Genomic DNA, 144,179 nt, shown 5'->3' on the forward strand with positions numbered 1-144,179 from the left:
CCGGCCGGGGAAACTCTCCCCTGAAAGGGGAAAAGAAGCAGCTTGGACTCCTCATGCATAGAAGGAAGCACGAGGTCAGTCTGCTGCCCCCACAGGTTGGCAGAGGAAGTGTAGCGGCCAGGATTACATTAGATAATTGACATTGGGTGAAAAAATGGGTTGCAAAAATCGTGGGATAAAGAAAAAAAGAAAGGACCCTTTCTGCCATTTCAGGAGCAAAAACCTCTTTCGGCCTGGTGGAGACAATAAACCTATTCAGGAATCAGGACACAGAAAAATTAAAGGACATTTGAATACAGTAAAAACTAAATGGACACGTACTCCGAATGCCCCCAGGGCAGATCCCCAAAGTGGCGCTCAGATGGACACCCCCGGGTAAAAGGAAACGAGGCCGACCAAAGATCACCTGGCGCAGAACTTAACTGTAGAGGCTGAGCTGCTGGAGATGGGTCTCTCATGGGGCACGGCACAACTGGTTGCCAAAGACCGTGTGGAGGAACATTATCAATGCCTTATGCCCCATTGGGGCGAAGAGCATATGTAAGTAAAAACTAAATAAGTTCAAATAAAACTGAAAAATAAGAGTTAAATTACAGTGCAGAACAATAATGAATAACTCGAAAATAAAAAGAAAGGTTTTTAGCTGTGATTTAAAATAACAGCTGCAGCAGACCTGCAGGGTTCTGGGAGTTTGTTCCAGATGGTAAAAACTGAACGCTGCTTCTCCACATTTTCCCAGATGACCTGAGAGAGGTCTAAATTGTTCATGATTTGTTGATGCAGCACAGCAATATTTTGAAATAAATTATTTGACATACAGTGAGCCAGTGTAAAGATCTAAGAAGTGGAATGATCCACTTTCTTGGCATTAGCAGGAATGTAACCAAATCGGACGCACGCACGCACGCAAGCACGCACGCACGCACGCACGCACGCACGCGCACGCACGCACACACACGCACACACCATAGTGCCCTTGAGAAACTGTGGCCTGCGAGTGAGAAGTGATGGCAGCAACAGATGGTGTCGCTAATTCACTAACTTCATTAGCATCAGCTCATCATTTCCTCAGGTTAAGGAGGGCCACTCACTGGCTGGACTGCAGGTATAATTGGTTCTATTGCTCCTGGCTGACCGCCAGTAACTACCATGATCATTCATGCAGTGCAATATGGACAGTGTGATGCGTGATGGCCAGAATCAATCACCATTATGAGGCTATAGGGGTCAGGAACTTAATAATACATCTGTGATTAGCTGTAGCTAGATGAGCAGCCCCTTACTCAACATTGGTTCATATCAAGTCAAGTCAAGCCACAGAAAGATGTGGTATAAGTGGCTGTAAGGCTCTAATGATTATGAGAAACTGGCAAGTACGCTGGCCTTGATATTTAATTCATTGCTCTCTGAATAGTTCCATAATAATGCCACATCTTAAAGAATATCTCCTATTTAATCTAAAGACTTGAAATTCTATAAAGACACTGGAGAATTCACTCAGACCCTTCTGGCAAACAAAATCTTTAATTTCCCAATGCAACACACCGTTAACATCCCAGCATACCGGTATTGAGAATCAGACCCATAACAGTGTGCTGTGCAGACCTTTTTGACATCTATCTGCACAAAGTCTCTGTAAGTCTGTCTGTCTGTGTGTAATTAATATTTGGGCATGCCTTACAAAGAACTCCATACATGGGCATAAAAGGGAGACAGACATAATAACTGGGTGGGGCATGCATTTCCAACTTGCATCGTTCCAAGTAGGCCAGTGCCCAACAGGCACCACTGTAGAGTCTCCAACGCATAATATCTGGGTGGGGCATGCATTTCCAACTTGCATCATTCCAAGTAGTAGTAGGCTAGCCAGTGCCCAATGGGCACCGCTCTAGTTTTGTTTAATTTCATGTAAGTCCTCTGTCCTCAGTTTTGGATGTGCATGTGGAAGTGCCAAAACACATGCACAGTTTCAAAATGTACATGTACATCAATTCACTAGTAGCCTCGGAAACAGCAGGCGTTTTATTTTCAAAGAAAAATAGCTTGGTGAACCAATAGGAAGTCGGCATCGGTTTCCAGCGCTAGTTTGTTCCGCCTAGAAAAGCGTATATAGGGCTCTTTCAGGCAAATTAGTGTTGTAGAACATGAAATAAATGAATATTTTTTCTTATTCAAATGGTAAATAACCCCATTAATGCAACTTTGAAAGATAAATCCTTGAAAGATAAATCCTATCCTATCCATAAGGTCATAACCTCTGACTTTTCCGGTTAGTACCACCTCCTAAGCAGGGCCCAAATTAGGTTCTGAGAATGTTATGTGGAACCAAGCCGTAGCTTATGGAAACAAATCCAGAACTCATGAACTATGTTTCACGGCACAACATGGTTTACTTGGTTCTTGTAGTTAGAAAATAGCTATAAGTCACAACATTATTTAAAGAAAGTAGAAAATTATCATTCAACCAAATCATGTGAACCAATACAACTAAAGCATCACAAAAAAACAGATGCACGTCATTCTTAATTTCCTTGGGTCCAAAAAACAACAACAGCGATTATGAATATAATTGTAATTACATGTTAATTATACAGTATACTCTTTTGATCTGCACAGCAGACACTGACAGACAGTGATTATAATTTCTGCCAGTAATCTAGAGTAGCTGTCACAACAAATACACCCCTGGGGAAATTATCACACCTGATCATGGCAACCAGTGTTGTGACTATAGGTCTTGCTTGCTTGCTTGGGTCTGACTTTAATAAAACTGCCTCAAAAGGTGTCATCAACATTGCACAGATACATCTCTACTGTCTGGTGAAAAAACAACACACACACACACACACACACACACACACACACACACACACACACACACACACACACACACACACACACACACTCGCACAGGCTACAGCAGTGTACTGCACAGTCCCTCACCACCTGCATGAGCTTACAGTAGGAGTAGGCCGGTAACAAGACAACTCACCCCTTTTGCCACTTTTGGTGAGTTGTCCTGACAACTCACCCCGAACGTGAAGACAACTCACCAGGGGTGAGATGTCTTCACTTTCCGGGGTGAGATGTCTTCACTTTTGGCCACTTTCGGGGTGAGTTGTCTTCACGTTCGGGGTGAGTTGTCAGGACAACTCACCAAAAGTCTGACTGAATATGTAGCCTTTGAGCTATACTTTACTGAATATTTCACAAGAATATAACACAAGAGTCAAATGTACGGTCAAATGTAATGTAGTTTATTTAAATATAGAAACATTGTAAACAAAGTTCAAACAGCAGTTTGTACAAAAAATATAGAAAAAAGGTAAACATCAAAAGTTTAGAAAAACATCAGTTTGTACAAAACATATAGAAAAAAGGTAAACATCAAAAGTTTAGAAAAACATCAGTTTGTACAAAAATATATAGAAAAAATGTAAACTAAAAAATATAGTAAAAAGTTGTCATATCTAAAAACATCAGTTTGCTACAAAAACACTGTCACTGCCAAAATGGAGATCTTAAATTGTTGAAAATGTCTTTAAACAAAAGATCACCATGAATTCAAAGCTTGTGTGTGTGTGTGTTCACGTTCTTCTTCTTAGCTTACGCATGTTTCGCGATAAATGCATTTTTACATATGTGATGTATTCCCATGCTTTTTGTTCTTGCTTATTGTAAGTCGCTCTGGATTAAGAGCGTCTGCTAAATGCCTAAATTGTAAATTGTAAATTGTAAATTGTGTGTGTGTGTGTGTGTGTGTGTGTGTGTTGCAAACTTCTGAAGAAATGTGAACTGAACCCCTCTTAATTTGGTTACTCCAGATGGCTGAATGTAAGGTCACTTGTAATTTCTCACATGCTAATGTAACTAGCAGTAGCCATATCATCATCGATATTGCTTTGCTATTCAGATGTAATTCAGTCAGTATAGGCCTATTAGAACTGTGATTGATTGATCATGCGTCCGTTGTGCGTCTAATTAGCAACTTTGTACAGCCGTGAGACTCTGCCTTTGAAGCGCAAACATTATCCACAAACGACCCCCCCCCCCCCCCTCAATGCTGCATAGAGAGAGAGAGAGAGAGAGAGAGAGAGAGAGAGAGAGAGACGCTCTACTCCTTACAAGTGTTTCACCGGATTTTACTGTTAAATAAATAAATAATTAGCCGTGACTGCGCACGTCTGTAGGAACCGATAGTTAGATCCGAAATTGAATTATGCCTACTGTAATGGGTGCCACGGAAAGTACAGACAACTCACCCCGCAATGTCAGAAAGTGAAGACAACTCACCGGGGTGAGTTGTCTGGACTTTCGGGGTGAGCTGTCCGTACTTTCTCGCCCAACTCGCCCCAGCGGAAAGTACAGACAACTCACCCCGACATGTCAGAAAGTGAAGACAACTCACCGGGGTGAGATGTCCGGTATTCATTCAAAACAGGTGGTAGGCATGGGCTGTTGAGTCATAGTCAACGAGCACTTCCAAACTCTAGCACTTCATCATCAAAAATCATCTGCAAGGAATTTCTTGACAGGGAGTAGATCATAACATGTCTACAGTGGGTTTTTGAGTGGTGTAAACCACTCCTACAACTGGCTTTGTTAGTGCAGAAAAAATGAGCATGGTTGCTATGTTCACCCTGTTCACCCGGGTGTGATTTCCTACAACTGGCTTTGTTTGTGCAGAAAAAATGAGCATGGTTGCTATGTTCACCCTGTTCACCCGGGTGTGATTTCATTACGTCAGACATGATTTCATTACGTCAGACAGCTCGGGGTGAGCTGTCCGTACTTTCTCGCCCAACTCGCCCCAGTGGAAAGTACAGACAACTCACCCCGACATGTCAGAAAGTGAAGACAACTCACCGGGGTGAGATGTCCGGTATTCATTCAAAACAGGTGGTAGGCATGGGCTGTTGAGTCATAGTCAACGAGCACTTCCAAACTCTAGCACTTCATCATCAAAAATCATCTGCAAGGAATTTCTTGACAGGGAGTAGATCATAACATGTCTACAGTGGGTTTTTGAGTGGTGTAAACCACTCCTACAACTGGCTTTGTTAGTGCAGAAAAAATGAGCATGGTTGCTATGTTCACCCTGTTCACCCGGGTGTGATTTCCTACAACTGGCTTTGTTTGTGCAGAAAAAATGAGCATGGTTGCTATGTTCACCCTGTTCACCCGGGTGTGATTTCATTACGTCAGACATGATTTCATTACGTCAGACAGGCTATATTACACCACTCAGTTCACACGGGTGTGATTTTTATTAAACAAACACATTGCAGATAGAAAGAGGATAATTCAAGCTTTCCGTACAGCTGCAATGTTGGAGAGTTTGACGTTATCTATTATACATTTGAAAACGTGTGCCCAATGCCCAAGCCAGGAAAATAAAGTCACCAGCTACTACGTCACTGACACGCTGCAACACGCTGCAACACACACTGCAACAACACACTAACACGACACAGCCTTACCCTCCGCGTCGATCCACGGCTATCTCCTCATGTCGCGCCGCACGCCCGCACTCAACAACACCCGCGTAAAAACTGTCATTGCACTGCCACTACAGCCGCCTCCCGTCCACACTCACAAACAACATCAATATCAATAATAAACACAAACACGCCACAAGCACCGACACCCCCGCCTAATTTGTTGCCAGGTCTATGAAAACAACCCCAGAAAAAATGCCATTCAACACGCTACTTACAACTCGCTTACAATTCGCGGACCTGGCAACACTGCATCCTGGTTTCCCATTGGCTACGGTTGCTACAACACGCATTTGCACTGCATCTTGGGAGCAACACAGCTTAATGTAGGGGTCACCGATTGCTGTGCTACATCCCCCTCATGTTCTCACCACCCCGTTCGGCTACACCACACACACTAACCTACACAATTCTCCACATGCAACACAGGGCCCTTATTGGCTAGCCCCCTCACATGGCGATCCCCACGCAGCCAAACACAGGCCAGCCAGGCACACACACACACACACAACGGCCACGTTCGGAATTATCGCACTGAGCGCACTGTGCAAATGCAATGCAAACTAATAGGCGAGTGTGCTTCGGTGCGGGATTTCCCAACGCGCCCATCTCATCGACACAACGCGCGCAGTCGGATGCCAACGTCTTCCGCGCATTATTCCTTTCCCAGTCTCACCACACCACGGACTCATTGTAACCTCGCATCAGTGTCACTGACTCACTGCAGACACGTAATCACACTGTGGAGGATTTGTGACTGAGTGACTGTGTGTGTGTGTGTGTGTGTGTGTGTGTGGGTTGATTTCAGCATGTTTTACACTGCACAGTTGCGCAGTGCACACCATGGGACAAATCGGCTTTTCACCCCCTGCCACTGTGCCCACAAACGCATGTACAAGAGGAAAACAATCTAAACATTATATACTAACGTCAGCATCGGGCAGATTAACACACACAAGCGTTAATAGTTGAGTTTTCTTATTGAAGTGCCTCTGAATTGTAACTGTGCGTTTATGTCAGTCAGCGATGCGATCCGTTGTTATTCAGCCACGCACGGACTGGAGAGAGGCGACGTGTTTCTCTCCCTTCGGCTCATGTAGCCCTCATTGTAACTACAAATACTGTTCCCGAAGAAACAATGTGGGGTCACTGCAATCCAAAACATTGTAGGCCTACTATAATGCAGTCAAGGTCCCCACAAAAATATACTACAGTATGTTCTGCTCCATTCTCAACATCTTTTGGTTTCCACAAACACTAACTTATTGTAAGTAAACCAAAACAGTAAAAAGCAGTTTCATGTGTGCTTATTTTAATTTAATTTAATTTGCTTTGATGTGAAAATAAAATACAACAAATAATAATAATACCCATCCGTTAATACATGTGAAGGGCACAATACTGGGTTTGAAAACACAGCTGAAACATGAAGTGGAGTCTGTCAAATCTCGCAATTTCCTTCTTCCCATTGCGCTGCAACGGAACTAGGATGAGCCGCCCGAAGGGCGGCGAAATTCTAGTTTAATACAATTAGATAGGACTTTTCTGTTTGGATGAATGGGCTGTCTATGGGGAGTTGCACCTAGTTAGGCCTCTACATAGTTTTGTTCCTTGCGTTCCTTAGCACCTTGCTGGCAAGATGGCAGCCGTGTGCATATCGTCAATAGTAGGTGATTGCATTTCATGTTCTGGGAGGATAGAAAACCAGCAGTAAATAGTGGTCCTTGAGGACTCGAGCTGGAAGATAATCTAAATATCTCTCCATCTGTCATCTGTTATTATTCAGCTATAAATATAGATATAGATATTTTGATGGACATAAAATGCTCAGGAATCTGGAATTAAAATGCACAAAGAAATTCTCCATGTTCCTGTGCTGCCGTTGAGAACTATGTTGCGGCTGGCTGCTCTTTATTTACTGATTATGGAATAAAAATCACACCCGTGTGAACTGAGTGGTGTAAGGTTTTATATAGCATGATCAGCTGTGGTCTGACGTAATGTCTGACGTAATGAAATCACACCCGGATGTGATTTCAAAACTGGCTGTTTTTGTGCAGAGAAAATGACCACGGTTGCTACGGTCATCCAGTTCACCCGGGTGTGATTTAATTACGTCAGAAATTATTTTGAACATAGCAACCATGGTCATTTTTTTATGCACACAAAAGCCAGTTGTAGGAGTGGTTTACACCACTCAAAAACTTAATGTGGCCCAGATTTGGAGATAGATAAACTCACTGGATTTACAGAAATCCAACACAGTTTTTGTAGACCTACGTCTGTTAATGTGAATGCTTAATCTTGGCAGCAGCATAGCCTTGAGTCTGATCTTGAAAATTGGGGAACATTGGGAAGGAATTAAATATCCTTCTCCAACTCTGTTCACCTTCCTGTGATACTGTCCTCTTGGGAGTGCAGGCTTGGTTCCAAGGCCCACCCCTATACAAACTACAAAGGTATGATATTCATACATAGAGACATACAATATAAGGCTGATGTACAGTATACAGGGACGTGCTGGGCCCCTAATTCAGCCTGGGAAGTGGAGCTGTAGAGGCCCTTGCCAGCGAGCAGCAAGCACATTTCTCTCGCAGGTCTCTTTAGGTCCTAAAGTGACCTTAAATCACTGTCAATGGATGTCATGTTAACAGCTACCTTAACAATTTGTATAAGCATATTAGCATTATATAGTCCTAAATAACAGGAGGCCTGGTTCGGCCTGGACTGGACCGGCCGTTCGGGAATTGTCCCACTTTTTGAAAATGTGTTGTTTGTTTTTACACCGCACACCCAACTTCTAGACCAATCACATTGCCCGGAAGGAGTCTCGGTGGTTTTCTCTTAGCGGTGGTCACCTCATCACCGGAAACTGGAGTATGAATGGGCCAGGTTGACAACGGGTTGACGAGTACAGCAACAAGGGATTCAATTAATTTCGCTCCTATGCCACTAAAATGTGGAATGCCCTACCAACAGCCGTTAAGAAATGTGAATCAATAGCCTCCTTCAAAACCGCTCTCAAAGAGCACTTATGGGCGGCTGCAATTCGAAACGAAAAAAGTAAAAGTCCCCCCCTCTTTTTTTTATACTGTACTATACAGTATGTAGCCTATATTCCCTTTTTTCTAACTGTGTATTTGATGATTATTATTTTTTATTAGATGTGTATATTTGTATGTCTTTAAATGTTTTGATGAATTGAAAATTGAGGACTTTTTTTGGTTTGATCCTATTAGCAGATTTTGTATCGACCTGTATCTTCCTTGGTCAAACTACTAATACAATTTTCAATCAATCAATCACTCAATCAATCACTCAATCACTCAATCAATGTCAGCACCACTGACCCAGTAACCTCGCCTCACCAGGCTTTCCACCACCACTGGCCAAGGGGAGGAACCTTCTTTCCGAATAGACCTCTACTGTTCTTGCTGCCGTTGCATGGCATTAGAGCTATGGACCAGAGCTACTCATACGTATACTTCATCTTATATATTATTTACAAATTATGTAAAAATGTAGGCATATTACTTTCTACCCGCGACGAAATATTGCGTGTATGAATTATTGATGGATCCGGAAGTTACTGCTGAATACGTCATTGTAAACAGGATATTATGTAATTCCTGAAGCGGCGAATTCGACCTGAGCGGCGGTCTAACAACAATAAGTTATGATTCACTGGTCGTTGTCCTTTTTTAAAACCATATTGTGACTGCATTTTGGGACGATCGTTGAGATTTGCCGCAGGAATGCCCATAGCTTCTTATGGTTGGAGGTTCTCTGAGTTGGCTAAACTTAGTTAGCCAAGTCATGCTATAGCTTGTTGTGGAATTGACAACACATTTGTAAAGTCACCCCCTCTGTATGGACATCTGTTGGTAAGATCCCAGACTAATTGGCACACATGCAGTTTCTTACTGACAAATGGGACAGAAAACGTATTAACGTCAAGAGATTGTTTTAGTAGGATCTGCAAATTTGTTTAACAGTCAGAGTTCTGCTTCAATTAAATTGGACAGACACCGCCAAGCCACTGTAACTCTGTCTGAACATTAGCTCTGGTTGCGATGCATTAGAGCTATATGGACCAGAGCTATCTGAACATGTACAAATGCAAAATATAAAGGTGCTTACCCTCTTACCCCAAATGTTAGAGAGGCTGCTTGTGCAATGTCTTAGTCCGTAGTTTTCAATAAAGAAGTGTTTAATCCCGTTTGTGGCCGAACGCCATTAGCCCCCAGTCCCCCCTCGTTTACTTTTTGTTTACGTTGAGCGTAATAACACAACCCGTACCACCACTACGTCTATGATGACATCTATGGCCATTGGGAATTAACTTTCGCCAGAATCGGCCACAAACGGGATTAAAACACTTATTTATTGGAAAACTACGGAATAATACTGAACATTAATACACTGCACAAGCCTCTCTAACATTTGGGGCAAGAGGGTAGTTTTTGCCCAAAAAAAACAAACAAATAGACGTGAGAGAAGTGGGGGGATGGCTCGCCCCGCGCCACTACATCCCTGGTAAGCACCTTTATATTTTGCATTTGTACATGTGTGGAGTTGCAGGGGCTCAGCTAGCCCTGGTCCAGTGCTTACAGCGAGTCTCTCTGGGCTCAGCGGTTTTTTGATTGAAAAATGTATTAACAGTTTGCAGAATGTCTGTCCAACACCAAAGGGGGAAGTGGATTTAGACTCTAGATTGGGGGAAGTTAGCTCTGGTTCATTGCCTAGTCCTTATGGGCCAGAGCTAGGGGGATGTGGATTTAGACTAGATAGCTCTGGTCCATAGCCTTACTGCTTAGACCTCTAGATTGAAAATGTAAAAATCGATAAAATGCATCTAGGAGAGTCTAAATCTTAGGCTACATCCAGCCTTGGATCATAATGTATTTGATGGATTATTCGATTCTGGCATTTGAGATACTATACACAAATCAAATGCCAGGATCAAAGATGACTTGATGTGTCTTTATTCAAGGCTACCATGCTAGCAACCCTGTAAATGCAGTACAGTTGAGGTGTTGATTGTAGCCCTTATAAGTATATAAGTACATTCATATTATATAACAATTACATGTGCACTTGAATTTATGGAATTTACAAGGTGTTGCAGCTGCATGTGTAAACGGTTACAGAGATAGATGGTGTTAAAGTATTGTAGGTGCTGGAGGCAAACTGTAGTAACTTATTTAATAATGATACATCTGCTACACGAGTAATGTAAAATAAACTAAGTAAAGTAACATCAGTTTTGTAAATTAGGTTATGGCGGATGGAGAGCTGAGTCTGATTGACAAGAGCATATCAAGGTAACCAACTGCATCCTCTGTTGAGTGTTGACACCTTTTCATCAATCATCACAATACTGCAGAGTCATTGTTGCTATACTATTGCCTTTATTTCTGTACCAAACCTATGAAGTATAAAACTAGTGACGTGTATTCATTTAGAGGCTGTTCTGCACCCATCTTAATCCTTTTAAAAACTGTACCGGCCGGGGTCCCCCAGATGTCTCTACTGCACATGGTCCCTTTCTTTTTTTGAAGGGCGCTAGCCCCTCCTATGCCCAGCTTTGAGGGTTTGTGTGAACACAAACATTGGCTGACGATTGGCTGATCACCCCATAGCGATGATTTGATTGGCTGAGCAAAGTACATGCTGTATTGAGAATGCACGGAATGTGATGTATGATGATAAGATAAGAGCGCCCCTCACTTTGCACAAGTTAGATTTTTTTCAATCTACACTAAATCTCTTTAGCTCATATTACAATTAGTTGCGACATGTTGTGAAATGTGAGCTTGCAGATCTGCTATTGTTGCTGAACGTTCGCCTGTTCAAATATTTGCCTATTATGAGTATGACATGCCCCCGTCCTGGATAGGGGCGATCCTATTAGATCTTTTTTGTTCACCACAGCTGTTACAAAGGCGTTTGCCTGTTGTTTTTTCTCTAGTCTGTTGGAGGTTCCTCTTACTCCCACTATAACTTCACTCAATCTGCACTGCAACCACATTCCAAGGATAGAGGGACTAACCACAGTTTGGCATCTGCGACACCTAGACCTTTCCTCCAATCGTGTCTCACGCATCGAGGGTGTTAGCTCTCTGGCATCCTTGAGAACCTTGAATTTATCTTGCAACTTAATCACCAAGGTTGAAGGTGAGTCCTGACAGATAGAGCATGTTTTAGCATTGTGGGTGTTCTTTGGGGCATCTTCATTAGTGTGTCTTGTGTTTACTTTCGATACCATTGTCCCTGTTTTATGAGCTGTTTTTGTCCTCTTGCCGTACTAAAGGACTTAATGGCCTTGTGAACCTGACAAGATTAAACTTGTCCTACAATCAGATAAGCAGCCTCACGGGTGAGTTGAATATCGATTGAACAAAGGTTATTTTTTTATTTATTCTTTAGAGTTTAGATTGAAGTGTTAAAAACTAAATGTCGGGTCGATGATGTTGTTTTCAACTTTATGCACCTTAGGCTTGCTTTATCTCCATGGGACGGAATACAAGCTGAGGCACCTCAGTCTCCATAGCAACCGTCTGGACAGCATCAACCACCTGCTGCAGTGCATGTTGGGAGTGCAGAGTTTGAGAGAAGTCACTCTGAGCCTGAATGGCAAAGACAATCCTCTCTGCACTATGCCAGGTTCGGTATAAAGATGTTACGAAAGCATTTGAAAGGCACTTGAAGGTGGTTTCATTACGGCTTAGAGATCATGTCTAATGTTGGATTTTCTGAAAAAATTATTGCAATCATACGTTACAGCAGTGGTTCCCAAACTGTGGTGCGTGCACCCCTTGTGGTGCGTGAGAACCTTCTAGGGGGTGAGCAACATGAAAAGGCTAATGGTGGTGCTATGGTTTTATTTTAAATATATTAACAAATTATGCCAATATATGGCAAGTATATGCAGAATATAGCCTATGCTGCATATATAAGCAATATTCAGGTTCATATATGTGCATATGTGGATAAATAGGAAATGTTTGTCCCTACAGTATATAGCTTATGCAATTTATATTTCCATGTGGGGGGGTGCGTCAGCTAGGTCAGGAGGTAACAGGGGGTGCGTCAGCTAGGTCAGGAGGTAACAGGGGGTGCGTCAGCTAGGTCAGGAGGTAACAGGGGGTGCGTCAGCTAGGTCAGGAGGTAACGGGGTGCGTCAGCTAGGTCAGGAGGTAACAGGGGGTGCATGGCCAAAAAGGTTTGGGAACCGCTGCGTTACAGCAACCCTCGACAGTAACCTGCAACGGTCTCTGTCACAGGTTCCATAGATAGAAATACGCAGGTTATGAACAAGCTACTACCTACTTTGCTTCAGGACCTGATGAAGCTTATTGCTAGGGATGCCATATAACCAATGCATCTTCATATTTAATAAATGCCCCACTTTAGGTCCACATGGATTGATTACTTCCTCTTCTATACATTTATTTCTGTGGAAACATCACTTAATCACAGTCTCTAATCTAAATGATGTCCCCGGTCTCCCCAAAATGCCCTTATTAAAATGGTGGTGATTATGCCGTTGTTTTATAGCTAGAATTGGAATCTGATTACACAGCTGATTTGGCAGCAGTTATTTATTAATGTAAAAGCCCTAAATGTAATTACTCAAGATTAAGCTGAGTACCTGTTGTGGGTACAGTCTAATCTATCCATCATAATGTCTGTGCACTAGTACATTGCGTAGATGCAGTGTGAGTTCTGACTAAAATTCTGACAAAAGGTTTGAGGCATTTTATAAGGACATACAGTATGTAAAGTCATACATAACAAATGCATTTTTGTAAACCAGAAGTTGCCTTAGAAAATGTATATTATAGGATAAAAGAGATTATCCTATAATGTTGGGGTCAAACAACTGCAACTTTCAAACACCTGCAACTTTCTGAAGACCCAAATCCAAATTCAGAAGATCCTAGGTGGGGTTTGCAAAAGGGCTTTCTGTGTGGAGTTTGCGTGTTCTCCCCGTGGCCTCTAGGGTAGGTACCCTCACAAAATACATGCATAATCCTGTTCTCTAAACTGCCTCCCCCTGGCCAGCGGGGCGCCTGATGGAGGGGAAAGGAACTGGTTGGAATAACATGTTCCTTCTACGTGGTAGTCCAACTGGGGAAACTACCCCCTGTCAGGTGAAAAGAAGCGGCTTGAACTCCTCATGCATTGAAGTAAAGGAAGCATGAGGAGAGTGTTGCTCTCCCCAGGTTGGCAGAGGGAGTGTAGCATGTTTGAGTAAATGGTCATGCACCCCTCCTACTAGTAGTATTATGCCGTCTCAAGTGAACTTGAGCCACAAGAGACACCACCGAGCACGCTAAAGCGCGCAAGTTGCCGTGTTGAACGGTACGAAGTTTGCTTAGCCGACTGAGCCCTGTTGGAGTTGCAACCCGACAGATTAGTAAATCATGTTCTGGCGAGAGCGTTTGCCCCGACTGCCACTCAAAGTGGCTAGTGGCCAATCACAGTGTGTCCTTGCACAAGGGCACTGGCCAGTGCAAGGACTGGCCAGTGAAAAAATGGGTTATAAAAATTGTGGGATCGAAAAAGAAAGGTATGGTTCAAAACATATGTTGTGGCCAACTGCTGGCAAACAAGATCTACTGTAAACAGGGTTGCTCACAATTCAACATAGAGGTCACAAATCATAGTATTTTGGAAAGAATGACAAATGTAATTTAAGTAACAAACCAAACTTACATGATGTGAAACTGTAGAAAATAACAGAAATCCTCCATTTCAGCGGCATTGTGAGAGTTCAACGGACATTTTTTTATCTTTGCTCCTGCATATTTCTGACACGGTATTTCTGACTACATGAATGTGACCGCTATCCTTGGTTACGTGATTTTCATAATTCATGAGAGCCCACTTAAAAGTGGCCAGATTAATGAAGTGTCACTTTGCAGGACATCCATGTCAGTGTGTCCATAAGTGTGTCTGTTCTACTGCAGGGTACAGGGACATGGTTATGCAGTCATTACCGCAGGTCTCTGTCATGGATGGCTTGGACCGACTGGGGAATCCAGCACCTCTAGGGCTGGACAGCCCTGGTGACATTCCGGGTCTGGATGAATATGTGGAGTTCCTCCTCTCCTCAGATGCTAGTGCCACTGAACTGGTAGTTCCCTTGTGTTTTGTATAGAAAATGGTTTTGGGATGGTAAAGCGATATGCAAAATCATGTTTAGTTTTTCGACCAAACATGTTTAAACCTCCAATTGTAGGGTAGACAGAATTCTCTTAGCCTGGTTTCCAGCGTGATTTGTTTTGTCTCTTCGCTAAACAAATCACGGAACGCAGCAAATCGGGCTGGAAACCAGGCTACAATTCTTTCTCTCCGTTACCTTATCAGAATACAGCAAAAGCTGACTACAAAAAATAATAGAACGTAAAAAAGAAAAACAAACTAAATTGGGAAAAGCCAGCTGGAGCGGGGAATGAATGACAATTCAACATCATTATTGTGTGCTGGTTATAAACATGAGCATGTGTAGGGCCCTCACCCAACCCCATTTATCAGAGTCTGTTGTAACAAAGTGGGTTATTTTTTGTCATGTACAAGCTGCATTTGTGGTGTTTATCGCAGGTTAGAGAGGATGGGTCTCTCAACACGCCCCGCATTGACGAGATGCTGAGCCGGTTCCGTCAGCAGACCAGTTCAGAAGAAGGCACAGATGCTGTCACACATCAGCACTCTCAACCACAGCAGGCTGACAAGGCCATTACGACAGAGCCCCTCAGCGAGCACCGCATCAGGAAACTGGAGCACCAGGTGTCCCAGCTGGTTCAACAGGTGTTTAGACCGCCCGGCTGATTAACTGTGATTAGAAGCGCTTCTGTCTAAATCCTTATGTTTCCATTCAGTGTACAAGATTTTATTAAGTGTGCCATTTTGTTTATTCCAACCCCTTTTGAACTCCTTCAGACAATCAAGTGTTTGTTGATCTAATGTTTGTTTACTTTTATAACTGAAATATTCACCCAGAACCCTGCAAGAGATATCTCCAGTAGCTCCACCCCCTCTGACGCGATGGTACGGAAAGCCAAGAGGGACATAGATCACACGTCAGAGAGTGAGTGTGACAGCGGGAAGGAGAACAAGAGGTGCTCCAGGATTCCAACACGGTCCACGACAGTCAGGAGAATCACCAAGGCGACTAAAGGCAGGAGATCAGACAGGTGATTTAGAAGCGTTTGTGATAAGAGGTAGAAGATTCATCTACCATTCAGTGTGATTGCAATTATTATCTGGAAATAGGGGCTGTAACGATCTATTATCTTCTGAGCGATTATTCTATTCGTTTATTCATTTTTGGATTTAAAAAAAAAATAAAATCTATGAAAATGGTTATCAACATAATTTTATCGACTAAACTGATTAGTCGGACTAACCAGTAACTAACTACTACCACTTAATTCCTATATAGTTGACCGATGTCCCCCAGGGTTCTATACAGTGTCCCCTCCTTTTTGTCCCTCTTCTACACCAAATCTTTTTGCTGAAAATACAACCTACAAGCTCGCAACGCATTATGAGCATACAACCTACAAGCTCGCAACGCAACGCATTATGAGCATACAATCTGTCCTATGTCACTATGAGCTTATAGATCTGCTATTTCCACTGGAAGTTCTCCCCAGAATAGGTATGCTATTTTATATTTAGTCAAACAACTGTGTTGCACAAACGTTGTGACCTTTTAGATCATCTGCAAATTGATTATTTTATTGAAAGTGGTTATTTGGGCCTGGGCTGTGGCTCAGCGGTCCAGGCACCTTGGCTGGTAATCCAGTCTGGCAGTGTGCCGCGGCCGGGTTCGACTCCCGATTCCGACGGCCTTTACTGCATGTCATCCCCCCATCTCTCCCCATTTCCTGTCAGCCTACTGTCTGTCCCTCCATAAAAAATATAAAATAAAGGCGAAAGCCACAAAAAAAAAAGATAAAAAAAAAAGAAGTGGTTATTTGTGTACAATCTATTAAATTGATTAGTTTGATTTAACTGTGGGCACATGTATGTTTACAATCCAGTAATTGGCACGGTCTACCTGTTAATAATTAAACCCAGTCGTTATGTGTTGTGTAGCATGTATCAACCCAAGTACCTTGAAGAGAGAGCGAATGCCCCTGCACCCTCACCAGGGACCAGGTGATAAATCCTCCTCTTGGAACGAGGTTGTAATCGCTCCTCTCAGAAATTACAGCCCTCCCCCCAGCCCATGATGAACGACTGCGCTGCCTTGCTCTGCCCCCTCATCTTACTTCATCAGCCACTTATGACACCTGCTTAGGATGCAGTAATTTTGCTTTAGTGAGCTCCTGACTGTCCTCATCAAAATCAAGGTGATGGTGAGGCATTCGCCCCGAAAATCGGAGTTGGTAAAAGTTTATGCGATGATGAAATTAAACAAGTTATCAGCCTTGACCTTCACAAACCCAGACATTTGCCTGAGGGTTTCTACTTACCGGTAAATAATTTATGTTTTCTTTCTTTTTTTTAAGCTCACTCAAATTTGTTTTATGTGCAGTGATCAAGAGAATCAGAAACAGAAGGGAGCAAAGTGCGCTGGGCACAAGAGGAAGACAGAGGCCCCTGGGCATTTAGACACAGCAGGACCAGTGAGAAGGGGCCCCTTGGTAGTTAGCCGGGCCCCAGGGGCCAGGAGCACCAAGCCCACCGTGGAGGAGGAAACCTACAGGGTACTAAGCAGATAAACTGTAACTTAATGTTCTCAATATTGTCACAATTGTTATCTCAATACTTACTGTTCCACAGTGAACCCTATTCTTTTGTAGATTTTTTTTATTTCCTGGAATCAGACTTCTAAGGGGGTTAAGGTGGACATAAAGACATAAATATAAATTTCTTTTACTTATTGTGTGCTTGTATGTGTACACTAGACAATTGTGGAGGAGCGTGACCAGGAGAGGGAGAGGCGCTGGAAGGCAGAACAGGCTGTGAGGAAGCTTACAGAGCAGATGAATAACCTGCAGACCAGAGCCAGTGAGGAGAAAGACCTCCAGAGCATGGCCTTGCACACCACAGACAGGTACACACATGCATGCGCACACGGAACGCGGGTGCATATCTTTGGTCCGACTTCCTAACAGTCCGACACACAATAGTCAGACACTAGGGCCTAACCTAACCCTAACCGCACACGGAAGACAAGGGTGAGTCTTAACCGGCCACGTATGTCAGACTATTGGTATGCCAGTGTAACGACCCTGTGAAAGACCCGGCCGTAACTCGCTCCTCCAAGGGAGCTAGCTCTCTTGGCGCGCCTTGTTGCTTGCCTTGTCTACCGAGTTGGAGATCGGGGTTCGACTCCAGCTCAGGATGCTAAACGTTACACCCCCCTCCCCCCCGTCTACCGTTGATGTCTGAATGCCTGTGTTGTAAAGCACTTTGGAGAAAAGCACTGTAGAAATGCACCATTTACGTGTTGATCACACACAGGAGAGTTTCAAGACCATATATTTGAAGTAGATGCTTGAACGGGAACAGGAAATCTTTGAACTAATCTGTGTTGTTTTTATAGAGGTCTACTTTATAATGGATTCTCTATCCCCTCATCATCCTTTTGTATTTATCTCTCGTGAGGCTGAGTCTCGCCATCTGTTTCTGAATAATGAATATCTATCCAGCCTGCCATTAACATTCCTTACCATCGCTGCCGAAAAACTCCTTCGGAAATCAGCCGTCCACTTTCCATCCATTACCCCAACAAATTAAGCATGAAGGCAGTTTCCTGTGATAAGTGTGATATTTAGCACAAAAAAGGCAAATCATCTATTCATTCTGGCTGAGCCTGTATCTTTTTATTTAAGCCACAGGGTATGATTATCTATAATTAAGTTCCTCCAAATATCACCGTCTCATCCAAATATGTCAGACCCTGGAGTGCTAAAGTGTCACTCCTCTGTGAAGATGAAGACAGGGAGCCGTGTGTACCGTACAGTAGATGTATTGTATTGTGCTCTGGTATTGCTTGCACTGCCCCCCTTGCTTAGATAAATTGTCATCATGACAGCAATTAGAGAGTTGGTGACAGCCATATGTGTGACAGATGAATCCATCTTAATTGCCACTCCTGCTACAGTGGTCTAAAGATATCGAGCAGGGGTTGCTGCTGTTAACTCTTTATCTCGTGGCTCATGGAACATTTAAAGAGCTCATACTGCATGAGGAGGTCATTGACTCACAGCTCCCATGCGCCTATTAGGCAAGAGCGTGCTCAGTTTCTTTCCATCCTGTCTTTCCGTTCGATACTTTCCCATCTTACCAGTAGTTTACGTTTGAATCAGAGAATACTTCAGAATTCTCTTATTTCTCACTCACCTTACAATGTTGCTTATTTTTTTAACATGGACACTACTCTTCTTATCGTGGTGCTTGGAAAAGTATACCAAGTCTATTATATAGTGTCACCTCCACACCATTTTTTAATACCTCATTGTCAAAGTTTGGTTGCAAATACACGTCTTGTCTTGTTAAAGGTCTTATTTCCTCCTACTCTTCCAGGCTTAAAGAGTTGTTGCTAAAGGAGAGGTCGGAGCACTCCGGCCTACAGAGCCGTATAGAGGAGATGGAGGGTAGGAGTCAGTCCTTGGCCCAGCAGCTGGAGCAGGCCCGTGACAATGAGGAGCAACACAAGAGGGCACTGCGCAGCCTGGAGGACACCATCTCCCATGGAGAGGCTCTCAGGGCACGCCAACAGGCAGAGGAGGTTAGTAGCACTAGCTTCGCAGCTGTTGATACTGTAATGTACTTAATAACACTTTTCTCTGAACGTCTTAAAGGATATGTGTTTTCTCACTTTTAGCACAGTGTGATTATGATTAATCGCCTTTCATAAATGTGCCCAAAGTATGCCAGTTTCCCTCTAAATTGTTGTGGGAACTTAACATTTAAATGACAGCAGATAAAACAGGTGTTGTTTTTGATCTTTCAGATGAAACGGACTCAGGAGCTGGGGAACAGGGCATCAGCTCTGAAGAGAGAAGTGGATCTTCAGAGAGCCTCTGTTCGCCAGCACAAAGACAAGCTGCAGCAAGTCCACGAACTGCTGGCATCCAGGGAGCAAGAACACAGGTGCACGTCAAAATGATATACAATCAGTCTGGTAAACAGAAAATCTGATGTCAAGGTTTCAAAAGTATGATTAATTACTTTCTCTGAAATATGACTTTTTTGTCATCACGATAAGTAATAATTTCAACAAAATGTCGCTAGTATTTATTACTCGCGTCACATGCTATGATTTTTTTTAATACCAGGTGTTTAACTTTTCACAAGAGCCATATCTCATTTCATAACAAACTGCTCAGCCATTATTCACTAGTCCACACCCGTCATGCAAAGATGAAATTACCTACCTAGGTTCCATCCTGGAGGCTAATCTTTCCGGTGATAAAATGGCCACCAACGTAATCAAAAAAGTCAAAGAACAAGATTCCTTTACAGGATCTCCTCACTGGTCAACAAAAACACCTTGAAGACCTTAACAGGAGCCCTCGTACAAGGTTTCTTTGACTATGCATGCACCTCCTGGTACCACAGCACCTCAAAGGCCCTTAAAACTAGGCTCCAGACTTCCCAAAACAAACTGGTCAGGCTCCTACTTGGCCTCACCCCTGCCCACTTTGACAGGCTGGAGTGGCTTAGGGTCGACGACAGAGTACAGCATCTTGCATTGGGTCTGGTCCACAAGATTCGATACACCACCAAGATACCCATGTACCTGTCTAGATACTTCCTTAATGTTAACGAAGTCCACACCCACAACACCAGAGGAAGTGCAACGAACCATGTACAACCCAGATTCGGCACAAACAAGGGACTAAATTATTTTCGCTCCTATGCCACCAAAATGTGGAACGCCACATGCGAATCCCTTGACTCCTTCAAAACCGCTCTCAAAGGGCACCTACGGACGGCTGCAATTCGAAACTGGCCTCCGTAAAATCAGAATCCCCCCCCCCACCACCCACCCCCTTTTCCCCTCACTGTATATGTTTCTTTTCCCTTTTTACCTCCCTTATGATGAATTCATGTTCTGTTCTTTGACTATATAGAAGTGTCTATTTGTACGTCTCTAAATGTTTTGATGAATTGAACAAGGTGGACCCTCTTGTAAACAAGTGTAATGCTTAATTGGGTCGTCCACTCACAGTTAACAGTCTTTGTATTGAGTTTGTGCTTGAAATGTACTGTAATTCTGCAAACTGTTAATAAATATTTCAATCAATCAATGTCCACCCACCGTCCATCCGGGCTATGGGACTGCAACCAACGTCTACAGATCCCATAGTCTGAGAGGACAAAACCCAAAAACCCATGTGCAAGTTCGGATTGGTCAACCCAATGAGGAATAAAATACCAGTTCCAGGTTTCTTCATTTTATAGTCTGTTTTTTAACTTAAACAATCAAATAGGAATTGCTGTTGCACATCTTTTTAAGGCATACAGTACACTCAACCTTATCTGTCATTTTAAAATTGGCAAAGTGTCCAGGTGTGAACATTGTCCATCCCCGCTGTTGGCTCCACAGAAAAGCGCTGGAGGCACGGTTAACACCTAGCGGGGCAGAGTTCCGTGAAGCTGTGGCGAACGAGGTGGTTTCAGTGGAACAGAGACATGACCGCCGGGCAGCAGAGCTGGAGGAGAGACTCGCAGAGGGCAGGAATCAGTACGCCGCCCTGGAGGATGAGTTCCGCATGGCGCTAACCATCGAGGCTACTCGCTTCTCTGAGGTCTGGACAAGAGTAGAGACATCAGCCTTTCAAACTGTGTTGTAGACCGGTGGTTCTTTTCCATGCCATGGAACCCCACATTAATATGTATTTGGTCAAATGATTTCGAATCTTTCATATATAGCAGATCCATAAGCTCACAGCGCCTTGTAACTTGTTGCACTGTGAGCTTGGAGATTGATTATTGAATAGCCAAAGTATAAAATAAGGTTATAGTGGTTAAATTCTTTGTGTTGCTATACTTAACTCGTTTTGCTGGGGACCCCCTGGGACCTTTTCAAGGATCCCTGGGGGTCCATGGACCCCACTTTGTAGATAATATAGACATGGCAGTCAAAAAACCTATGTTTTAAATAGACACTAGTGCTTTCTTGGGTATGATTTGGGGCCCTAAGGATGGATACAAAATTAATATCAACATCCTAATACTGTCCAATAATTAGATGGGGAGGGGGGTGAACACTGTGTTTGAAATACACTTTGAATTACTACGCTTTCTAAGGTGTGATTTGGGGCCCTAAAGATGAATACAAAATCAATATCAACATCTTAAAACAAAAATGTTGAATTGTGGGTTTGAGCTCGCATGCCTTTTTAAATCAAGCCACCTTAACACAATCCATGCCAGATTGCCAGTACATTACAATAGAAACGCAGACCAGGTGCCAGCGTTTCTATTGTAAAAAATTACTTCCTGGCACAGAATAATTAAATATTCTTTAAGGGCATGTCATGTGATCTACCTGCACAGCCTTTGTGATCTACTGGTAGATCACAATCTATATTGGGCACCCCTGCTGTACATTGTTAACTCATTTTGCTGGGGACCCCCTGGAACCTTTCCAAGGATCCTTAGGGGTCCATTGGACCCCACTTTGTAGATAATATAGACATGGCCCTTCCAACTGGCATTCAACCATAACCTTGGTGTCCCTATTTTGGGAATGTCGTATGCAACAATTGCAGATTGGCAATTTTCACAGTTTAAGTAAAACCATGTTTGAATTCTTGTGGAGAAATGACTGTGTCAAAAAGGTTGCAAATGACTTAATTCCCTATAGGTATATATTTTTCATCCAGCTCATAGGCGAGGGCTATGAATGAGTAAGGATAATTTGACTGGATAAGTCAGTCATTGCCGCAGGACAATTTCGATATAAAAGGATTAAATTGAATGTTTTACCGTGATACTTTCACACATTTAATTTTGCACTCTGCAAGAATTGTAATTTCATTTCTCAGTGCTAATGTCGGAGCAATTTGATGCGCTTTATCTCTGAAACTTTTAGCCTTGCAGAGTGTGAAGGAGATACAGATTGCCACTCAAATTCATGTGACTTTTTACAGATTGCCTCCGCTAAACCAATTAAACTAGACATTCTGTGGGATCTCAAATTTGACACTGACTGATTAAATTGTTGGTCGGTTGACACGCTTTTGACGGGACCAAATATTCTTTTCTCCTTGTTTTAAACTTTTTTGTGGCCTTGTACACAGTACAGGTTTTATATATTTGCAACTCAAAGTGTACAAATCATTTGCATTTGAATTACAGCAGGATTTAGCTGTGTATGTTAACCCCCACTTCTCGCCTATACTGTGTACAGGTGAAAGAGGTGTGCGACCAGTTGGGCAGTGAGCTGTCGAATCTCAAGACAGCCCTCGACTTGTCCCAGCAGAGGGAGAAGCAGTCTGCCTCCTTGGTCCAGGAGCTCACAGCCATGGTCAAAGAGCAGAAGAACCGCATCGCTGACCTTATCAAAGCCAAGAGAGATGCTGTTACTGAACTGAAGGTATAGTATAGTGAGACTGCAGTGCATTTGTTCTTGCAGTACCTTTAGTACTACAAAGATGTCTTACCCTTTGGTAACAAAGACTAACCTTTTCAAACTAACCTGTCATCTCCATATTTCTTTTTCCATAAATGAATGCCTTATTTCATCATACAAGAGTGTCACACAAAGTGTGAAAATTGCAGATCTCCACGCTAACAACGCGTCACACAGCTATTTTCACAACTTTTTGAAATAATAATCAACAAACCGTTTTGGACATACAGTACAAGGTTTCCACCCAACAGCTTCTTCTGTCTTTAATTATCTCTGTTACAGTGTCTTCAATATCTAGAATACATGCCGTCATGCCACCAAAAAGACCATTTGAATAATTGTCCATCTGTAAGCCATCGATCTCAGTTAATGTTTGCTGCTGTCTGTTCATCAGGGCCGTCTGCGGCCCCTAGAAGCCGCGGCGGCGCAGGATAGCCGTCTCGGCCTGCAGCTAGAATTGCTGAAGAAGGACAAATCACGTTTGCTAACCCAGCTCACAGCCCAGGAGTCGATCATAGACGGCCTCCGAGCCGAGAGGAAGATCTGGGGTCAGGAGCTCGCACAGCAAGGTATGAACACAGCTCACTAATCAAACATCACACCCGTGTGAACTGAGTGGTGTAAGGTCTTATAGAGACTGATCAACTGTGGTCTGACGTAATGTCTGACGTAATGAAATCACACCCGTGTGAACTGGGTGACCATAGCAACCATGCTCATTTGTTGGTACGAACAGACAGACAGACAGACAGACACGTAAACGAACAAAGCCAGTTGTAGGAGTGGTTTACACCACTCAAAAATAAATATACATGTGTGTGTACACACACACATACACCCATAAAACACAGAGAAAATGATTAGTGGAATACTGGAGGTAGGCCACAGAAGTGTGGCCTACTGACAGTGTGTACAAGATATTTGGCCATGATGATCAGTCCAGCAGTTTGCAAAATTATTTCCAGGCACACAGCCTGACAGACAGGTTGCGACTGTGAGGACTGCTGTGTTTGAAACAGACTCCCATTTTGTCTTTCTTTCTCTGCCCATAGTCTCCTGTTTCTCTACTCTGACCAATCTGAAATAAAAGTGCAAAGCACACAGAGGGTTGCAAAGGTGCAGCCAGGTCTCAGTTTCCAGCACAAATGGTAGAAATCCAGCTCCTATTAAAAGGGATACAAAAGCTCTGTGCCTCTGGACATCGATCACAGGTCAGATAGTCTTGGTGCACTCTCAGGTGGTGATGTACCGGCTGAGTTTTCACTCCATTTAAAACAGGCGAGAAGCTTTGATGTTCTCTGTTTTTCATGTCACTGGGAGGCTTCCCTAGCCTGACACTCAGCCTGAATTTTCATTTCGTTTCACTCCATGAATCGCCTGAATATATTTTTTTAATGGGCGTGGCTAGCGATTCAGGGGCTGGAGCCAGGCTAAGGCTTCCCTGGCTGGGAGACACACTGTGAGTGGAGGCAGACAAGTGCATCTTCCTCAAATGCATTTTTGAGGGGCGCTAGCCCCTCCTATAAACAGCTATAGTGTTTAATGTTTGTGTTGTCTGAACACAAACATTAAATGCCATTCACAATGAATGGAGAATTTACGGCATATGTATGTCAGTGGGAACCCTTGGCCAATAAGGGACCACCATACTTGATGATGTATGATGATTAGAGCGCCCCTCACGTCACACATGTGTGATTTATTTTTACATACATATACATTGTAATAATAATATAAATCACAAAATGGATGACGTGTATAAAAGGCTACATGAGCACAATAAACATGTAAAAGCGACTTAATTAATAATCATGGTAGTTAAAGAACTTGCCGTCTCTCTCGGTCACACACATTTGCACTGCTCTAGTTGGACTCTTCATATCGGCCACAGGCACACTGAGTTTCTTACAAGCAATTGGAGCACCCACAAAGCACTGCAAAAATCTTAAGATATTGCACTGCAGTGTCATTATCAAGATTCTTAGGTGGAAAAGCTAGAGCTGCTGCCATCTAGTGGTCATGTGGAACACACCACTGACCACACACACACACACACTACACAGACATGTCAACCCCCGAAATGACCAAACATTCTGGCTGTTTGGCAGGAGTGTCACTGGCCCAGGACCGTGGTCGCCTGGAAGCCAGAATCGAGGTTCTGGGCACTGAGCTGGAGACCCAGAAGAAACAGAATGAGAGGGACAACGACACCCTCCGGATCAAAGCCAAGATCATTGATGACCAGACAGAGACAATCCGCAAGCTGAAAGAGGTAGCAAGTCTAAAATCAACGAGCCTTGCAAAAGGTTTCTGTTAGGTTCTGTTGGGAATTTTTCCCTCTTTGTCATAGTTGCTTTCCATCCTGAAAGCACTGACATCCTCATGGCAACTGTGTTTTTCTGGAAAACAAATGGATCGCACACAGTGGCAAGAGTAAATTATGTCTCTTAGTTATGTAGAAAATAAATAGAATTGAAATTTACTCTTACCACTGTGTGCGATCCATTACCTTTGTTTTCCATGATGTTATTTTGAGAAGTCACAAGAAAAGTCAACTGTGTTTTTCTCTCACAACAAACTATTGAATTGAATTAATGAATCCTTCCACCTCCTCTCTCTCTTCCTCTCTGTGTATGGGTGTCTCTCTCTCCCTCCTAAGGCCTTGCAGGAGCGCGACGAGCAGATCCGGAGGTTGCGCGAGGAGTCTGTCCAGGCCCAGAGGAAGTTCCGCCAGCAGCTGGAGGAGGAGACGGCGCCGCTGACTGAGCTCAGCGAGCGGGTGGAGCAGCTCTGCCTGCGCAAGGAGGAGCTCAAACAACAGCTAGAGGACAAGGAGCTGGAGCTGGTGGAGGCCCACCGTGTCTACAGGCAAGAGACAGACACACACACACACACACACACACACACACCCCTATGCCTGAGAATTGTAGTCGATTTGTAGGCGGCCTTTTCATTTTCTTTCTTAATTTGTACTTTCTCACTGCCAGTTGATGCTAAGTTCTTACCATATGAGTAAATAACAGAGTTTGTGATTTACGTGATTTAATGTATATATTGGATATTTGAATGAGGGAAAAAAATCGTCATGATCCACAGGGTGTGGTTTTTGACGTCAGACTATCAGTACTATATCTTTCATACTGTATAACATCTCTTTGTGGTGTGTGTCTGTGCTCCCAGTGCTTCCAGTAAGAAGTGGCAGGGGAAGGCAGAGCTGTTATAACATCTCTTTGTGGTGTGTGTCTGTGCTCCCAGTGCTTCCAGTAAGCAGTGGCAGGGGAAGGCAGAGCTGTTGACTCATCTGGAGACTGTATAACATCTCTTTGTGGTGTGTGTCTGTGCTCCCAGTGCTTCCAGTAAGCAGTGGCAGGGGAAGGCAGAGCTGTTGACTCATCTGGAGAGCCAGGTGAAGCGCATGAAGGAGAACTTTGACTCCAAGGAACACTCATTGGTAGAGGAAAGGAACAAAGCAACAGAAGCCCACAAGTAGGCTCACAGAATTTCTACCATATTTATTATGTAATATTTACAGCACCGGTATTTATGTTCACAGTATACCTATATAGTATATACCATATTTCCTCTTAATAGTGGCCACTGCCTTTATTTGCCTCAACTGCAGAGGCTAAAAGGCGTAAATCGGTACACATTATCTTTGCAGTCATGTGCTATTTCTTGTTAAAATCACAAATGAATTGTTTCTCCTGTGCCTCTTAAGAGTTGCAGTGGAGAAGTTACACTGCGTGGACGATGCATTCCGTCGACAGCTGGAGTCTGTGCAGGCCTCTCACCAAGCTGGGCTCTTACAACTGGCCAATGACAAACAGAAACGGATTGAACAAGCCAATCAGAGGGTATGATAATGCCTTACGTAAACACAAGTATTATTTGGGTTCAGTTATGTGATGCAATGTCACCACAAAATGTGTTCGCTTTCTTTGTAGCAGCTTGTGTGTGTGTGTGTGTGTGTGTGTGTGTGTGTGTGTGTGTGTGTGTGTGTGTGTGTGTGTGTGTGTGTGTGTGTGTGTGTGTGTGTGTGTGTGTGTGTGTGTGTTCCTCAGGTGTTTGAAGTTGAAGAGGAGATGCGTCAGCTCCTCGAAGAGACAGAAACTAATAAGAAAATGATGGAGGAGAAGATGAGACGTCTCACTACAGTTTTAAAAACTTTTGACATGTGAAATGACTTAGTTACAGTTTAGTCTCAAATCACTAAATATGCCACAATTGTTGAGCTTATATGAACAGAGAACGTGTGAAAGATGGTTGTCTATTTATGTATTATCTGTTTCTATTTCTGAAATTGAATTATTGTTGGTGTATTTTAGTATACCGTGTACATTACTCTCTAGTAAAGAATATTAATTTAATAACGAACTGAATTTAAGCCAAGGAAGAACAACTCTGAAAATGTTATTGTATTTGTGTGTCATTTACAGAATAAATGTTATATTTGACCCGTTTTTATTACTACAGCCCAGTTGTCGTTAAAGTTAATATGTATCACTAACTGTACGAATGCATTATTATTTTTTACAATGAATAATTATCCCTTTATCATTACATTTGTGACTATTACGGGCTATTTGAGTGCTATTTTTACTACTATTAAGAGTGTAGATAAAAAATGTGCCCCCCTGGATTGAGTGTGGAGGTTTAGTGGCCCCCTCTCTCCATCAAAGTTGCCCACCCCTACCCTGTTCTAGAATGAAGTTCCTATGGACAGGCTTTAGATAACAAATGTACAAAAATATTGATTATTCTTCTGACCCATCCCTACGATCTACAAGCTCACAACAATGCAATGTGACGTGTAACTTTTAAACTTGAACTGAAATGTTGGGTACTTTAGCGTGAGTATTCATGCCATAAGTAAAGCATCAGAGTACTTTTTCCACCACAGATTGTTCACTAGTAACCTGATGAAGGCTACTGGCAGCAGAGATGCAGCAGGTGGGAGGGGGTGGAGTCAAGGGGGTACCTTGCCTTGGCTTGACACTACAGGAGGGGCCGAGGGGGGCAGCAGGATCAGGATCGCCTTGGAAACCGTACCCTAAACGTAACATCCGTTAAAAAAAGATTATTACTGTCGTCTCAGTGACAACACAAATGAATGGAGGCGTGTAATCTTTACACACGACAAAAAACTAAACGAGAATAACGAAAATAAAAACAAGAAAGGAGGATTATGTTCGGGTCGAACATGGAGTTTGAGACAACAATGGCCGTGGAGTCCGTCGTGCACACGAGCCAGCAGCGGGCGCACGGCGTCGGGACACCGAGCCGACATGAGAAAAGTTTGGGGCTCCTCACCGTCAAGTTCGTCAGCCTGCTCCAAGAAGCCGAGGACGGCGTCCTGGACCTCAAAGTGGTCAGTCAACACAACACAACACAGTCAGTGCTGCTTTGATTTACTGTCATGTTTTGCTGCTTGCTTCGCTTCAAAGCTCCGTGAACAAAGGGCTCGCGTTGTCAGTGAAGCAGGTGCATTGATTTAACAGCAGCAGCAGGTGTCCATTCATTCAAGTCTCAACATGACCAAGAATTCACAGGGAGGCGATTTATTTCACTTAAACTGTTTAAACTAGTGTAATTCAACTCAACTCTACAGATGGAAAAACATTGACCCCTTTGCCCTGTTGTACACTAAAGTATGGATTAAGAAAGAGACTGACTTTGAAATACTACTAACAAATTGTTTCGGGGTTCCGAAACCTACACTTTCCAGTTCCTTCTTCAGGGAACATCACATTACCGTCCTGCTCCTGAACCTTTTATTTTGTCATTTTGGTTAACATTAAAGATTTACTTTTTTTCTTTTTTGAGAGAGAGAGAGAGAGAGCGCTCGGGGATGAGTGAGTGTCAGTGAGGGAAATGATATAGGCTGGCTAACATTCAAACAATTTGATAATCGACTAGGATAAACAATGAATATATAATAAAACAATGGAAGGAGGACTATATTTACAATAGGACTATATTACAAAATTACCTGAAGATTTTAGACACAATGGGGCTAAATGTTTCTTTCCAAACAAACATTCCAGCACTGTTTGTGATAAAAGACTGTCACCCAAGGTACTGTGTCTGTAATGATGATTTTAACTTATGTTATGACACCCATGCAGCAGCTGTAATGGGGATGGATGCCTCATATCACCATCCTGATCCTGAACACTAAGATATGACACTGATGGCAGTGCATTTGTTCCTGAAATCTTTTTCCTGTCAAAACAACAAAACATCTCCAAACCTTTCTGTATTTACACACACACACACACACACACACACCTGCTGCTAGTATCTAGGGAAACCCTCTTCTCTTGTAAATGAATGTAAATAGTATTGTTAATTTCTAACCAAACGCAAAGCTTTTGACAGTCACCCAGCCCTGACCAGCTATCTGCCTTCACTGCCATGACAACCTGAGTCTGTATCCCCACAGTACACCAGATATGCCAAAAGTATTCTCTCTACATTTACCTTTTCTCTGATAAGGAGTTTTCCCTCCCTACTTGCCCGCCAAAGCTGGTTAATGTTTACGCAGCAGGCTCCTTATCCCCCTCCATTGCCTCCTTGCTCCTTTCTCTTAGACTCTTACCATTGTCTGACTCTGCTGGTGAACCAGGCGATTGTTTTGTTGTTTGCACAGCTTAATTTGCCAAAGGCTTTGATTCATTTCAATGTGCCTTTCTTCTCTAATGTTTTTTTTCCCATCCAGAGGAATTTTCAGTTAGATTTTCTGCTGGTAGCTATTTAATATGTCGGCTACGATGTACTTTGATGTACAAAGCTACTGAGTGGCACCTTTGTCTTTCTCAAATTGGGGTCCAGGCCCTCAGGGTTCCCTGAGAGTTATGGGGAATCGTTGAAATGTAAATGTTTGAAAACCACTGTTCTAAAGAATGTGTTGTTTGAATTGACAGGCTGCTGACAGCTTGGCTGTGAGGCAGAAGAGGAGGATTTATGACATCACTAATGTGCTGGAAGGAGTGGGGTTGATTGAGAAGAAAAACAAGAACATGATCCAGTGGAGGTTTGTATGATTGACACTCCTGCTGTCTTTATGCTCAGTTCAATGTGGGGATGTGTATGATGCCTTGAACCTGCTTCTATCCTAAAGCTGGTGTTAACCATTTTATTTATAGTCATTAGTCACAGATATCTTAGAATCTGACTTTAGGAACCTCTTTACAAGTAATGTTGGGCTGGCGAGCAGCCTGCCAACATCGCTGGGAGAGGGGCTGAAATTCAACAGCGTTCACCTGGCGGTGACTGGTGTTAATATTCACAGTGACTGTCTTAAACTGTACAGATGTTCACACTGTCCTAAATGAAAGGAGGACCGCAGTAGAAACAAGCTGTACGCTTTTTTTGCATTATCCTGTTGATTATGGTCGGTCAGATGTTTGTGTATGTGACTGTGACATGATTTTATTTCATATCAATAAAGACATCAATCAATCAAAACCTCTCCTTCCACACCCCCTCCTCCAGGGGGGAGAATACAGCCTGCCAGAGCAAGGAGGTGCAGGCGCAGCTGGAGGCGCTGAAGGCTCAGATCGCTGAGCTGGAGGTCCAGGAGAAAGAGCTGGACAACCAGAAGGCCTGGTTGGAGGAGAACATCGCTCACCTCAAACACGACCCCATCTCCAGAACATATCCTTGTTTATTGCTACAGTTCATTTTCGTTCACTTGAAATGGTTGAATGTATTTCTTTATTTCACACATAATTTAAAGGTTCATCGTACATATATTATTACTTAATAACAGCCCCAGTGTACGTCCTGCCACTTCAGTTTTCTATTCTTGATCCTGTCTACTTTTTCTGCAAAAGCTGAAAATTATAGTCCTCCTGGCGTCCCACTGTTTGTTCTTTTGAGAGAGAAATTCCTATTTGATCCTTTTCACATTGTTTGTGATTGAATGGAGAAAAGTCTGTACAAGGGGTTGGGTATTATAAATATAATTGCCATGTCAGTCCCATTTGAAATCATGGCTCTGCTGATCCAACGGTTCCCATGGTCTTGTATTTCCAGTTCATTGTCTCAGTTTTCCTACGCTATGTAATCCTATTGCTGGCTGTTTCCTTAATGTCCCTGCACGTATAAGTTTGTGACGCATGAGGACATCTGCAATGCCTTCAATGGGGAAACACTGTTGGCTGTGGTGGCACCCTCGGGGACCCAGCTGGAGGTTCCACTCCCTGAAACGGTGCGTCTGTGTTCAAACGCTTTTCATCCCTCTTCTAAATAAGTGCATCATTTCATTCTATGCTCCAGTTTAAGTTTTTCTTTTAATGCCAGATCGTTTCCAAAGCACATTGAGCATAGAGGCATCGAGAGAAGAATTTGATAGAGAGGAGGATTGGAAGGCCGTTTAGTACTTAGTCCTGCTTCTTCCTATGTTTTGATAGGTTGGTTGAAAAAAACCCATTAATAAGTGGCACTAGGGTAATCCTATGTTCTCCACTTACCAAAGGGGTTAAGGTTATAACTTGTAAGCCAGAAACATAGAACTCGGACCACACAGATACGCTCCTGTGTCGCTCCTCTCCAAAAAACGTTTGCCACAGAGAGCTCTGAAATTTGAGGTGCGGACACTGGCAAAATAAAGTATCGTTTGCCGGTGTCTGTTTAGACAATGACGGCATTTTCGAGGGTTAAAAACAGAACAAAGTGAAAACGCTCCGCCTTGTGTCTCCATGTAAAACGGGCAAAACAATAAAGTCTCAAAATGTGTGACATCATGGCTCACGTGGACTCGCCACGCTTATGTTTATTATATTCATGCAGAGCCGTAGGCGATATTTGGAGTTCCCGAAATAAGCAAGCACTCCCTCGTCCCACTCATCCTACGAATATAAATGTAGCGACTAGCGAGCCGCTGCATTGGTCAATGTAAACTATGATATGATATGATATGATATAGTACTTTATTGTCAGTTCACACTGAAATTTGTCTTGCGACCCAGCAGCCGAGTATGCAGAACACATATACACACATTTGACATAACACAAAGAACAAGACAATTTACATACATGAAGACAAGAGCAATATCCACCGCCTAGATTACCCCATGGCTACTACAACTCCTGATTAAGCCTCAAAGTCGGCTGGTGGACAAAGGACCTCTTTAGTCCGACTTTATTGTATGCTGGTACACCATACTGTATGTCCTTCTTGACGGTAGCAACCTATATTCTCCATACAAAACCATGATCGTAAACAAATAGCCTTGTGATAGGAATTAGAACGGAAGTGGTTCTAGTACGCATGTGTGCCTGGTATAGACAATCTGGCAGTGCGCCACCATCACCTAGCCAACTGGCACGCACAGTACCGCGTTTTCAGTCACTGTGTGTAAAAGCTGAATAAAAAATGAGAATGCAACGGGACTTTGCCTCTTTCTCTGGAAACCATTGCCGTGTAAAAGTTGCCTAAGACACCAACTCCTTCCCCCTGCAGTCGCGTTTAAATGAGTGCATTGTAAGAGCAGGAGGTCAAACCAAATTAACGCGTTTCCTCCACTGCTCCCAGGCGCTGAGCGGACAGAAGAAGTACCAGGTGAATCTGCGCAGCCACACGGCACCCATCCAGGTCATGCTCATCAACAGAGAGTCGGAGTTCTGCAAGCCTTTGGTCTTCTCTGTGCCGCCCGTCTGCTCTGCCATGCCCACTCCACCCAGCACACCCACCAGCCTCCAGAGGGTCCCCCTGCCAGCTGCCTACAACTCATTCTCCTCAGCCACCGAATCCTCCTCTTTCACCTACAGCCAGGACTCCTTCTGTTCTGACCACCAGATGGCGCTGCCGGAGCATGATGATATGCTGACACCATCCTCAAGCCCACCTGATGCACAGATGGGTGAGGTCTATCTCACATTGAAAAACACCATGTCCAAGTGTGTGTGTGTACTCTAGTCTACAGTATATTACCTTGCCATGATGGAACTCCAAATATGGGTCAAAATTGTTCAATTGCTTTGTAGATTGTATGATCCACTAGATTCTCCCCATTGTAGTGATCAAATCAGTTTTTCTTTTTCCAGACTCGGCATCTCTGTCCGTTTACAATGATCGAAATCACTATAAAGGTATTATCGCCGTTTCTTACATAAAATCAACAATTCTGTTGTCTTATCAACAGTAACACATTTTTTTTTATTCCTCAAAATGCTGAGTCATGTTTTGTAATGTTAAACATTGGCAGAATCAACTCTTTATGTCAAAGTGTGACTTTGATACCCTTTTCACCATGGAATATGAATGGGGAGACCATTTTTGGCTGATCCATTTTTTATCAAAACTTTTGAAGTAATCTTGCCAATATTTTGAGTTATTATCATGACAATGTAACTACACAACAGAAAACTGCCAAAGTGTAATTGTGATTTAAATGGTAGTGGGGAAGTGAGTTGAAGTTGCAATGTAAATTAATTTGTTTTCTAGTGTTGAATAAACTCTGTTCTATGGGTTAGGGTTAACGCATACACTCCATCTTCATATGTGCTGTGGCTCTCTGCAGAGTTCCACTACGACTCGCCTCCAGCACTGATGCAGCAGATGCTATCTGGCCCCCAGCAGACCGTGCTGGCAGGCCACGACCTCCAGTCCATGCTGGACATAGGCAGCTTGCTAAAACTCAACACAGCTGGAGACCACATGAAGGTGGAGAGAGAGGGTAAGAGAGAGAGAGAGGGCTTAGGGATTGACAGTTGTCCTGAGAAATAGGCCAGTGTTATCCAGTCCCAAACTATAGAAATGGATGCACCAAATTGGTAAACTGGTGCCTCATACAGTCTTGCATATTATTTGAAATACCAAACGGTTTAGTAGCCTATACATTTTCTTGATTACATACGTGATACTTTGGCTTGTGCAAAACAAGGAGTGGGATTGGTGGAATGTGTTAAAGGTGCAGTGCCACATGCCTGTTAATATAGATAATGAGGCTAGATAACGATCATTGGGCATTAAATTAATGTTTAATTAATTATTTTTTCTTACAAAAACTACATTTTCTATGATTTTTTTGTAAGCTGTAATCCTGTGAGCTACTCTCCCTCTGCCAACTTGGGGAGAGCCCCGACCTCATGCTTCCTTCAATGCATGACTTCTTCTTTTCAAAATCTTTTTATTCAGGTTTTTGACAGTAGCCCAGGGGCAAGTATTAAACAGACATATAAAATATAAAAATAAAACTCAATCCCCTATCCCACCCTCCCCCCACCCACAATCCCAAGGATAGTCGGAAAAACAGTCTGGAGGAAATAAAATAAATATATATATCTATTATACAATTGAAAACATGTACGCAACCCAATACCCAAAGTCACCAGCTACTACGTCACTGACACGCTGGGTGCCGAAGCAGGAGCAACACACACTGCAACAACACACTAAGACGTCACAGACTTACCCTCCGCGTCGATCCACGGCTATCTCCTCATGTCGCGCCGCACGCCCACACTCAACACCACCCGCGTAAAAATTGTCATTGCACTGCCACTAAAGCCGGCTCCCGTCCACACTCTCAAACAATATCAATATCAATAATAAACACAAACACGCCACAAGCACCGACACCCCCGCCTAATTTGTTGCCACGTCTATGAAAACAAGCACAGAAAAAATGCCATTCAACACGCTACTTACACACACTACCACTCGCTTACAATACGCGGACCTGGCAACACTACATTCCCTCTCCCATTTGCTCAAAGCTCACCACGTGACCCACACACACACATACCAACAGTAGAAGAAGAACTACACACCGCACACACTGGTTCTAACTTGGACAGTTACAATAATGCAAACACGACCGCGTCGACACCTGGCGTGGTACAAGCGGGCCAAACCGAGGCGCATATATGGATACGAACAACAACACCAACACTACACGCACACGCGCGTGCTGCAACAACAAACAGCTACGTACAGTGTGTGTGTGTGTGTGTGTGCGCGTGCGTGCGTGCGTGTGTGTGTGTGTGTGTGTGTGTGTGTGTGTGTGTGTGTGTGTGTGTGTGTGTGTGTGTGTGTGTGTGTGTGTGTGTGTGTGTGTGTGTGTGTGTGTGTGTGTGTGTGTGTGTGTGTGTGTGTGTGTGTGTGTGTGTGTGTGTGTGTGTGTGTGTGTGTGTGTGTGTGTGTGTGTGTGTGTGTGTGTGTGTGTGTGTGTGTGTGTGTGTGTGTGTGTGTGTGCGTGCGTGCGCGTGCGCGCGCGCGCGCGCGCGCGGATTTTGGATCGCCTCGCGATGCAGCGCAAATGGCACTAGGGCTCGACAGTGCGACTAGGTACTCGCATTTGCGACTTAAAATATCACCGTGCGAGTTGTAACATTCACTTTGTAGCACCGGTGCGACTACACAATCCGATCTTTAAAGCTACAAGTTGCGCAGTTTACATCCAAAAGAATGTGTCACTCTCTCGGTTCTGCACCGCTGCTGGAGAAGTATAGCACTGTCGAAGGCCGCGCAACTAATCCCCCCCCCCCCCACACACCCCAGACAGGGAGGAGAGAGAAGAGAGCGAGAGAGAGAGAGCACACACACGTCTTCACCCCAGCGATGGAGGGAGACAGAGAGAAAGGGAGAGAGATAGAGAAACACAGAGCTTTCCAGTCCTTACATTTTTTCTCAAATTGTTTTCTTAGCTTTGTGACTGACCAATGACAAGCAGATTGTATTGTCTGCAAAGGAACTATGTGTCTGTCACAAATAAAAGTTCTGTCCTGCAAGCCCATGTCATGTCAACACAGACAAGGCAGCTGTGCGCGCGGTGAGTCCTGCAAATTATATTGACCCAATATTATTTTGTACAACCTAGCAAAGCATAACATATGATGGTTTGGAGAATAGGCTGGTCTCTCTTTTTACAAGACATAAGCCATTGCATACAGGTTCTCAACCTTTTTAATTTCAAGGACCCCCATAACTCTGAGAGTAAAACCAAATGGACCCATAACAGTCCCATTTCATTCCATTTCTACAGTATCAGAGTTAAAAGTTATAAAAGACTCCATTTGGTTCCATTTGTACACTCTCAGAGTTACAGACCTGTAGGGTCCACTTGGTTCCATTTGCACACTCTCAGAGTTACAGACCTATAATGGGTCCATTTGGAACCCCCTCAAGGAACCATGAGGGTCCCTGGATCACACCTTTGACAGCCACTGCTTTAAATAAATACATAACTAATATAGAGCATATTTGATCAATTTATTGTTAGGCTATAGATTATTTTGACATCTGAATTTAACAGAACCGCCCACGCACGACACATGCACATGCACAACGTGCACGCGCATGTGCACATCCACATGCACGCGCGCATGTGTCCTCTTTTTGGTAATTCAGAATATGGTATGCCTACACAGTTAAAATAATGCAAACACGAAAATTGCGCGAACGACTGCGTCGACACCTGGTGTGGAACAAACGGGACGAACCGAGGCGCATATATGGATAAGAGCAACAACACTACGCGCGCGCGCGCGCACGCGCTGCAACACAAAACAGCTGCATAAAACGCGTGTCACTGTGGACTTCTGTATCTGTGGACTTCTGTATCGCAACGCGGGGCAACGCAACTCTGGGATGAGCGGGCCGAAGGCCCGCGAAATTCTAGTATATATACACACATACACAAAATACATGCATACATAATTACAAAAAATAAAAATATAATAAAATAAAATGCAGATCTTTCATAGCAGAGCGGATTTTGTTTCTGTTGTGGTTTGGCGTTGGCCGAGGCATAGGCACGGCACACTATGCAGTTTGTGTGTTGTGGTAGAATGTCATAAACGGGCCCCAGGTCTTGTAAAACTTTTTCTCAGAGCCGGCAATTGAAAACCTTAACATCTCCAACTCGAGACAGGACATTATATCACAAAGCCACTGACGGAGCCAATGCATGACTTCTTATCACCCAACAGGTCATGCTCATGCTATTTGGGGTGCTTTGAGAATGTTTCCCCAGTAGCACATGGAAGGAACACGTTATTAAACAAGTTCCTTTTCCCTCCACCAGGTGCCCCGGCTGACCAGGGGGGCACAGTATATTACGTGTAAAATAATGATGTGGATACACCCACAACTCATTAAGAATTCAAGGTTAGGACCTTGGACCGCCCACTTGTAGTCTCACCAAAGCATACTCTTGCTGAGACATTAGAAGCAAAACTTACAGTAGGCCTCCTACATTATACATGCGTGGATTACACAGATTGCCAAGAAGTTCCACAGTCTCATTTCCTGGTTGCCGAGTTGCATTCACATTGATCACGACACATGTACTACTTTCAACAACACAATAGGAAATTAATGTGGGTGGAGGTACATGGACTTTATGCGTCAGCAGTCCAGTGTGATTCTAGTTTCTACTTTCCAATTAGCCAGAGATCTTTTGAGTCTAGGAATCTCTGAGTAAAGTAAACATTACAATCCTTTATTGAGAAATAGTCTCTGACTGTTACCTTTTATGAATTGTCTTGCAGAAGTTGTTGACCTAATCGATGAGCTGATGTCCACTGATGGTAAGTACTTTGAGACCGAGTTGAAGCTATCATATTTTACGTTATTATATTCAACCTCATGCATTTCATCTTGTTGTATTCCCATTGTATTGTCTGCTTTGGTCCAAACGAAGGGGTAGACTACAACTTCAACCTGGATGACAATGAAGGAGTGTGTGACCTCTTTGATGTGCAGATCCTAAATTACTGAACTTGAAGGTGACAATTACACTATTGTATATTTATACAGTCAATGAGAGCATTTCGTTCTCTCTGTTTCAGTGATGTTAGTGAAGTTATTTCTCTCATCATAAGTGCACTGCCTAGAAGTAATGTTTTCCAACCTAAGAGCCTAAGTGATTGTTTTTCTTTTTTCTTTTCTTTTTTTTGTACTATGGTCCATTGCTGCCTGCCCACAGTAAGTCTGAGCTCTCAAACAATGATGAAACATAGTGTCTAAATACGGTAAATGTGTTGTAGCATATTTATTGCAGTAACCACGTGTCACAATGCCTCCAATGTGCAGGGGAGTTTAGTTGGGGTGCTTTGAGAATAATGGAGCCATATAGTTTACATAGAGAAAATCTAAAACATGCCGGAGAAATGAGGTGCCTTTGCTGGAAATGATCCAGGCTAAATCTTTACAGTATGTCTTCCAGTGCACGTTTGTGTGTTTGTTGCATTCTTCCATGCCATGTTTGAAGTGGAGGCATTTTCCACATAGTTAGACCTTAGGCCTATATCAGTGTTTTTTTGTTTTTGTTGTTTTTTTTAAAAACTTGAGACTGTTGTTCAGTATTTAAGTGAAATGAATGATATTTATTTAACAATACAGATGAGACAGGGTTATTTACAATATTTAGTACAGAGCATGTTAGCACATTGGTATTTTCTTTGGCGTGTTACATACAATCTCTTTTAAACCCAGTAGAATCTCTCAATAATATATATATTTCACAACATCGTGCTAATGTGTTTTTATTTGACGAGTAAATATCTTGGTTGCATTTCTAACTTTAACCTCATGGACTTTAACACTGCCAATGTCTGGCTTTAGAGTTTTGTTTTTATAATATGTTTCAAGGTTTTGTTATTTTGGTTTTGTTAGGTTTTGTATATTATTTTGATCAACTTTTTTAATTTAAACAACATTTGTTTAGTTTGTTGAAATTTAAGTTGTTTGACTGCCTTAATCATAATTGAATCAACCAGATTATTTGGTCTGTGTGTTCATTGGCCAAATTGAAGTGCCATGGTTTAGCACTTTGTATATTTATATTTTCTTTTATTGTAAGAGTTTGTTATATGACATTTTGTTTATTTGCACACTTTTGGGACCAAAGCCTTTTTTCCATTAAACAAATATATTCGGTTTTGAAATCTTTTGCTTTTTTGTGTGAGAATGTTAGGCACATAAATGATAAATCACATCAAGTTAGAATTATACATGATAAAGTATATGCAGTGGATACAAAGACATTTAGCTTATTAAAAAAAAGATACCTCCCATGATTAGATGAACATAACTGGTTTGACACTGATATTCATAACTTGTGTATCTGACTTAATTCATCTATCTATAGTTAAAGACAATTGTTCATGGCCCTTAGTCTTGCCCTGGTTGACACAAAACATCCTTTGCATTTGATTCTGACCTTTATTTGTATTGTTAAAGATTAACAATGAACCGATGTTGAATGGATTCCACATGTAAAAGGCCAAGACGATATGCACGGAATTGCAATATATCACTCACGTGACAATCAATATACCTTATACTATAAGGTATATTGTATTAACATTCTCTACCATACAGTTTCTAGCAACTATTAATTAATTAATCAATCAACCAACCAATTAATTAATTGTGCAAAGCACATCAAAATCCAAATAATGTAGCTATATAGAAACCAGACTTACCTCCTCTGTGTTGACTCTTTTACGAGAGTAGTGTGGAGGGATAACTGCTTCAAGCAACTGTTTGAAATCAAAATGTATTGGGCTGCATTTAGACGGGGAGAATTCCTTTATGTGAAGGAAGGCTTAAGGATGACGGGGTACAAGAGAAAGAGGGGGGGTGGGAGGGTTCTAGGGGGAACTGAGAGGGGAAAGCACTGAACATTCCCAATTAGAAGCCCTCATCGTATTAGGCAAGTTGTTATATCAGAATCAGATGGTAACTTATTTCGCTTTGACAACCGTGTTTACTTTAATTATGTGAAGTCCACATAGATTAAATGCTTATCCAGCTGACAACAGCTTGAGTGACTCGAGTTCAACTGAGGACATTTATCAGCAAGAAGAAAGGGGTGCTTTGATTGGGCAAATGTAATGTGTGCAATATAATTAGACAGTCTATTACTTACTTGATAGAGCAGCGGTGGCCGAACGGATTGTGGAGCGGTCTTGATACCGGAAGGTCGCCAGTTCGAATCAGCAGTCCGACACGTTAAAATTACCACCGCTGAAGTGCCCTTGAACAAGGCATTGAACCACTACGATGAAATGTTCTATGAGCAGGGCCTGGCTGGAAACAAGTTCTTGAGCTTAGCCCAGATACCCTGGGTAAATATAGTAATCATTTCATTTCATTTCTCATTTAGAGTTGGGGTTATTATTCAAGCTGATAACCGTAATGCTCGCCCCCATTTCTATGAGCTAATACAATATATGGCGTATAAAAAAAATAACTGTAATTTTACAGCAATAAACCACACTTTTCACTCAATTCACAGATATACACAGTATAAAAAATATTCTATTCTACCAAAAACATGGGGGAACATTATTCATTTTGTAATTTGATCAGCACTTTTTCTAAGTAAATGTGTCTTCCAGAAGGTCTTCTGCAGCACCTAGTAACAACACTGAATATAACTGCATATTCCCTTTTTTCCCTCTTGAATCCTCAAAAGTCAGACTAAAATACTTTTGTTAGTTGCTGGAATTTGCACCTATCTTCATGCTGAATAACCAATACAAAACAAAAAAAGCATTGTGTCAGCACAGAAAGATATTGAAAAGACAACCCGTCTAGGTCATTATTTCAAAACCTTTATTCAGTTTCCAACCAAACACAAGTTAAATACAATTTAATGTTTCATAGGATATTCATATTTAACACCTGAAAACGATGCTCTAAGAACATCATCAATATTCAATGCACTATCCATGTTCATTATTACACAATTACAAAATATGGCTAACTGCTGACACCTTGTGGTCATATTGTACAACACAAGCAATAAACTGTATTAATATCTTTTGTTTTCCACATTATATATAGATATGTTAAGTAGTATTTTTGTTATTATTTTTTACATTCAGAAACCATGCCCTATACTAAATAAACAGATACAATAATAAACAGATAAAATAACTAGTAACCTTAATCACCCAATCATTGTGCTGTACACATTTAGTGCTGAAATGAAGTCAGATGACAAGCAAAATGAGAACATCTTTAAACAACAGAGCAGCTTGTTTGCAGGGAAGAAGCTGTTATTGGCGCTCTGAGTCATCCTGGCTCATCCGTCTGTCCCCAGTTCACAAATCCTGGAGCTTTTGTTGAAAACATACCAGATGTACAGTATATCAGTGAAATGCAGTGCAGAAATAAAGTGATTCCCAAATTCTGTTGAACCTCTTGATGATATCCATCACATGCTATTAGTGATATGGTAGGGTACATCTAGTGATATCCATGTTACATGCTATAGTGATATGGTAGGGTACATCTAGTGATATCCATGTTACATGCTATTAGTGATATGGTAGGGTACATCTAGTGATATCCACGTTACATGCTATTAGTGATATGGTAGGGTACATCTAGTGATATCCATGTTACATGCTATTAGTGATATGGTAGGGTACATCTAGTGATATCCATGTTACATGCTATTAGTGATATGGTAGGGTACATCTAGTGATATCCATGTTACATGCTATTAGTGATATGGTAGGGTACATCTAGTGATATCCATGTTACATGCTATTAGTGATATGGTAGGGTACATCTAGTGATATCCATGTTACATGCTATTAGTGATATGGTAGGGTACATCTAGTGATATCCATGTTACATGCTATTAGTGATATGGTAGGGTACATCTAGTGATATCCATCACATGCTATTATTGATATGGTAGGGTACATCTAGTGATATCCATGTTACATGCTATTAGTGATATGGTAGGGTACATCTAGTGATATCCATGTTACATGCTATTAGTGATATGGTAGGGTACATCTAGTGATATCCATGTTACATGCTATAGTGATATGGTAGGGTACATCTAGTGATATCCATGTTACATGCTATAGTGATATGGTAGGGTACATCTAGTGATATCCATGTTACATGCTATTAGTGATATGGTAGGGTACATCTAGTGATATCCATGTTACATGCTATTAGTGATATGGTAGGGTACATCTAGTGATATCCATGTTACATGCTATTAGTGATATGGTAGGGTACATCTAGTGATATCCATGTTACATACTATAGTGATATGGTAGGGTACATCTAGTGATATCCATGTTACATGCTATTAGTGATATGGTAGGGTACATCTAGTGATATCCATGTTACATGCTATTAGTGATATGGTAGGGTACATCTAGTGATATCCATGTTACATGCTATTAGTGATATGGTAGGGTACATCTAGTGATATCCATGTATTTATCATCATTAGGGTTATGGTAATCTCTCAATACAGATTTAACTCATCAAATTTAAACACATTTTTATTTTATCATTAATTCTATTTTTTGCCGATGGGTTTCCAGATTGGGGTTATGGTAAGGTATCGGTGTCAGTCAGTCAGTCAGTCAGTCAGTCAGTCAGTCAGTCAGTCAGTCAGTTAGTCAGTCAGTCAATCAATGTGTGAAACGAAAGATATATTCAATTTGTATGTCTTATGTAGCAAAATGGTCTCTCACCTAGTGTCGAGTCTGTCGACCCAAACAAGTCACCTCACTGTTCTACACTTCTGGGTCCAGCTGAAAGGGAAAACAAAGAAAAGGAGAAAAAGAAAAGTTTTTTCTTTTCAACCACTACCCACATACATCATATCTGTCAAAATTCAAATTTAACATGTTATCTCATTTTGGTCATAGTCTTGACAGTGGAAAGTCAGAGTTAATACATGGATTAACATGGATATTGGTTTAAAATGACGTAGGCTGGTGGAAGTGAATGAGGAACATTTTCCACTGGTATATAAGTCCTTAACAACTACTGTTAGCATGGTGCTGAGCAAAGCACTTAACCCCCAAAATACTGCATTGGGATTGGTGGCAAACAGAAAGCTGCGGTTTATTTGGAAGCTCCCAGACTGAATCTATGACTGCATGAATGTGATGCTGGGCGGTGCTGAAAGCGTGCATGCATGTTCAGCAGAACACTAGCCGGCATAAGTAGAGGGTTGAATAATAACACAATGACCCTAACTATTGATGCTACTGTACCTCAGTGGGTGGCACTGAGAGGGAGGACAGCGCTCCCGGGCGCTGTTTTGGACGTCTGCGGGCGGGTGCGCTAAGCTCACGCTTAGGTCTTGAGTCCTGATAGGGTGAGAGAGTATAATTCAGTCTACAAACAGTAGAACAGACTGCTCATACAGTAAAATATTAGCCCTGCCGTGGGCAAATTTGCATTTGGTTTCACAGACCTGTAGTACTGGGCTTTATGCCACATACTGTACATGCCTTACAAAAAACGTAGAATTTAGAATGTTAAACTGATGAATTGTTCAACTGTACAATCGAAACAAACTAAACAAATCTTATATATTTAATCCCAGGGGCCTATTGTTGGCCTCCTCCTTTTTTCCCTCTACACAAATGTATTTACTCTGTGTTGTGATGTGCTGCTATTTTCACCAAATGTTTGCCTATTTTTTTTTAAAACAACTGCGCCTATTTTGCCAAGAATTTGAAACCTAAATGGTTGAAATGTTGAGTTTTTGGTTTTTTTGCGTCATCTTCAGAATGGAAAGGTAAAAAACGTTCTCTCTTACCGAGTTGAAGACTCCACATGCCCCCGCTCTGAAACGACAAGAGTTCATCTCCTTCATCCCCCCCTGCCCCTCTGTCTGTTCTTCTTTTTCTTTTTCTGTAATGACCTCCTTCTGTGTGGGACTGGGGACAGCCTCCTCCTCTTCCTAATATCAAAACGGGATTCAATCATTGATCTTTCAGCATAAAACATCAACCTCTAAAACAGCATCATTGTTCATGTTGTGTTCATTTCTAATCTAACCTTTATTTAACCAGGATAGTCCCACTGAGGTTAAGAATCTGTTTTTTTTAGACTTCGAGGGAGACCTGGCCAAGACATTAGCCTATATTGTATTGTATATCATTTAGGATTGCATTCTAAAAAATAAATGACAGAAAGTTACTACCTCTTTAGTTTCTCAAAAGTTGAACTGAAACTTTCATTTTCACAACACTAAATCCCTGTCGCAGACAACGAGCACCGAGTTCTTCTTACCAGGCTGGAGAGCAGTGGTCTGTTAACCTTCGTCGGAGGCTCAGCCTCCTCTATTTCTGAGGCAGTGAGGACTGTGATGAGCAGAGCTGCCTGCAGACACAGCAGAAACAGGTGAAACGTCCTCCTCTCCATGGTTGCGTGATGCTCTGATGAGCTGGGCTGTTCCAACTCAAGCATTTATACACCCGCTGCTAAGCACTTCCATGTGGAGAGAGATGGAGGAACAAATAACAGGAGAAATACAAACTGCCCCCCACACCACACACACGCACACACGCACACGCGCACACACACACACACACACACACACACACACACACACGCACACGCACACACGCACATGTAAGCAAACACAAACACTACCACTACCACACTTCGATCTCTGCATCAACAACTAAATTACAACATAGGTCCCTCTGGGTGACGCACGGCCCTGGTTATTTCCCTGGCTGGGATGGGAGTTCCTCCCTGTGAATTACATGTTCACATTAGACAGGTGCTCTAGGTTCCCGACTTCCTGGCTGAAAATTAAAGACTTGTAAACATTTCAAAAGTTTGTAGAAAACAACTTGCATCACCCTACTGACCCCTGCCCCCAATTCACCTGTAATAATGCAGCCTATATGATTTAGCAATGAATTCCTTGTTTTTTTATTATATATTGTTTTGTTTTTATTGTACGACTGCAGATCATACTCAGTACTTCACTGCATACATGTATGAGGACCACATCGGAAACCTCGAAAGAGTTGCTGCAACTCAAGGGGCTTATCTCATATTGAAATGTAAATAAAATGAGCGAGTGACTCATACATGTATGCAGTGAAATTAATATTGGAGTGGAAAACAGTTTTTTTTTCCACAAAGAAAACTTGACTCCTGCATTGTTATATTTCTCTTGGATTTCCCCTGGATTTGGTATCAAAGTCCCCAAATTCACCAGAACATCTACTACATTACAAGGTTTATTCTGGGGGAGGACCCCCGCCATGGGCAGTCTGGGCAGTGCATGCAATCATACAGAGATCACTTAATCATACAGATTCACTTTTGGTTATTAAGATATGGGTCTTATGGTATATTGCTTCACTTCAGTCATCAAATCAATTTCTGTAGGCCTACGTTTTGCGTTTAATGGCTGAAACTTACATCATTTTCCAATGTAATTACATCTACTCTTATCTGTTAAAAAGTAACAGAATAAATGGGACCTGGATTCTCACAGTTGGCAGCCCTGGCGTTAGCCCTATATGTGCCCTAGCTCTCCCTACGCTCATTCTAATCTGTAGCTCCGAGAGTGAGAGGGCACATATGGGGCTACCCCTGTATGTCTACTCACATTCGCAGATATTTGGAGATTTGGAGATGCTGATGCAGACTCCAGAGACAGTTCAGGGAGTATCCTCCGCACACTAATAACTTCAATTAAACAGAATTTTCACTTTTCTCTTGGAAACAGTTTGATTGCAATTTGCAATGATTGGCTTGATTGGCTGACGGTACCAGGCAAGATGAACCTCTGTCCGGTGTTATAAAGAAATAGTGAGCCAACGAATTCTGTGACCACACAGACTATGACGAGGACAATTAATTAGTTTACTTTACTACCTGGGATTTATTTAAAAGATATATACTATGTTATGCTATAGTGAATTAAAATATGAATGATTTTCCATTAAAATGATTATCATTGTCAATTCGTCACTCATTGTTGATGTTGACTTGAAATTGAAAAAGGGCAGTCTTTGGAGTCACAGAGTTCCATAGCCCATAGGTCACCAGTTTCGATGTAAGACATACACAACCCGACATGCGCATAATGCTGTGTTCATACTTATCGTACTTGACAACTTTTGGTACGGAGTGGACTAACCAACCTGCAGTAGATCCGGTAGAAGAGCCATACGCGATTTATGTTAACGAGGTTCCGATTTTCTTCTTTTTTTATCAGTATCACAACCACATGTTTCTGAAAATTGTATAGATATAGCGGAGGAATAGCAACACAGCATCGGTTCAGGTGCACAATCATTGGAACAACCAGAGGTGAGTGCACGGTCGGACAGGCTGGTGAATCAGAATGCAAGAATGGATATAATAATGTTAATTAATTTATCTTTGAATAGTTTTAAGGACAGTTATAGAGAACAATAGATGCTATGTTTCAAGTTACATCTAAATTGTATTATAAAGTTAAGAGGCTACTGCTTTATTATTGGGGTTTGTTTAGTCTAAGAATATATCAGTTGTAAAGTTTCCACAATTGTAGGCTTGTGTTTACTGTACTTGGGGAAACTTGACACAGGAAAGCATAATACACAAAGAGAAGATATATAGCCTACCTAGTCAAAGTTGGCACTGGCAGCTAGTAAAAAAAAAGGCTTTGGTACAAACTACAAAGCAGATCCTTCAATTTGTGAGTAGTGGCTGAACATTGTGGGGGAGATATTTCTTATGGAGAAACTAATTAACTCATAACTTATATTGCAACTTAAGAGACTATTCCTCGAAATATGGGAGAAATTGACAGCATACTAACACTTAGCCCGTCTCCGGACCCCCCGGGTTGAGCTCCTTTGGACCTACATAAAGTCATCACAATGTCAGAAACTTTAACGTAGGGTTCCGAAAGGAGCTAACTAACACTAACCACTAACAATGATGGACATTCATGAATGGACTGTAGCCTAGGCTATATGATGCTTGATAATGTTACATACCGGTAACCTAACCATACCTCTGCACTGTGACTCCAACTGTGAATGTAAATCAGCCTACTCAGTCAAACCCTATAAACTGAGGCCATATGCCACATCTCAAATGTTTTAAATGGAGGAATGCTAATCCTTGTTGGTGTTGGCTGATTTCTTTAAGTGGCTTATCATTGTTGAAAGTATAGCCTACTACCTGACACTTTATAGGCTATAACCCATGAACAATAAGTCACCACTCTCATGGACTAACTGTGTGTCAATTATGTAAATAATAGCAGTAATACAGAGGGATATATTAATTGTAAGCCTATGCTTAATGTGAAAAGATGTAGTAAACCTCATATTACTTTCGAACTGTAGTCCATAGATTTGAATATGATAAATAATTCAAAATGTATTTTTGTTTCTTCAGTTACTTTTAAATCACATGATGTAGGCTAGCTGAATGCCACTATAGCATACCTATTAAGAATTGTTGTGCCCTTGTTGAATAATATCTTCTCTTTACAGGTGACTGGAGACAGTGGATCGACTGGCCAGAGGGTTTGAATGAACAATAAACCTGAGACAGTGATGGGTCGGAAGCTGGATCTGACTGGACTTACTGACGATGAGGCTGAACATGTGCTGCAGGTGGTGCAGAGGGACATGAAGTTACGCAGGAAAGAAGAGGAACGCCTCAGGTGAGTTCTGTACTTCTTGGTGAATAAATCCAATAGTCAGGCTCAGTGTTGTTAGTGATGCCGTCCATGCAATACCATTATTTTCCACAATGTCTTCTCCAGCTGTGTTCTGTTCAAATACCCTCACTAGTCTAAATACCTTCTGAATCATTAGTGTCAAAGAGCTCCTGTTTAATACATGTATATATTTTTTTATACAGATCACTATTTATTCATTACTCCTTCAAGGTGCCCGTTTACTAATTCATACCATTGTAAACTAAATATAACATCGAGTGCATCCCTGTTTATACCCTTATATGGAAAAAAACTCAGTCCTATAGGTTCAGTTGTTGTTGCCATTGTTTTTCTTTTAGTTTCTGTACTCCCTCCCTCTCTTGTTGTGAATGACTCACAGATTGAATGGTTTTCATGTTGTGTTGTTTGTTTTTCTTTGTATTGTGACAAATTGTCTCTTTATTGGTGCTGTGTCCTGGGCCAGTGAATTAGCTGAATGGGGGCACATTAAAATACAGAACCTATGAATCTATTATGTTATACTCAATACCATATAGACTTTATGCCTTTTATGCCATAAGTATTCATAGCATGCTCAGTTCGCATTCCAGGTATTGTTAGAAATCAATGGAGATTTCCCATCACACCCCTGCACTCTGCATGAGCAGGAAGTGACTGCCCTTTCCTGTTGTATTACTATTATGACTCACTTCCTCTCTAGACGTGCTGTACAGTATTTGGGGTCGTCAAAGCTGTAGTGGTATCCGGTGACTAGTATATATGCACATGTAACATGCACAGAGACAGGGGACTCAAAACCATGATTGTGGTGGTATGCATTGTGGGCGCCCATAGCTGAGTGGGTAGAGCTCTGGCCGTCTGGGATTTGGAAGCTTACCGGGTCACCCCCCGAGCCGCCAGGTCTATGTGTTGAAGTGTAGTCTTTCAAGATAGATTTGTTGGTTAGCACAATTTTCAAATGCTTCTGCCTAACAGTCTACTTTGTATACTTGGAAACCCTTCTGTTTCACCTGTCTCTCATACTTGTACTGATTGGTATTAAGGTACTGTCAGCCATTGGCATTATCAAAGCCTTTGAGGTGGAAAGCAAACTTGTAGCTTACGTCTGTGACTCCCTGTTCAATCCTCAGTTATCAATAGTAAATTACTATAGTTTGCACAGAAGCTGCACTATAGGCTGGCTACTTTGTGTGTATGTCTTAAGTAGTGTGATGACAGACTACATCTAGTTTTTGCCAAATTTTAAATTGCCATCTTTATAAATACTTAACTTAGAGTAGGCCTATAGTTCAACAACATTGACATCTTTTTTTTTTACTTCCATACATTTTCAACTGCAAACCATAGTACAACGAGACTTAGAGACCTGTTTTTGTGAAAAAGGGTAAGGCATAGTGATCTGAAGCACTGTCAATGGATGGGGCGTGGTGGTGGACTATTGGTGTTTTTCTACCTGCGGCTCAGTGGTCAGATTTTGTATTGATTGATTGATTGAATAGTTTATTAGACAGCAATGTAAACAGCACCGGTACAGTCAGACATTTAGGATGTCTAGACAAAGGATAACACCAACAAGTTTGAGGGACTCAATATATTATCAGTGGGTGTAATGCAGATGGATTCACTCATGACTGGCCATGAGTACTGCGTACTGAGTACTGCGTACTGGTAATTTTCCACAGTGTCATGATAGAAAATCCTATAATTCCTCCTAAGAGCAAACTGATGTCTTTGTGCGGGAGGTGCAGAGTCCTCAACAACACATCTACAGCACCTCAAACAGACCGCTAAGGTGATGATGTAAAATTAGCGTTTGGAAGACTGTCTGACACTGGTCTTATGAGAAGCCTTTCTCAATGTAAGTAAATGGTTCAATGATGTCTGGCAATGAATGAACCTTACAAACAGAATCTGGCAGTATACTGTATGTGTAATAATAATCTGTAGTTTAGTAATCAGTAAGCATAAGAAATACATTATGCCTTTCAGTGTCTTTTTTATGGCTGTTTGTGTACTTATCTGATCAGAACTCCCACCTTTCCTTGCCTAAATAGGAGGAATTTCTGAGCACAAGTAACTGTTCCGGGGGCAAGAATAACATGTTTAAGTCATCATCCTCTATCACTGCACAGTGACTCTAGTCTACAATGTCCAGCACAATTAATGCATGAGAGGAGACATGGTATAGCATTTCATCTTGTTTCTTGTGCTAGTGTCAGCGCTGCTGACCTTTTACCTCACAAAATGTTATTCTTCTGCGCACATCTGTCAGTTGCCGCATTACTGGAATTTGGGAATGTGGTTGAGATAACACAGTAACGGACCTGAACACACCCAAGATAAAATTAATTGCGGGACAATTCCTTTGAGATATATAAGAGTGCTTTAGTGTGGAGGCTGGCTTGTGTCCTCCAACACCAAAATTCCCAAGGTCATTTGAAGATATACTGTAATTGGCTGGATTTGCAACATTTGTAATGATCCATTTGGTAGATAAGTATAATATTTTTGTTTTAATATAAGCATGATGAATTCTAGAGAAAGGCAAGGTAAAATTCAAATGTCCCATTTTGTTATTACAATCATATAAGCCAAATGTTATTTTTAAATATGGTGGCTTTTGTGAAGAATTTGTACAGAGTCATACAGTAATTATTAAATGAAATGGAAAATAGAGGTTATGGAATGCCATTGGAATGGGGTCTTGAATGAAGGACTCGCCTTCAAAGTGCCGTTATTTATACCATTTTTGGAGCCCTAGCTTCAGCACTTACACTACCAGGTGACACCAATGGAGCGTCGCAGTCCCGCCCCCTTTCATGACGACGCCAGGCCCAGGAAATGAATCCCAATGCATTTTTCCCATAGACATTTCACAAAGTATTTATTTAAAGACCTTTTAAGCGTCGTACGAAGCCAACTCGAGTCGTGACAAATCATGACAACAAACACAATATTTTGGACCAAACAAATAATTAGAAAGAAGAAAAACAACAAAAAAGTGTTGTAACCTGCCGTTTTTTTCTACTTTCTAATTCTTTGTTTGGCCCAAAACATCGTGTTTATTGTCATGATTTGTCACGACAAGAGTTGGCTTTGTCCGCGGCGTAAACGTCTTTAAATACTTTCTGAAAAGTCTATGAGGAAAATGAACAGGGATTTCTTTTCCGGGTCTCTCGAGGGGGCGGGACTGGCAAGCCACCTGGTTCTAGAACAGAGTTTTTCTGTACTCTGCATGCCCACAAAAGTAGACTATGCACTATGTCACAAAACAGAAACTTAACAGTGCCCACATGCCTGGTATAAACTGCTGAATTTCATACAAATTAAATGCCTGCCAAGTGGGGCCAACCACAGTGCTACTTTCCTAATTCCTACTGGTTGATGCCCGGTCAGATGTCACCAATGTTGAACTCAACTCAGTCACGTAAAAATGCAGCAACCGCACTCTCCACCCCTTTGCTTCCATAGAATGGAACTGAACTGAATGTGTGACAGTGCCCTTACAATACTATTTCATGCCAATGTGGTTGCCTGTAAAAGGGTCTATTTGACTCTATTAGATATAATAGTGACCATGAAAACAAATGAATAGACTGAATGAAAGAAGTGTAGAGTGAGATCAGGGAGGATTCATGACACCTTAATATTTCTAAATACATTCAGACCACACAGCTCTCTTATTTAAGAAGTGTTCATAGCATTCAGAGACCAACATTCAAATCCAAGCGATCAGTGATCATGAGTGACCCTCATGTCATTCAGCCAGCGTGCGTTTCTGTTTCCCCCAATTCTTCATTCATATTCCTGCTAAAAATCCGAAAAACGCAGCAGTGTGCAGGGACCTTCAGATTATGATCCTAGATGCTGTCATTTTTAGCAGCTTGCAGTGGAGTGGACTCATAATAACTAGTCTAGATTAGCACTATGCCTTTTATGAATTCTGCAATTAACAACGATAGTTCTGGATAGTAAACAGTGTAAATACACTCACATGAGATTAATCATTTTTCTCATGATAGTTCCAGTAATTCTAAAACTTGAGTAAATACATACAGTATAATATTACATAATAATATTACTACAGGCTGACAGGGGTCAGTGTTGAGTAGAAGAATTACCTTGAAATGCTAACCTGTACTCTGTAAAATCTCCTAGTGACAATGAAAGGAATTTAACACTGGACATTAAAGCGAGGATTTCATTTTTGTAATCCAACTATTGTTGATAGTAACTACATACACCTACTTTGTACCTAAATGGTAAATGGTGCATTTATATAGCGCCTTTATTCAAGGCGCTTTACATAGATTGTGCATTACATTCACACACACATTCATACACCGATTGCTGCGGAAGCCATGCAAGGTACCAACCAGCACATCGGGAGCAATTTGGGGTTCAGTGTCTTGCCCAAGGACACTTCGACATGTAGACAGGAGGAGCCGGGATTCGAACCACCGACCCATGGATCATTGGACGACCTGCTCTACCTCTTGAGCCACAGTCGAGTACCTATGATGATAATGGTGTTGAACTATACTATATTACAGCCAAGCTTTTCATGTAATCCTCTGTGAAGTGAGAGATTACTTGAAGAATGCAATGTACTGTAACTGTACACAGTATGCACTGTATGAAGCAGAGCAATGCTGCCTATAATCTCTGAAAGTGGGCCACTTAGTTTGAACAGTTGTGTAGAACTCTTGCATTTGAATGCCTGAATGAATGGTTAGCATGCCATGTAGATGCAGACAAATACACACTATAATGAATGTCATCTTTCATTACTCATCCTGCAATCCCTTGCTCTGTCTGTATGTCATTTGTTTTACAGTGTTTGACTGACATTGTAATTAAGCAAAATACACTCTTGCGCACACTAGGGCTGCACAAAATGATGCTAAAATTATAATCCTGATTACTAATCTCCACCCGGACATTTGTGCATTTGCCCCCCTGTGTGTGTATAGCTACAGTATATAGCTAGAGGCGCTGCTGAGTGACATTCTTGCTGTGTCATGATTCCAGGACATGTACAGTATGTCACAGGCTTGTGATTATAACATAATGTTTGTGTCCTTGTGCATTTCCCTATGTGTGGACATAAATAAATTCTTAAAGTGTGTGTGTGTGTGTGTGTGTGTGTGTGTGTGTGTGTGTGTGTGTGTGTGTGTGTGTGTGTGTGTGTGTGTGTGTGTGTGTGTGTGTGTGTGTGTGTGTGTGTGTGTGTGTGTGCGCGTGTGCGTGCGCGTACAGCGGGGGGAAAAAATGGCGGAAAAGTGCATCACGCATCAGTCTGCAAGGACCTTAACAGCTTTGATGTTCTCCCATAACAGTCTTATGGGATCTATGCTACTAACTAGACAATTACAACGCTCACGTCGCTCCGGCTTATGGGATGTACCGGTACTACATGTTAGATTACGTGAATATACCCCAAAACCTCCACATACATTTCAACTCAGTCCAAGCTGTCTTAAATTAGGCTTTGCTGACACTCACCAGTTGCCAATGCATGCACCAAAAGTAATATACAGAACCAGTTGCTGAACAAACATGCTGTATTTGAAAAGAATATGTTTTAGGTGCAGAATGCACACACTCTGATCTGACGTATTATTCCTGAGACTATGCTAGCATGGTATATGCCACCAGTCAGATACAGTATACTGTACTGTCCTTACATGCCATTACTTTTCTTTACTTTTATTTTTTATTTGTTTTGTGTAGCCGTAATCCGGTACAATACAGTGCTTACTTTCTCTCATGGAAAAAAATAACTTCCAAAGCAGCTGTGGGGCAGCAGAAACCTGACACATTTCAAATCGTAACCTTTGAATGTCTGGTGATGCAAACGTAATTTACACAAGGCATTAACGATCACACTTTTCAGATTACATAGAACATTTAATTAAAATGTGTGTACTGTTGTGGACTGTTTGCTAATATTTATAATCACGTCATATGTGGTGAATTTCCCAACTTCTCTGAGTTAACCTCAATGCACTAAATCCTGCTAACAACTAAACTGTCTTTCAGTACTGACACAAGTAGTGGGTTCCTGTTCTCTCTCAGTTAGTCAGTGGATGGCTGGCCTGTTTTTCTCTGCAGTGCCACCGGCGCACACTACTTGGCACTGTAGCACCTGCAGAGGAAACACAATAGTCCGGCAGCCGGGGTTGTGTGGAGTGGGAAATTTGGTATATAGTTTTTTTTATTGGCCTAAAATATTGTCTATATACGGTACATACATTCATGAATCCACTTGCTGACCGGCTGTCTGTATTGAGCAATTTGTCTTGTAGGGGTGTATATGTGACCATACCATTGACATCCTATATAAGGCAAAAATGTAAAAATGTCAGTATGCTTTAAGTAGCATGTGACATGTCAAACTATGGGGTTTTCATGATTCTGAATCCATTCCAAGCATTCGTTTTGCATAAAAAACACTCCTTGGGCTAAAAACGGCCATTGCAATCATCACAAATGTGATGAGGTCAGCACATTTTGGGGAATTGCGTGCGAGACATTTGTGCTATGTCTTGCACTGCAATCTTGCTATAAATGCTATCTTGCCTGAACTAGTTGTTATAGTGCTGTGCAGTGCTGCACCCACTGTGCGGGTGTGTGTGAGTCTGAGTATTTGTACATGTGTTGTACCACACATACTCTGCAGTAATGGCTTCAGCACTAGTCAGACAGAACACTCTCTGCCAGAGTGGTCTGACTAGTTAGACAGACCACTCTCTGCCAGAGTGGTCTGGCCCCCAAGAGTTACGCCATAACTCTTGGAGGAGCCCTATTTGTCAGGGGTAGTGGGTAGGGTAGCCTGGGATCAATACCATTTTTGGGTTTCCGATCCGGTCGGGAGCGGAAATAATGTCATGTTGTATTCACTGGTTTGTAGTCATCATGCCAGAACCACCAAACCGGAACCAGCATTACCCAGAATAATGGGCATTATACTTTTAGGGCCTACCCAATAAAACCCTTGATGCAGCGTAGTTAGTTTAGCTTATATGAATAGTTTGTTTGGTTTTCCAACTCGCAGCGACTGGCGAGACTAAACTAGTATAGTTATAGGCCTACTCGATTCAGCATCTTAATGGGGATAGGTTGGAACCAAAACAAAGCGGTGCCGAAAAAACAGAACCAGCAAACTGAAACCACCAGTTTGGAACGAATACCAGGCTTTACTCCGAGGTGGAAAGTCTGGTGACGCGAGGTTAGGGGTGGGGTATACTGTAGCCTACACCAGACTAGGGGTGGGGTATACTGTAGCCTACACCAGACTCGGATGGAGAGGGAGAGAGTTGTAAAAATGGAATGCAGAAGTTCCAATGTTTGGAACTATAGCATGATTCCTGGAATCAGAAGGTTCCCAGTTCAATCGCCAGATTCTCCAGACTGTGAGTCGAAGTGTGCTTGAGCGAAACACTGAAACTTAACTGCTCCAAATGAGCTGGTTGGTGCCCTGCATGGTTTCCTCTGCTGTCGTGCCAAAGTGTGTGAGTGGTTGAATGTGAAATACATTGTAAAGTGCTTTGAAGAAATGCGCTATATAGTAAATACAGTCCATGTGCTATTTTCACTATTTTTTTTAAATGTTTCCTATAAGGACATGACAAACAGGTTAAAATGAATTTCACCATGACGCTACACATTAGAAAAACAAAACATCTGTCTCTCTTTTGCCTCTATTCTCCCTCTCTCTCTTTGTCAGACTTGATCTGCAGACCTAATCAGGAATCATTTATTCAGATGTGATGGTGCAGTTCTTTCTAATGTGGAGGACGGCTAGCCAGTAGTAGCCACCCAATCTATTCCACCCTTCCTGCTACAGTATATGTGAATCGTGAAATATGTGTTTCTTGGTAATACTGTCTTATCTATGATAACGGAGGTTTGAATTGATTTGTCACCTGCAAAAGTGCATGTTTGGGTATATGTCACTGCATATACTAATGTTTGTATATGAACTTTTCTCTCTCTAGGGAAATGCAAGTGACACTTATACTTATACACCTATACTTTGGTCATTTGATGTTGTTATTCCGCTATTTTCACTACAAGTCAGTCTTGATAAGAATGTGCCAACTGCCAACTAGCTTAAATTAGCTATAAAAGCCGCACGCTCAGTAGCCACACTAGCCACAGGGAGGCTTCCAGCTCTGTTGAAGAAAACCCAGTGATGTATTATTCAACACGGCCTCTGTATAGTTTAACCTTCACACACACACACACACACACACACACACACATACACACATACACACAGCACGCATCATGGGAAATACAAATAACTGCCTCTGTGCCTCAGAATGCATAACCTGTACAATGGTCCCGACGTGCTGTGAGCTTGTATTTTTGGCATGGGACAACGTCATATCAGGCTTTAGAATTCTATATACAGAGTTGATAAGTCAGATAAGTTTGAACTCTAATATTCTCAGGGTGGTTATTGCCAGGGAAATGCTAATTTATTCTTCATATCTTAATTTAAGTGTGATTAAATAACGCCCCTCATTGATTGGTAATTGTGGATGATGTTAAAGTCTTGATGGCCAGTAAATCGCTCATCGCTTTAGAGGATGAATTAGTTCTGCAGCAGCAGCTGTGTGTGTGTGTGCGCGTGCGTGCATGCGTGCGTGCGTGCATGTCATAAGCACACTATATCATGGTAATTCAACTGTTTTGGTACTGCCTCCAGTGGGTCTTTTAGGCACTTTGGCGAAACTATGAAATCTCCATCTGCAATATGCACAGTCAAATGCAGCAGTAGTCAGTAACACTGGGTACGTTTACATGAGGTCTTTCAACCCCTCTTAATTCCGAATAGAAGTTAAATCCTATTAAACGTTGTTATGTAAACACCTACAAAAACTTAAATCCGAATGAAAATGCTCGATGCGATTTAAAAACCATTCCGATGTCACTGGCCGGATTATTCCGATGTTCAATGCGATTGAAAGAAAATTGGACTCATGTATACACTGCTTCGGATGTAAATTCATTCTGGTCTTTCTGAGCATGCTCATTTCCAAGGCGCTCATATCCAAGGCGCGCCGAGGAGTTTGCACATAGATCGCGTTATTTCGTGCATTTTGCACGAAATCCACAAAAAAAACGTGGAGCAGGCTGCAGCAGCAGTGGTGATGATCCCTCTGATCTGTGAGTGTTCAAAGATCCAACCGTCCCGAGTTGATCACTCTGATAATTTTAAACATGTTTGATAGGCCTATAGGTTATATAGCCAGCCTATATGTATCTGGATGCTTCATGCTACTGTAGGCTAAGTGCAGATCGGGGGACTCACAGAACGACGGAGGAGAGAGGACGAAATGCCGTCAGTCCGCTGTTCAGTAATCTCTCTCTCTCTCTCACACACACACACACACACACACACACACACAGTCCCAAGAATACGCTATTATCGCTATAATGTCCATCTTATCCCTTTAAACTTTTATAGGCTATAACTTGCCTATTCCAAGTTGCAACCAAAACGTCATGAAACATAACGGCTTTTGCAGTTTAATTGCATTGATGAGCAGCTGCAATCATTCTAGTATTAAACACCCAATTGGTAGCCTACTTTATGCCATAATGATGCAGCGATGGTGTATTGTGCAGATAAGCTATGCATTATATGCTTTATGCGATGTACAAGACCACAGATGGGACACTGTGTGTGTGTGTGTGTGTGTGTGTGTGTGTGTGTGTGTGTGTGTGTGTGTGTGTGTGTGTGTGTGTGTGTGTGTGTGTGTGTGTGTGTGTGTGTGTGTGTGTGTGTGTGTGTGTGTGTGTGTGTGTGTGTGTGTGTGTGTGTGTTCAACAGTCTCTCTCTCTCTCTCTCAAAAATAACGAGCGACCCTTGATACAATAATAATCAGTGTGTTGCGTACCCTGGCCGTGCTGTAGATAATAAAGTACAAATACGAGATGATCACCTTCCCATGCAGCGGAGAAGGGGAGCCGCCGCGGGTGGGGAATAAAAGACGGTAAACATATATGCCCGCCCCTATCCAACCACTGCAGAATGAAATGATGGGATTTCAAAGTATCGTCTTTCGTCTGTAATGTTTGTAGCCTATTGTTGAGACAGTCATGAATGAACTGCCTATATTTTATGTGTCCAACAGATGGCGTAGTTTCATGGGAATTAACATGTATCATGTCTTATATCACATCTCCTTGTAAACGCTCATTCGGAATGACCATTTCCCATGTAAACTCGCAGCAATTTTTTTTTACTTCGGATGTATTTTATTCGGAAGTATTTATTCGGAATGATCAGCCTGCATGTAACCGCGGCCATTGACTACTGTAACACCCCCCATGCCCATTTTATCCTCCCTCTCTTCCCTTCCACCTCACACCCTGTTTCCACATCTCTCTCTGTTTCTACATCTCTCCCAACTAAATATTTCGCCTGTCTCTCTCGCTCTTGCTCTCTCTCTCTCATCCCACCCTCTCTCCCCACTTACTTTTCTCTCCCCTCTTTCTCTCTGTCTGTCTTCTCTCCTCTCTTTCTCTCTCTGTCTGTCCTCTCTCCCCTCTTTCTCTCTCTGTCTGTCCTCTCTCCCCTCTTTCTCTCTCTGTCTGTCCTTTCTCCTCTCTTTCTCTCTCTGTCTGTCCTCTCTCCTCTTTCTCTCTGTCTGTCCTCTCTCCTCTCTTTCTCTCTCTGTCTGTCCTCTCTCCTCTCTTTCTCTCTCTGTCTGTCCTCTCTCCCCTCTTTCTCTCTCTGTCTGTCCTCTCTCCTCTTTCTCTCTGTCTGTCCTCTCTCCTCTCTTTCTCTCTCTGTCTGTCCTCTCTCCTCTCTTTCTCTCTCTGTCTGTCCTCTCTCCCCTCTTTCTCTCTCTGTCTGTCCTCTCTCCTCTTTCTCTCTGTCTGTCCTCTCTCCTCTCTTTCTCTCTCTGTCTGTCCTCTCTCCTCTCTTTCTCTCTCTGTCTGTCTTCTCTCCTCTATTTCTCTCTCTGTCTGTCTTTCTCTCTCACTCTCATACCACTCTCTCCTCTATTTCATACCACTCCTTCCTCTCTTTATCTCTTTCATCCAATTAACTCTTTCCTCTTTCTAACTCCGCTCTCTCTCTCTCCCTCTCTCTACCCCCCCCCCTCTCCCTCTCTCTACCCCCCCTCTCTCTCCCTCACAGTGAGCTGCGCCAGGAGCTTGATGAGGAGGTTAGCCGCTGCCTCCTGCTGTCCCGTCAGAGCCTGTTCAACCAGCGCTGCTGCATCCGCTGCTGCTCTCCCTTCACCTTCCTGCTCAAGCCCAGGCGGCAGTGCCGCGGCTGCCGCTACAACGTGTGCAAGGCCTGCTGCGTCTACAGCAAGCAGGATGGAGCCTGGATCTGCTCTTCCTGCCAGAAGAGACGGTAAGCTGCCTGCATGGGGGCAGGGTGGGAAATCCTGACTGTCTGTTCACCCAGAACTCTTGAGTAGAGCCTGACCGTCCGTTGCCCGATCCCCAACCATTACTGATATTTCATTTTACTTCCATTGCCCCCACCGGCGGGGGCAGCGGCTGTCCACCTCATGAACAGCTCTCAGCGGGTAAATGGAGACCCAATTGGTCTCAGGTTCCAACTCCGATGTTTTAGATTTCCCCCCCTGGACCCCCTTGGGGTTTAAGAGGTTTTAACCACTTACTGTAAGCCCTATTCCAAAATCTTTACAAAGATCTCTTCTCTACAAGGTATTTTTGAAGATTGAAAAAGATATATATTTAAAGATGTTTTAAACCTTTTTTGGCTATAACAACATGCCCAGAATAGGGACACCAGGTAGAAAGTGCTTAAGAATTGGGAAACAATTGGGAAACCGACACTGGAAAAAAGTCAAATAATGTCCAACCAAACCAATATCAGTCTGAGAAAAATATGTGAATAATTGCTTTGAAAATACTATGTTGTAAAGAAATATCAATAAACATATGTTAAAAAAAAAAATATATATATATATATATATATATATATATCAGTCTGAGAGACTGACCCAGACAATTGACCCAAATGAACTTAATGAGAAAACTTTGTTGCTTTAGAACATTAGCCTCCTATTGGTTGGGAAAGGGGGCGTTTATCCATGGTGGCAGTGGTGGTGGAGTTAAAAGGCTGAGTGGTTGGATTTGCAGAAGAGAGATGTGGATGTATGAGTATTGGTGTTGCATGGGTGCACACTGCACAGTGCATGGGTGCATGGGTGCACACTGCACAGTGCATGGGTGCATGGGTGCATGGGTGCACACTGCACAGTGCATCATGGGTGCATGGGTGCATGGGTGCACACTGCACAGTGCATGGGTGCATGGGTGCACACTGCACAGTGCATGGGTGCATGGGTGCATGGGTGCACACTGCACAGTGCATCATGGGTGCATGGGTGCATGGGTGCACACTGCACAGTGCATGGGTGCATGGGTGCACAGTGCACAGCCAGAGTCTCCAGAGTGAAATTACAGTAACGCTAAAAAAATCGAATGGAATGGAAGACGTCAGTAGTGGTTGGATCCGGCTTAAACCTTGCCCAAATATGGAGTTGTATGTCATAGATAGGTCATGGGCGACTGATGTCATAGACTAGCCACATGGTACTGATGACAGCCACCCTGTTATTAGACCCCACCCCATCTTGTTACTGTGTGTGTGTTTGCACGACTGAATTGTGCACCATCTGGACTGTGCAAGGCGTTTGCATTATCCCTGATTCAAACTTAGTTGTGTGCCGGTGTCGTGAACCCAAAATAGCCAATCTACAATGTCACACCAAATATAAATCAAGCATGCATACATACTGTAGGTGCTGGGTGATGTGAGCGGGTGGTGGTTGTGGTGGTGGTGTTTGGGGTGACAGTGGTTATATGGTTAGTTGGTGGGTGTGTTATTCAACACAGCAGCCGGTGGAAGAGACGAGGGAGAGGGCGAGTGGTGAGGAAGGTGTTCTGTGGGAGGTGTGTAAAGGATTAGTGGTGGAGGAGGGTGTGGGCTGTCGGCGTGATTGCAGTTTTGTAGGAGTAGGCGGTCATGTAATGTTATGACTTGACTTCAGTCTTTGCACGTGTGCGTGCGTGCGTGCGTGCGTGCGTGCGTGCGTGCGTGCGTGCGTGCGCGCGTGCGTGCGTGTGTGTGTGTGTGTGTGTGTGTGTGTGTGTGTGTGTGTGTGTGTGTGTGTGTGTGTGTGTGTGTGTGTGTGTGTGTGTGTGCGCACGTGCGCGCCACTTGTGTGTGCGTGTTGTGTGTGTGTGTGTTTGTAAAATGTCAGCCTCAGACTTTCGGAACATTGTAAAATGCAAATGCAAACACTATTGAGAGCCACCGTGTTATGAAATGACTGTGACTTAAAGCCTTTAATTTGGCCATCTTTTATTTAAAAGTAGTATTTATATCATGTTGGACTTCTTCGCTGGCTGTCACCTCAGGCAGTGCAGCCAAGGAACTGTCTGGAGACACAGACAGATACCATGACACCCAGAGGTCAGTGTGTGTATCCCCTACACCTGCTGTCACACCGAGACGCCAGGAATCAAGATATTTATACATGTTAAGAGAAATGTTTATTGAGAGGACTTGACAACCTTTTCCTACTATTTTTTGAACATGGAATATCATTTATTTATGATTTTTTTTCCCCGAGTTTGACGCCAATTTTATTCATTTATTTTGCTAAATGAAAAAAGGTTTCAGCCTGATCAGAGCCCCATTATACAATCTAAGCATTGCCGAGCCATGAGGCATTGCATGTTCTCCCCATGTCTAGGTACCCTCACAAAAAACATGCAGTAAATGGTTTCTATACTGCCTCCGGCCATAGCTGGCCTTCATCAGGTGTATGACCGAAACGTTGTGCCTGTGTACTGTATGTATGAATAAAACGCTGTGGAGTTGAAGCTGTGTTCGGACTTCTCTTTCTTCTTCACTGTATCAACCTTTTGTCCAGCACCAGCGAGGAACTGGATGTGCGCAAACTTCTAAACTGCCTCCTCCTGGCCAGCCGGGGCTCCTGATGGAGGGGAAAGGAACTGGTTGGAATAATGTCTTCCTTCCACGTGCTACGTCCAACCGGGGAAACTCCCCCCTGTCAGGTGAAAAGAAACGGCTTGGACTCCTCATGCATTGATGGAAGCATGTTGCTCTCCCCAGGTTGGCAGACTGTTTCTTCTCTGAGTCCTAATAAATAATCGGCACTTTGGCTATCAGTGTGTGCGGCCACTCCTTTGTCTTTTTAAGACAAAACTTTTTAGAAAGACTGTAGCGCCCAGGATTATATTAGACAATTGACACTGGGTGAAAAAAATGGGTTACAGAGAAACGGCATAAAACAAACAAAAACACTGGATTACTTCTGTGGACTACTACAGTGTGAACAAGACTGGATGTACTTCTGTGGACTACGAACAAGACTGGATGTACTTATGTGGACTACAGTGTGAACAAGACATTTGGCACTGATCGCAGTGATTGCTCTAGTCTAGTGGTTTGCAAGATTAGCTCCAGACAGCCAAATACACACATATGCGCACGCACGCACGCACGCACGCACGCACGCACGCACGCACGCACACGTGCACATGTGCGCGCACACACACACACACACTGCAGTGTTCCACCTATACGGTATAGACTAGTACTAGTCACACCGTTAAAATAATGTAATATCAGTCAACTGTGCACAGTGTAGTTGTAGTTATAGGTAATAGGTCATATGCAACCCCCAGGGATGTGTGTTGGATCTAACCACTCATTAAGCACATCTTTTATTCATTGGATTATTGCCCTGGCGTCTTGTAAACATCCGTGCAAGGTGCCCCACGGCCCATTACTTATGCCGTAGTTATGGTCGCTTTCTGCAACTGCATTTGGAGGATATATCGGGACAGTTTGTGCATCGAGCACACAGACTGAAGCATGCCATTTACTTAGAAGTTGCATACATCTGTGAAAAACAGATCACACGGAGCACACACACACACACACACACACGCACACGCACACGCAAATGCTACGCTCGTCAGCAGTATCAGTTCTTGCGGTGTACTGAGTCTCCTGTCAGCGTGTGTTGCTAAGCACCTAATGAGGGGTCTATTGGGGGGAGGGGGTTAAGTGGTGGGGGGGCGGTGGACACGCAGCGTCTGGTGTTTATGTGAGTCAGCCTGCTCAGTAAAATACATTTTAACTAGAATGCATAACTTCAATCCAGATGAAGGCCAATGATGATGATGATACTACTACTACTACTACTACTACGAATAATAATAATACATAGAAAGTGGAGCACAATCTATCAGTAATCAGTGTCACCAATCTATGATGTCAGCCATCACCATGCTGTAGGTAAACTGGCCTCTATTGACTTCTAGTGTAAAAGTTCTAGAAAGTTACAGTTATACCATATGGTTTATATAACAAAAGTGTGTGTTTATTTCATTGGTCCACTGGGGGCCTGCCCAAAAATACAATACATTTGTGAGAGGTCTGACGGACGGACGGACGGACGGACTTCCTTCTCCCCCTTTGCCTTCGGCCTGGTGGAGATAATAATAATACATTTCACAGCTGGGCTGTGTAGCGTTGGCAGAATAGGAAGGATGGCCGACCGAGTGCTGCTTGTGCTGTGATGTCCTGTGATCCTGTGGAGTTAATCTGACAAATATCTGCTCAATCCTTGTTATTTTCCTTTTCAAAGTTTCACAAGTGGTTAATGATATCCTACTACACCTACAAGTGAAATTGTGAACCTGAAGGGGACTGAACTTAGGCCACAGTAGTGGCCCAGCTACCTGGCAAAATCCAGGCTGCAGCAGCAGACCAGCCACCTCCAGGCAAAGCCCAGGCCTCAGCAGCGGCCTAGCAGGCAAAGCCTAGGCTACAGCATCAGCACAGGCAAGACATTGATCAAATATTTACAACTGACTGTTTAAACAAAGCTAGAATACTAAGAAGATCATACTATGGCAGACAAAAAGGCTGCCATGTCGCTTAGGAGTGATAACACTGATATCATGCAGGAGCTCAAGGCACTGAATCATAAACTTGACCAAGTGCAAAACTCCATTAAAAAGGATCTGAATAGTAAGGTGGATGGCCTTAAATCCTCTTTGGAGAAACTTGTGATTAAACATAAAAATGAACTCAAAGCTGAAATAGAAAACAAAGCTAAAGAGATCCAAGACAACATTGATCTTGAAGTTGGACACCTGACTGCACGTATGGACTCACTGGAATCAGCAATTCATGGGGGACAAACAAAGGCTGTGACTAGATTTGACCCTGATGTGTCCATTATCATATCGGGGCTTGAGGCTGATGATGATGAGGATGTGTTGGAGAAGGTGCGCATCCTTCTAGAAGAGGGTGCCCAGTGTGAGCCCATGCCGGAGCTGGTGGCAACCGAGAGGATGAAGGGACGAGGAAATAGTCCAGGTGTGATTAAAGTGGAGCTACGTACAGTACAAGAGAAGGTGGCAGTTCTTCGCCAGAAAAAGAAGCTACAGGATGACGATCGGTATACAAGTGTCTACATACGATCTGCCAAGTCACATACAGATCGACTGATAGAGCTGAACTTCAGGACCCTCCTAAGGGAGATGCCGACTGGCAAGAACTTTTACATCAGTGGAAATGGGAGGGTCCTGAGGAAAAATGACAACCCAGAAGGTGGCAGGGATCGCCGAGCTCCCTCTCCCCAGGAAAGGGATGACCCCCCTGAATGAGAGACCCTTGCCCAGCCTGTAAGTGACGAACATTTCAGCTTGATCCAGTGGAACGTGAACGGATGGACGGATTCAAATTGTGGTCTAAGAGCATTATTATTGCAGTCCCTTCACCCTGACTTTATTTCTTTAAACGAAACGCATCTGAAAAATGACACTATAATTACGTTAGAGGGATATACTTGGTTTGGTCAAAATAGGAATATGCATATTAAAGCCCCCAAAGCCTCAGGTGGGGTTGGCATTTTTGTTAAGGACCTGTTACTTCAGTGTTTCAAGGTGACTGTTGTTAATAAGGCTGTAGATGGTATTCTTGCTTTAAGATTTGAACATAGAGTATCACAATATGTTTTTGTTATTTTTTCATGTTACCTATCACCTGAAGGCTCTGCACGGGGAAGGGACTCAATGACCTTTTTTAGTCACCTGCTTGGCCTGGTGTACTCATTGGAAGCAGACGCATTATATATTTGTGGAGATTTCAACAGTCGAATATCTGATAGGGAAGATTGTTTAATGTCAGATGGGGTGCCACCAAGAATGGCAAAGGACTTTGTTATAAATAAACACGGTGACACTCTAATTAATTTCATTAAAGACTCCAAATGTTGTATTGTGAATGGCAGAGTCACCCCCATTAATGATGATTTTACATCTATCTCTCCCAAGGGTAAGGCAGTGGTCGATTACATCATGGTCTCTCAAGACTGCCTTAATTTATGTACTGAATTCCGGGTTATTACTCCCAATGATTTGATACAGAATAATGGTCCAGACTGCCTAAAACTCTTGGGGGATAGATGTAAAGTGCCAGACCACTCCCTATTGTTGTTGAAATTTAAAGCCAGTGCTGAGAGGTATCTAACTGTTCAGCCCACAACAGCCAAGAGCAAAACTAGGCGACCCAGAGTTTTTCCAGATAATTTTCTCTCATCAGAGTTGTGTTGCACTGTTCTACTAGAATTATTAAGTAACATAGAGGCGTGTAGGGGTAATCAGGAGGATGTGGATCTCTGCTACAAATCATTGTGTAGTGTGCTGTATGCGGAGATGGATAGACACTCTTCCACCAAGACCCCTACTACCGCAGGTAAAAATCTAGGACGTCAGCCTAAAGGTAAATCCTTTTGGAATCATGAATTGAAAGCATTATGGGCTGATGTAAGAAAGGCTGAAAAGACTTTTTTTAAATGCCAGGACATATTGCAGAAAAGGCATTTAAGGGATGAGTTTAAAAGATGTCAGCATATTTTTGATAAAAGATTACGTTTCTTTAAGCGGAGATTTAATAGAGGTCAAGCAATGCATTTGGAACAGCTTCAGTCCAACAATCCTCAAAAATTCTGGAGTGAAATCAACCGATTGGGCCCTAAGAAAACTGTTAAAATACCTATGGAGGTAAGATTACCTAATGGTGACTTGGAGGATAGGACTGAAAGTGTTCTGAAAATGTGGGAAAGTGAATTTGCTAATTTGTATTCAGGGCACTGTATCCCACCCATCTTTGATGAGAGCTTTCTGGCCAGCATCAGTAACTCCAAAGATGTTCTTGAGAGGGCGATGGATCAGGATAGATATGTTGTAAACCAACCCTTAAATGGTAATCTTACCTTAGAAGAAGTTATGAGGGCCATTGATAAAGCAAAAAAGGGAAACGCAGCTGGAGTAGAGGGCCTTTATAATGAAGTTCTTAAAACTCCCAAGATATTGCCTATTTTGTTTAGTTTATTTCAGACATGTTTCAAATATAGTATTATCCCCTCCCTTTGGTATAAGTCTATCATTAAACCCATTCCTAAGTCTGCTAAGAATGACCCAAGGGTCCCTTTAAATTATAGGGGTATTAGTCTCATGAGTACGGTTTACAAACTATATTCAAGTATCCTGAACAGCAGGCTCTCCTATTATTTGGAGGTATCTGATACACTGGCTGATGAGCAGAATGGATTCAGGAAGCATAGGGCCTGCATTGATCACATATATACTGTTACCACAGTAATTAGAACAAGAATTGAAGAGGGAAAATCTACTTATTCATGTTTTATAGACTTTCAGAAGGCTTTTGATTGGGTCAATAGAGATTTGCTTTTCTTTAAACTAATCCAGAGTGGTGTTGATGGTAGATTTTATAAAGCTATTAAATCATTATATCAGGTTCCAGTAGCATCTGTTCAAGTGAATGATTTCACTACTGGTTGGTTTTCAACACCATTTGGGGTGAAACAGGGAGATGTTTTATCTCCCACTTTATTTGCTATCTTCGTTAACGATCTAGTCCAAGAAATCAAACATTCAGGTTTAGGGGTAATGTTGGATGATGTTGCTGTAAGCTGTTTACTTTATGCAGATGACATAGTCCTCCTGGCAGAGTCCGGAGACGCTCTACAGAAGATGCTGGATATTGTTCAATCCTGGTGCTCAAAATGGAGGCTTATGATTAACCAGAGTAAAACTCAGGTTATGCACTTTAGAAAAAAAGGTACAGAAAGATCTTCTCTGAATTTCTCATTTGGTACTCTGCCTCTGGACTATACTGAAGCATATAAATACTTGGGTTTTATGCTGGATGAATTCATGTCCTATGATCTTGGAATTGGAACATTGGCGGACTCTGCTGGTAGAGCTGTTGGGTCAATAATTAGTAAAATGAAATTTTGTAAAGATCTAGGTTATTCCACATACTCACAGCTCTATGATGCATGTGTCTGTCCAATACTCACGTATGCAGCTGGTGTTTGGGGTTTTAAGGATGATAAAAAGGTTAATTCTATCCAGAATAGAGCCATAAGGTGTTTCCTTGGGGTACATGCATTTGCCCCTTCTTTTGCAATCCAGGGAGACATGGGTTGGGAACCGATGGAGACTAGGCAAAAGGGAGAAGTGATCCGCTTGTGGAACCGTCTTATTAATCTGCCAGAAGATAGGTTAACAAAAAAGGTATTCAATTGGGATAAGGCACACAATGGCCCCTGGATGAAGGAAGTTTTTTCTATTTTTAGAGAGGCAGATCTGTCGTATATCTTTCAAAATATGCTTTGTGGTAATATCAATAGGTTGAGACAAAAACTATTTAGTAATTACAAAGATAAATGGTCAAATGACATATGGTCTAAACCAAAACTTAGATCATATGTCCAGATGAAGCAGTGTTTTGGTACTGAACTGTATGTCAAATCCTTTCTGACCAGAAACCAGCGGTCATTGTGTGCCCAGCTGAGAACTGGTATCCTGCCTCTGGCTATTGAGGTAGGGCGGTTTTCAGCGGTCCCAGAAGAGAATAGATTATGCATTGTATGTGACCTAAATGATGTGGAAAATGAATTTCATTTTATGTTTTATTGTACCCTGTATGATGATTTGAGGGTTCCACTGTTTGAGGTAATGCAACAAAGAAATCCTGATCTATTCTGGGAAGATGATGGACAGAAGTTAGACTGGTTATTTAATTATGAAGTATTTAGGACAGCACAGTTTGTTTCTAGAGCCTGGAGTAGAAGACAATCCCAGCTCTTCAAGTAGGTACATGTGTCTCCTGTCACAGGCCTAATGGTGTATTTTATTTTATGTTATATATTATGTAATCTGCTCGTAAGGATCTGGAGTGTCAGTTTGGTATTCAATTGATCATTGTTTGCAAACCGTCATGTCGGTTTATTGTTATTGTAATTGTTCATGTAAACTGTAAAAAGTGTCCTGTAAGTCCATATGGGCTGGGCTTCTTCGGAAGCATGACACTTAAATAAAGAATCAATCAAATCAAATCATGTATGCTTAATCAGGTTCAGATTTCACTATTTCAACTTACAGTACGTACACAGTCAATTCACCTGATAAATACAGGCATTGGCATTACAATAAATCTGGAAAACAGACTGTGAAAAGTTCTGAAAACCAACAAGGCTCTGTCACTCAACCGGTATGGATGTCCGGTAAGTGTTTGCCTCGATATGCCTTTGTTTGTTATCATGTTAGTGGTCAGCAGTAGTGGGAAATAGATCCTTTAATCTCTCATGATCTTTGGATCAATGAACATCTTTCTTTTATCAGCTCCTTTGAACTACACCGAATCAATTGGATGTTTGTGTGTGTGTGTGTGTGTGTGTGTGTGGGGGGGGGGGGGGGGGGGTTCGAGGGCTGGTCTAAAGAGCGTGGTAACAAAAGATTGCTGGTTCAATACCCAGAAAAAAGTTTTAAAAAAAGTACAAAGACATGCACATCTAACCCAAACTTGGGCATGGTGCTGAGCGGTGAGCAGTATACAAAATCACACCTGTGAGTGGTGCAACTCTGTGTGGGGGTCCCAGGGGGAGGCGGAATTTCCAGACCCACAGGAACACACCCAGGGTGCCGCCCCGGTTCCGGCGAGCTGCCCCGCGTCCGAAACGGTAGAGAAATGACAGAGTTACCATGTGGGGGTCCCCGGAACATCCAGACCCCCAGGAACGCGCCCAGGGGGGCGGGCCGGTTCCAGCGTGCCGCCCCGCGTCCGAAGCTGTTGAGAAAGGACAGTTACCGTGTGGGGGTCCCTCAACTGTACCCTGTACTGTACTGTCACTGTACTGTACTGGCACACCCAAAATCATACAATTAATATGTGCGTGCGTGTGTGTTTGTGTGTGTGTGTTAGGTGGTGAAAAACAACCACGTTTTCGTGCTCAGACACAGCCAGCCACCCACCCACACACATAGCTCCGTAAGGGAGTGGTTGCACCACTCAAAAAATGAAGACGCTCGCACACTGCTGTGAAAAGTGCCTTTATTTGCACAATATGATGACTGTTATTGTGCAAATAAAGGCACTTTTCACAGCATCGGAGCCCACAGTGTGCGAGCGTCTTCATTTTTTATCTTGGTTCAATGCCCAGCTCACACAATAAATGTATCAAACTATCCCTGAACATTGAATTCAAAGCAGCTGCTACCATCTGTCTTCTTCTTGTTGTACCGGCCTTTGTGTTGAAGGCTGTTGAAGACGCAGTCCTTGGAGTGGTTCTACACCAACGTGAAGCATCGCTTCAAGAGATTTGGCAGTGCCAAGGTGCTGAAGACCCTTTATAAGAAGCACCTGGCAGAGCACGGTGCACTGTCTGAGCTCACTGGTAAGTCGTTTGCAGCAACACACAACTGTTATTAGTTGCGACCATGCAACTAGTTTAAGCCACTCTGTGAGTAGTTGGTCCAAACATTTCATCTCAAGAGGATAACCAAACGTATACCGTACAGTACACAATACTACACACACCACACTGATCTGCCTTGTTAAACAATGATGGACAATATCTTAGAATTTATCACAAGAACACATCGCAAGTCCTAAGTGGATGCCCAGAGATGTACTCTGGGCTATGTCTATTGTGTGAAGAATAGCATATACAGTACGATGGAGGTTTTTCTTTCTTACTAGTTGTGACATATTGCTTTGTTACTTACTGTAACTTAATGTAACTAAACTTGTCTCAAAATGTCACTTTGATAATGCCTCCATGCATTAACAATGGTATTTTATAAATGATTGTGAAAAGTGAAAATGAAAATGTATTTAATCAGGAAATATATCCCCTCTTATCCCCTGGATTACTTGGCAGCAAAAGGTTCTCAGAATAATCCTACCGGCATTTGTTTTCTTTTGAAATTGATAGCAATTGGTTTAAGTTGTTTCCCTGGCCCTTAAAATGATAAGAAATTACCCTGTTTAGTATCCCCTGCCCACCTCTTAAAGGGATAGTTCAGATTTTTTGAACTTAAGTTGTATGAAATACTTGCCATTAATATAGTGGTTGCAACTGTATTAATTGATTGCCCGAGTCCTGTGGTGGGAGTTCTGCTCTGGTTTTGGTGAAATATCAAGTAGTTCCGGTCATTTTGTGGGGGGCACTGGGGGCCACGCAGTAAAAGTAAATGAATCCACAAAACTAACGTAATTTGTATTGTTGACCTATTTCAAAAATATTAGTGCAACTTCCGTTCTTTTTTTACCCCTCTATCACACAGAACTATGTTTTTTGTGTCCACTACGCCCAAAAAAATAGTTCCATGTGATAGAGGGGTCAAAGTTGAACGAAAGTCGCGCTAATATTTTAGAAATAGGTCAACAATACAAATTACGTTCGTTTTGTGGATTCATTTACTTTTACTGCGTGGCCCCAGTGCCCCCCACAAAATGACCGGAACTACTTAATATTGACCAAAACCAGAGCAGAACTCCCACCATGGGACTCGGGCAATCAATTAATACAGTTGCAACCACTATATTAATGGCAAGTATTTCATACAAGTTAAGTTCAAAAAATCTGAACTATCCCTTTAACTCTGGTCTACTGTGCATGGATCAGGTTCCCTGGTAATACCGTACACAAGACTGCTCTAATGCACTTGCATAACCACAAATGGCTGCATTGTTGAGCAAGCATGTACTGTACATGACATGAACACAGCGGAGACCACAGCGTTAGCAGAGCCGTCTATCTTTAAGTGTGCTATATTGCAGTGGTTCTCAACATGGGGTCAAGGGACTCTCATGGATCCTTGAGGGGTTCTAGGGGGTCCCAAGCCAAATAATGAATACTTAGGGGACCCAATGCATTGACCCTTATAGGTCTGTCACTCTGACAGTGTAGAAATGTGTTAGATTAACACGGAATATTTTACAGTGTAGATTGGAGTCCTGGAGAGATATAAATCATATGGGGCCCGTGGACTAATGCATGTCAAACTGGGACCAGCACCAATTAATAAATACTAGATAAAAGCGTTTGGCCCCGTCCTACCTGAAAGTTCAACTGTTGGCTCATTCTCATTGTAACTAAGATTTGAAGCCCTAAGGAAATTAAGCAACCCCCTTCATCGTTCAGCTACAGATATGCTGGATCACTGTATAAACAAATAACACATCTGTGATTGATATAAACTGATCTAAAGAATCGAAGATTATTGTCTGTTTTATCACGTCTACTAAACGGAAACCAGCCAATCGGAATCAAGGAATGCTGTGTTCATGTGTGTCTTCCTTGGTATTTGCGCAGATGGCAGTACCTATGAGGATAGTCTCTGCAATGAGGGCAGCATCTGTGGGAGCGACTCAACTTTCTACAGACAAAGTGAAGGTGAGCACTGCTGATGTTCATGGAAAGCCCACAGCTCTCTACAGTGCCAATAACATCATGGCTATACTGTAAATGATGCATGTCAGCTAACTCTGAGCACTGTATCTTCTACATGCATAATCTTCAATTATTTATGAAAAATGAAAGAACACAATTTACAGTAGTAAACTATAAGTAAGGAAGGATGTCCTCTAAATGAAAACAATTGCGACAGCTAAGGAATAACACAACACTAGTGATTCTGTAAAACCCTGTTATTCCAGATTCATATGTCTAACAGTCTAGCCTATTGTAGCTCTGCCCTAGGTTAGCTTAAACTAAGTTGGCACATTCCAGTGCACTTAAGGAAATGACACACACACACACACACACACACACACACACACACACACACACACACACACACACACACACACACACACACACTTTACTGTATCGCTAATACCAGTAAGTGCTTAACTCTCACCTAATAAGAGTCTCCTGTGGTAGGGAATACTACTGCCATTGCCTTATCACTATGCCGATGCACTCTCACTCAGGAGCTGTTTCCAATGAATCAATCAGCTGTTGCTCCCCATAGCATCACTGTACGCACAGATCTGCCGTGTGCAGTTCACAATTTAATTTAGGCATTTAGCAGATGCTCTTATCAGGAGCTACTTGTGCAAGGTCAGAGTAAGCAACATGAAACCCTAGTCAGCTGACACCACGGCGAGGTTAAGTAAATATAGTGCCAAGAAATCAAGCACAGTAAGTGCTGCAAGGTCACTACGACAGAGCAGATAGATACTAAACCTAGCATCTGACTAACATACAGCAGGAAGCAAGCAATATACTTCTAGGTTCATATAGCATCTGTGAATGAGTAAACAACATGCATCTGAATAACATAACTAGCATCCATATGAACATGCAAAATCTGTAATTCACCTACTGTACAGTATCTCGAGAGGGAACTGACCGACCAACTGATTTGCGAGGTCGTGACTCGTGACAGGCTAGCCCATTGGTCGAACCCGATCCACATGTACCCAGCCCCAGCTGTGGTACCAGAGTCAGATCCACATGTACCCAGCCCCAGCTGTGGTACCAGAGTCAGATCCACATGTACCCAGCCCCAGCTGTGGTACCAGAGTCAGATCCACATGTACCCAGCCCCAGCTGTAGTACCAGAGTCATGTACCCAGCCCCAGCTGTAGTACCAGAGTCATGGACCCAGCCCCAGCTGTAGTACCAGAGTCATGTACCCAGCCCCAGCTGTGATACCAGAGTCATGTACCCAGCCCCAGCTGTGGTACCAGAGTCATGTACCCAGCCCCAGCTGTGATACCAGAGTCATGTACCCAGCCCCAGCTGTGGTACCAGAGTCATGTACCCAGCCCCAGCTGGGGTACCAGAGTCATGTACCCAGCCCCAGCTGTGGTACAGAGTCATGTACCCAGCCCCAGCTGGGGTACCAGAGTCATGTACCCAGCCCCAGCTGGGGTACCAGAGTCATGTACCCAGCCCCAGCTGTGGTACAGAGTCATGTACCCAGCCCCAGCTGTGGTACCAGAGTCATGTACCCAGCCCCAGCTGTGGTACCAGAGTCATGTACCCAGCCCCAGCTGGGGTACCAGAGTCATGTACCCAGCCCCAGCTGTGGTACAGAGTCATGTACCCAGCCCCAGCTGTGGTACCAGAGTCATGTACCCAGCCCCAGCTGGGGTACCAGAGTCATGTACCCAGCCCCAGCTGGGGTACCAGAGTCATGTACCCAGCCCCAGCTGTGGTACAGAGTCATGTACCCAGCCCCAGCTGTGGTACCAGAGTCATGTACCCAGCCCCAGCTGTGGTACCAGAGTCATGTACCCAGCCCCAGCTGTGGTACCAGAGTCATGTACCCAGCCCCAGCTGTGGTACCAGAGTCATGTACCCAGCCCCAGCTGTGGTACCAGAGTCATGTTTTCCGTCTGGGTTCTAATAGGCAGGTCTGTTGTGGGTGCTTGGTCGGACAGGCAGTTGTCCAGAACTGCCGATTCGACCGATTTGCCCAAATATAAGTTGCACTATGGTAAATAGGTCAACAATACAAATGACACTAATTTTGTGGATTCATTTATTTTTAATGCGTGGCCCTTAGTGACCCCCACCAAATGCTCGGAAGTTGCCGGAACTACTTAATATTCACCAAAACCAGACCAGAACTCCCACCACGGCCATGGGACTTAGGAAATCAATTAATACCTTTGCAACCAGTATATCAAAGGTAGAGTAAGTGATGTTTTTTTGTTAAAACAAAAAGTATTTTGTTAAAAGGTTAAATCACTATATTCTGATAGTAATCATTGCTATAGTGTTTGTTCAACAACAGGGGTCTCCCTGTCTCTCCAGCTCTTTAATAAACAGAAAATACATTTTCAGGTAGGTGACAAACTTTCAGCCAATCAGGAGAGAGCAGTTATTTATGAGCTTCATTTTGATAGTGTTCCAGTTCCAATTTTGTTCCACTTGTTTAATCTGTATCCCAACTGAGTTCTCTATCCTGATTGGATAAAATTGGTATCCCAGTTTTAGTTTCAGTTTCTGAAAATGCATTTTCTGTTAAATAAAAGCTGAAGAGGAAAAAAAGGCAAAATCCCTTACACTACCTTTAAAAGTATTTCCAAGTATTTGCTACAGCTTTAAGTCTAAAATCTGAACAAACCCTTTAAAACTATCATCGAGGACTCGAGGGAGTAATGTGCAGAGTGGGAGTCCATCAGATCAGCGGATCTCCCTAAAATATAGATTTTGGGGGTATTTGGATCTCCACATGGGTATACAGTAAAAGGGACACAGACAGACAGATGTTTACAACGGGTACAACAGGTATTGCATACTTGCATTGTGTAAATAGGCAAAAAGTACAGTAAATGACTGATTGAGCAACGAGTTAATTGAGTACTGAATACAGTACAGTAGTTAAATGTAGTTAAAACCTAAATGACCAGTCAGATTATGCTCTGATCTCTTCCTGTGCACCCCCCCCCCCCCCCCCTCTAACTCTTTCATTCCCCACTCTCTGTCATCCCCACCTTTCCCCGCATTCCCTCTTGTCCCCTGGTCCACAAATAGGATGATTGACGACAGCCATAGATGAACCTCTACTGATCTGATGGTCTTACCCCTCTCTCTCTCTCTCTCTCGCTCTCGCTCTCTCTCTCTAGAGAGCCGTAGCTGTATGAATGAGTTAGTGGACACCAAGTACGATTAGTATTATTGAATGAGTTCATTGAATGGCCGACTGTCCCTTGCTCACTTTACTTAATTGCAGCTTCGTCTCTGAGTCATTGCTTCCTGGCGCATTAAATATAATCAGAACTGATAAATTGACACAATGTGTCCCACCAAATAGATGATGATGGACAGATGGCTGAAAGGATGAATTAATGGACTTATGTGTGGCATGATGATGAGTTGACGGACGGATGGACGGACGGATGGACGGATGGACGGATAGATGGACAGACGGACGGACACATGAATAGATGGAGGGATGGATGGAGGGAGGGACTTAAGTTAAGGAAAGATGAATATTAGAAAGCTCTGGATGAATGTGCTCTTTATCACACCCTTCCAGAACACAGCATGGCAGAGACACTGACAGTGGCCCTGCGTGTGGCACAAGAAGCCATCGATGAGGCCATCTCCAAGGCTGAAAATAAGGTTAGACACACTGTGCTTTGTGTGTGTTTGTGTTACCTCTGAATCAATGTTTCTCATGTTGGGTGAGTGCTCTGCCTAATGGCCACAGTACATGTGCCGAAGTATCCCTAAGCAAGACACATAGGGCTCCATTTTTGTCGCCGCTTTTACCCGCGACGCGGCCCGCTGCCCGAAAATTACAAATATAGGAGCTTGCTCCTATATTCGTAATTTTCTCCTATATTCGTAATTCTCCTATATAAAACCTTAATGGTATTTTGGTCCAGCGTCACCCGCTATCGATTTTGCCGACACCGGAATTTGTGCCTAGAGGTGTGGTCATTGTTGTGCTGGCACGCTTTCCCCTAAATTGCTATTTTGGTCACACACATTTGGGAAGGAGTTTAATGCGGCAGGTGCAGCACAAGTGAGACTTTGCTTATTGTAACGCCCAAACCACATGCATAATATAACGGTAACGGAGGTGTTTTAGGGATTTAGACAGGTAACCAAAATACCAACTTTAGTTGGGGAACACCCCTTCCCCACTGCTAAATCCCCAAACAGTGTATTTAGAAAGATCGAACGAAAATGGAGCCCTTAATCCCTAAATGCTCCCCCCAAGCGCACATCATAACCATCTAAGCATCAGCTGGGTGAATCTGAAACTGACTTTCCCCTGTGGTCTCCCTTTCCTTTCCCTTGTGTTATGCCGTCCCAGTGAAACCTCCTGTCAGCTGAAAAGAAGGGGCTTGAGACCAAACTGAGGCCCTCATGGCCATGGCTTATAGCATGCCTGACTATGATATGTTTGCCCATGTGTGTTTGATTGTTGTATTTGTTTGCTGGTCAGGAGAAGCAAAATGAGGCCCACTATCTACGGGAACACAAAGGACAACTCATTGAGGAACTGGCCAAAACTATCGTGAAAAAGGTAAGTGCTGAAATTATATTTCAATCAACTGATTTCATGTGCTTTGGTATGCAGTAAGAATCCTTAATCTGTCCATGCCAGATCATCAGGAGGAGGGAAAGCTTGAATGAAATGGGCCAACAGTATGATGAGGCTTGGCCACCCGACCACCAGCAGCCTCCTTGCTCCTACGACACCCAAGCTACCCTGCCCTGCAGCCAGTCCTACGGAGCTCTCAGCCCGCATGCTGGCCTCTGGGTAAGAATCACATCAACCACAATCACCGTAATAAACCCAAGTCCAATAAATGGACCTGAATGTGTGTTGATTAACGCAGATGTTTTTTTTTTTTTGTTATTTCAAAAAATAAAGTTACAATAGAAATAACAACCAAAGGTATATTGAAAAAGCTAGGATAAGGATAGGATTCGTGTATGTGCGTTTGTGTGTGTGCTTGTACACTTGTGTGGATGTGAGTGTGTGTGTGTGTTTGTTTGTTTAAATACTTTTTCTGCCAAGGCCTAGCTACACTAATTCCCCTCTCACACTCATGAGGTTGATATATGCTGACCTCTAGTGGCTGTGCTTAAAAATAACATCATGCATTCATGCACTTTTTTGGTAGCATTCAGTATGACCACATACTGTACATTTTGAATTTACAATGCGAAAGTGTGATAGCAATAGAACCACAAGAGGGTAGTGAAAATGACCAGTGTGATATTTTCAGCCGGCGTAAACCACTTGTGATTTGCTTCCCCCAGAGGTCACACTCTGCCTTCTCCATACTGGACAACGACCCACCACAACTCAACTCTGACGTGTCCCGACTGCAGGATCTGCAGGGTTTAAAGAAAGAAGGTGCAGGTTCTGCCATGTCTACATGGAAGAGTGTGGATCGTTTGGACAATTCAAGTAAGGTGTTTTTGGCTTCAGATACAAGCTTGAAGCATTTGATCGTATCATGACTGAAGTAGTTAATAAACAATAATAATGTATTGTTTGTTCACTGCTAAAGCCTGCCTCCTCAGTTCTTCTTTCTGTCTGTCCTTCTTAGTTGTTTGTCAGCCGAGCAAGTGTGTGTGTGTGTGTGTGTGTGTGTGTGTGTGTGTGTGTGTGTGTGTGTGTGTGTGTGCGTGCGCGCGGTGGTGTAAAGTAACTAAGTGCATTTACTTAAGTACAATTTTGAGGTATTTGTACATTACTGGAGTATTTCCAATACTTTTAAACTTGAGTTACTATTACTTAGATTTGGATTATTATTGCAAAACATACGTGAACCATTTCAGCCCTATATACATTTCGGCCATTTGAAAAAAGCCGGTCTACAAGCTCACAATGCATCGCATAGCGACGCATTGTGAGCTTGTAGAGCTGCTATTTTCAAAAGATTTGTATATGTACATTTGAAAACTTAAATTAGACATTCTGCATAATGAGTACTTTTACTTTTGGCACTTTAAGTACATTTTGATGCGCAATACTTTTGTACTTTTACTCAAGTACATTTTGAATTCCCGACTTTTACGTAACAGAGTATTTCTATAATTGCAGTATTGACACTTTTACTTAAGTAAAACAATTGAGTGTGTGTGCGTGCGTGCGTGCGTGCGTGCGTGCGTGCGTGCGTGCGTGCGTGCGTGCGTGCGTGCGTGCGTGCGTGCGTGCGTGCGTGCTGTCCTCAGTGCTGAAGAGCCCCGATGGGAACTGGATTGCGCTGCAGAGCGCCCAGCTGTCCCGACCCAGCCTGCTCACCAAGAGGAAGAGCCAGGTCTACAGCGCCCTGGAGAGGGAGTCCGGGGTGGTCTCGGCGTACGAGGGCATGAGCTCCGACAACGACGACAAGCTGGAGTTCGACAGTTCGTGGGGCGCCGTCCTGCAGGAGATCCACCGGAAAATGGCGGGCGCCTCCATCGACGACCACCGGGACACGCCGGAGGAGATGCACGGCTACGCGCGGCGGCGCGGAAGCAGAGACGGCCTGTTCTCGGATTCGGAGGGGAACACAAGGCCTCACAACAAGCTGCTGGCTCTGTTTAAGAGGAAGGTGCCCCAGGAGATCAGGCGTCCGTCGTCGTCGCGGCGGACCAGCATCATCGACGTGAACTTTAACCCGGAGGAGAGCAGCGGCACCGAGGAGCTGTATGTGAGAGAGGTCAGGAGGTCGCGGAGGAAAAGAAAGAATAAGAAGAGGGAGCATGTGTTGCCTTCCTCCTCTGTTTTGGTAAGACAAAAAGCTAAATGAAGCAGATAAAGACAATTCCTGGAATCAACTTTTTAGAGAAATACCCAAAGATGTTCAGTATATTAGTTAATATTAATTTGACAACTTCTAGTGTGTCCTAAGTGTGACAAAAAGATATATTTCTTGAACTGATTTATTTCAATATTTTTCTAACACTGACAGGATTGCAACAGCGTGCTTGTAGGCGAACCAATGAAGATTTGCGGTGAGCAAAAGGACAACCTCTCGCAACAGGTCTCTAATCCTGCAACACCTGACACGTTGACCTCAGGGGCCACAACCCCTGAACCCGCAGACTTTGATAGTGAAGTCAGCAGCGTAACTGGCGGTCACACAATGAGCCAGGAACTGATTTCTAGATTACAACAACTAGCTGACCAAGTTAGCAGCTCCCACCCCTCCACCTCAGATGACGACCACTGCCCCGATGACCAGAGTGACAGCGACGAAGTGAGGGATGAGAGGACGGGCGGCGGGTGGCAAGGAGATCAGAATGAGCACGTTGACAGCAGAGGAACACGGGACACTGGTGAGGGAGAGTGGAGAGGAGAGGAGGGAAAGGGTGAAGACGACATTTGTGTGATGGAGGAGGAGCAATGGTTAGCAATGGTTAGCCTGAGTGAGGGAGAGAGGGACGGAGAGGAAGAAGAGGAAGACGGAGGGGAGGAGAACCATGTAGGGTGGGAGGAGAGGACAGAGAGTCTCACCTGCCAGCTGCGCATGTTAGAGAGCCACGTCGGGGCTAACCAGTTCTCATCCACAGAGGATGAGCTGGACAGAATCGGCTTCGGCGAGGGAGAGCGGGAGGAGAGAGAGGAGTTGGCGTCGAAGCTGTGCAGACTCACTCACCAGGTCAACACCACCCAGTACTCGTCCACCGAGGACGAGTTGGACGGTCTCGGCCGCGCGGAGGAGGCGACGGAAAGGGACGAGGAGGTCGACGAAGGAATCCTGTGGAGGAGGGAGAAGCAGGTGCACCGTCTGACCTGTCTCGTCAGCGCCTGTCAGTTCTCCTCCACCGAGGACGAGCTGGACAGAGCGGGAGAGAGGGAGCAAGGAGGCAGGAGAAAGGAGGTCAACAGTGGAGAGGTTGAGCTGGCGAGGGAGGAGCCGCAGTTCGACGCCGAGTCCAGGAGAGAAAGCATTGGAGACTTGGATTTGAAGATGTTTGACGTGGCGTTCGAGGAACCGGAGCAGCCAGACAGGAACGGAGACGAAATCCAGGGTGATAATGACATGCGAGCAGCAGTGACCGGGAAACTGCCGGACAGCAGGGAGAAGACGGATGAGGTGAGGACATCTGAAGCCGAGACAGACATGCCGAGAGAGGTTGAAACTGGGAAAGAGACAGTGGAGACACAGGAGAGAGCATCCAAATCAGAGGTTCGCGCAGAGAAAATGGAGGACAATGCTGCAGAGAGGATGGTGATTCAAAGCACACCAACAGAATTCACCAAAGGATTCCAGGAGAGCATTGTGGATGGGACGGTCATGGTGGAAGATGGGAAGGCAGAGGAAGAAGAGACAGGAGAATCCACAGAGAGGACGGGGATATGGGAGAGAGCACAAAGTGATGAGGAAGAGTTTGACAGAATCATCAGTAGCATGCTGATGCTGTCTATGGATGAGACGCATATAAACAAAGAGATGGAGAGACCGGCAGAAATGAGGATGAGAAGCAAAGAACCAGAGGAGAGAAACGGGAACAAGAATGACAGTACAGTGAGCGAAACTGTCCAAAGTAATGAAATGATTGGTAGAAAAGATGAGAGGGAGTTACAAGCATTCAAAAATGAGCATCAAGAGACATATCGATGTGTAATTGATGCACAGCCAAAGGAGTGTACACTTCCTGACAAGAACAAGAAAGAGGTGGATGAACCCAAATGGGTGCAAAAACAAAACGTAGAGGTGGAGGCAAGCGAGGAAAAGACACAAAGGGAGGTGATAGAGGAGGAACGGAGCAGAAAGGAGGAAGCGGAGGAGACAAGAGAGGAAATGCAGACGAAAGAGCCAGTGACAGAGTGGGAGGGAGATGTTCTCAGGGAAAGAGGAGGGGACCCACATGGAAAGGAGCCAGCGGAGGAGATGGAAAAAGAAACCGTGATAAGAAAGGACCAAGGCCTGGACGAGGAGGTCCCCACTGACCAGGAGGGTATCCTGTCACCTCAGGAGGTCCCCACTGACCAGGAGGGTATCCTGTCACCTCAGGAGGTCCCCACTGACCAGGAGGGTATCCTGTCACCTCAGGAGATCCAGAATGTAAGTACCGCAAATCAGAGCATGACTTTGACTCTCTAACGGTGATACATGTCTTGGTCATTGCAGTTAAAGACCCTAAGAACAGGCAAAGAGCAACAATGTGCTTTTATGATTACGAGTCGACATACATGATGACTCGGATTGTTTGGTTACTGTTAAAGAGATGCACTGTGTATCATGACCTCAAGACATAATGTCAAATAATTAAACTAACTTAAAGGAGCATTCAGTGATTTGGGTGATTTGGAAAACCACCCAGTCCGCCCCGGTAACAAAATGTGCACATGCACGCTCTACAGTGGGGGGAAGTGCAACAGGCCAACAGCATGTGCACCAAGGCCCGTCCCCACTTGATCATGATTGGAGGAAGGCCCCTCTCATCCTGATTGAATGAAGGCTTTGCCACCCGCCACCAAAACTGAAACTAGGGTTCTTTGACCCCAGGGGCTCACTGGGAACAGGGAGGAACTCCTTATATGGTCAGCACACTCTATAGTAGGGAGGATTATCCAGAAAAAAAGAAAAAATAAGTGATATTTAGATTAAGTCAAATCACTGAATATACCTTTAAGCAGTGATTAACATTTTTCACTTCACACTCCTATCATACTCTTTTCCTCTTCTCTCTGATTTCCCCTGCCTATGTTAGGATAGAGACCAAGCAGTAGTGAAAACAGTACACTTTATATCGACAATGATAGGCAGGTGAGAATGTACATATTATTATTCTTAGCTAGGTTAGCTTTGCTAACATTAAAGGTCTTAGACATGGGAGCGTTTATTTCTTGCGATAAATCAAATTAATTTAAACTGCCGTTTGTGTCATGATTTGAGTACATCCACACAGAACATGAATATTACACGTTGATAAAGCAATGTCATTAATGATCGTTTATCACGCTTCTGGTGTGAAAGGACCTTAAAGAAGTTGACAGCTGTTCTTATTCCACTTATAATTTCACCTCTTTTTTTTTCTGTCAAACTATTTTCATGTGACACATCATTTTCATTCCAACATCCCCTTTTGGTGTTTTAAGCATTATGTTATACTTTAGCTACTGAAAAATAACAGATCTACAAGCTCATAGCACGGCACTCGGTGCCGCGCTACGAGCTTGTAGATCTGCTAAGATCCAAATCTTTGAATATATATTCTTTCAGAGCGAAAATTCTTAACTCAAAACTTTGCTTCTGGGGATCCCTGGAACAACATATTTTCAGATGGGGGTCGGCGGCCAATTTCATATCATTTCTGGGGTCCTTGACAGGAAAAATTGAGAACCAGTGACATAAACAGGTTTTTCAGAAAACTGCTATGATTTAGAAGACATCTAATTTGTACTGTGATGTATGTACATGTGTGTGTCTGTGTGCATGCATGTGTGCTGTGCTATACAGAGGTACTCCGCGGTGTCACTGTGCAGCATCACCACCGAGGTGCTGAAGGTGTTGAACGCTACGGAGGAGCTGCTGCATGGTATGGAGGGCCGAGAGGACAGTAGCTCCCAGCGCATCCTCTCCCTGCCCCCTAACACTGACCCCAAGAAGCTGGACCAACAGTTCTGCAGGATGGAGGAAAATGTGAGGGCATCCAACATAATTTGGCTTTATGTTTACCCTATTCTTAGTGAAACTGACCTGAGTTGCAACTGTACTTGGCTACATCAAATCTCTTTGCCAAAAAATAGCCGATCTACAAAGTTCACTCACAACTCGTTGCACGTTGTAAACTTATAGATCAGCTGTTTTTGGTGGTTCCACCCAGAATTGGATGCTGAACACTTTGCACTTACAAATCCGTTTCACTCAAATTGCCTTATACTTTATTTTAGGGGTTTCACTAATGCTGTTCTTTTGTATACAGTTGAATTCCTACTATTGTTCATTGTTACAGGATCACATTCTAAAAATGTAGAAAATCAAGGTATTCCGATGTGATGTTGACTCGCTAATATTGAAAGAGACCTCTGAGACTTTAACTTACGTATAATCAGCAATAACACATACATAAACAGTAGTAGTTTCAAAATGGCAGACATCTCATTGTGTAAAGAAACCGTTTCAGCTGTGTTAACCTCTTGGTGTTCTACTGTAGGTGTATGTGGCAGCAGGTACGGTGTACGGTCTGGAGGCAGAGCTCAGTGACCTGGATGAGTGTGCCAGGGCTGTCAGCAATGCCACTTCTGACAAGGAGTTGTCATTCCTGGAAGAACAGGTTGCATCAGCGGCTGCCAAAGTTCAACAGTCTGAACTACAGGTCGGTATAGGGGCTAGAATTCCTAAGCAACCTGGGCTTATGACAAGCCTCATCTGATAACATAATTCTGCTACCTGTATACGTTATTTTGACCATGAAGGCATTTTCCAGAGTGTGATCTTTAATACTGTTGTGTTCAGAGAATTGTATCATGGCCATGTCCCCAAACCACAAGTAACGGTAATGGTTAAGGATCAAACCTAGTCAGTTGTCTTGCCCTTTGTGTGTAATATATTTAAGCCACGAGAGGTCTCAGGTTGCCGGGTATTTTACAATGGCTGGGGGCGTAGGCAGACCCGACGCGCAGCGTTTGTAAAATACCCGGTAAGCTGGGGCCTCGAGTGGCTTATTGCTTTTCTAAAACGGTTACAAACATATAGCAATATTAACCTAATAAAACTATTAAATACACAAAAGTAGCTACGCTTTGCGCCACCAGAGTGAGCCACATCACTTCCTTGTTTTGCTCAGCAAGTAGGCTATGTGACGGGAGAATAGCGCTTGATGTCTTTACGGGGCTGCCTGGAGCCACACATTCACAGTCATATGAGCCGGGCGGTGCTTAGACGCCGGTCACGTGGCGGTAACCAGCCAATCAGAATCAAGTATTGTGACTAACTGTTTAGAAATATATTTTTATGTATATTTTGTGTGTATCTAAAATGTATTTCTATGAATGCTAAAAGACCCTGAGATTTTAATGTTATCGTGTACATACCTACTTTTACAGCTAATTAACATGTCCTCAAATGTGGTCTAGATATCCGACATCTCGGTTAGAATTGCTGCTTTGAAGAACGCAGGGTTAAATGTGGACACTCGGCCACGCTTTACCAAGGCCAGGGCCGTTCCAATCATGGTACAGTATGCAAATATTTTACGATTAAAACACAAGCTAGTAAGAAATGTCTGTGTTGGATTAAGACAAGGACATCACATATTCTAATGCTTGTCCTTGCAGCCAATCACCCTGGATTCAACAAGACATCTTAGGAGACGGCTACCTGCACCACCAATGAAAGGTAATTATTATTTTAAACCAGTTTGATCTATTCACCAAGACATTTTCAACTTTCAGAGGTGAGATAGCTTCATAGTTTATTTGTTGGTGTTATTTTGATCTCACTTTTACGTACCAGAGACAAATTGACATTTAGACAATTAAACAACCACAAATGCACTGTATCTTTACTCCATGTCCCAAAGGCAAAAACCTAGGATGAAACCCAGACAGTGCAAGACCCAGAATGTGCAAGACCCTGCCAGATGGGAACCAACTGCTGCATTATCTACTGGACAACCACAGCAGTGCCTTGATCCTGCCACTCTGCAGACTTTATACTTCAGGTCACATTGTAGCACCTGTTAGCATCTGCCTTAAATCTAAATTAGGTCTGGGCAAAATATTGATGTTATATCAATATCGTGACATGAGACTAGATGTCGTCGGGGATTTTGGATAATCATAATATCGCGATATGGCATAATTGTTTTCTTTTCCTGTTTTTCATCTACTTCTATATCTACATGAGTGTGTGAACATTAAATGTTCACATGCGCGCACTGTGTTGTGACTGCGTTGTCAAATTTTGACAAATAACAACGTAACACTTTTATCACAATACGATATTTGGTCAAAAATAATTATGTGATGATTGATTTTGGCAATTTTGCCATGCCCTATTCTAAAGTACACTACACCTCAAAGCACCTCAAAGAACACAGGTATGGCACATCTTCAGACACAAAAGGCAGTATTCAACAGCTCTCAGAATTTCTCATGGATTTGGAATTGATTTCATGTGGCCTACCAACATGAAACTCATTCAACTTAGTCATTGATGTCCAGAGAGAAAATAGTTTGGGAATTAGTGTATAGTGTACTTAAATTTAAATACTTTTTTAATAGTGTGCGCACCTTGGGATGTCAATCATGTTTTGTTTGTTGACATTTCAACAATTTAGTGAAAGAAGCCATATTTATTCAGTACTGTACTGTAACAGTGGCGTTCAGTTATCCTCCCAAACCAGCTGTGTAGCCTCTGGACAAAATCTGTGATTAAAATTGCACTTATTTTATATGTTTGTGAAATTAGCAGTTTATAGATCATCAATGTGAATAATTTGAGAATATTAAGGATGTGGGAAATAGTATATAATATACTAAATCGATAACTTGCTATACTGAAAACTATTGATTACAGTAATTGTTGACAACAGATAATAATACATCAATGTATTTAAATTTTAATGTCATAGCACTCTGTACTGTTGTTTGGGCTTTATAGCCTCCAAATGTATACATGTTTAATGTGTACAATAAAACAATCAGTAAATTGGTTGCTTCTTTTATATTTATTCCAACTATACTGGAATATAATATATACATATATTTTGACAAAGTTTCAAACTTTTGTTCCACTGAAGGTGGAAATGTTCTCATTAGTTCTCACAAGCACAGGAAGGACCTAAACCGTTTACACTGCCTCCTTTAAGGTACAGGAAGGTGGGTGAAAAAAGGTGCGGAATTTCGTCTGTATTTTTGAGACGAGGAGGATATAGCGTCCATGTACGACATTCCTGAATCCGAAGGAGGTGTGGGAACAACACACAACAATTCTGGAGAAAAAAAACAAGCCGTCTTTGGAGGAAGACATGCACCATAATAAAACATTTTAATTTCCAGCCCCTTTAGGATATGTTACAGTAAACACAAGCCAATGACCTGAGCACAGAACACAATAAGTTAGTTTCAGTCCATTTGTCACTCTGTGACATCCACGTATTCACACATACCTGTCACCAGACAGAGGAATATTTACATTAGTACAGATTTATGCTGTTCAAAAAAAAAGAAAAAAAACTTTCCTCTCATTAGTCACAGTCAGTCCTTGGAGGAGGTATAGCTCAACAAGCTTATACAATCGTACAATACATTCAAAATGAAGCCCCATGTTGTAGCTGAGTCAATTAGTAAAAATGTATCCTATGTTGAGTTAAAGGTGATACCGGTATGAGATACTTATACTAAAAAAATATGTTTTTGTTTAAAAGTTGAATCTCTATATTCCGATCATCTGCCCATATCTCCAGCTCTAGTAAACAGAAGATAACAATTTCAGCTTGAAATACAAATTTTATTCAATCAGTAGAGAACCGTGCAAAGGTCAGAACCCAGTTTCAAATGTATTGTGTTCCAGTACCAATTTTGTCTGCTCATTTTGTTTCGTCACTTAAAATTTAACTTTTATATCCTGTATTACACGTTCTCTCTCCTCCTGATTGAATGAAATTGGTATTCTGACCTGTTTACTAAAGAGCTAGAGACAGGGAGACCCCTGTTACTGAACACACTATGGCAATTATTACTATCAGACTATTCGAGCTATTTAACACTTAACAAATGATTATCACTTACACCACCTTTATGTTACACATTTTAGTCCTTGGGCCGGATGAGATATCGTTGCCACTAAAAGGGACAAGACGTACTGTATGTGGTATAATTTTGTTCGTCTGACATCCAGGAGTGAGAAAATGTGTGATAGCAGTTTCAGAAGGGCAGCTGAATATGGTTTTAGGGGTATAATCTGATTATGCAAAACCATATCATTCATTGTTATCTAAACTCCAAAAATATTCAAATTGTATGCACATTTCTGATGTTTGTACCATGGATGGACATGACCAACATCATAATAGAACAACAGACATGCTGAATTATACTTCTCGAAGCCATACTGGGAAAATCCACAATACGTGCCTTTCTGAAACAGGGTACATGTTAAACTTCTGAATTAAACATCACAGAATCATGAGTGATACGTCTTTTTATGGGTATATGAGGATGTAGAAACCATGTAGACATTACTTTGAAGAGTCAGGAACTCTCAAACTCAAGGTTGTACCCCACCACACAACGCGACTCAGGAAAACATGTAATAAACGAGTAAATGAGGACCACACAACTAGACTTAACTTAGAGATAGCGTGTGCACGCCACCCACGCACACATGGCAATCTGAATGCACTGAGGTTACTGAAGAAAAACCCTGATTTTCAGGAGACATCTTGGCCAGACTTTGGATGTTTCAACAGAGCTCTTTGACCAAGTGCAGCAGCTCACTTGTAGCTGGTACCTGTCTGGGACCACCTCCAGTGACGTGAATGAGATCCGCTCCCAGCTTTTCTGTGCCAGGAGAAGGAAGGCTGATTCCAGTCAACTCCCACCATGTAGAGAATGTCTATTTCTCCATGCCCAATGTGCCAATACCAGACTCGAATATGGAGATGCTCTCTGCAGACTCACCCATCTGCACCAGATCTCATACAGAGTGGATGGACAACTGTTGATGGTGGACAGTTAGCAATACAATGGATGCACACAGCCCCTGTACCAGATGTAGTCCTTGAGTTTTTGGCCTGTAAATGTGCACGAGTATGCAAGCTTCCTAACTGCAATGGGTTGAGATGTACAGACCTCTGCAAATTCCAGAACTGTACAAATTCAATGCCTACAGTTGAACAGGACAGTTCTGATGAGGAAGAGGTTGCATAGTTCAATATGATTGACTGCCAATGATGTCTATAGACGCCATTTCAAATCCAACGCCCAGACCGCCATTGACATCTATAGACATCATGTGGTGTTGTCAATGTTTACGATAGAGGGCGCTCTTCTGCAACCTGTGAGTTAATCTACGGCTTCAGGATCAGAGGATAACAGCTGAAAACATGATCCAGGTCCAAGTCCAAGATGGTTTAGTGTAGTATTAGAGGACATTTTGGATCTAAAATGACCTTGACATTGACCTTTGACACATGACACTGCACTTGAATTGCTTCAGTCACCTCATAAATCAACTCGGCACCCCAGAAAACCTACACTTTGATGGCAGAATCATCCAAATCGGCCCATTATTTGCTTAGTTATGCCATTCACAATTTTATATCGGATAAAAGGGCCGAAAACAATTTCATAAACTACAGACATGTAGCAATACAAAAATCACATTGTCCCTTTGTCCCTTTTTATGGCAACGATATCCGATAATGAGGCATCTATATAGACTATTTTACTTGCATCACCATTTCCACCCTTTGTCAAGTCCTGCCCGTGGCCCCGCCCCTCTTCACACCGACTGGTTGCTGTTGGTTGTCTCCATCCACTACCATTGTTTTTCAGTTGCCTTTTATTGATATTTATTACTGAGGCTGCTGATTGGTCCCTGACCGACCAACCAGCAGGCTGGGTCAGTTCTGTCCTCAAACTCAACTTGAGCAGTAGATGAACAGAAAACAATTCAAGGAACCATTCAACCAATGCTAGGAAGAAACGCTTCCGTGCCACCAGTGCATCAAGAGAACCAGCTCTGTCCATAAAGGCTCCTGGGATACATACAGTAGTTCTGGTCAGGAGTTGTCTGAAACCAGGAAACGCTCCCTTTGATCAGGAACGATAAAGCCTTCTTTTAGGTCGCTCTCTCTTCTACCTGATATGATGAAGCACTGTTTGGGGTCTATGACCACAATGCTGTCTTTTTCCTGGCCAGGGGCCTCCACCTCAGCGTAGGAGGGGTTCCCTGAACCCCGACGGAACTTCATTACCGGCCAGTGGGTGGGGCGCCTCTGTGCGGAAAGGGGGCAAAGAGGAAGGTGGAGACTATAAATAGAGGTCAGTTAGGAGAAGAATGGATGCATTACTGGGGGGAATATTAACCGCATGAACCCTATAGCGTCCCTGTTGCTGCATTCACATTTAAACTCAAATTCAGTTATTTTAAGCATAAAATATTTTACTTCTGAATATTTTTGCACAAAATATGTTTGCGCGTGTGCACACACACACACACACTGACCTCCATGAAGAACAGGCTGATGTTGGAGGTGGGGTGGTTGTACAGGTAGACAGTCAGAAGGATGGCGCTCACCATGATGACCATTACCAGGACGACGCCCACCAGGAGACCGGTCTGGAGCTGCTCCTCTGGTACTGTATGGCCGTACTGTATGGCCGTGCCGTCCAACTCGGTTACTGTGGCACAGAAGATACAGTTCAAATGCAAGCCTTACTGAACATCATCTAATCTCATTTTCAACCATATCGATGGCATATTGTTAAGAGGAACGAATTATGACAGCAAAAGCAAGGAACAACTGTGTACTTTATCTGTAGTGTACCACTAAAGAAGTGCAGATGTACTAGATATACATTTTATATAGGGATATTTCACTTTTAAATATTTTGTTGGTCATTGTTACGGCCAGCCGTATTTTGTATTTGTATTAATTATCATATATTTGTATTTGGTTATATTTGGTATTTTTATGATTAGTTGCAATATATTTCCATTATCTGTGGCTTGTATTATATTGTTTTATTCTGTGTTCTAATGGTGAATGGTGGAGTTGGGTGTGGTGCTCATTGCTTGTCTCCACCTGCCGAAGGCATGGGGAGAGTATGTTTTGCACTCCGTCTGTCCGTGTGTGTCCGTCTGTCCGTGGACAGCTAATCTCCGGCACCATTGGCCTGGCCGATGCCAACATTTTGCACACACACTCCCTGGATGCCAACAACGAACCTCTGCCTCAAAATTTTCAGAACAGCCTGTTATAGCGCCAACATGAGGCAGAGTGGATTTTTGCAAAACACATTTTTGGAACCAAATGCCTCAAATCATCCAGCCTTTTCACATTGGCCTAGGAGAGAGAGGGCGTAGTAATTTTATATATAAAGAAATTCCATAGTGCAGGTACAGCATGCCATACAGTGCTATTGTACTGTATAACATGGTATGGTACAGTGCCATACAGTACCAAGTAATGGCCCCCTGTAGCATTCAGAACTCTGCCATGCTCCACCCACCATCGAACTGCTGTTAACCTTGGGATTACGCTCAAGAACAACTCTACCTTTCCTTCCAGGAAAGAGCACATGTCAAAACAAACCGCCCCAGCCACACAGGCAGATACACATCCATACCGTCATCCCTCAGCAACTGGGCAGAGTATGCAGTATTTAACATGACATTGTATATGCTCATCTATGAGTTAACAGAGGGCTGGCAAATAGCTGACCACTTGACCCTCAAACTGTCATACCCTCTGACGGAGTCTGAATAACTTGGGCCAGAAGAGCCATGCAGTGACAACAAACAGTTACTGATGATGAGATATATAAATAACAGTAGCCCTACCCTGTGCAGAAATAGGCCGGAATAAGAAGTGACTACATGGTCTCACAACAGCACAGATAAACACAGGGGCGAAAACAGTGAGATTCATCAGTGTAAAATTATCCGGCTTGGTGTGTAGCAACTCATAATGTAATAATGGCTCATACATAACAATGATGCATAATTTAATGACTGTACATGGTGGTAAAGACATTATTAGAAACTAATTTTAACCTCAGCAAATCTCATCTGTCCAGTACTGTAAGTTTGTAACTATGGCATCACAACACATTCTCAGCATCACTTGGCAAGTTCATGGAGGCTATATTGCATTGACCTCAAGGCAGCAATACACAACATCACCGCAATAATATCTGCAAGGGTATTCATTACTGGGCTTACAGTTTGTGTGTATTGTTGTGATGCCAATGGTACAAGGTAACAGTAGCCATAGCCATAAGAGCTTCATACCCATAATGGTGTGTAGCCTACTGTCTTAAAATCACTTTCTTCAAAGCAGTGCATGCATATGAATATCCAAATATTGACCAAAGCATTAGACAGACATTTTCATTGGTAAAAATAACGGAAGGTAAATAACATTCATGTTTTTATTTTGTAATTGTGACATTGTGCCAGTAATGTAACAAGTACAAGTACAAGTACCAACCTTCCGTAGGTGTGCTGGTAGTTGACTGGGGCGTAGCTACAGATCTGTTGGGTGTAGTAGTGCTGCTGACGGGGCTGTTGGTGGTGGAGATCTCTGTAAGGGGAAGGGAGGTGGTGCTGCTGGTGGTGGTCATCTGCTGCAACGTGGTCGAGATGACGGGAGTGGTCACGTGTACAAGGCTGTGAAGTGTGTTGCGGGACTTGTTCATAACCGGGGTGGTGCACCTAGGATCCCGTCTCTGAAAAAAGACGGAGCGGTTTACATTATTATATTCTCTTGTACAGACGTACAATCAGTGCTGTTGCAATTTAAGGCAATACATAATGGGCACCTCCTCTTGGCAGCCCGAGTCCACCCAGTCCTGTCGATAACGGTCAAAGCCACTGGAGCATCTGACAACAGAAACCACAAACCGTACGATATTATGAACGTGAAGAGGACATTGGTGTCGCTTGGTGTATTATTGTTGAGAATATTTGAAGAGAAGACTATAAAGACTTCAAGGTATTGTGTTTATTGGATTGTAGTGATTAATGCAAGAAGACAAACACAATGCTCTATTAAACTCAGCAGGGCCTAAATTGTAGCCCCAACTATGCCCAGGTTTCCAGGTTTGTGTAAACATTGAAGACAAAAGTGAAGGAATGAGATGATGTATGACGATAAGAGCACCCCTCACTTCCCACGGGTGTGATTTTTGTTGTATTATATATGGATTCAATCAAATATAATAATCAGAGCCTTTTGCATAGCCATTGCGCTTAGAGGTGGCTGCAAAATACAATTAAAGTATAGTCATGCATCTATCTACTGTCCCTCTCTCTCTCTCTCCCCTAAATCCTAAATTCTTGTTAAGTCTCTTTTCCTCCGCTTAGTAATATGCTTAAATTCAGTGGGTCCTCTCGTCTGAGGTCGTCGGTGAGTTGGTAGGGGTCGCGGCTCCCGGCGGGAGGCTCGCACGCTCGGGGAGAGGAAGACTCTCTTTTATGCTAGATATGCAATATATCTCAATCAAAAAATGTACAGAGAGGTGAATCCGTGATGGCAGATCTGAACTTAAAACAAATTGCTGCGTACCTTTGCAGTCGGCTACACCAGGTGCAGTTGAAGCCAATCTGAGACGTGACACATGCGTCACAGCTGGAGAACTGGTGACATGCTGGGAATGTACAAACACAATGGGCTGAGTGAGAAGAGCCAGGAGGCCAGGAGGTCGGAGCCTTGCAATAAGATCAGTGGTTTACTTAAGTAAAAGTATGAATACTGCAATATAGAAATACTTCGTCGCATCGCAAATGGCCAAAATGTGTATAGTGCTGAAGTGGTTAATGTATGTTTTGTAATAATAATCCAAATCTACAAATGAATTACCTAACTATAAAGTTGTCAAATAATTATAGTGGAGTAAAAGTACAATATTTGCCTCTGAAATGTAGTAGAGTGGAAGTAAAAGTACTGAACATTTTACGTACTCAAGTAAAGTACAAATACCTCAAAATTGTACTTAAGTACAGTACTTAAGTAAATGTACTTAATTACTTTCCACCACTGCATAATATAGTGTACCGTAGCTGTGCAGCTTGCATCTAAACCAGGGGTCTTCAACGTTTTTCTGGCCAGGGGGACCACTAAACAGAGAGAGATTAAGCAGGGACCCCCAGTAGATATTATATATAATTGTCTCAGAAGACCCCCTAAAATGTTAAATGGTGCATTTATATAGCGCATTTTATCCAAGGCGCTTTACATAGATCGACACTAACTCTGGGGGAGCCCGGGTTCGAACTAGCAACCTTGCGGGTTACCATCCGGCCACTCTACCCCTGTCCCACCGCCGCCCTAAGTGTCCCAGACCACGTGTTGAAGACCCACGATCTGAACTGTTAGTAAAGATGACTTACTGGGTAGAGGTAGCATCTCAATGGCTGTAGAATTGGAGATCTTGGACTTCAGGATGTCCACTTTGTGGTACTCATAGATGGTTCTCCTCCTGACGTCTGTACCAACACAATATGACAGTGGACAGAACCCATACGGATGGTATTACATCCCTTTTGACAGAAGAACATCTTGAACCTTGAATTGAGTTCTACCTCGAATCAAGTTTACATCTCTATGTTGTGCTACTTACTTGGAATCTGCTCCAAATCATGAAGCACCACAAATGCATCTGAGAGGCCCACTTTAACGGGGTGATTATTTGCACTGATGTTGTTGATGTCAATGGAGATCTATGAAAAAAATAATATTACAGTATGTAATGTAATGTAATGTAATCTAATGTAAGATAAGATGAAGAGGAGTGCCACCTCTTTGTAGGCGAAGATGATACGGCCGTCACTGTGCATGGTGGTCTGGAACGTAAAGGTTCCCAAGTTAAAACTGTCCTGGAGATGAACATGGTCCCATTGCACCACCAGCGCTGTGCCTAAACGCGTGCACACACACACATGCACACACACACACACACACACACACACACACACACACACACACACACACACACCAAAAAAACACCAAAAGTCAGTGTTCAAGTGTTAAATAAATTTGATGCTGCTTTTTCTTCATTAATGCTTCATTAATGCATTCATGCAGATGTTTCTGCAATGCTGCATTCACATGGAATCAGGAAAGAGGTAGACGGCAAACCGGACTTCATTTTAGTGGACGGGAGCAGGACGGTAAGCGGAACAGGACGGCATGGCAGCCCGGCAGCCAGAACCGGTAACGGCAGATCAATCAATGTTAAAACCTTTAATCTTTTTACTGTTCTGTTCCATGCCGTTTGCCGTCTACCTCTTGCCTGATTCGATGTGAATGCAGCATGAGGCCCCCGCGAATATTTCCTTTGAAAAGGCGTGAATAAAATGAAAACACCTACAGTGAACTTGTCCACCTGCACAATATATTGTAACATCTGTGCCCAGAGTCACATTGTTTCTGTGTATTTTTGAGTGGTGCAAACCACTCCAACAACTGGCTTTGTTACCGTGTACACGTGTTTGTACCGAAAGAATGAGCATGGTTACTATGGTCACTGACATTACGTCAGACCACAGCTGATCAGGCTATATAAGACCTTGCACCACTCAGTTCACACGGGTGTGATTTTTTGTTTACTATGCTCCATTTTGATGTACTTTATTATTTTCTACCAATCCGCTACTCTATGAGAGTTTAGTTATTTATCTGCTGGACTATTTGCCGCAAGAAGCCAGTGAGATACATGTGTTGCTATGGCAACAGGCAGTGATTGAGAAGCCCCGCCCACAGCTCACCTGGCTGATGGAGTGATGGGCAATCACAATGTTTGGGCCACCTGGAGAGTTTGACTCTGTCAGTCCAGAGTGGAGGTGAACAGAGAGACAGACAGGCTACTGGAGAAGCAAGAGGAATATTTCCCAAGTCTTGCTGTAGTATTGCATTCGGATCATATTGGATTCTACCATTGGATTTAGAGACCTTCTTTCCATTTTGGATTAGTTCCCTGGATATTGGATATTCGATTAAGGACGGACTTTGCGGAACAGTGTACACTTACAGGGTGGTAAGAGGAGACTTACCATACACATAGCCGCAATTTGCAACTCTAGATTTTTTTATAATGGGATGAATCTAGAGTTGCAATACCCTCCATTGACTCCCCACTCATCATTTTGCGTTTGAGATCTGCTCGTCTTAAACGACGTTAAACTCACCAACATTGCAGCTGTAGTCCAAGCTTGAATTATTCTCTTTCAATCTGCAAAGCTTGTTTTTCATAAAAATCCCCCGTAGACATGTTATGAGCTACTTTCTGTCAAGAAGAAGAAATGTTGGAGTTTGGAAGCGCTCGTTTTTATTAAGGGGTCGCGCTGCTGCCTCCTGCATTATGTGCAAATGCGAAACAGATGCATGCAGGGACGTTCAGTGACTTACGACGAGCGCTTCCAAACTCCAGCACTTAGAAAAAGAATCACTTGCACAGAATTTCTTGACAGAAAGTAGCTCATAACATGTCTACGGGGGATTTTTATGAAAAACAAGCTTTGCAGATTGAAAGAGAATAATTCAAGCTTGGACTACAGCTGCAATGTTGGTGAGTTTAACGTCGTTTAAGACGAGCAGATCGCAAACGCAAAATGATGAGTGGGGAGTCAATGGAGGGTATTGCAACTCTAGATTCATCCCATTATAAAAAAATCTAGAGTTGCAAATTGCGGCTACCATACACACAGCACTGACTGGGTTCTATTTGGATTTCTTTTTTGGACATTTAAGTTTAGTTTTGGACAGTGCCAGGACACTTGGACTACATCCATTCTTTTTGAGGCAGTTTTATTTTATTTTGATTTCATTAAGTGAACGTTTTGTGATTGAAAACTTTATTTTGTTTTGATTTAATAAATTACAGTTAAACTTATTTACTGATTTCTTTAGTTATTCTTATTCTGAACTGACCCACCACCTCCCTCATTTTTGCTATAGTTGGTTCCTTAATTGTTATTGTTGCAACCGTTATAATATGTACATATTATATGTTCATTCAACGCTGAGAATGGAAGAATTGTCAGTTTTGACTGCAGCATATTCCTGTACAAATGTATTTCTTCTGTGGATTGCTTTCAATGTTGGTCTTCCTATTAACGTATGTGTTAAAGTAATCTTACCATTGTCACAGTAAAGCACAGTGGAGTTTTGGGATATGCTGGGGTCAAAGTTCGCCATCAGAGGTGCAATATACTGAGTGGCTGTTAACATCCTATGGATGATGTCTCCTGTGTAAATGAAACCTGTGAAGGAAAGCACATGCATGCGCACACACACACACACACACACACACACACAGGTCATCTTAAATTATTCTGTAGGGCGTGGTGGATTATTATAAACCATTTCATGACCTTTCATCTGATATTCTGGACTGAAACAAATTATTGCACTGTACCTAATTCCATGTGTCAACACATTTCAATGATTTATAATTCTCACAATGTGCAGACAAAAGCTGTAGAACACTTACCTCCAGTTGCCACAGTGATTTCCTTTAGTATATGGCCATAGAAAGGAAAGTCAAAGGACAGATTCACTCTCTGAAAGCAAAGGGAAGCGTATAAGAGAATAAGAAAATGTATTGAGTTCAGTCTCATGCAGTGTCTTTGTTCTATTCCGCTTGGAAGTAAAATCAATTGCCTGAATTAAGTTTCCGACGATTCCAATCTTGCTTTCTATACATTTTCCCTTTTGTCTTGTATTCCTCCATTGGCCACTTTATACACAGAAGATAAAGACTATATTCAAACTATTCTCATGAACAAAGTCCATACCGCTGCTTGTCTGTGGGTGGTGGACAGGAAGCTATGGACCTTCCAGCTGCCCTCTTCCATCCCATCGATGTCCACCCACAGCTCTCTGCTGGCAGGGTCTCCTGAGCCGTACATTTTAGATGTATAGTAGATGTGATCAATGTCCTGTCAAATGAAAACTCTGTTGTTGAAGCCAGTGGTGGACAGTAACTTATGGAAGTCCATTGGTCCAATAATGTAGATGGATGCATTTTCAGAGCCTGTTTATTTGAATGGTCATTTTTAAAAGTTTTAAAGAAAAAAGAAACAATACATAAAATTTAAAATAAATAAATGTGGGATGTAATATTATTATCCAAATATTTGGGGGCCCACTTGCAGTATCGTCACGGCCCACAGGTTGAGAATAACTGGTCTAGAGGGTTTAAGTTCTGCTCTAACTGCTCAAATAAATAAAAGAATAGTGCACTGTACTGTACTACAATATTCACCTACCACTATCTGTGTAGAATTGCCATGTCCTTCCTCAGTCAGCAGGTCAGGGTCAGACTCCTCTAGCTGGTGCTGATCTCGGTAGTGACCCCTCTTATCAATGGCCCAACTAGGGGACACAGACTTTGTCCTTGATGCCCATCTCCTCCACCTCATCCTGGGGCGCTCTTCATTTATGTCGGCCCGTACTTCTGGAGGGGCCAGTGTCTTGGTATCAGGCTGGTAGACTCCTATGGATCATAAAGGAGGGCCTATGTTCTTGTAACAGTTCATTCATTGTCACTTTCTTTTTGAGTGGTGCAAACCACTCCAACAACCAGCTTTGTCTGTATGTTTGTGTACCTGTATACATACGTGTCCGTGCACAGGTGAGCATGGTTGCTATGGTTAGTGTGTGACGTCACTGACATAGCTGATCAGACTATATAAGACCTTGCACCACTCAGTTCACAGGGGTGTGATTTTTTTAACCTATTCTTGATTTTTGTGTTTGAGAGAACTTCTAAAGGTCAAAATGTGTTAGTTGGCTATTCAAAAATGGCAGATATACAAGATGGCAGCTGTTTTTGATCATTTTAGAGTCCTTGAAAATGTTAGTTTAGAAGGCATGTAGAATCAACCTCAGGTCTTAATGGGTTAAACACGAATCTTGACCTTTGAGCTCCTTTATATCCAAAATATCCTATGGAGACTGCAGGGCCGGATCTACCATATGGGCACTTTGGGCACGTGCCCAGGGGCCCTTGGGCACCAGTTGCCCCTAAAAAAAATAGTTTTTTTTTTCTTTCTTTTTGCTCAACAGAAAATTTCCCTGCTAATCCGAATGAAATAAATGGTGTCTAAAAAGATTAGTGTTTTATTGTTGGTGAGAAGGGCAGCTGAAAAGTGCAATTGTGTGTAAAGCAGCAACAATGCGCTAGATTGGCTGTCACTCTGGGGGGGGGGGGGTAGGCGACCGGAAATAGGCCAATATAACGGCATAAAACTGCCCCAAAACGGCTCCAAAAAAGCAAAAATGTTGCGCGCGCGTGTAGGGGGGCCCTTCGAGCTTCAGTGCCCAGGGGCCCTCAGAGGTGTTAATCCGGCCCTGGGAGACTGACAACTAAATATATTCATGACACTTCCGAACGCAGTGCAATGGGACAAAAACAATCCCAACCATCACCATGTGGCAAACACACATGGTCACCCCATCATTCTCCTTTCCAGTGACAACACTGTGTGCTAAGACTCTCCTTCACAGCAGAGAGTGAAGGAATGTCTCACATTCCTCACACCAACAGTCCCAGCACAAGGGATATGGGGGAGTGGCAAGAGTGTCCAGTGAGCATTGCACCTACAGTATTAGCAGTGCCAGTGTGGCTCTATATGGGGCCTGATGCTCTATCATCTCTTATACATGCAGTACTAGTACTACTGTTTAAATGTTAAAACAGTGGTGGATAACGTAGACATTGTGTCGTCTGACTCGTCTCATGATGGAATGACATTTATGTGCAATAGCTTAACTTTATAATGACATTCACTTAACGGTCAAAATATAAGATTGTTATTTGTTGGTTGTATGTAAACTCTCAGGCCTTCATTTTTGCCACAAAAAATGAATGCGATAGAAATGTGATAGCTTACTTGGTGTGAATGATCAATGATGTGCAACATGCACAGGACCAGAACACTATTGTGTAGCTCTAGTCTACTCTACATCATCAAATACAAGAAGCTTTTTTTTTACCTAAACCTTATACTCTTATGGTGATGGAAGTGTCCAGAGGTCATATACAGGCTATAGTACATTTTGATCACATCAACATTGCTTTCATGCCATGTCTGAATATTCAAAAAATCAAATAAAAAGATTTTGAAAAGAAAAAAGCACGATTTTGAGACTTACCATAAGCAGACATTACATCCAACTGACTTATAATGAAGTGTAAAGCCATCGCCATAACCGTGGTGAGATGGACTATCTTTGCTGCAGTAACCACCATGCTTCCCAATCAAAGTTCGAACTTTACAAAATGCGTAATATGCTATTCTGACGTTAACTGTCACAATTTTCTTAGTCAGCCGTCAGGTCAAAAAAGGCTCTGCTTTCTGAAACACCAAATTTCGTATAAGACCGTGGACAGCGAGCGAAATTGTGTTGCATTATTATATAGCCTAAAGTTAGTTTAATAGCCCCGTGCGTAAAATAGCCTTAAATCATTCCGGGAAAATGTATTCCTCATTAGTTCTTTGGCGTCCCTTTCTCTGTAAAGAAATCCATGCGATAACTGAGTTGAAGACCTGTTTCTCCTAGTCCTTGTATGTCTGCGATCAGTGCGATGGGAGCTTGAAGCTTGAATGGCAGCAGTACTGCTACTAGTAGTAGTAGGTTAAGGCTATGAAAAGCTGTTGCGTGGAGGAGGAACATCGCTGCGTCATTAGCCTACATCAGCGGATGAGAGCCAAGTGTTGGCTCAGCCTCAGCCAACAGTCTGTTGATGTGTGCCAGCCAACAATGCATTCCATTTGTCTTCTTGGTCTTTTGTTTGGCTTGCGCTGTTGCGCACGGCACCAGCACTGTTCTTTTGGCAAATCTAAGTGAGCAAATATAAGACTTCCGGTGGACGATCTCTTCAAAATAAGAGTACCCTCTAGAGTATTGAAAAGATTAATTTGCACATTAAAACTATAAATTAAGCATTTAAACGATGCTATAGGACACACATTATGTTTCTGTGTAAAAATAAGTAATAAGTAATGTTTCTGTGTAAAGATAAGTAATTAAAAAGTTATCTAAATGGATAAATGCTATTCACTGGAGAGCATGGACTTTATAAAGTGGACGCTGGACAAAAATCCCTGCTATGTTTCGACTAGTGTGACATACGCACGCGTCCGGGGAGACCTCCTCTACAACACCACACTGTCCGCTAAGCAGCAGAGGTGTAAAACAAAAATTGGCACCAGGTCACAGGTCAAAAAACTTTAAAAAACTTCCCATTTCCAGACTACAGTGGACTAAAGTGGACGCTGGACAAAAATCCCTGCTATGTTTCGACTAGTGTGACATATGCACGCGTCCAGGGAGACCTCCTCTACAACACCACACTGTCCGCTAAGCAGCAGAGGTGTAAAACAAAAATTGGCACCAGGTCAGATGTAAAACAACTTTAAAAAATGTCCCATGGACAAAAATCCCTGCTATGTTTCGACTAGTGTGACATACGCACGCGTCCGGGGAGACCTCCTCTACAACACCACACTGTCCGCTAAGCAGCAGAGGTGTAAAACAAAAATTGGCACCAGGTCACAGGTAAAAAAACTTTAAAAAACTTCCCATTTCCAGACTACAGTGGACTAAAGTGGACGCTGGACAAAAATCCCTGCTATGTTTCGACTAGTGTGACATATGCACGCGTCCAGGGAGACCTCCTCTACAACACCACACTGTCCGCTAAGCAGAAGAGGTGTAAAACAAAAATTGGCACCAGGTCAGATGTAAAACAACTTTAAAAAATGTCCCATTTCCAGACTACAGTGGACTAAAGTGGACGCTGGACAAAAATCCCTGCTATGTTTCGACTAGTGTGACATACGCACGCGTCCGGGGAGACCTCCTCTACAACACCACACTGTCCGCTAAGCAGCAAAGGTGTAAAACAAAAATTGGCACCAGGTCACAGGTAAAAAAACATAAAAAACTTCCCATTTACAGACTACAGTGGACTAAAGTGGACGCTGGACAAAAATCCCTGCTATGTTTCGACTAGTGTGACATACGCACGCGTCCGGGGAGACCTCCTCTACAACACCACACTGTCCGCTAAGCAGCAGAGGTGTAAAACAAAAATTGGCACCAGGTCAGATGTAAAAAAACTTAAAAAAACTTCCCATTTCCAGACTACAGTGGACTACAGTGGACTAAAGTGGACGCTGGACAAAAATCCCTGCTATGTTTCGACTAGTGTGACATATGCACGCGTCCGGGGAGACCTCCTCTACAACACCACACTGTCCGCTAAGCAGCAGAGGTGTAAAACAAAAATTGGCACCAGGTCAGATGTAAAAAAACTTTAAAAAATTTCCCATTTCCAGACTACAGTGGACTAAAGTGGACGCTGGACAAAAATCCCTGCTATGTTTCGACTAGTGTGACATACGCACGCGTCCGGGGAGACCTCCTCTACAACACCACACTGTCCGCTAAGCAGCAGAGGTGTAAAACAAAAATTGGCACCAGGTCACAGGTAAAAAAACATAAAAAAACTTCCCATTTCCAGACTACAGTGGACTAAAGTGGACGCTGGACAAAAATCCCTGCTATGTTTCGACTAGTGTGACATATGCACGCGTCCGGGGAGACCTCCTCTACAACACCACACTGTCCGCTAAGCAGCAGAGGTGTAAAACAAAAATTGGCAACAGGTCAGATGTAAAAAAACTTAAAAAAACTTCCCATTTCCAGACTACAGTGGACTAAAGTGGACGCTGGACAAAAATCCCTGCTATGTTTCGACTAGTGTGACATACGCACGCGTCCGGGGAGACCTCCTCTACAACACCACACTGTCCGCTAAGCAGCAGAGGTGTAAAACAAAAATTGGCACCAGGTCACAGGTAAAAAAACATAAAAAAACTTCCCATTTCCAGACTACAGTGGACTAAAGTGGACGCTGGACAAAAATCCCTGCTATGTTTCGACTAGTGTGACATACGCACGTGTCCGGGGAGACCTCCTCTACAACACCACACTGTCCGCTAAGCAGCAGAGGTGTAAAACAAAAATGTAACAACAGACATTGTAATTACTGGTGTTGGAACACTAATGTCTGCATGAATGGTAATGGTAGTACTTAACTACTGTGAAGTACTATGTAGATCGACCATTAACAGTCATAGTGAAACATTGATAGCTCTAAATTAGGGCTTTTAGGGTTTGACAAGTTGTTAACGGCATGCATGCACACTTGAGTACAGCCATTACTGCCCCCCCAACCCAACCATCTTTCTTCTGGCTGTCCACCACTGGCTGGGCGGTGCCCAGGTAATGAGGTGACAACGATCAATCGTTGTCACCTCATTACCTGGGCACCTCATTACCTGGGCACCGTCACCTGTTCACCGTCCACCGTCACCCTCCGCTAAGCAGCAGAGGTGTAAAACAAAAATTGGCATGCCATACAGCAAGGTGAAAGGTCAAAAAGTGGACTAAAATACAATAGAATATAAAAGAATACAGACAAGGCTTTGAAAGTTACAAAAGAATACCTTTTAATTAATCATTGCTAATATAACAGTGTACACTTTCAATGGAAAGAAAAAGGCATACAGTTTGCTTACGGTGTTTCTCATTCACTGTTACACAGAAGAAGAAAAATTCACTCTGCAAAAAAAGTTACTGCAATCACATTCCCCTCGTTCAACACTTCTCCTGAGCCTTGGCAGGCCTGATCAAAATCAACAGCAGCACTTAGCTTTTCAGTGAGGGGTGAAGACTTCTTCTTCCATCTCAGCCTCTGACGCAGTGAAGGGATGGATGCTGGTTCCGCCGGTGTGCAGGTCGAGGCCCGATAGCAGGAAGGGGAGCAGACCACAGCAACGGAACGGACACAGACGATTCTGCCCCTGTGTACAGCATCCTTTAAAAGAAATAAGCAGAACGATTATAACAATTTAGATACTGCATGTACAGTAAATGTAAATTAGATGGAAATCAGCATGATAAATAAACATATTGTACCTTAAAGGTTGTGTCTGCTGGCAGCCTGTACGATGGTGACGAACTGGTAGACTGCGCACTGCTCGGTACGGGGCCACTGGCTCTTTCACATGTAGAACTTTGTACGATGTCTGCCAGATGAGTTCACTCAGGACAACCATGCCATGGTCGTCACTCAAATGGATCCTGTCACTGCACCACAGCCGGCTGAGGGAGTGTAGAGCCCAGGATTACAGATTAGATAATTGACACTGGGTGAAAAAAATGTTACCAAATCGTGTGATAACATTTATAAAGAAAACATAGAGTAGGCCTACCTCTCTGAGTGAGGGAAGTTCCTTTCTGAAGACATGTATCTAATCCCCATTTGAGCAGAGATTCGGTGGTACGCATTTTTTAGATGCTGCTGGTAATCCAAGCTGATGTCCTTCTCGAAATCAGCCCGACGGAGGGGAAAATCCAGAACAAAGACCTATGAAAAAGAAGAAAGAAATATAACAGTCTGCATGGGAAGAGACATATATGTATTTGGTGACATGATTTCACTGGTTGTATACCTTTGGCCATTTGTAGACAGCTGTGCGAAGCAGTCTCTGAAACGCTGTGGCGGCCTCTTCAATCGTTTTGCTGGATGTCAAGTTGTTACTGGGTGCAAGAAGACAGACTAAGTCGGGTGAGTAGGGAAGGGCTGAAGAGCAAATCTCTTCTCTGATATGGTCCGCTGATCCACCTGGCGTTGACATGAATCCGAATGCCAGCCGGCCGGCTGGCATGTCCACGAACCCATCAACTAGAGCTCTGAGGTGTGAATCGCCTATGATCAAAACAAACTGCGCAAAGAAACAGAGTCAAAATCCATTTAGAATGCAAGATATCACAGAATTTAGGAAAGGATTTGTGACTTGTGTTTAATTCAATAACATTCTCAATGTCTAGTTACCTTTTAAAGGAACTACTACATGCATTTTAAAATTCTATATGTTGATCAAACCCTGTACACTCAAGTACAGAATGAATTGCATGTTGATCTGACCTCTGACCTCTGAGTAATATATTACCCATTACTAGTTACCTTTTAAAGGAACTACAACATGCATTTTAAAATTCCATATGTTGTTGATCTGACCTCATCAAACCCTGTACACTCAAGACACACACCATATATAGCCATATGAGACGTACCTCTTTGTCCTGGATGATGTCCACTGACGGAATCACTGTCCTGTGACGCTTCTTGGAAACCTCAGAGTGTGGCCATCGCAGCACTGTGTGACGCTTGCCAAAAACTGCCATGTTACATGCAACTTCGCAAGTCACTTGGAATTAAAAGTCAGTTCTATCTGACCTCAATTTATATTAAAACTGGAGGACACTCCCATGTTTGATGACAACAAATGGGAGCTGATCGTTGAAACAAAGACATTCCACGACGATTGCCCAGGTGCCCAGGTGACGGTGCCCAGGTAATGAGGTGACAACGATTGATCGTTTGTCACCTCATTACCTGGGCACCGCCCAGCCAGTGGTGGACAGCCAGAAGAAAGATGGTTGGGTTGGGGGGGCAGTAATGGCTGTACTCAAGTGTGCATGCATGCCGTTAACAACTTGTCAAACCCTAAAAGCCCTAATTTAGAGCTATCAATGTTTCACTATGACTGTTAATGGTCGATCTACATAGTACTTCACAGTAGTTAAGTACTACCATTACCATTCATGCAGACATTAGTGTTCCAACACCAGTAATTACAATGTCTGTTGTTACATTTTTGTTTTACACCTCTGCTGCTTAGCGGACAGTGTGGTGTTGTAGAGGAGGTCTCCCCGGACGCGTGCGTATGTCACACTAGTCGAAACATAGCAGGGATTTTTGTCCAGCGTCCACTTTAGTCCACTGTAGTCTGGAAATGGGAAGTTTTTTTATGTTTTTTTACCTGTGACCTGGTGCCAATTTTTGTTTTACACCTCTGCTGCTTAGCGGACAGTGTGGTGTTGTAGAGGAGGTCTCCCCGGACGCGTGCGTATGTCACACTAGTCGAAACATAGCAGGGATTTTTGTCCAGCGTCCACTTTAGTCCACTGTAGTCTGGAAATGGGAAGTTTTTTTATGTTTTTTGACCTGTGACCTGGTGCCAATTTTTGTTTTACACCTCTGCTGCTTAGCGGACAGTGTGGTGTTGTAGAGGAGGTCTCCCCGGACGCGTGCGTATGTCACACTAGTCGAAACATAGCAGGGATTTTTGTCCAGCGTCCACTTTAGTCCACTGTAGTCTGGAAATGGGAAGTTTTTTTAAGTTTTTTTACATCTGACCTGGTGCCAATTTTTGTTTTACACCTCTGCTGCTTAGCGGACAGTGTGGTGTTGTAGAGGAGGTCTCCCCGGACGCGTGCGTATGTCACACTAGTCGAAACATAGCAGGGATTTTTGTCCAGCGTCCACTTTAGTCCACTGTAGTCTGGAAATGGGAAGTTTTTTTAAGTTTTTTTACATCTGACCTGGTGCCAATTTTTGTTTTACACCTCTGCTGCTTAGCGGACAGTGTGGTGTTGTAGAGGAGGTCTCCCCGGACGCGTGCGTATGTCACACTAGTCGAAACATAGCAGGGATTTTTGTCCAGCGTCCACTTTAGTCCACTGTAGTCTGGAAATGGGAAGTTTTTATGTTTTTTTTACCTGTGACCTGGTGCCAATTTTTGTTTTACACCTCTGCTGCTTAGCGGACAGTGTGGTGTTGTAGAGGAGGTCTCCCCGGACGCGTGCGTATGTCACACTAGTCGAAACATAGCAGGGATTTTTGTCCAGCGTCCACTTTAGTCCACTGTAGTCTGGAAATGGGAAGTTTTTTTATGTTTTTTGACCTGTGACCTGGTGCCAATTTTTGTTTTACACCTCTGCTGCTTAGCGGACAGTGTGGTGTTGTAGAGGAGGTCTCCCCGGACGCTTGCGTATGTCACACTAGTCGAAACATAGCAGGGATGTTTGTCCAGTGTCCACTTTAGTCCACTGTAGTCTGGAAATTGGAAGTTTTTTGACCTGTGACCTGGTGCCAATTTTTGTTTTACACCTCTGCTGCTTAGCGGACAGTGTGGTGTTGTAGAGGAGGTCTACCCGGACGCGTGCGTATGTCACACTAGTCGAAACATAGCAGGGATTTTTGTCCAGCGTCCACTTTAGTCCACTGTAGTCTGGAAATGGGAAGTTTTTTTATGTTTTTTTACCTGTGACCTGGTGCCAATTTTTGTTTTACACCTCTGCTGCTTAGCGGACAGTGTGGTGTTGTAGAGGAGGTCTCCCCGGACGCGTGCATATGTCACACTAGTCGAAACATAGCAGGGATTTTTGTCCAGTGTCCACTTTAGTCCACTGTAGTCTGGAAATGGGAAGTTTTTTTAAGTTTTTTTACATCTGACCTGGTGCCAATTTTTGTTTTACACCTCTGCTGCTTAGCGGACAGTGTGGTGTTGTAGAGGAGGTCTCCCCGGACGCGTGCAAATGTCACACTAGTCGAAACATAGCAGGGATTTTGTCCAGCATCCACTTTATTAAGTCCATGCACTCCAGTGAATGGACTTGGGCACTCCAGTGCATGGACTTGGGCATTTATCCATTTAGATAACTTTTTTACGTTATTGAATTACTTATTTTTACACAGAAACATAATGTGTGTCTTCACAATAACTGTAATGTAATAACAATACTAATAATGTAATGTAATAATTATTTAATTAACCACGCTTTTATTCTGAAAGCAACCGGATGTCTTAAATTTGCTAGCTCTCTGGCAGGAAGTTCTAGATTTGCCAAAAGAACGGAGCCCACGGCACCTGCAGCATGGAAACCCTTTTTGGACAATTCAACAAGAGCGCAAACAATACATTTCTGTCATGATCTTTGGGAAGTTTACTGAACCAGCAGGTCAGCTGCTGAGATGCGTCCATCTCAAGTCATTATTGTCATTCCAAATATAAGAATGAACAGACTTTAAATGTGTTCGTGGAAACTGGAAACCTATATAAAAATGCAATTAATTATAAAGCATGCATGCAGTAGGCTAGTGGCGATTTGTTTATATATTTTAGATTATGCAGTAGCCTACTATGCGTAGGCCGTTACTAAGACTCAAACACAAATTACAACATATTTTAACATAACGATACCCGTGGTGGTGTGTGTGTGTGTGTGTGTGTGTGTGTGTGTGTGTGTGGCTGTAAACAAGCATCTCGAGCTTAGTCCACTTCCCTGGGTAAACAAAGAACTTTGATTTGCTTGTGTGTGCGTGTGTGCGCACCCTGTATACACGTAACCGTCAGCCCTGGGGTGAGCGCTTTTTAAATCTGAATGTTTATGTAGACGTTAAAGTTGTAAATGGGATAAATAAATGAATAAAAAAAAAATCACGCTTAAACAACACAAATAGTCAGGTATGAACGCGCAGTTTACCAGTCACCACCCCAGACGACGACGCGCCAGGCCCACCACCAACTGACTAGTCTCTCGAGACACTGTTCCAACTCCAAAGGAAAAGAACGCGCTGTTTTTGACGATGGGTTCTCAGATTGGCAATTGACCAACGACACTCAACGAGTCACCGGGTCCGTGACCGTCAACTTGAACTGCACGGTGATGCAAGGAATTCAAGGAGCAGCCGCAACGGCTCGTTTCGCCAGCAGATGGACCTCCAAGCTTGGGAATCAATCGACGTTCACCCAGGGCTGGACTGGGACAAAAATTCGGCCCGGTCATTTTCGCGTGAATTAGGCCCAGACCGGCCCACCACAACCAGCGCGCAGATAGCAGAAACTCTACCACCCACTCCGTGGTACATGTTGTACCATTACCGAACGCAAGGACAACAAAGACGGTCGCGGCCACACAGCCAACTCAAGGTATGGCCACTGAGCCGACTTGGGGACCCAACGCAAGGACAACACAAGAGACGGTCACGGCCACACAGCCAACTCAAGGTACGGCCACGGAGCCGACTTGGGGACCCAACGCAGCTCCTCCAAGGAAAACAAACAAATTAACGGAGCTGAACGTGAATCCCCCCCACCGCCCACCCCTTTTTTTCCCCTCACTGTATATGTTGCTTTTCCCTTTTTACCTCCTTTATGATGAATTCCTGTTCTGTCTATAGAAGTGTCTATTTGTACGTCTCTAAATGTTTTGATGATTTGAACATGGTGGACCCTATTGGAAACAAGTGTAATGCTTAATTGGGTCGTCCACTCACAGTTAACAGCCTTTGTATTGAGTTTGTGCTTGAAATGTACTGTAATTCTGCAAACTGTTAATAAATTCAATTAAACCTTCACTTAATGTTAATAAATTCAATCAAACCTTCACTTAATGCGGTCCGCAGGTTAATATCAACTGTAGGTGGCCCCCAGCCTACAGTTGAGGGATGTTTATACCATCCCTCTACACTGGGGGCGCTGTTTATACCATCCCTCTACACTGGGGGCGCTGTTTATACCATCCCTCCCCACTGGGGGTGCTGTTTATACCATCCCTCTACACTGGGGGTGCTGTTTATACCAGTCTCTCTGTCATAGCATCCCTCCCCACTGGGGGCACTGTTTATACCAGTCAGTCTGTCATACCATCCCTCCCCACTGGGGGCACTGTTTATACCAGTCTGTCATACCATCCCTCCCCACTGGGGGCGCTGTTTATACCAGTCTGTCATACCATCCCTCTACACCGGGGGCGCTGTTTATACCAGTCAGTCTGTCATACCATCCCTCCCCACTGGGGGCGCTGTTTATACCAGTCAGTCTGTCATACCATCCCTCCCCACTGGGGGCACTGTTTATACCAGTCAGTCTGTCATACCATCCCTCCACACTGGGCCCCCACATGTTGCCCCCACCTTCACCTAATGTGGCCCGCTGGTTAATATCAACTGGCGGCCTGAGGGCCACATGTGGCCCCCACCTTCACCTAATGCGGCCCGCAGGTTAATATCAACTGGCAGCCTGAGGGCCACATGTGGCCCCCACCTTCACCTAATGCGGCCCGCAGGTTAATATCAACTGGCGGCCTGAGGGCCACATGTGGCCCCAACCTTCACCTAATGCGGCCCGCAGGTTAATATCAACTGATCTATTTTTTTATTTTTAACATTTAGAGTCTCGTAGAGGTTTTTTTTCGATTCTGACGAATCGAAAAAAAACCTCTACGAGACTCTAAATGTTTAGGCTAGGTATGTCTAACCAAAAGCATGCACCCACCATTTTTAGCCTAGGCTCTCTGAGGCCACTTAAGCACCATCGATTTTTCAATTCATCATTTGCATTTTGCAGTCTGGGTGTTTTGATTGTGTCATTTTCAGCTGCCTTGTTATCGGCCTTGTTTTGTAGCGTCCGTTCAGGACAAGCTAGTAGCAACAGAGGCTATGTGTATGTGCTAACCGTTAGCATTACATTACGTTAGCAGCTAACGTAATGTAATGCTAATGTAACGGCACGCAATGATTTTTAAAAACGTGCGGAGAGCGGTACGTTGAGGGTTGAGAGGAGCGCCTGTGTATTTTTTAATACTGTCTGAGCTTGCGACCAATGAGAGTGACACATTCACAACAGTCATTTTCCGGGACTTCCCAACTGTCTGCACTCTGCTAGTCTCGCGTTGCCAGTGGAATAGTGTGTGGAATATTGTCTGTCTGGCTACGCGAGACTAGCACTCTGTTAAACGGCAGCTTGGGTTGCCATGTCCGCTTATTATAAGCGACTTTCGCGTTTTTCCCAAGATTTGTTTGAAAATAGCTGGACTACAAGCTCACGATTCGTTATGAGCTTGTAGATCCATTATTTTCAAATAGCCAATGCATATAGGGTTGAAGTCATGATGTGGCCTGTAGTCGCTTCTTCTTTCGGCTGTTTCGGGCTTGTTTCATAGACCTGGTTGCATATTTCTCCCGCAAAATCTAGCAACGCTGCTTGTACCGTCTGTGGACCCGAATGGTAACGATTAACGAACTACTCGTTATACCAGTGGAGGGCGCTAAAGTTCTGTATATAATGCAAAATGAAACATTTAAAGTAAATTTTTTTTGTGTTATTTGTCCCGTTAGAAAGACACTGCTAACCGTTGTCTAATTAATGGTTGGTTGTCTGTTGGCATGGTTAAATAAATTGTGGTTGGTTTAATACAATCTTGTTAAAGGTTGGTTGTACATTAGCTCTGGTCGCAGTAAGGCTATGGACCTGAGCTAGTTGTACATGGTTAGGTGTTGTTGAAACTTGATTGATGGGTCATATTTACATTATTAATGCATAATTTAACATTTCGGTTTTTGAAGTCGTTTTTATGTATGTCTTTTAATCTGTACATAAGTAATGTTTCATTTATCTTATTGTACTATTGTTATATAGGCCTACTATTACCTGTGGCAGCGGTGGCCGAACGGATTGCAGAGCGGTCTTGATACCGGAAGGTCGCCAGTTCGAATCAGCGGTCCGACACGTTAAAATGAAATGTTCTATGAGCAGGGCCTGGCTGGAAACAAGTTATTGAGCTTAGCCCAGATACCCTGGGTAAATATAGTAATCATCCATTTCATTTCATTTCATGTATATATTTAATTTGTATTAGGCTATATTAGGGTTGTTACTGGTGTTAAATGGGTAGATCAGGTCTTCAACGTTTTTCCAGGCTAAGGAAGGACCCCTTAGCTTCCCACTACATATTGAATGAAGTTGCAAAGTTGCAGATTAAACTTTCCCATAGATTTCATAGACTTGTTTGACAATGACAACACTATTATTGTGTACTGTTTTGTTATTTTCAGAAGCATATTGTGTTTTGCGCTTGCTGTTTGTAATGTGTGATCTGATCTTATATTCTATAATCATCTCATTTTGTGCATAATTTTACAGGTATAAATTTATTATAGTGTTAAACATAATAATAGTAAACAGACAATAAACAGACAGTGCTTTTGAATATGTGTTTATTCACTGATTGAGTAATAGTACCATGCAGTATCAGTGTTACATGTACACTCTATAACGTATAAAGTAATGGTACTGGTATCACTGTTACATGTACACTCTAGAAAGTAATGTTACTGGTATCACTGTTACATGTACACTCTAGAAAGTAATGTTACCAGTATCAGTGTTACATGTACACTCTATAAAGTAATGGTACTGGTATCAGTGTTACATGTACACTCTATAAAGTACTGGTATCACTGTTACCAGAGCCGGATTTACCTTGCTGAGGGCCCCTGGGCTGGAGCAAATTTGAGGGCCCCCCTTGGGGCGCGCGCCAGAGCCTCGCGTCCCGCGATTTGGCATAGCCGCGAGGCCGATTTTTTTTTGGGCTATTTTGTTTTCATTTTGGGGTACCCAGTCCCCTAAAATGAGAGGCAGGCAGGCAGAAGCTCTCAATGGTTTAACCATAATACAACTAAATACAATAACAATACACACATTTCACTTGAATTGGATTTCACTTTACAATTTTATAATAAAAAAATATATATATATTTATTTTTTATTTTTTTTGGGGCCCCCCTAGTCGGGGGCCCCCGCGCTTCAGCCCACCCTAGCCCAACGGTAAGTCCGGCTCTGACTGTTACATGTACACTCTATAACGTATAAAGTAATGGTACTGGTATCACTGTTACATGTACACTCTATAAAGTAATAGTACCAGTATCAGTGTTACATGTACACTCTATAAAGTAATGGTACTGGTATCACTGTTACATAGAATAGACCAGAACACCACTCCATGTGCTGTGGTTGCCTGCGTTATCAAAGAGCGTGAACCCAGGAGGTAGTCTCATGTAAACGGTGTCTCCCTCCTCCAGCTCTAGGATAATTCCATTAGAAATGGATTCCATCCATCCATGATTGTTGTATCCCCGGTTATGCATTAGCTGCTGATCATTTTTATACATTTCGATATACACATGCTCTGATGATCTACTATAGAGAGCTGCAGTGAACCTGAAGTGATAAAGTCCTTTAACAGGAGATGTGAAGATTCCTACGTATGTAGAGAACACACATGCACGAGATGCACACACACACACACAAGAACACAAATATACGCACACACACACACACACACACACACACACACACACACACACACACACACACACACACACACACACACACACACACACACACACACACACACACACACAGCTGTAGAATCAGAGAGAACAACACCTGGCATACTGAAGTGGATGTTTCTGTTAATAATGACATTATTTTACCTAAACAAGAGCTTGTGACTAAATAATAACTACATTGGATCCATTGGATAAACAACTTATTTTTTCCCCCCATTTCCTGAAAAGTTTTGGACAGACAGTACAAGGTTTCCCATTTATTGTTATTACTGATTCTCTTTTTTTTCACGATTTTGTAACCCCATTTTTCACCCCTGTGTCAATTATCTATATGTGATTTTTGGTTATGGGGTTGGGTGGGTGGGTTTTTGGTTATGGGGTTGGGTGGGTGGGTTTTTTGGTTATGGGGGTGGGTGGGTTTTTGGTTATTGGGTTGGGTGGGTGGGTTTTTGGTTATGGGGTTGGGTGGGTGGGTTTTTGGTTGGTCTTGTGAGTTTGATTTGTTTGTGTTTTCCAGAGAACCTGGAGGTTTTTTACAACTGATATCTATCTTCCTGTGACATTCCTTCAATTAAAAATATGCTAAAATACAAGGTTTCCATCTGACAGTGACATTATGTAATTGTGTAATTAATTGGTGAGAGCTAATTATTATGAATTAATAAAGTTATTTAACATGAGTGTAATGCACCACCTACCTGTGGATGGATTGTAGGCGTTGCCGATGTTAGTGATGACTCTCTTATAGACCAGAGGGGTGTCAGAACCAACAACATATCCATCATTACTCAAACCAACAGAGAAGGCAATCTGTGGTTTGTCTGTCAACACAGGAACATTACATAACATAAGCCCCATAATACTTATGATGTTTTTTTTTTAAATATATAATGCTACATATTCTATAAACATACTGTACTTACTCCACAGTTCCTGCACCTTGTTGTCAGTGTCAGCGAGCCTGTTCTCTACGGTGGATAGCCGAGCAAGATGGGCTGAAATCAACAACATTCATATTAAATCAGCCATAAATCCACCTGTAGTTTCGGGGTGCATACTTAGTTTAGACTAGTCATTGGTTAGACATGGGTTAAGTTTAGGTTTAGGTGTGCTGCCCCGTGGGAGGTTAGGTTTAGGGTGAGGGTTTGAGATTGTAGTTGTAGGACTAGTCTAAACCAAAAACTGTCTAAACTAAGTACTGCACCCATAGTTTAATTTGAGTAGATCAACTATACAATCAATAACATGAACAACTAACTAACTATTCTCCAAGCATCAAATGAAGTCATTAAAATGAATTGAACACTAAAGTAAGTCATTGTTTCATCACTGCCTGCATCCACTGAACATCATGTTGTTCTAATTATTACCTTCACTTTCCTTCTTCAAGGCCTCCACACTGGTCTCACTGCTGCTCAGTCTGGTCTCTAGAACCTGGACCTGGTCATCAGTGGTACCCAGTCTGGTCTCTAGAACCTGGACCTGGTCATCAGTGGTACCCAGTCTGGTCTCTAGAACCTGGACCTGGTCATCAGTGGTACCCAGTCTGGTCTCTAGAACCTGGACCTGGCCATCAGTGGTACCCAGTCTGGTCTCTAGAACCTGGACCTGGTCATCAGTGGTACCCAGTCTCGTCTCTAGAACCTGGACCTGGTCATCAGTGGTACCCAGTCTGGTCTCTAGAACCTGGACCTGGCCATCAGTGGTACCCAGTCTGGTCTCTAGAACCTGGGCCTGGTCATCAGTGGTACCCAGTCTGGTCTCTAGAACCTGGACCTGGCCATCAGTGGTACCCAGTCTGGTCTCTAGAACCTGGACCTGGTCATCAGTGGTATTCAGTCTGGTCTCTAGAACCTGGACTTCGGTCTCACTGCTGCTCAGTCTGGCCTGAAGGTCTTCCCGCTCTTTCTCAGCGGCGCTCAGTTTGGCAGACATTTCTGAAGAGAAGAAAATTACAACAAAATGATTACATTTAGTAATAGAGATTAGTAAATGTTATTGGCCCGGTTTCCCAAAGGTCACATGGTGTAAGAGGTATGGTGTAGCACATGCTCAGATGCCCTCTAGGCCGCACACAGAAGCCTGTGAACATAGACATTCCGTGCATAGATGTGCCACGCAATGGTAGGCCCATAGGCCTCAGGCCTCAGGTCTACCATTCTGAGAGCTTTCTTTACTCTAAAAACAATAAAAAAAAAAAAAAAAAAATATATATATATATATATATATATATATATATATTAGGGGTGTAACGATATAGTAACTGCATCGAAAAATCTATTTCAATTTCAAGAATCGAAGTATATCGAAGTGAAAACAGCGACATTGACTATGTATCGTATCGTTTTGCAATGGAAATAATCAGTATCGAATCGTTTTGCTATGCAATTAATCGATTGTATCAATACTACATTTTTGTGTGTGGTATTTAGCAATTTTTAGAAGAAAAATGAAAAAGAGGGGATTAATTACTTAAATTAAAAAAATGTCAATGTATTTTAAATAGTTACTGTATCCATTTCAAATCATTGAATCGTATCGCATGGTATCGCCATAATGAACCAATATCGTCCATGTATCGTATCGTCAACCATGTATCGTGATACGTATCGTATCGCTGTTAAAATGTATCGTTACACCCCTAATATATATATATATATATATTTATTTATTTTTAAGAGTAAATGGAGCCTACTGGTAGACCTGAGGCCTACCATTGCGTGGCACATCTATGCACGGAATGTCTATGTTCACAGGCTTCTGTGTGCGGCCTAGAGGGCATCTGAGCATGTGCTACACCATACCTCTTACACCATGTGTCCTTTGGGAAACCGGGCCATTATCACCACAGCATCTATTCTAAAACATTTTTTTTTAATTTAAAGTCAAACTAAAGTAATTTTCTATTCTCCAAGCATCAAATGAAGTAATTAAAATGTATTATTACTATATTAAATTAAGTAATGTTTTCCTCTCCTGCCTGCATCCACTGAATTGATGATTACCTTGACTGTCCTTCTTCAAGGCCTCCACACTGGTCTCACTGCTGCTCAGTCTGGTCTCTAGAACCTCCACACTGGTCTCACTGCTGCTCAGTCTGCCCTGAAGGTCTTCCAGCTCTTTCTCACCGGCACTCAGTTTGGCAGCCATTTCTGAAGAGAAGAAAATCACAGCGAAACTGTTACACATTTTAACACACACACACACACACACACACACACACACACACACACACACACACACACACACACACACACACACACACACACACACACACACACACACATCAGCCCTTATCATCTTTAACTTTAACTTCTCTAACAAAAATAATGAATCACACTTTGCACACAAAAAAAGCATTCTTAAACATCCATCACTGACCTGCATTCTCCTTGGCCATCTGTTCCATCTCGTACTTGGTGATGCCCAGTTCCAACCGAAGATCACTCACGGAGTCCCTCTGCTCCTTGACCTCTCCCTCCACGTTGCTCAGGCTCTCTCTGGTCTCGGCTCTCATGTCCACCACGGTGGTTCCCAGGTAGAGCACCATGCCTCTCAACTTCTCCAGTTCGGTCCAGAGGTCGGGTTGTAAGAGGGTGGCTGGTTCTACGCCGTTGCCTCTCTCACTGCCCGAGCCCCCTGAGTCTCCCTGAGCTCCGACCTCAGAGAGACACATGAACAGCAGAACCAGCAAAGCTCCGGCAGCCTTCATTCTGGATGCAGAGTGGAGATACTGAAGACACTGTGTGGAGCACTCGTCTTTTATACTCATGCCCTCGTAGACTATAGCGTTGGACACGTCACTGTGCCCAGTGGAAAGTTAATCTACAAGCTGGACACTGAATAAAGTCAAGGACGGTCTGAGAAGTCCAACATGTGCTTCACGATTAGACGCGTGGAAAGGACGCCCTGGCTCTGAAATAAGTGTCTGTGTGAACATGTTTTAAGTAATCAGCTGGTGTTTTTCTGCAGTGATGTGAGGGCACTGAGTGTGACATGTTCAGGTAATGGAAAGTATCCATACAAAAATAGATATTCTTATGAACCCGCTCAACTGTTTACTGTTCCTGCAATCCTTAATCTTCCCAAGGACCAGCCTCTTTCTCCCTCCGCTGTGTGTGTGTGTGTGTGTGTGTGTGTGTGTGTAGGCCTATTTACCTGTAGACCAAAACGAGCCTGCTTATCTACATGCAGCGCGCGCACACACACACACACACACACACACACACACACACACACACACACACACACACACACACACACACACACACACACACACACACACACACACACACACACACAGGGAGCCTGCTTATAGGCTAGACTTAGAAGTTATATATATATATATATATATTTCAGCCATATGACAATAGCAGATCTACAAGCTCACAATGGGTTGCGATGCATTGTGAGTGAGCTTGTAGATCGGCTATTTTCAAATGATCTTTAACAGATTTTGAACTTGTTGAATGAGACATTCTGCACAATGAGTACTTTTACTTTTGGTACTAAGTATATTTTTGATGCTGATACTTTTGTACATTTCCTCAAGTACATTTTGAATATGGGACTATGGCACTCTCTTAAACATACACGCACGCACACACACTTCCAATCTTGCAAACCTATTTTGCAAGGTCAATAGGTCATTAAGCTAAAAGTTCAAGATTTGTCCAAAAACTTTGGGATATAACAAACATAGCCGATTTACAAACTCGCAGTAAGCAAACTTGCTGATCTACAAGCTCACAGTAATCAATCTTCAAGCCGATCTACAAGCTCACAGTTGTCATAATATAAGATGTGGCGCCTTGTGCCTTGTGCTATTTTGACCAGCCTACTTTAGCACGGCAGTAGTATTAGATAGCAGTATTAAATATGGCATTTAATTTGTATTGTGTGTGTGAAAAGTTAGTTAGTTAGTTTCATTTATTGTCCACGTGTGGAAATGTGTCTTCGGTCTCAACAATAGTAAAAAACAAACAGTTACAACAACAGCAACAACACTTACACAATCATTTTCTCATGGCAAAAAAGTGCAGGACAACAGTGGCAAATACATTGGGAAAAACAACAAATCTAGCGAGACATGGTATCATTTATTTGGGATGAAGGATTTTTTAAAAATGTTACGGTTAGCTTTTGGTACTTTGTACCGTCTACCAGAGGGAAGTAGTTCGAACTCCCTGCAGAGTGGATGAGAGGGGTCGTATGCTATCTTGACAGCTTATTTACGAAGTACCTCCTTATACAGCTTAATTGTTTCTGTCTCTTCCCAATGCATTTTGAGGCTAGGTTCAACTATTCGCTGCAGCTTGCTTCTTCCTTTTACATTAAGATTTCCATACCACATTGCCATGTTAAAAGTCAAGATTCCCTCTATCAGGTTTTTATAGACTGTTTCCATGATATGCTTGCTCACTCTAAAGGAGTTGAGCTTGCGTGGAGGCGTTGGTTACAAGTTTTAAAAATCTGGTCAGTATTTTCACTGAAATTTAGTTTGCTGTCTATGTGCCTAAGGCCCAATCCCAATTGCCTCCCTCAAGCCCTGAGCCCTGAACCCTCATTGACTTTAGTGACGTCAGCTGTAAGTGCTTGAGGGTAAGAGGCTGCAAGGGCTCCAAATTGTTGTGAAAGGAATGGGACAGCACATTGTATCACTTTATAAAAACTGTCCTTATTCACAGCCAGTGCCTACATGCTTGGGCTTATTTATACGTCTATACGTATATGTCTATCATGTCTATTTTAGTATTTAAGCTGATCATTTTATTATTAGTTTTATAAATACACTTTCCTGTGTGATAGGGCTTGTAATTTGCATATATAATAATATTCATAATATTCATTATAAATTGCATTTCCATATTCTTTTAGTTTGCTCATTAGTTATTTCTCATGTTTCCCTTATTATTATTATTGTTATTAAATATAGCCTATCCTTCCATTCCGTCTCCCTTTGAGAACAGTGAGAAGCACTATTGTGTTTGTTGACATTGTAACCGAGATGCATAACTAATTTGCATACTTAAATGATTGACGTTCGGAGGATCCCCCTCATTCCCCTGGTAACGCTATGAACTGTGGGTAATTTCTTTGCCAAAGTCAGCCAAAGTCAGCATCGATGCTGACTTTGGCAACCGTCCGTCCGTGTGTGTCCGTTCGTCTATGTACAGCTAATCTTCAGCACAGTTGGCCCGGTCGTTGCGAAACTTTGCACACAGACTCCCTGGATGCCCCAAATGTTCCAGAACAGCCTGTTATAGCGCCACCATTAGGCCGACTTTTCCAAAACACATTTCTTTATATTACTCGTACACACTATCTCTATAGTATGTGATCAATGCGGATCTGTCCGATTTCCCATATTCCATCCCGATTGGCTAAGATTGCCTTTCAATTTTTGCAGGATTGGTCCGTTTTGAACAAAACGCCTCAAGCAAGCCACTTGAAAATGGTCCGTTTTAAACAAAATGCCTCAAGCAAGCCACTTGAAAATGTTCATATTAGCCTCTATATTTCCTTAGAGGACAAGGAAAAACCTTTGACCTGCATTTATCACATCTGTCTTTTTTTTAGCGCCACCACAGGAGGCTGACTTTTGTAAAACACTTTTATTTATATAACTCCTTCAAATAATTTCCTGAAACTCAGTACACAGTATCTCTAAGACGAATCTGTCCGGTATTTCATTGTACCCTAATTGGCTACATTGGCTTCCAAAGTTTGCACAAAGTTTTGAACAAAATGCCTCAAATCATGAACACAGAGTGCAATTTGAGGGAAATTTTGCACGCACATTCTTACTGGGCCGAGGAATAAATCCCACCCTTTTCACATTGGCCTGTTATAGCGCCACCAGCAGGTGGACTTTTCCCAAGGCCTACTATTCAGGGACAAAAATGTGTAACGCCCTACCACCAGCCATAGTGTGACTCACTATCCTCAAGCAAAACTAACACAATAGAGCGTCGCAGTCCCGCCCCCTTTCATGACAACGCCAGGCCCAGGAAATGAATCCCAATGCATTTTTCCCATAGACATTTCATAAAGTATTTATTTAAAGACCTTTTAAGCGTCGTACGAAGCCAACTCGAGTCGTGACAAATCATGACAACAAACACAATATTTTGGACCAAACAAATAATTACAAAGAAGAAAAACAACAAGAAAATTGTTGTAACCAGCCGTTTTTTTCTACTTTCTAATTATTTGTTTGGCCCAAAACATTGTGTTTATTGTCATGATTTGTCACGACAAGAGTTGGCTTTGTCCGCGGCGTAAACGTCTTTAAATAAATACTTTCTGAAAGGTCTATGAGGAAAATGAACGGGGATTTCTTTTTCGGGTCTCTCGAGGGGGCGGGACTGCGACGCTCTATAGAGCACATAGATAAGTCTTCTATCTTGCCACCAGAGGGTAAGGGTGGTTGCACACTGGATGCGTTTTTCGGAAAACCGATGGAGAAACGCTGCTAAAAAAACGAAAAACGCGCTCTGTGTACTGCAGGGACCTTAAATATATGTTTTTTTGCTCCTGCTTTTGATTATGATTTGCATTATACTTATACAGTATGTGTAGCATGTCTTGATGTTGAATTAACCTTTTACCATTGCTTTATTAATTGTAGGCTACTTGCTCTTGCTGTACTGTTGCAACTTGTTAAAGCATTCAATCAAAAAGAGCATAAATACGTGTCTCCCTTTCTATTGATTGATTTGGTGGTGGGGGCTCACCATTTAGCTAACTGATTGTGATATGAAAAGTATATAACTAAAAATAGTGCATGTACCATCTGTTTTAACAAGCAAGAAAATGTTATAAAATATAAGGGACACTATTTTGTCTATCAAGAATGACATTAGAATAGATTGTGTATGCAGTTTGTTATTACAGTTTCTGGTGTTTCTCCATCCAGAAGAGTCATTATTTGAAATGGTTTTGTTACATTTAAATATGAAAAGATACAATGTGAAGAGTTATTGTTTAATAGTTATTGTCTATGCAAAGATCACAGCATATTTGTTGCTTTGTCGCTTTTGGTGCGTTCACACAGGCATATGCAAAGATACGGTCTACCATTAATTTTCAGCTTTTGTAGACGCTGGATGTCATGTCGCTGGCGACAATTGAAATGAATGGTACGGTATCGCGAGGTGGTCGCGGGGGCAAAAGCTCCACCAGAGTGCTCCAGACTTCCGTCTCCAGAGCAACATTAACTAGTTCATTATATTTGCACTAAATAGTGTAATTGTTTTTGCATTTTTGTTTTGTAATGTTTGGATAAAATCCCATTTGTATATTACCTTTTCCCTAAATTAAATTACCCTTAACGATTTTTCCTAACTAAAAATCCTTAATGTATCCCGGTGTCTGTCTAAGTTAATTCCAAGGTCTAACTAAGGTTTTCACTTTGAGAGGTATATTTAAAGGGGCATTCCACTCATTTTCAACATTTTACTATGTCATTAATGTACCTTAGAGCTGTTGTGTGGAAATAATAAAAAAGTTCCCCCATTCTGTGTTTCCGAGAACTGGAGGTCTGAAAAAAATCCTTAACATGTCATCAAGATGTGTTTCACCATGTTAATGATCTTTTCCATAATTACAGTTCTAGGAAACACAAAATGGGGGGACTTTTTTATTATTTCCACACAACAGCTCTAAGGTACATTAATGACATAGTAAAATGTTGAAAATGGGTGGTTTTCAAGTGCTATTTGGGGATTAATTGGTTTAAAAACGAATTTAAAAGAACTTGGAACCCTTCTCTATTTTCATGGGGATCAGATGGGTGACACACATTACAATTGTTAGGAACATTAAAAGAAGGAATTTATTACAGTTCTGTTTAAAAATGTAAAAAAAAAAAAAAGAAGATATCTTGCACCACTGTCTACGTAAGCATCAGTGGGGGTCCTTGACAAAACGTGTTTTGTCTGTTTGAAACCAAATTTCCTACTAGAAAAGCCATAATCTTTTATTTTGAAAACCTGGACTGGATTATGCTGTGGTGCATGTGTTTTCCCCATTTGGCTTCATTGTAATGTTTATGAGAACAAATATATACAAAATGTACATAAATCATACACAAATAGTTTCTGATCCGTTTGTATGTTAAAGTAAATTACATCACATATCATTGCCTGTGAAAAAAAACATCATAAATCAGTTGTTCTCAAAGTGTGGTCTGGGGTTCCGCAGGGTCCTTGAGGGGGTTCCAGGGGGTCCACGGCAAGATTATATGTAGCTTCAAAAGCAGTTTAACCCTGACATGTAAATATATTTTTTGTGAAAATGTGGAACATTTGTGAAAAAAAATGCAATAACAAATCCTTGCATGGGGATTGGGCGGTCCCTCGCACAAAAACAAATCTAATGGGGGGGTCTTTGGCCAACTACATTATAGTTAATTCTGAGTTTGAGAACCACTGTTATAAATAGATTAGATAAAGTTAAAAACATGGCCTGCATATACTCTATAGTCTATAGAGCGCCGCAGTCCCGCCCCCTGCCATGGACCAGGAAATGAATCCCAATGCATTTTTCCCATAGACATTTCAAAAAGTATTTATTTAAAGACGGTTACGCCGCGGACAAAGCCAACTCGAGTCGTGACAACTCATGACAACACAAACAATATTTTATATTTTATATTTTGGGAAAAATGCATTGGGATTCATTTCCTGGTCCATGGTAGGGGGCGGGACTGCGACGCTCTATAGGCCTATTAAACAATGAGTTGAAGTTAAATCAGTGATTTCCCAGACCATGTACCACACTAAGCAGCAGATGTATCCACGGGGGTTTCAGTTACTGATGATGAATCATACAAATTGTTGTAAAAGGACACGCTGGATACACTTCCATGCTGCGTACCCTGGAAGAGAACAGAAAAGGGTTTGATCGTCTCATATCAAGGGAGGCTTGAACGCACAGGCTGGTGTTTAAAATCTATATACTTACATCTATTTTACAGTCATAAAGATCAAATACAGCGTTCTGGACAATTGGCTCATCTGCCATGGATTGATGCCGGCTGCTGCTGACGGGGAGCAGACAGAGGTTAAGTTAGCAAATCACATATACTGTAGTACAGTATGTTACAGATATTTTCTCTGTTGTATTATTATGTATTATTATCATCATTATGATCTTTATTACAATTGTTATTTATTGCTATAATTTTCTGCGTAATCAAAATTACATACGTGTTGAAGCACCTCTTGTAGACAGAAAGGACAAGCATGCAGCCAAGTCCAGCCAGCAGGCCGAGACCAACCACTAGTCCTATGACCAAGGCATGATCTGCACACACACACACACACACACACACACACACACACACACACACAATATGGTACACGTGAACAACACTCAACTAATATGGGAAACAAGGGTCTCAGCTGACTCAAAAAGAAAAAGAAAGTCCTAACCACTTTCTACCTGTCGACCCAGACCCATCATTATATGCAGTGGTTCTCTTAGTGTGCCCCCCCCCCCCCCCCCCACCCTACTGTCTCAAGGGTTTTAATTCATATAAAAGTTATAACCACTGAGAAGGCATGATATGGAGGCCATAGCGTTTACCATTATGTGGTGGGTCAATAGGTGGTGGCGGTGGTGAGTAGCATGAGTCAGGTAGGATAGTGATATCATCCAAAGCCACTTTCCAACCACTGTCCATCTTCCTCTGATATACAAACATCAACTGTGAGAAGAAAAACAGAGTCATTAAGGTTAACTGTTCAAATTCAAATTAATATCACAGGAAGTAGAAATGACAATGGGAAGGCAATTTTATCATTACATTAGCCTATTTTATGTCCAGACAATTAACAGGTAGAAGTTCTAAAATAATACTCTCAGGCCCCTTTCCCAATGGGAACTGGTTCAGTTCTTTTTGGTTCTTAGTCCATGAGCCATAGTATAGCTCCAAAATTGGAACATTTTATGAATTGAGTGGGCAAAACCATACCTATTCAACCATACCGATAAACAACAAATATTAGATTGTTATCACCATGACCTTCCCCAATTGATTACTTACACGAAGACAATGATTTATTGTATTACAAATTTTAAATTTTAAATATGCAAATGAGGCGTTATGTAGGAAAATATGCAAAATAATAGAAAATATGAAAAAGCTACTACTGTGGAAGGGTTATCATGTATTAATTTACTTGTATTGATCCTATCCTAACAATTTAATATAGGTCTAGTTTTTCGCACCAATTTTGGAGCTCTGGCTCATGGACTAAGAACCAAAAAGAACTGAACCGGTTCCCATTGGGAACCAACCGGTGGAAAGGGGGTCTCAGAGTAATACTGTTTAAGAAGACATTTGTAGAGTCTGCCTCAGGCCCTAATGGCCTGATAATGACCTGACATTAAGGAAGGGCATACAAGTTATGGAATGCAAATTTAACACTGAGTATTTTGCTGTGTACTGAATGTCATAATAATAAGATGATTATTACCCAGAATGGTTGGTCATGGTCAACAGACACATTGGCCCTCTGCCACCGGCTTCCCTTGTCCCCAGTTTCTGTCCATTTCAACATGGCTTTCCCATCTCCTCCCCCTGCAGTCAGTGTTTTTCTGGGGAACAGGATACAGTATATCGTAGGTCTATATTTAACCACATATACCATATACCACACCCTAATAATATGCCTAATCTGGCATCATGCCATGATATAGGAGAACATTCCGTGGAACAGCCAATCTACAATCTCACACGAGTTGTGAGATAGGCTAATTTCGAGGAGGGGACCAAGCAGGGCGTTTCTAGGCATAGGCAATCTAGGCAGTTGTCACTGTCAGTATCATGATACTGACATGATATTTACATGTCAGTATCATGATACTGACATGATATTTACATGTCGGTATACCGTATCATAGTCAGTACTTAGTCTGCACACCCAGTATCATGACATGTTACTGAGATGTTAAGATGTTGTTACTTCGTTCCTAGTCCATTGTGCCATAATCCATAAATATATCGCTCCTATGCCACCAAAATGTGGAACGCCCTACCAACAGTCATTAAGACATGCGAATCCCTTGACTCCTTCAAAACCGCTCTCAAAGGGCACCTACGGATGGCTGCAATTCGAAACTGGCCCCCGTAAAATCTGAATCCCCCCCCACCGCCCCCCCCTTTTTCCCTCACTGTATATGTTTCTTTTCCCTTTTTACCTCCATTATGATGAATTCCTGTTCTGTTCTTTGTCTATATAGAAGTGTCTATTTGTACGTCTCTAAATGTTTTGATGAATTGAACATGGTGGACCCTATTGTAAACAAGTGTAATGCTTAATTGGGTCGTCCACTCACAGTTAACAGCCTTTGTATTGAGTTTGTGCTTGAAATGTACTGTAATTCTGCAAACTGTTAATAAATATTTCAATCAATCAATGTCCCATACTGTATATCTCTGCTGTCTGGAAGAAACCACCTATCTCCAAAATGTGCATTTTTCAGGAAATTAAGAAAACCATATATTTTTTAAAACAAAGCAATACTGCCTCGTCAAAGTTGGTATTGCATGACAGGGGGGGGGGGGGGGGGGGTGGAGTTAGCTGCTTTAGCAGACAGTTTGAGGATCCAATGGAGTTAAGAGTTTTTGTCTTTTTCTTTTCATTGGTTCAATATTTTATAACCAACACACAAATGAAGTTAGGTGGTTTCCTCCCGACAGCAACGTATAATGGGTCGATAGATGCTGCAGTGTGCTCCTTTACGCCATGATAATAATGTCCAATGACGAAAAGATGGTGGCAGCCGAGCTTGTCAATCTGCACTGAAGTAATATTGTTAAAGTCTTGGCATTGCAATGTTACCTGTCAAATACATAGACATTGAGAGTCCCCACATGAGAGCCATACATGTGGTACCAGAATGTGAGACAGTGCCCTCTTGTGGCAGGCTGGAATACGTCACTAATCAAAAAGGACTGGTCTCCCAACTGGCCCAGTGAGTTGTCCACATGTAGATAATAGCCTATATGGACAGCATGACAAAATAGAAGACACAATTACACATAGGCTACAGAACAAAATATTGGGAAAGTATAATACATGGAGCTACAGCAATCAAGGCGAAATTCACCCGGCCTAAAGAAACATGTAACACAATGCCTGGGCCTACTGCTAATGGGGTTGCCTTATTATGGGAGAGTTAAGAGATATACGACTCGCCGCGGTCGAGGAAGGAGTTGGCTGTCTCTCGATATACGAGTGAAATAAGAAGCATGAAGTACAATCACATAATACCAGTAAGACGCCCTGAAGGCGAGAAGCGAGGTTGCGTGCAGGACGAGCGGTGAGGTCGTGTCGAGGTCGTGTGCAGGTCGAGGTCGTGTGCAGGTCGAGGTCGTGTGCATGTCATGCATCCGTCTGGGTGACGGCAGTCTGCTGGGCGAGCGCTGGCGCTTTGGCATGGGGGGTCAGATCAACATATGGAATGAATTCTGTACTGGCCATATATGGACTGGAGCATGTCTTGCGTGTATAGGGTGTGATGAGGTCAGATAAACATATGGAATGTCAGAACAGTAAGGACGCGTGGGGAGGATCAACATAATTATGGAATGTCAGAACAGGTCAGCTCCAGCCTCCATATATGGGGATCTAAGGGTTCATATGGAGGCGTGACTAACGGACGGGAGATGCAGGTTTTCATAGTAAATGCAACCTATGGTCGCATTTACTATTACCTACGGTCACATTTACTGAGGAGTTTACTGTGTAGACCAGTGTCACCCCTCTCGAATAACTATATGTACTTTGATGTTTGTTTTTTTATCTTTCTAAGCTGGTTGTAAATTAATGTTAACAACTTTGTGTGAAATGTACTTCATGATTTCAAATGTAACACAGTGTGTAACCTTCTGTAATGTCCACGCCCCACCACTGCCATGGTGATGTCATTAAGTAGTAATTCCCAGCACCTGAGCTGAGCTGATTTGGAGCTCTATAAGAGCAACTTGTTTGTCTGTGATCCACTCTTATAGCACTGACAAAGGTCCCAGGACCAAAAAACGTTTGCGTGCTAATTCTAACTCACTATGAGCACAGCTGGTCCACTTTATTATGAGCATCTAAAAAAAGGTCTCAGTCTAAAGAAGTCTCCCTTAATTATTTTTTATGCAGCGTCGAGTGCATGTTTTTTTATTATTATTATTATTTTTCCCTTATGTTTTTGAGACTACCGCACCTGCAGTTAACCTGAAACAAAGGACAAAGAAAGCCGCAACAGTTTCGCTTGTACTTTAGACCAGTGTCATATAGAACTGGCTATGAATTGGGATTAATTTTGCATTGACCATAGTAACCCGACCACACTATCTTTTAAACCTCTTGAGCCCCATTGCCCCCGCCGGCAGGGGCAATGGGGTTTGGGGGTTTGATTTTACCCCCTGGACCCCCCTGGGGTTTAAGAGGTTTTAACAACTCTGTATCTGATCTGGTCTTTTGTCTGCCACCTTCTCTGAAATTCTCAGGACATCACTTTTGAGACCTGAAGAAAATGAGTTGAGAAAGGCTGTATACAGTCACCCTGTTCTGAGTTGGTGGTATGGTCAACAGCAGGCCCCGTGTTGGGCCTTGCGTCACGCCCTCTGCCCCTCAGCCAGTCTCCCTGGTCCACCCGTCCACCCACGTTGCTCCAACCACACAGGCTGCTCTCGAAGTCACAGAACGCAGGAGAGGTGCACGGGCTGTCAGATACCCGCACGTCATCAAACGCCACGTCGCCCTCCTCAGTCATCACCGGTGTAGAAGCAGCCATTTTCACCCCTTCCACCATAATCTAACCAGATAGGCGGGGGATGGGGGGACAGACAGACAGACAGACAATTAAGGTTTTGTAAATGAGGATCTTGAAATACACTTTTACTTGTTAGTTTTTCATTCTTTTAATTTCTGTAAGGAATTCACTGAAGAAATTAAGTTTCACTGATTAACTACTGCATGTATGTATTATGTATTAATTTATTTACACAGTTTCTATGAAACGGACATAATGTATAAAACATATTTTAACCAAATATTTTAGCTTTGAACCAACAAAATGGACAAACCATACATAGGACTTATACTTACCCTGTAAGGCTTCACGTGTTGCACCAGGGAGGCCTGGGCAAACCTCCACAGCCGGCCCTGGTCTCCTGCCTGGGAGAAGAGCAGGGCCTTCTGTCCGTCCTCGTTCTGCTGGTACACATTCAGGGTCCCCATCCCTCTGCCATACATGTGGTACCACAGCTGCACACACGCTCCTTTACCTTAGCGGAGCCGGGAGGGAAATCACTCTGTTCAACTAAAGAGTGTTTTGAATCAACTTACAAATGGGGGGAACGGGGGGCTGACACCTGCTACTACATTCCCACTTATGGATAAATTGATTGATAAAACGTGATCATTTAGCATTGAGGAAATTATGAAATTATTAAAACATTTCCTTATCCAAAAAGTTCTCTCAAATGTTTTGCTATACATTTGCTCGTGGATCCCTGTGTCACAATGTATAATGTGTTATTCTATTCTATTCTTCTCTCAGTCCCAGTTTGTAAGATCACCTGTATTTAAGTCAACATTGTCATTACCTGCGGGGTACAGTGGGGATGCCATTCTGGCTGTCTGGCCAGTCAGGTCGTCAACAGAGGAAGGCACATAGTAGTAATGGCCAGTGGGTGTGTGGGTGGTGTGGTCGCTGTCTGGTCCTGTGTTAGGGTTGGGGGTGGGTCCCCAATGTCTGATCCAATCTGAGTTATCATCAGGCTGCTGCTGCCAATTACAGCTGCCTTCCTCGAAATCACACACATCTAGAGGATAACGTTTAACAAAATCAATATCAACATGGAAGAAAAACAAAATGAAAGTGTTGAGGTAAGGTAGGCATGTAAATAGATAGGTATATATAATTAGATTGTTACTGTAGATAGGTATAATTTTGATAATCAGCGGCTTATGTTGCCTACCATCTCCTACAATAACATTGTAGAAACATAAATAGGTGGCATCTTTCTATGCAGTGAATGCCTCATTTTAGAATGAAACTCTTAGTATTTAGGTTTTTTGAGATGTTGACCCAAAACAAATGAGTCATTCTCCCGGTACCCAAACTCGTTAAAATAGCAGATCTACAAGCTCACACCGCATCGCTTCATGCCGTGGTGTGAGCTTGTAGATCGGTTATTTTTACTACTTCTTTTCTTCTAATTTATGGAATTTCTTAGATTTATTGTTTAATTCATGTTTTGCTTTTTTTGGGAATGTTTTTTGAAAATGTTTTGAAATGATGTAGGAAACAAAAAATAAGGGCAACCATAACAATGTGTCTGCGACCCACAAATGGGTCCCGACCCAGTGTCTGGGAACCAGTGTTCTACTACACAGACCAGACTGAGGACCTTTTTGAAACTAGCTCCTCGCCACTCACCCTACACACTTCCACTTGGTTTGAGCATAGATATATAAACAATAGAGACGGCACCGGAATTCCCCTCCCATCCGGTGCTGTCTCTATTATTTATATATCTATGCTCAAACCAAGTGGAAGTGTGTAGGGTGAGTGGCGAGGAGCTGGTTTCAAAAAGGGGGTCAGTATACTGTACCTGAAGCAGGACAAGGCCCTGGGGTGAGCGTGATGTCATCTAGAGCTATGTCTCCTGCCTCTCCTCCTACCGAAGCCTCCAGAATCACTTGGTGAACTGGCGCTGAGGTCACATGTCTCTGGGCCTGCCGCCACTCGTCCCCCTGACTGCCTGACAGTTGCCACACCTACAGCACAGGAAGGACCCTCCACAATGAGGATGTGATACTGACAACCTAATCAACAACGCTCGTCCTGAATGTAGGATATGATTAATGTTGTTTTGCAACCACGGTTTCACAATCGTGTAGCATGCGCGATAACGGTGTGAAATGGCTCCGTATATTTCATAATCAACTCATGCGGTAGTTGTTGTTCTTTTTGACTACCGTGCGGGGAAGTATAGCCGTGCAATCTCCGCGGTGTCAGTCCGAGGTCACTATTAAAAATGTAGACCTCATCAATCTCTATCAAAATGTCCATCTCTAACTTGAGCTTTTCTATTCTGCTCATTCAGCATATTTAACAGCATTATGACATTCATGATTCAAATGAGATGCACAGTATGGTACATCTGCTTGTATTAGTAATACAAATGTACTATGGTCTTGCATTATACATCTGTAAACTAAATATCTGTAAATCAATAGCCAACATAAGAATTGGCTCTTGTCATTAGAAACCATGAGTATTATTTATTACGTAAGAGTACGAGTAAATGTATTGTTTCACATACAAAAGTCATAAAAATACATAATAAGCATTTGACACTTATCTTTCATGTTATTTTGAAACTGAACTTAGTGAATTTTACCAGTATTTTTGTCACGTCATTAGATGTTTGTAGAACCATCTTCAGAGATCCCACTGTTGCTCCAAACATGTGGTACCAAAATGAGAAACAGTATCCCTTTTCTCCAGCAGGAGGAAGCAGTGATGACTTAATCTGGGCCCTATTACCCTTCACACTTGGAAGGGAACTCTCAATGTACAGATACTGGCCTGTCAAACAACACAAACAGAACTATAGTCAATAAGAAATACTGGACTTTATAGCTAAAACAGTTGTTGAGTCATTAAATAATGTAATCCCTTTAAATTCCAATTTAAGTAAGACAAGACTTGATTTGGCTTTGTGTACAAAAACAGCAGACCATTTTTCTGTGTACTGTAGCTTAGTCAAAATTCATTAATCATGCAATCAATGCTACACACATAATGTCTGGGGACAATGCTAATCTAAAATAGCCTAGCTCACAGGTTTTCAACATTTCTTGACCTTTGACCCCTATGCTGAGAGAAACACAAAGCAGGCAGTCCAGTAGTGTGCCTAGACATTTTGAGGGGCAGTTGCGCAAGTGAAAAAACAGAACCGTGTGGAACCGCTGACTGCCTTAATTATGTTTGAGATTTATAGATTTTGGGGCATAAATAATATTAGCAGCTTTTAATCCAACGTACCGTAGAAAAAACTTTTAAAAGGGCACATTGCTGTCCAGAGTACAAAAGGGAAGACGCTCTAGCACTAACTCGTGTCTATCTATGCACGCCCTTGGCAGGCACCCAATTGTATACAATTCTGTGGCAATTTAAAAAGTGTTGCTTTTCGCTCTTCCTGTTGAAGACCCATGGACTTTGCTTAACTGACCAGTGCCAGTAGTGTGGTCTCCTGCAGGCCCCGTATCGGGACTCTCAGTGGAACCAGACCTTCTTTGCCAGTCAATCTCATCCTCAGTCCCTTGGGCCCAGCTACACAGATCCTTCTCAAAGGAACAGCCATAGGCAGACAGAGCTGAGGAAAGAAAGAGGAACTTCATAGTTAACGATCCAAACCGCCATTTCTGCTTGTGTATTACGATAGTGTAAAGTGCAGGGCATTGCTGTGGCAACCCATTGTACATTGCTAAATACAGGTACAGTATGAAGTAGCCTGGCTAATAAGCCAGACCGAATCAGCCGTTAGCCAGGCTAAGTATGAAGTGCAATAAAAATAAGGTCCAAACACTGGCAAAATCAGGAATCTTTCCCAAAATTCCTGAATTGTGGTCAGCTGTGAGAAAGACTATTGGCTCGTTTATGTGGAATGCACTCTCACCCCGCCATTTGCAAATTTTAAAATATTTTTTTACCTGGTGGTTGGAAGGAATTTTCACAGTTTAAGAAAGAGATGTCATCCACAGCGACGGCATGATCTCCATGGGGAGGACCAAGCCAGTGGAAAATGCTAATGAAAAATATCTGAAGAAAATATAAACATTAATACCATTAGAGGTGCAGTTCATGTCAAAATGTAGTCTGTGTGTTGACCAAAATCATTTATAGCAATACAAATGTTACATTGAGATAAAAATGGGGGATCAACTGGGGGTCCATGGCCTAATGCGTATAAAACTGGTGGTCCTCGTGGTAAAAAAGGTTAAGAATGATTAGATGATTGATAGTTTGAAACCAAATGGACCTACTACAAATCTGTAACTCAGAGAGTTTGTACACTCTCAAATGGACACTGAGAATTTTACAATGTAGATTGGAGTCCCAGAGGAAAATGAAAAATCATATGGGGGTCCGTGAGAATCACTGCACTGCAATACACTACAACCCATTCAAACCGGGAAAGCATCTGTGTCATTCTAGATTTTAGCGTTGGCTATTCAAAAATAGCAGATGTACAAGCTCACAGCACGTCACTTCGTGCCACGCTGCAAGCTTGTACATCTGCTATTTTTGAACATTAAAAAACTAAATTGCATTGAATCATTTTGAACTACTGATTTAGAAGGCCTTTGTAGAATCTGCCTCACAATGGGCTCACGTGAATGAACACACACCTTGTAAGGGTGCTGCTGCTGACCCAGGGGCAGACGTTCCTCACTCCACTGTGAGGCTGTGTTGTGACTGCGTGACCACAGGATTGCTTCACCTCCGTCCGCTTGCTGCATAATCACACCGAGTGACCGGTCGCTCTCCCCGCTTATGTGGAAGTGAAACCTGGGGCAGCAGGAAAGAGGGAAGGAAGGACAGAGAGAGAGAGCGAGAGAGTTGGATGAGCAAAAACATTGAGCAATTTGTCCAGTAACAGCTTTGTGCTTCATATCAAAACAATATTTAGATATCCCTGTCCCTGTCGGGCGGAAACCCTGTGCCTCCATAATTTCAACGTATGTTTTTTTTTTCTTTCTTTTCTTTTTTTGGTTAATGCCCTACTTTGTTGTACAAAAGTGTTGCGCAAAAGTAGAAGAAATAGCCAATCTACAAGTTCACAACGTGTAGCAGTGTGAGCTTTTAGTAGATCTGCCATTTTTTGCAATGATTCAAAGATTTGGAGATTTCCCAGGGTTTGTCAAATTAACCAATGAAAAGAGCTTGTGACTATTTTATATCTTTGGAACACACGGTTCCATTTTTTGGACGCACGACTAAGGCATCTGCCCAACAGCAACGACGGTATGATAATTATTATGGAGGCATGAAAGCGGAGCTATAGCTGCAGCAATGGAAGCAGCACACCAGCGTTAATGTCGGGCCAATCTGAGAATCCCATCGTCAAATATTCGGCAAAACAGCGGCCAACAGTCTGTCTTGAGAGACTAATGTGGGGCATGTCACTCACCCAATCTGGCAGTAGGGGGAGGATGGGGGGAGGGTGGGGCTCTGGAGACGGGCCTCTAGAGATGGGACTTCACTGGAATTCACTCCCATGTAGTATCCTGTGGATAAGGGAGATGAGAGAGTGTGTGCGTGGGAGTTCTGAGTACAACTGACCTATTGTTTACGCTGGGGTTTGACCGTTTCGCTGTGAAGTTGTCTTTAGACGCTAAAGGCATGTATAGTTCCCAACCTTTTCTCACTCAGGGCACACCTGACAATCTTGAACACGTTTGCGGTTGTGACCACACATGGCTGCAGTGTTAAGTGGTCAGATGGGTGGGCTGCGTCCGTTTTCAGAGCATGTTTATTTCAATGATTAATCGATCGGTTGTGTTCCGGCTTGGATCAGAATAATCTGCGTAGTAGTAGACTTAAAGTTCTTATTTATCGGTATCGCAAGGAAACCACATTTTTCAAAAAGAAGGACATACATTTATGTTATATATTAAATCTTTGCACTTTGGACTTAACATCATGTCCTGTGTTTTCAAAATCATTTAGGGCCCCACCCACTGGCAATAGCCTCGCAGCCCACATCCCTGCTCTACCTGTGTCTGTAGTGTGGTCAGTGGGGGGACAGGTAGTGGCCCTCTGTCTCTGTACCTGTGTCTGTAGTGTGGTCAGTGGGGGGACAGGTGTCATTAGTGGCCCTCTGTCTCTGTACCTGTGTCTGTAGTGTGGTCAGTGGGGGGACAGGTGTCATTAGTGGCCATCTGTCTCTGCCACCTGTTGGGCCCCTCACTGGTGTCATTCCACTGGCACTGACCATTCTCAAATGTGCAGGGGCCTGAAAACAAAAACAAACAAACAAACAAACAAACAAACAAACAAACAAAACAAAAAACACAAATACATAGCATATGAATGGAAATGTGCAACTTGATATTGTTTGGAAAATATATTTAAAGTCACATTCCAAATTCAGATATTCACTGTTTGAGAATGTGCCCATTTGTTTTGCTTTGTCATTCTTTGAGTTTATTTTTGTGTATCATATATTATCATGTTACTTTGTCTGCAGTAATATTAGTCATCACAATATATCACAACATGCAGTTTACCACAGATGTCCACATCCTGTGTCAATGTGTATTCATAATGTAGATGTAACTAAACAAGTTAACGCAATACAGAAGCCAGCACTCACCACAGGTATCTTCATCCTCCCCTAGGGGGCAGTCTATGTGATAGTCACACTGCAATGAGGCCAAGATGCACACCTCTGACTGCCAGCAGAAAAACTCATTGTCCTCCAAAACGAAATAGAAAAAAGAAAGACAAAAGATGACAATGAATGGACTCCTTTTTTCTTCATTGGTTATGGTTACCACTGTAGCCGGAGTAGGCTGGGGTTGCAAATGACAAATAGCATACCAGTGGGGCATCAACCTGAGTGTGCATGTGTTCTCTCGTTTGGTGGGTTTCTCAAATCAATTTGGTCTGTAGTTAACGTAAACCTAAGCGTTTCATGTTTTGGTCAAAATTACACCCGATAATATCTCAATTGTGATTTTTGAAGCTGTTTATGTGCTCTTAAAAATGTTGATTATTTTTCCCTGTGTGAATTGAAAATCATAAAAATGTCAATTTCACAAATCGTATTAATATCATAAGCCATTTTTTTTAATACGAAGCTTATTTTTGTGATTTATCCAAAACCTAGCTAGCGCAAAAACTTCTGTTGAAAATCTGTGGCGAGAAACTGCAGATTTAGGGGGTTTGTACACCAACATCCGGGTTGGTGTACAAAAAAGACATCACAGCCATTTCAAAAACTCACCTGGCAGGGTTTGGTGGGAGGAGTGGAGGGTGTGGGTGGAGCAGAGGTAGGTGGCAGTGCAGTGGTGGGTGGAGCAGAGGTAGGTGGCAAGGTAGGGAGCTGACTGTTGTTGGGGTCAAGTTCACATGCTTTGGACAAAGAGATGTCATCCACAGCAACTAACCCTCTGGTGCCGTTTCCTTGCTGATAGCAGAAGACAATCTAGGCAGACAGACATGCTATAAAAACATAGGCCAGTGGGTAATATGCTGTCATGCATATATTAATTATTATGTCTGGAAAAACGAATGTAAACCAACATTTTGTTTACTTTTTGTTCTATTTCTTTTTCCTTTTCTGTTTTTAGTATTATTTCTACGGTAACTTGATATTCCTTTTATTTTTTATTATGTACTGTAAAAAGGTGGGCAAAATACCCATACCTTTTCGGCTAAAATAGTCACTATGTTGACTAAACAATGTAAATTGCTTAACAACCATTTTGTTTTGTTTTTAAATGACCGAAATAAAGATTCAAACTCAACTCAAACTCAACTGATGAATCATACCAGAAACATGCCGACGCCATGAGTTTTATTGCTACTGTTGAGCGAGCTACACATGCAAATTGTCACGTTCACAGCAATGACCTATGTACTTTTAGGAGGGAGTAAAGATTGAACCATGTCCTTAACCCAATAGGTTTACTGGGTTCATCTGAGATCTGAAGGCTTCAGGGATATTACACAACACATTGTGTCCATCACCAGTTTGGCTATTACTCATGGCCAAAACAATCTGTGTCACTATAGTTGCTTTTATGAGCCATTTCATATTACAGTAAAAGAAATAAGAAAAAAATAAGCTATAATTACACAGTATGAATAGCACTTACCCTACCCCCTTAGACAGCACCTCTTAGACTTATATAGCATTTGAAACAGACTTATAGCATGTCATGTAGACAGCACATGCATTGTATGTAGTCATAGCACTTCATAGTATATATGTACAGCATAGTATAGCATATATGTATAGTTTATATGTATAGTGTCATTATATAGATATGTTCTAGTTATAGTTTATATAGTGTCATTATATAGATATGTTCTAGTTACGTTCTTAGCTTACGCATGTTTCGCGATAAATGCATTTTACATGTGATGTATTCCCATGCTTTTTGTTCTTGCTTAATGTAAGTCGCTCTGGATTAAGAGCGTCTGCTAAATGCCTAAATTGTAAATTGTATGAATACCATATGATAGAAACAGTTGTGTCATATATTCTTAAGTGTGATGATGCAATGGAAGCAAACAAAACAACAACATTTTGGAGTTTTGGAGTGAGGGAGGGGCGCCCACTGAATATCGGCCACATGGCGTCTTAATTACGTCGTATATTAGTGCCCTAAACAAACATTGAAGTCCATAGACTTGGCTGCCATATGACGTAATCTTCAAAAGCCATACAGTTGGGTGCCACCGATATTGTCCCCTTCTTTCCCCTCACTGTATATATTTCTTTTCCCTTTTTCCCTCCTTTTTGATGAATTCCTGTTCTGTCTATAGAAGTGTCTATTTGTACGTCTCTAAATGTTTTGATGATTTGAACATGGTGGACCCTGTTGGAAACAAGTGTAATGCTTAATTGGGTCGTCCACTCACAGTTAACAGCCTTTGTATTGAGTTTGTGCTTGAAATGTACTGTAATTCTGCAAACTGTTAATAAATTCTTCAATCAATCAATCAATCAAGTCCCTTATCATTTGACCCATTTAGGCCTGACCTCAACATTTAAAAAAATCCTTCTAAATCCTCCATATTTTCACGATTTTTTAAAAATAGCAGACCTACAAGCTCGTAGCGCGCCACTCGGTGGCGCGCTATGAGCTTGTAGATCTGCTATTTTTCAATAGCTAAATTACAACATAATGTTTAAAACACCAAAAGGGGTTCCCGCCCAAAATGGGTTAACTGTCCTTTTGCGCAGATCACGCAAACCTCAGCAAAAAGAAAAGGACAATATCGATGGCCTCCAACTGTATATTGGAAGGGCTAGCGTCCCTAAAAAAAGGGGGGGGGGGGTTTGAGAACCACTGCTTTACTAAATAAGAGGATCACTGACCTTGCTATTGGTGGTGGATGTGAGGGTGACCTCTGCCCTCTGCCAACTGTAGCTGTGTGTTTGACCTTTGAGCCACAGCACTGTGTCCCCGACGCCAGACTGATATGTCCTGGAACGCACAGTAAGCGTTCCTATCACGTCATCCAGACTGTAGAAATAGAATCTAACCTACACGTGGGACACACAACAGTAAAGAATGAATGTGCTTTTGGTTTCAGTTTTTTAATCAGTGAAGAAGGACAGGAAGTGAGAACACGAGGAGCAATCGTGTACTGTATATTAGCACTGTAAGTGATGTCATTGTGTAATCCTTTATTCTTTATTTGGATCCCCATTATTATTAGCTGCTGCGGAAAAACATCATAACATAAAACATATTCATACAAACAACTGACACTCGTCAGTCTAAATCTAAATTACACTGTTAAAATGCCAATGAAAATAGATAATATAGGTTAAACATCATGTACAACAGCACATTGATCTTGAGTGGTCTCTCCCAATAATATATGTTAAGAGATTTTGTACCTATTCGGTTTTCCACAATGTCACCAAGACAGTATTTGCAAATTGTAAATGAAGATTAAAAGTATATAAATATTCTATTGTTATAATAACATAATACATAGACTATATACATAGAATACAATAATATACTCATATATATATGGTACTAGGGACATCCGGTGATGCTACAGGTAAGTGGGAAGATATGCAACTCTCTTGTTTCCATTGAATGGAACCACATGTGGCCCATGGGGCCGAACTGTTCAGTACTCAAAGTATTCAAAGCATTTGGTTATGTGCTGGTCATGTACTACTTCTCCTTATCTGCCCTAGAGGTCATAACTCTCCACTAGCGACAATCTGTAAGAAATGGTTAAGACTGATGCTTACATGCACTAATTGAGAGGTTTAGCAGTAGCCTACTCCCAACATAGATCTGTACTTACAGTACAGTTGGTGCTGGGTAGTAATGTGCCAGAGAGTATCTATGCACTTACAGTACAGTTGGTGCTGGGTAGTAAGGTGCCAGAGAGTATACTTACAGTACAGTTGGTGCTGGGTAGTAAGGTGCCAGAGAGTATCTCAGACATCTGACCTCTCTCAGTCAGGGCAGGCCCAGGGATGATAAAATGACCTGGAAAAATAACAATGCACCGTTAAAAGGAAATGATGTTCATGTCAAATGTACAGTACAGTATTTCATTCTTTCATTTAATCAACTAAGAAGAAACTGTGCTGGACGGCTGTCAACAGACAGGGTCGGCACAATAGAGCGGAATTCCTCACCTGCGGCAGTGTTGAGAGTGTGATCTCTGGGAGGTCCGCGGCCGGGCCAGGCGGTCTCCCCACTCGTATGTGTCCAATGCATCCCGAGAATGTCCAACTCGCTCCTGTTCCAGGAACAGAGGCCCTCCTCAAAGCTACAGCGATCCCTCACGCCCTGTTGGTCTGTGTTATAGCAGAAATTAAGGCAACATAATGGGAAGAAAGCAGACTAATAGACTAGACTAGAGACTGTTGCCAGCAAGCTAGAAACAGGCACAGGATAATGACTGTGGTCTCAGACTGCTAGTGAGATATCTTCAACTGTCACGTCTCCACATATAGTCAGCATTTCGGGAATTTAGGAAAACTGGCATATTGTTGCAATTGTATGCAATTGAAAGCAGTTGAATGCATTGTTTGAAAGTTTCAAGAACTGGTTCCATGGGTTCTCGAATGGCTTTCATGCAACAGTACAATATGCCATGAAAAGATGTAAAACATGAAAAGCAACACAATGGGAGTCACTCACAACTCACAAATTACTTTGATTGTGACAATGGTACTAAACAAACAAACAAACAAACCAAAACTGAACTTGAAACTCGGTAGACTACAATGTATTAAACACTATTGCTGACATTCAGCATTTCAACCATTATACAACTTACCACAGCTGATCTCATCAGACTCATCGCCACAGTCATCACTGAAGTCACACACACGGCTGTGCTCCACACACACTGTGTTATTGCAGGTAAACATGTCCTCTGGGCACCTGGGCTGGGGCTCTGGAAAGAACCACATGACAGAATGTACCGTAGAAGAGTAGCCCTGCCTGATGCCCAGAAGCCTAATATCTGTAAATCTGCTATTTTCTGTGTGCAGTCCCTAATAGCACAAATCAAGTAGGCCTATACGGTAACCAAATATAAACCAGGTGCTAGTATTATTGTGTGTTTTTTCTTTTTTGCCAACCTGGTAGGGTGCAGTTGGAGAAGTCCACGTCATCGATGGCGATGAAGGTTTGAGTGGCTTCAAATGCGATGGTGAAGTGGTCTGGCGTCCGACCCACTGCAACCTCTCCACGACGCCATGAGTCCCCCTGGTCTCCTGACTGCCACCACAGCAGAGTGTCTCTGGAGTCCTGCTTCAGAGACACCTTCAGTTCATCTTGTACACCTGTGACAACAAACAGCTAGTTCATGAGCTCACAGGAAGGACAAATTACTGTATATACATGCACTTGCTTCCCTAGCTAAAGGTTTTATTGTATACTCATATTGGTGCTATATTAATGTATGCCTTATGCCACTGCTGCACCTTTAATTTATGTTAAATGTTCAGTTTTTTATGTAAATGTTTTGTATACAAATGTATGTAAATTGAAACTTTTGTACTGCTGCTACCCTGAACAGGGCTCCCTCGTAAAAGAGATCTTGTATGTTAATGGAACTCAAATGTTAAATAAAGGTCAAATGAAAAATACATGGATTGGATGGACATACAGAGATGCATGTAGTTGATATGCACTTATGCACGCACAGTCGCGCACGTAACGCACGCACGCACGCACGCACACACACACACACACACACACACACACACACACACACACACACACACACACACACACACACACACACACACACACACACACACACACACACATACACACACACACACATTTAAACACACCTCCATACATATGATAGTAGAAATGCAGTGTGCAGGTGGAGCTGGCCTGTTGCATTGTGGGGCTGTTCAGGGAAGCAGCACTGCCCTCCGGTCCTCTGCCTTCCACCACTGCCATGTACCAGCCTGGACCAATCAGAGAAGGACACACACATCTGAGAGGCACATGGCCACAGCTACAGTGCTGCCATTAAAGAGAGGATAATGTTGTAGGCCTACAGTATGTCCAAAATCTTAAAGAGGGAGTGCCACAATTTTTGTATTTGTCCAGTTTTTCATGTGTCTATGAGGTGACAGTACTTCATTAGACACCCTGTCATTTTTATGTGCAATGGTGTATTAACTTTGTATTTAGGGTTTCTTCCTGGAGGCTGAACACTTGACAGTCAAATGGGCCAATGAAATAAACAGTAATATAGTGACATCACATTATCAGCCCCTCCCCTAACCCATCCCCCTTTATCATACAACTACAGCTGTGGGTGCGGCTTCAGTTCAGGTGGATCATCACCCATCACCACCCACCAGGCAAACCAGGCATACTTAATGAACTGGTGGGCGTGTCCACATAAAAGCATGATTTTAACAAATACTGTACACTTTTTGGAACAAGTTCTTCCTCCTTATATTATAATAATACCTGATGATCATGTTTTAGGGTGGAAAGAAATCGTGGCACTCCATCTTTAAAGGCTTAAGAAATGTACAGTTGGAACTCTTCACTGAGGAATTCAATAAGAAAAGTATAAAGAAGAAAAAGATAGGGCATGGTCTTACCAAACTCAGTGCCCAGTGTGTGATCTAGAGATGGTCCTGCATCAGTAGCATTCCTGCCTCTTAGCCACTTGAACTGGCCAGCACTCATGTCCTCCCATCCACACGGGTCATTCTCAAAGGAACAGCCAGTGAATGCTCCACTTGTTTCATTAACTATCAGGGGAAGATATATTGGAAGGTAGAGTTATCTAACATGAACCCTATACTAGCGTACCTACTCTGGGGTAAATATTTGGCGAAAATACTGTAGATGATCTACTGTACAAGCTCTCAACGTGTTGCAATGTGACGCGTTGTGAGCTTGTAGATCATCTATTTTCGGGGAACAGATTCGGAGTAGAGAGAAAAAAAACGAGGGGACCACGTAGACCCCTGGAGGGGTGCGGGTGCATATGTTGGTTAGACACACCAACAGTCCTACAGTCATGAGTCCGACACCCTACCCCAAACCCTAACCTAACCCTCGGTGGCCAGGTGATTTGTAACCGGCCACGAGTGATTTGTAACTGGCAACGCATGTCGGGAGCCACGGTGATTTGGAACCGGCCACGACTGATTTGTAACTGGCGACGCATGTCGGGAGCCACGGTGATTTGGAACCGGCCACGACTGATTTGTAACTGGCGACGCATGTCGGGAGCCACGGTGATTTGGAACCGGCCACGACTGATTTGTAACTGGCGACGCATGTCGGGAGCCACGGTGATTTGGAACCGGCCACGACTGATTTGTAACTGGCGACGCATGTCGGGAGCCACGGTGATTTGGAACCGGCCACGACTGATTTGTAACTGGCGACGCATGTCGGGAGCCACAGTGATTTGGAACCGGCCACGACTGATTTGTAACTGGCGACGCATGTCGGGAGCCACAGTGATTTGGAACCGGCCACGAGTGATTTGGAACCGGCCACGGGTGATTAATGCCTGCACCAGATTTGTAACCGGCAACACATGTCCAACATACAGTATGCACCCTCCTGCCCATAAGTCTGACATCCCTTTAGTCCGACCTACGTGGCTGGTTAAGACTAAGGTTAGGGTTAGTGACCTATGTGGCCGGTTAAGACTAAGGTTAGGATTAGTGACCTACGTGGCCGGTTAAGACTGAGGTATGTACATGTACAGAAGGAATGGAAACATGAAAAAAAGAAGAAACATGACTGAAAGCTGTACCTGGACAAAGGCCTGATGTAACAGCGATATCATCAATAGCAACATATCCACTGTTTGTGGAGTCTGCCTCAATCAATACCTGGACATGAGATGATTAATCACCCATATGAATTATGCTTTAATAACGTCAATTCAGAAGCTTGGATTGTGAAAAAACACATATACTATTATTGTACATATAAAAGGGATATTTATACGCAACTATCAGCACACCTGGAAGAATGGTGTCTTCACTATGGACTCAGAAAACCTGGTCCAACTTGGTCCACTCCTGTTGGTCTGGAAAAGTAGCTCCTCCTCGCTTGGCCCTGAGCGTACGTACACACGCAATGTTGCCGACTCACTGTAAAAGAACAAAGTTCTTAAAGGACCACTTCACCACTTTTCAACATCTCTTCATATAATTGGTCCTCACTAATGTTCATGATAAAACACCACCATTTTTTCCTACTCAGTCTGTGTCTCATAGGAGGGCTTTGGGCAGTTCGGACACCCGTCCACCAGTGACATCATCATTAGGCAGATCTGATTTGTTTTAAAATATATTTAGATTTGTATTATCGTGAGAACGATGGCTTCAACTTTTGCATTGCAACTTTTCAGGAAAAGAAAGCCTGAGTAGGAAAAAATGGTGGTATTTTATCATGAACATTAGTTAGGACCAATTATAGGAAGAGAAGTTGAAAAGTGGTGAAGTGGTCCTTTAAGAGATTATGTGCAAAGACATTTTCTGGTTGTTAACCACTTATGCCCTATTTTATCACACAGAAAATGACTGACTCTGTTCCAGAATATTCCCAGCACAGTGCCTCTATGTGTCAGAATATATTCCCAGCACAGTGTGCAAGTGATTCAGTCATTTGACACCATGCATTTCCAGTGGAAGTTAAGGGGAAACTGACTCAAAAGTGCATCCTCTGTAATGTCATCATCATCCTCTGCATGACCATTACATTTTGTCTTTGGAACACCAGATAATGGATTCAAAGATCGCTCATTCTACACTGCACTCAGAAGTAAAATGCAAACATGACATCCGACTAATTTACGTGTATGTATACAGTATAAATTCAGACTCTCCTTCACATAATCTCCAGAACGGCTCATCCTATCAACTTGGTCGACCTGTATTGCTGAGGAATCTGTGGAGGGCAGTGTCAAGTGTGAAGTCGATCGTATGACGGTTCTCAAGAACGCTCCAAGCAGCCATACCGTGGTCCTTGACAATGCTACAAGCAACATTTGCACTCAAAGGGCCACAATGTACTGTAAAGTGTTTTATCCTATGTGCAAAATATATGCTAATTTGTTCTGGATCGGTCCCAAATCAGCAGTGCACTAATAAGCAATACTGTGTATCTTTTAACCAATATATTCCTAGCTTGCACATGCATTCCTCCATCCAAACCACAGTAAGTAGTTAATAGTAGCTCTGACTCTGACCTGTTGTCTGTGTGGTACCACAGGATGAGGCAGGAGGATGTGTCCTTCACTTGGATCCATTCTGAGACCACCTGAGCCCTACTGCTTTGGCCCTGGACAAGGGATGGGCTAAGCAAGAACTTACCTAAAAGAAGATAGAGGAAACCGTAGACGTGAAAATGGCAGCCATATATATGAATCATCTTAGGTAATAAATAGTTGAGGATTGATGGCTTTATATGACTGATCTCAGTACAGTACAGTTTAAATCTAAAAGTAAATTATATTTTTGCCTGAATGACGGAATTTATTTGTGTTACAGTAAATAAATCATGTAGAGTTCTCCTAAAAGGTACCGTACAGTATACTGTATCTTTCAGAAGAACTGAGTACACATAACTTAAACAAAAGCGACCTGATACAGTAGTGAAGCGTGTGGTCCATTGCATTTGTGTTTGTATAAAGTATTTAAAAAAATGCTCAAGTAAAAGAAAACATGATGATCAATACACAACTTGGACAGGGGGATATGGCAGTTGATAGCCTATTGCCCACAATGCCCAGTGAGGCAGAATCACAAGGAAGGTTAACTTTGAGCCCTCAACAACCCTACATACCGTCAGGAGTCTGGGTGGTATGGTCTATAGGTGGACCCTGGAAGCGTCCGTCTGCCTGTACCCAGTCATGTCCATCCTGCTGGGGTACATTGGTCCAGGTGCACTGTCCCGTCTCAAAGTCACAGCTGCCCAGGGGACTGCAGGCCCCGTTCTTCATAGAGACATCGTCCAACTGCACTGTAGAATTCATGGAGTCTGGAACATGGGCAGCTTTGAACACCACCTGATGAGCGTAAATGACAGATTTATTGCACTTACTTACTTACTACTACTACATTTTAACAGACTGAGTACACACATTCACAAGGAGATGTGTTAGCCAAAAGAAGTCATGCAGTTGAATAGCTTACAACTTACACGGAACTGGATAGGGGATGACACAGTGAGCTCTGCCACCTCCCATCCTGTAGAGGGCAGTCCAGAGCGCTGCCACAGAGCTGCTTCCTGTTCCCCACTCCTCTTCAGGTGGACAGAGAGGGAATCACTGGAAGCTGCCGGAAGCCAGTACCTACACAAGTACACACGCACGCAGACACACAAAGTGTTGTGTTGTGTACAGTACAGTAGGCCTACAGTACAGTACACCTCTAGTCAGCGTTTTGTAGCATACTTGGAATTTGAACTACCTTAGTCCTTTGGTGCCCCCCTCAAAGCGGGGCCCGGATCTCAGGTTGGAAACTAGATAAGGTAGGCTACAGAGTGATTCAGTGGGCTCACCAGAAGCGTATGCACATGGCTTCCATTGGACTGAGTTCTGCTGTGAGTAGCTGAGCCACCGGACTCTGTGATGCAGTCAAGTAGAAACCTACAGGAAAAAAAGGTTAAATGACTCATGTTTTAAATTAAACATGTAATGATAATATGTTACTGTAAACACAGGTCACAATCACCATGTTCTGTTCCATAGGTGTGGTCCAAGCGGTCTTTTGTTCCTCTCTGGCGATCCCAGAGACCCACATGAGAGACATCGTTCTCAAAGTCACACAAGTCAGACTCGAAGCCACACACCTCTGGTGGGATGACGGAAAAGAAAAAGAAGAGCGCGTTGAGAAATATAAGTAATGTATATCAATTTTCTTAAATTAAGTGCTCTTAAATCTGACAAGATTGAATTGAAACTGAAAGCTCTGGGTGCGTCAGAGTGTTGTAGTCTTACTTTGATCACTACAGACTCCCTCCGTCACTTTTACATCGTCGAGGGATATGAATCCTCGGCTACTGGCATCCCTATGTCCTGAGAACATAATCTGTAGTAACAATAAACTTCATTTGTAAAATCTCTGCTGTCGGGAAGAATGTTCATTGTTCAAATGTTCATTTTTCAGGAAATTAAAAATATACTTTTTTCAGGAAATGAAAACACAGCAATACTGCTTCACCAAAGTTGGTGTTGTGACTTTATATATTGTCAATTAATTCCATGAGAGGGGGAGAGGTGGTGGAGTTAGCTCAGACAGTTTGAGGGTCCAATGGAGTTAAAAGATTTTGTCCCAAGCACTTTTTATCCTACTACTTTTCATTGGTTCAATATTTTCAAAACAACACACATACTTAAAGGGTGTTCAATAGCACTGATGGAGTTAGGTGGTTTCCTCCCGACAGCAATGATTTATTTTGTTGCGAATACTCCCTCACAAAATAAAGCCTTGACAAAAAAAATTGTATGGCTCAAATGTCGATAGCGGAGTAAGCAGACTTCATGCGGCCTGTGATATCAGTTATCTATTCATTCTGATGTATATCTATGACAAAAGATTTGGGCAAGGTTTCAGCCCGATCAGGGCTGGTCCAGTGGTTTGCGAGACTCACAGACAAACCGACCCTCTAAGCGGCTAGGCTCCTGCAGAGCCACGCCATAATAAAGGATATAATAAAAGTACAAAAATGGTTCCACAAGATACAAAGGAAACAAATTGTAGTATAATGTACACATACAGTACATGTGGAATGAAATATAGCTCTAAGTACCAAG

At 42.6% G+C, this 144,179-nt stretch overlaps 6 protein-coding genes across 10 annotated transcripts; 3 read left to right on the forward strand and 3 right to left on the reverse strand.

Annotated features, from left to right (window-relative positions):
- The first annotated feature begins 8,904 nt into the window (after positions 1–8,904).
- On the forward strand, positions 8,905–27,578 carry lrrcc1 (leucine rich repeat and coiled-coil centrosomal protein 1). 3 transcript variants are annotated; one of them, XM_079529475.1, is made up of 21 exons: positions 8,905–8,977; positions 10,776–10,822; positions 11,470–11,675; positions 11,812–11,877; positions 11,997–12,164; positions 14,474–14,640; positions 15,108–15,314; positions 15,507–15,700; positions 17,050–17,221; positions 17,423–17,571; positions 19,047–19,251; positions 19,477–19,616; positions 21,076–21,277; positions 22,885–23,070; positions 23,501–23,675; positions 25,215–25,378; positions 25,766–25,974; positions 26,287–26,314; positions 26,483–26,592; positions 26,825–26,960; positions 27,168–27,578. In XM_079529475.1, exons 1-21 carry the CDS (start codon positions 8,957–8,959, stop codon positions 27,282–27,284), a joined length of 3,069 nt encoding a protein of 1,022 aa, XP_079385601.1. In that variant the 5' UTR covers positions 8,905–8,956; the 3' UTR covers positions 27,285–27,578. The 3 variants fall into 3 exon arrangements, with proteins under 3 accessions (XP_079385601.1, XP_079385600.1, XP_079385602.1); XM_079529474.1 differs by lacking the exon at positions 26,287–26,314 and having other exon boundaries at positions 8,906–8,977; positions 26,455–26,592; XM_079529476.1 differs by lacking the exons at positions 8,905–8,977; positions 26,287–26,314 and adding an exon at positions 9,103–9,382 and having other exon boundaries at positions 26,455–26,592.
- Positions 27,579–28,094: 516 nt separating this feature from the next.
- Positions 28,095–39,003, forward strand: e2f5 (E2F transcription factor 5). Of its 3 annotated transcripts, XM_079529592.1 has the most exons (10): positions 28,095–28,474; positions 30,030–30,139; positions 30,601–30,760; positions 31,208–31,318; positions 32,645–32,972; positions 33,157–33,201; positions 33,633–33,788; positions 37,606–37,644; positions 37,758–37,842; positions 38,043–39,003. In XM_079529592.1, exons 1-9 carry the CDS (start codon positions 28,292–28,294, stop codon positions 37,832–37,834), a joined length of 1,209 nt encoding a protein of 402 aa, XP_079385718.1. In that variant the 5' UTR covers positions 28,095–28,291; the 3' UTR covers positions 37,835–37,842; positions 38,043–39,003. The 3 variants fall into 3 exon arrangements, with proteins under 3 accessions (XP_079385718.1, XP_079385717.1, XP_079385719.1); XM_079529591.1 differs by having other exon boundaries at positions 37,758–39,003; XM_079529593.1 differs by lacking the exon at positions 33,157–33,201 and having other exon boundaries at positions 28,096–28,474; positions 37,758–39,003.
- Positions 39,004–40,661: 1,658 nt separating this feature from the next.
- LOC306943333 (uncharacterized protein) lies at positions 40,662–44,305 on the reverse strand (the record flags this gene model as incomplete). The annotated part of the gene is made up of 5 exons (XM_079529594.1): positions 40,662–41,184; positions 42,574–42,633; positions 43,102–43,197; positions 43,653–43,796; positions 44,129–44,305. The coding sequence occupies 4 exons, from the start codon at positions 44,303–44,305 to the stop codon at positions 42,616–42,618; spliced, it is 435 nt and encodes a 144-aa protein (XP_079385720.1). The 3' UTR covers positions 40,662–41,184; positions 42,574–42,615.
- A 1,639-nt stretch (positions 44,306–45,944) lies between these two features.
- On the forward strand, positions 45,945–84,999 carry myripa (myosin VIIA and Rab interacting protein a). Its single transcript, XM_079529338.1, has 17 exons — positions 45,945–46,174; positions 47,353–47,525; positions 58,705–58,926; positions 69,222–69,358; positions 71,282–71,362; positions 74,964–75,049; positions 75,882–75,962; positions 76,044–76,199; positions 76,706–76,856; positions 77,627–78,165; positions 78,349–80,322; positions 80,401–80,448; positions 81,847–82,029; positions 82,544–82,705; positions 83,466–83,564; positions 83,667–83,727; positions 83,912–84,999. The coding sequence occupies exons 2-17, from the start codon at positions 47,392–47,394 to the stop codon at positions 83,926–83,928; spliced, it is 4,131 nt and encodes a 1,376-aa protein (XP_079385464.1). The 5' UTR covers positions 45,945–46,174; positions 47,353–47,391; the 3' UTR covers positions 83,929–84,999.
- A 3,118-nt stretch (positions 85,000–88,117) lies between these two features.
- Positions 88,118–98,231, reverse strand: plxdc2a (plexin domain containing 2a; the record flags this gene model as incomplete). The annotated part of the gene is made up of 13 exons (XM_079529339.1): positions 88,118–88,333; positions 88,564–88,739; positions 90,551–90,788; positions 90,882–90,942; positions 91,628–91,709; positions 92,452–92,547; positions 92,682–92,781; positions 92,860–92,978; positions 95,200–95,322; positions 95,553–95,622; positions 95,857–96,000; positions 96,331–96,557; positions 98,219–98,231. 13 exons carry the CDS (start codon positions 98,229–98,231, stop codon positions 88,118–88,120), a joined length of 1,665 nt encoding a protein of 554 aa, XP_079385465.1.
- Positions 98,232–120,900: 22,669 nt separating this feature from the next.
- On the reverse strand, positions 120,901–143,175 carry LOC306943138 (apical endosomal glycoprotein; the record flags this gene model as incomplete). The annotated part of the gene is made up of 30 exons (XM_079529340.1): positions 120,901–120,999; positions 121,086–121,164; positions 121,673–121,830; positions 122,603–122,723; positions 123,971–124,130; positions 125,687–125,939; positions 126,233–126,411; positions 126,733–126,951; positions 127,744–127,909; positions 128,536–128,723; positions 129,370–129,513; positions 130,534–130,709; positions 131,332–131,428; positions 132,034–132,156; positions 132,517–132,619; positions 133,150–133,350; positions 135,253–135,420; positions 136,302–136,393; positions 136,546–136,707; positions 137,193–137,312; positions 137,500–137,703; positions 138,220–138,342; positions 138,994–139,146; positions 140,169–140,247; positions 140,382–140,511; positions 141,612–141,735; positions 142,208–142,430; positions 142,565–142,715; positions 142,925–143,012; positions 143,076–143,175. The coding sequence occupies 30 exons, from the start codon at positions 143,173–143,175 to the stop codon at positions 120,901–120,903; spliced, it is 4,383 nt and encodes a 1,460-aa protein (XP_079385466.1).
- Positions 143,176–144,179: the final 1,004 nt, after the last annotated feature.

The sequence above is a fragment of the Electrona antarctica genome, assembly GCF_951216825.1.
Source record: "Electrona antarctica genome assembly, chromosome: 19".
Taxonomy (NCBI): domain Eukaryota; kingdom Metazoa; phylum Chordata; class Actinopteri; order Myctophiformes; family Myctophidae; genus Electrona; species Electrona antarctica.

Excerpts from the sequence above, each read along its gene's own strand:
- e2f5 (XM_079529591.1), top strand. The coding sequence starts at position 28,292 with ATGTTCGGGTCGAACATGGAGTTTGAGACAACAATGGCCGTGGAGTCC. Across the intron at positions 28,475-30,029 it reads GCGTCCTGGACCTCAAAGTG|GCTGCTGACAGCTTGGCTGT; the intron begins GTCAGTCAACAC and ends TTGAATTGACAG. Across the intron at positions 30,761-31,207 it reads AACACGACCCCATCTCCAGA|ACGTATAAGTTTGTGACGCA; the intron begins ACATATCCTTGT and ends TAATGTCCCTGC.
- lrrcc1 (XM_079529475.1), top strand. The coding sequence starts at position 8,957 with ATGGACCAGAGCTACTCATAC. Across the intron at positions 15,315-15,506 it reads TGTCCCAGCTGGTTCAACAG|AACCCTGCAAGAGATATCTC; the intron begins GTGTTTAGACCG and ends ATATTCACCCAG. Across the intron at positions 21,278-22,884 it reads AGGCTACTCGCTTCTCTGAG|GTGAAAGAGGTGTGCGACCA; the intron begins GTCTGGACAAGA and ends TACTGTGTACAG.
- myripa (XM_079529338.1), top strand. The coding sequence starts at position 47,392 with ATGAACAATAAACCTGAGACAGTGATGGGTCGGAAGCTGGATCTGACT. Across the intron at positions 69,359-71,281 it reads TGCACTGTCTGAGCTCACTG|ATGGCAGTACCTATGAGGAT; the intron begins GTAAGTCGTTTG and ends GTATTTGCGCAG. Across the intron at positions 78,166-78,348 it reads TGCCTTCCTCCTCTGTTTTG|GATTGCAACAGCGTGCTTGT; the intron begins GTAAGACAAAAA and ends TAACACTGACAG.